Below are 143,708 nucleotides of genomic sequence, written 5' to 3' on the forward strand. Positions count from 1 at the left end.
CAGCTTGTCCTGGTGTTCCTGATCCGCAGCTTGTCCTGGTGTTCCTGATCCGCAGCTTGTCCTGGTGTTCCTGATCCGCAGCTTGTCCTGGTGTTCCTGATCCGCAGCTTGTCCTGGTGTTCCTGATCCGCAGCTTGTCCTGGTGTTCCTGATCCTCAGCTTGTCCTGGTGTTCCTGATCCGCAGCTTGTCCTGGTGTTCCTGATCCTCAGCTTGTCCTGGTGTTCCTGATCCGCAGCTTGTCCTGGTGTTCCTGATCCACAGCTTGTCCTGGTTTTCCCACTCCAACTTGTGGCTTAGAGTGGTCTAATGCACGGCTAGAAGTTGTTTAAATCTTACTGAAATTGGAGAGACAACTTGAAAAGGTATACTTTTCTCTTTCCTAAGTTTTTACATGTGGCCCTCAGATGCTGCTGTGAAAATACTTGTGTAGGTTTTGCTGATTTACACAGCTGATTTTAGTGGGCTTGGGGTTGTGAGAAGTGAATTTGTAGTGTTAACGTTACTGTAACAAACATTAATTTCTGGGACACACCAGGTATTTAATAAGGTACCTGGATGACTCACACATGGGACATGGCAGCCTAGAAGAGAAGCATTGATAATTGTGGACTGCTTCAAAAACACATAAAGTGATTAAATTAAATGAATGTAAACTAAAATGAATGCAACACACACACCTGGTGTGTCCCATAATGTTAGTTACAGTACTCACAGTCTCAACCCCACTAAAATCAGCTGTGTAAATCAACTATACCTACACAAGTATTTTCACAGCAACATCTGAGAGACACGTAAAAACATAGGAAAGAGAAAAGTACACCTTTTCAGGTAGTCTCTCCCTCCAACTTCAACTTTGTTATTCACTCGTTATCTGTTTCTGGTGTTGAAACTCAACTCTGCCATCTAGTGACCTGGAGCACTTCCGTTGTGGAATCCCCTCCATTGTGTTATTCTATTTGTGGCGCGTTTCTGATTTGCAGTGCATTTCTGTTGTGAAGTACGTTTCTGTTTGCGTACGTTCTTGTTTGCAGTCCGTTTCTGTTGTGAAGTGGGTTTTATTTTGATAGGTGTTACGTCTCCTGCAGCATTTCTCTTTTGCAGGTGTTTTCTATCTTGCAGCATTAATTTTTTTGTGGGTGTTTTTGTCTCTTGCAGGGCGTTCCGTTTTTGTGCTGCGTTTGCACCTCTCGGCCACCGTACTACAGACTTTCATTCATGGTTTTATATAGAAATGGAATAAAGATGGAACACTAACTTCACCTCCATGTTCCTCAGTCAGTCAGTGTTGATCCTGAATCCACACCAAACATACTGGACCGTAGCTGATCCAGTTTATCAGTTTAAATATCAGACCTCTCTTCTTGTTCTTAGTAAATTTAAATGTTCCAGTTTTTTTCCTTTTTGTGACCAATGGTTCTTGTTATGTTTTGTGTAAATAATTAAGAATTTTCTCATAAATTTTCCACAGAAACTTGCTGAGAGAAACGTTTAGACTGAAAGCCTTCAAAACCACAGCAGTAGCTCATGTTGTTTTCGTATTGATTCCCAAAAACGCTGATCTTGACAGATTGACTACAAGGAATGTCTTATTGTGTTTGAATGCCACAAACTCTGCCTCCCCAGTGTCTCTTTATGAAGCCCAGTAACACCAGTGCTTCCTTCCAGCTTTCCTCTGGGCTGTTCCCAGTCCCACCAGTATGAAGGACGTATGGAGGAATGGGCAGGAACACCCCTCTCTGTTCCCTCTCCTCCTGGTAAATAAGACTGCCCCCCCGACGAGGCCTTCTTGGCAGACTGACAGAAATATTGTGAACTTCTTGTGACAGCAAAAACAAGAAGAAACTCCCTGGATGTTGGAAGGGAATGTACCAGCCTCGTCCAGCACTCTCACATTCATTAAGTCTTCATTTCACACCAGTTTGGCTCCTAGAACTTTCCTTCCTCTACATGCGGTCGTGAACATTAAACTTGTGGCTCTTTGTGCACTTTTTGTTCTAAACTCAGGAACAAAAAGTCAACAGAGACCTTTGATAACATTTAAACAGCTGATTGTTTTCATGGAACCTGCTGGGCTAACATCAGAATAAACACAGCAGAGTGGAAGATTAGTGATTTAACCCTCTAAACCTCTAATGGTTTCTATTGGTAGCTTCCATCACGTTTCTCACTGTTGGCTCGTTTTTCTCTGCAGCATAAAGTCCTGAACCTCTACGGAAACAGAAGCACCATGGATAGAAGAGGTAGGAAGTAGAAAGTTGAATTTCTTTGATTATTTATGTTGCAAAAACTGAAAAAAAAAACAAGTTAAACATTTTCCAAAATGTGAACTGGGGTTACTAATACTAGAAAAAAAGAGACTTTACATACAGACATGAACCAAAGTTTACATAAACTAGACCATTTAAATCCTGGTAGTCTGGAGCTTCCAATGATTTCTATCACTCTGAATTTTCTAGGATTGAATCACTGAAACATGTGTCTTTACCACATAAAACAATTCTAGAGTTTGGTTCTTTCACAGATTTATCTTTTGGAAATATGACAAATTGTGCTGTGTGATAAATATACAAACGGCCATGTTGATATTTGGTTAAAGGTCATTTTCCACCATGACTAGGTACTTTTGGTCCACAGGCTTCTGGTTGGATCTCTGATGGCTCCTCTGGACAGAAATGATTCAGTTCAATTAGATTTCTTGGTTTTTCTGACAGACCTGATTCTTCATCACGATCAACAGATTCTTGATGGTTTTTAAGTAACCCTAACCCTAGTCTAAAACCTTCATTCCAGCCTGATTTAATCAAAACCTTATCACTTTAACACCTGTTTGGGTTCATTGTCCTGTTGGAACATCCAACTGTGTCCAAAACAAAACCTCCTGCTGATGGTTTTAGGTTTTCCTGAAGAATGTAGAGGTAATCCTCCTTCTTTTTTGTTCCATTTACTTTGTGGAAAGCTCCAGTTCCAGAGCATGATACTGCCACCTCCATGCTTGATGGTAGGTTTGGTGTGCTTGGGATTGAAGGCCTCACCTTCAGTTTTTGTTCCATCTGACCACAGAACTTCCTCCAGAACCTTTTCTTTGTCCATATGATGAGTGGAGCTTTAAGGTTCTGCTTCTAGAGGAAGAACTTCCTTCTTCATGGATCCTCTAGAACCCTGTGGACACTGACAGCTGTGTTCCAGCAGCTTCTCATTCATCCAGACCTGCTCTCTGATGGTTCCTGGTTGACTCTTGACCATCCTGACCAGTTTGTCTCTCAGCAGCAGGTGGTAGTTTGTGTTTTCTTCCTGATGGTGGCAGTAACACACCTGGACCATGAAGATGATTCTGGATCTGAAGCTGCTTTCAAACGACTCCAAGTTACTTTCCAGACCTGTTCAAGTCAATGATTGCTTTTTCAGGTCGTTGCTGAGCCCCTTAGTCTTGATTAATTAATTAAACTGGCCCAGAGGAGTCATCAGCTGTTGTTAATCCTAATCATTCTCAGGAAGATAAGAGAAGATTGATTAACTTTCTGCAGCACCAAGTTACTCTAAGTATATTTCTGACCAGCAGATTGTGTCATATTTCCCAAAGATCCAGAATAAATCTGTGAATAAACCAAACTGCATGATTGTGTTTCAGTGAGTCCATCATAGAACATTTAGAGTCTCTGGAAACTCCAGACTTCCATCATATTCAGGGTCTTTAAGTACATATAAGCTATTGTTCACAACTTTACTATAAATATTGTACTTACATTTTGTCCAGGATCTGGTGAACTCAGATCCTAACAATGAGGTTCATGTGTCAGATATTATCACATTTCAGCAGATTATTAAGATGATTAAAAATACAGAAACGCATTTCTGAAACATCCAAACATGGATGAACTGTGGCCTTCCTCCATATTGAACATAAATAAGCTCTTCCTATACAGCTGTTGGTGTAACCCAGAACGTGCACGGTCCACGCTGAGACGTGTGCACGTGTGAAAGGACATGAGAGTGAAAGGAAGCAGGTCCATCTGCAGAAACAAACTCTGCTTTTCTTTGCTTCATTCTCTAAACCTTGAGTCTGGAGGTGTGTGTGGAGATGCTGTGAAGGTCTAATAATTCTAATTCAGGTTTTTTTCCATGACTTCAGAGCATTTAGAGTTCATTTTTATGCAGCAGGTCCTGATCCAGGCCAGAATTCCCACATCCTGGTCCCTGTGTGCATTTATGATGTCTATGTTCTCAGTGATCCTGCTGGGTGGAATCATCTCACATCAGCTGGAGACCAATCAGCTGTTTGGAATCAAGCTCCTTGGAAAGTTTTCCCTCTGAGCATCTGATCAGCGTCAGATTGAAGCTGCTGCTGGGTTCAGATCGGAAGGAGATGAACTTCTCACAGCATTCCTCCCCATAAACCCCCTGAGTGAAACAAAGCTTCCCTAAATGCTCAGACTGAACAGATGGTGGTTTCAGACCTCCATGGGAGCTGCTCTCAGTCCATCTGGTTTCTTCATTTATTTTATTATTACTGAATGAGTTTCCTAAAAGATGCAGCGGAGAAGAAACCTGCAGAGACGGACGCTGTTTGGAAACTGTTCCGCTTCCAGCTGGAAGATCTGAAGACTTCTGAGGATTTCTGTTGAATCTCTCAGAGTCTTTATCACAGTGAGGTTTAGAACAGATCAGATTAAATGAGATCACCTTTACCTTTACCTTTAAACGCCGCTGCTTTCTGTTCTGTCAGTGAAGAAAAAAGAACTTTGACTTTACATCAAATTTATTTCCAACCTGCATTCATCACACTGTTACAATTACTCATGAACCAACTACTGCGCAGAAACACATCAGTTTAAACATATTTATGGACTATAATTATATGTTAACATGATACGAAGAGACAGAAGAACTGGAGCTTTGCAGCGCTGCTGGTTAGTATAAAGTCAAGTCAAGTATATGCTGACTTCCTGACCCATTTTTCTGCTTCACTGTAGAAGAAATTCCGTCTAAAAGTTCTTAGCATCTTGAAATAGTAAAGAGGTTGTCCTGTCTGTAATAACTGAGGTATAAATACAGCAGATAAAAGAGACCAGCAGTGTTTTTTATTTACTGAGAATACAGCTGGTGTACGTGACAAAAGCTGCATAGAAGGTTTAACAAGAACCAGCAGGACAAAAGGTAGAACAATAATTAGAAGTATGTAGGACAGAATGACTAATAATGTTCTGTGTTTCTGTTAAACTCTGATAAAAGGGGTGTTTTCTTACACAAACAGCTGCCAGGTTAGAGGGTGGCAGAATGGAAATGTTGTGCAACAGTTTTGGCTTTGGTGCAACGGAGTGAAGAAAAGCAGAGTCAAAGCTGAAGAAACACGACAAACGGACTGATATCACAGAGAAGAATGAAGTAAAACACGACAAACGGACCGATATCACGGAGACGAATGAAGTGAAACACGACAAACGGACCGATATCACGGAGAAGAATGAAGTGAAACACGACAAACGGACCGATATCACGGAGAAGAATGAAGTGAAACACGACAAACGGACAAACAGACCGATATCACATCAGGAGAACGGTGAAGTCAGGCTGGAGGTGTTATGATGAGATACTGAGGACAGAGATTAAAGAGACTTTATTGTCATTGTTCAGAAGTACAACAAAATTTGTCTGGAAGAACACGACAATTAGCAGCAGTGCAAATAATAAAAATAGATAAAAAATACTCTTAAAAAATAAAAAGAAGAATCAAAGTACTATATACAAACAAAGTAAAGTGGTCAGTGCTGATAAAGTGGTCCAGTGTTGAAGTAGAGTTTTACTGCACAGATGAGCTGGGAGGAGGGAATGACTGGGTGGTGGGGCAATGGGTGGGGGGTGTGATGGTGGGGCAATGGGTGGGGGGTGTGATGGTGGGGCAGTGGGTGGGGGGTGTGATGGTGGGGCAGTGGGGGGGGGTGTGATGGTGGGGCAGTGGGTGGGGGGTGTGATGGTGGGGCAATGGGTGGGGGGTGTGATGGTGGGGCAATGGGTGGGGGTGTGATGGTGGGGCAATGGGTGGGGGGTGTGATGGTGGGGCAATGGGTGGGGGGTGTGATGGTGGGGCAGTGGGTGGGGGTGTGATGGTGGGGCAATGGGTGGGGGGTGTGATGGTGGGGCAGTGGGTGGGGGGTGTGATGGTGGGGCAATGGGTGGGGGTGTGATGGTGGGGCAATGGGTGGGGGGTGTGATGGTGGGGCAATGGGTGGGGGGTGTGATGGTGGGGCAGTGGGTGGGGGTGTGATGGTGGGGCAATGGGTGGGGGGTGTGATGGTGGGGCAATGAGTGGGGGGTGTGATGGTGGGGCAGTGGGGGGGGGTGTGATGGTGGGGCAGTGGGTGGGGGGTGTGATGGTGGGGCAGTGGGTGGGGGTGTGATGGTGGGGCAGTGGGTGGGGGGTGTGATGGTGGGGCAGTGGGTGGGGGGTGTGATGGTGGGGGGGTGTGATGGTGGGGCAATGGGTGGGGGGTGTGATGGTGGGGCAATGGGTGGGGGGTGTGATGGTGGGGCAATGGGTGGGGGGTGTGATGGTGGGGGGTGTGATGGTGGGGGGTGTGATGGTGGGGGGTGTGATGGTGGGGCAATGGGTGGGGGGTGTGATGGTGGGGCAATGGGTGGGGGGTGTGATGGTGGGGCAATGGGTGGGGGGTGTGATGGTGGGGGGTGTGATGGTGGGGGGTGTGATGGTGGGGCAATGGGTGGGGGGTGTGATGGCAGCGACAGCTCTGGGGAAGAAGCTGTTCCGCAGTCTGCTGGTTTTTGTTTTTTTTGTTTTTGTTTTTTGTTTGTTTGTTTGTTTGTTTTTTGACCCAAAAAATCTGGTCTTTGCAGTGGCATTTTTACAATAAAAGTCTTCTCTGACCATGAAGAGATGGTGTGAAGGTTTAGTGTTAGTAATCTGCAGAGAACATGGACAAATGTAGATTATATGAATATGGAGAGATGATTTATGGATTTATGATGTTGTTTAGTCCACTATCTTTAACTTCTGGATGTTGAGGTGTCCCTGGGACTCTGGAGAAAGTCAACCTGTTAGATGTATTAACCCTACCTCCCTGTTCTCTGATCAGCATCAATATCTGAACAACCAGAGCCCAGTTCCATTTAAACATCAGCAGTGGATTCTCAGTCCATGTTTTTCCATTTAGAGCAACACATCTAGACAGAAGTTGCAGTTTATCATCCTGACGTTTCTAATTCTCATTTATGAACTCCAATAATGTGTGATTTATTGTTCCAGAGGAATATTTAGTTTTTTATTCTCCGTTTGCTGACAATGCTACTTTCCTCCAGAATCTTTCCTCTAGAATCCAGATAAGAACCTGATCAGGAACTCTTCAGCTGTTTAGTTGAAGGTCAGATCTGCTCACACTGTTAAAAATAATAAATAAAATTGAACAAGTTTTAACCAGAATCTGAACTGAAAAGAACAATTTACTGTGATTTTACAGATTTTAACTGTTGTTTTAAATTACAGAAACTAGAAAAATCACAGAAAACTATTATTTTCTATTTTCACCTAAAACAGGTCAGAACTCTAAATAATGTCAAAATCTGTATTTCTGTAAATATTAATTTGTCTTTTTTTATTTTTTCAGATTTTCTCTGTTTTGTAAAAACTACTGACAAAAACTAACTTCCATGTTAACTGTACTAAAAACAGATAGAACCGTTCACAACATCCACATCAGAGACCTGCTGCTGTTCTTTTACTGTGTGACCAGAAAAATATAAATACGTTACTGGCCTTTTTATTATATATTTTCTAGATACTTGATGTATTTCTGAAAGTTTTGCAGTTTTTGAATAAACAATATTCTCCCATTTCTAACATGTTTTACTGGTACTGTAGCCCTTTTATAAAATCTGAATTATTATTATTATTTTACATTTTATTGTACAATACCCGACTTAATGACAAACTATTTTTTTAAACTCATTTAGCAGACAGGATTAGCATTAGCATTGATTTTGCATAAATGGTCTCTTCGAGCTCCATTTTGGTCTCCACCAGCTCTTCAGGGTTTTCTGAGGACAGATGCTCCTTTATTCACCATCTTCTAACTGGATCTGCTGTTACTGGGCAGGCAGAGGACAAAAAAGTTTTCAGAGTTTAACCAAAATATTAAAGCTGCAGATTGGAAAACCAGAACAATGAGCTGAAAGATGCTAAAACGCTCCATAAGCTGCAGTCAGGTGATGATTCTCTGCGGATTCTTGTCCATAAATCACCTCCTACATTATTCAGTCCTTTCATCAGCTGGTGCAATGAAATCTGGTTAAAGCAGCTTAAAGGTCCTGGAGCTGAATAAAGTCCTGAGACAGTTAGTTTCCTCTGGTGTCTCTACACGCCAGCAACACGGGTTGGACGCGTCGCCGACGACGCGTGTTGGACGCGTCGCCAACATTTATCCTCTCCTAACACTCGGTCTTTATCTGGATGTGCTCCTGGGTCTGGGTCTGGTTCTGGATGTGCTCCTGGTTCTGGGTCTGGTTCTGGATGTGCTCCTGGTTCTGGTAAACACTCTGGTTCCTGATAGTATTTCCTTCTGTTTATTCTTATTATTATTATGTTTTTCTGTAGAAAGTTCCTGAGGAGCTGCAGGAGGAAGAGGTGATTTCTGGTCTGAATGTTTCAGAATAAAACTACAAACACAGAACCAGCGGAAGGAAGAAATGGAAAAACTGATAAAGAAATGGTGTTTGGATGATTAAAAACTCTATTTTCTTCTTTCTGTTAACTTTTAGATGTTTGAGAATCAAAATAAATCACTGATTGAATCTCCTGGAACTAAACGCTGTAGCTGTTAACCTTTTGTTATTAGGAGCAGACTGTAGCATAGAATCCAGATCTGTTTAGATTAAAATGCATTCAAGAGTTTAAACTAAAACTAATAAATGATGGAATCTTTTTAATGTAACTTTAGTCGTCGTTGTGAACTAAAATGCTGAAACATTTCCAGTCGAGGTCAAAGTAAACCTGAAAACACAAACGGAAGCAGAAACTCAGATTTAGTTCCTGAAAAATCTCTTCTCCTGGTATCTCTGTCTTCATCTTAAAATGTCTCAGCAAGAAAAAACCACCAGAAAAATCTGAGTCCTGCTGGAAAACTACAGATATGATTATTCAATCAAACTTTATTTATTTTTATACAACACTAGATATGATTATTATTGAGTGAATTTAAAATGAAGGGATCTAAACTATGATATTATAAAAGGAACTGATCTGTTTTTATTAGATTCTATTATTCCATTTAGTGATTATTATTATTATTATTATTATTATTATTATTATCATCATCACTTACTGGTGCAGCATTTTAAATTAACAGACATTTATCTCCCGTTTAGATCAAAATTATAGACTTTTATTTCAAGCTTGACATCCTGATGATTGGAGGTTTCAATTCAAGCTGATTTTATTTAATATAAAACAAACTGATGCCAGAAACTCTCTCTACATCCTACAACTGCTTTTTCCACTCGTATGAATAAACTCTTAAAGCATCTAAAGTTACTGTAAGTTTACTTTTTCTCCATTTCTCTGTAAAGAAAATATTACAGTTTTTGTTCATTGAGGCTTTTTTTAAACTTACATTCTGGGTGAGGCATGGATTGGGATCACGTGTATGAAATTATGTGCACTGTTTCGCTCAGTGGTATAAAAAATAATTCTTCCTGGTTTCTGACTTTATTTCCTTATTTTCCTGTGGAGAAACAGAATCTTTAGGTTTGCTTCATGCGTAGTAATTAAATGAACATGCAGGATTTCTTAGTCTTATTTCCAGGATTATTTCTATTCAGTGTTCACTAAAATGAATGCATTCAGATGCACAGCAGGCAGTACTGCAGCAGGTTCACATGTTTTACTTTATTTCATCTGGTTGAGGAGCTCAGCTGATGGTAAATCCACCAGTCGGTCAGAAGTTTCCTGTTTGCTTCTGGACTTTATTGGCGAGCAGCTCTGTCACTAGCAGAACTCTGAATGAGGTCAGACGAAGTAAAGAGCAGATTTTTGATGCAGGTCCAGGTCCTGTTTGACGTCGGGGCAATTCTCACTGGACGATGAACTAAAACTCTCATTTATGACTCAGCTGGAGAAGAAAAGCCTGCAGAGGAACCAGTCAGAGAGGGGGAGACTGGGAATTCAGTTTCTGTTAGTTCATGTTAACTCTCAGCTGTTTACAGTCTAATAATGACATAAAGTACCAAAATACGTCAAAATATTCTGTATAATAGTTTACCAACAGCTGGTAATAGAAATGGATAAACTGTTGAAGCAGCGACCTAGAAGTGAATTATGACTGTAATTAATAAATGGTTGATCTCTTTTAACTAAATACAGGGAATTAAAAATGATCAGAAGATTTGATCTGAAGGTTGGATTAGGTTTTATTGTCCATGTAGAAGGAACGAGACAAAACTGACCAATAAGAAAACTCAAAAAGGATGAAAGATTTAAAACAAATGCAAAAAAACATTCCTACAAACTGACAGTTATAGACTCAGATTTATGTAATAAATAATCCTCATTAACATCAGGTTAAATTAATGCTTTTACAGATTAATTAATGATAATTTATCTATTCTAAAAGGGAAAAGTTAATGTAACTTAACTATGTACAGAAGTGGAAAAAGGTTTTCAGACACCCTTAAAATTTTACACAATCTCAAATATTGTCATGAAATATTTGTGGACAAATCTTTTTTGTGTTTGTAAAGGTGCATCAGACAGACACACACATAGAAATTAGATTTTTATTGTTTATTGTTTACAGGAAAAACTAACAAAGCTAAATTCTACCAAAATGACCCAATACTCAGAATGTCTTATTTTAATGGAACCAATCAGTTTTAAGTTTTTAATGTCTTTTGTAGGATGTGTTTGGTATTCTGGCTGTAATTGGACTAAATTAAATGACACTTTAGGACCTCAGAATGATTCTTAATGCAATATTTCACAAATACATGGAGTGTCCAATAACTATTTTCCACCACTGTATTCCACTGGTTTTAAATTAGATGTGATGATTCTAGTTTTCCAGATTCACATGAAGTTTCTTTTTGTGTTTTAATAAAAGTGAATATTGAAGAGGCCTGATCTGATGTGTTCTTGTGGTTTCAGGAAGCTCCTGGTGAATCTTCCATCCTGAGGAACATCATGGTGACGTCTGTGGTTTCCTTTTATGACTTTATGATGACTTTATTCACTAACGTCATAAAGTCTGATAGTCATAACCACACAGCTCAGCGTTGTTCTGGAAGTATTTGTCATGATATCAGCGTGGAATCTCCTTCTGCTGTAGACGTCAAATTCTAATGAATCCAACCAGATCTACAGGGTGAAACAACACATACTCATCCAGTACTGTTGTAACTCTGGTGTCGTCCTGTGGGTCAAACTGACCCATTTTAAAGTTTTAAAGTGTGGAAAAAAATATATTTCCACAGTGAAACTTCTCATGTCCACATTTTCAACATTTTAGGGAAATCTTTGAACATGTTTTGGTGGAAAAAAGAAATGTTAAAAATTTTTCTTAAGAACATTCACAAAAAAAAATAAATATCAATTTGCTGGATTTTGGTTGATTTTTATGTGAATGTTCTTAAAGAAAATATCAGAAGTTTTACTGACATATATGGAATCACTAGATATTTTTAGGATTTTTTGGAAGATTTTTTCTCATTTTTAAAAAATATTTACAAGAATTTTCTTGCCAAATTTGGGGGATTTTTTAAAAATAAACATTTAAAGGAAACTTTGAAGGAATTATTGGAATTTTCTTCTTGAAGGTTTTGCAAATTTTCCGAAATTTGGGGATTTTTTTTGCTGAATTTTTGAATTTTTTTCGGACAAGGAAACAATATTTTTTGGTGCCTGTAAATGAAGACAACAGGAGGGTTAAATACATGTAGGGGTGAGTGGATGACATGTATTCCATCGTCATTAGTCTGGGCTGAACGCTGATTGGAAATGACACGTTTCTCTTGAAAGCTGAAAAGTTTACGTTGTTCTTCTAACTGTGACCTGGACGGTGAGTGTTTGAGTTGGCGTGAGCCTTGTCTTTATGAAAGCACTGAAAAAGAGGCAGAACTGAAACAATATGTGAGTGGAGAAAGTCCCCGAGTGGAAGTTTTATCGGCAGGGCTTCACCATCATCTGTGAGCTTCTGTTTCCAGAGAAGACTGAGAAGGTTTGACGTTGTGATTTTTAGGGACTTCCTCGCTGCTCACAGGAAATAAACTCCCACAAAGACGTTTTCTCAAGTACTGCAGCTCCTTTTGTCAGTTATTCATTAATTTTCCACTTCAGATTAAATGAAGATAAAATGCACGTTTTGTCACAAGGGATTCTGTTGACCTTTGAGTCCAGAAATCTGAAATATCACAGATGGAGCAGCATCCCTTTAGGGAAGATGTTTGTGGGAAACAAGTCTTCTGAGATGGTTCAATCTAGTGCCATTAAGTCAAACTAAGTTCAACTTTATTTCTGTAAATTCTCATCAGAAAGAGCATCTGTCGGAAAAATTTAGGAAGATAAGCGTCGCTGGATTAAACTATAGTTTTAGTCTTGTGCAGACTCTTGGCACTGAAAGCACGTCGACTACGCAGTAAAACCAAACAAATGGCTATGAAGGGAGACTTCTCCATCATCCACCCTCTATAATTCATCTTCAAACAAGTTCAAGTAGTCACTGCTGGACTTTGGAGGTGCTCTAATTAACATGTTTTCCACCGATGGCATCCAAACTCAACAGGAAGTTCTGAGTTCTCCAGATATCCTGTCAGCCCAGCGGCTCACCTCAGGAATAATCGTATTGACACAGAGCTGCAGGATAATCTGAAACTAGCGGCTTTATCCTGTAGAAAGTCACAGCTTTTCAGAGACATCCACTGGAACTCTGTGTGGTTTTTAGAGTCTGATATGAAGGAGAATCCATCTACAAACCATCTATGTGCAGCAGGCCAACCTGACGGGGCTTTAATAGAACCATGTGTTTCTGCTGTCAGCATGAATCTCTCATGATATTATTGCATGTTAGAGGTTTCCACTGACACCTTATTATAGGATGTCAGCTTTACAGTAGCACTAAGCAGCTAGAAGGAAGACTACTGAAAACATCTGTACCTACCAAGACCTTCTGCTGGGTCTATCTGTGGTAATTATCTTGGAGTTGAACCTCTCAGGTGGTCCAGATCATGGATTTACTTTTAATCTTTGTTTTTTCACATTTATATCAAGTCTGACAAACTTCAAAGTTTAAAACAGCTGACCGTTAGTCTCTCCATGTCAGACTTCTTCTTCTGCTGTTCCTAGATCCTGACAGTAAACTGGTGAATATAAAAACCAAATCTGTGAAAATGAGAGCAGCAGGAAGCCGTTCTGCATCCTTAGACTCCCTAAACTAATATGAACAGATAAGCTGCTGACAACAATCCTGTCAGAAGTGATTCTGATTGCTAAATAGAATCTTTCCTGGTAAATAATGACCATCCGTCTGCATGTTCTTACAGCATTTTAGTTAAAATAGGGATAAAATCCAAATATTCTGGAGCTGTACATCGTTATTAAGTTCAGGAACTATAATGAAACATCATTAAAACCAAATATAATAAGATTCTAACTTCATAAAGTATTGTGATCCTAATCAGAGCTGAAACAATCCCATCCCGTTAATTCCAGCCAACTATTCATTTCCATGAGCTCTACTATATACATGTCGTCACTCTCAGTGTTCTTTGTGTTTGTTTGAATGTCAGATAAACCATAGAAACCAGAAACAGAAGGACTGTGGGTATTTTTAACCACTAAGGCTCCACCCTGCCTCTCTAAGCGTCCTTGATCCTTTAGCTGAATGTGACTTCCAGCTCGTTAAACAAAAAGTGTCGATAATTTTCAGTGCTTGTTAGTCAACATATCCAAGGACTGCTGGAAACTGTTCCCTTGATGAAGAACTTGATTTTTATTAGCTGCTGATGTGAGAGGAAAATGTCTTTGTCCACATTTCCCCTCTGGCAGCCGTGTTGTGTCGTTGGAGGTGGCCTGATTGCAGTGATTTTATAATGAACCATAAATCTAACAGGACAGTAACTTGCTGCTGTGCCAGTTTTATTCTGGTTCTGCTGCTGGAACAACGTGATTTAATCCTTCCTCCAGCCAGAGGCCTTTTTACCGAACCTTCACCAACATCAACGACCCCTCCACAATAGAATATCATCAAGGTCGACCACAGAAAGAGTCATCAGAAGAACAGAAGTCTGTCTGAGGTTTCTGAGTGGAATCATCTCAGAGTGGAGCTGGTTCAGAGCAGGGTTTGGGGGTTTGGCTCTGTGAAGCTTCTAACAAAACTTCCTGGAACACCGCGGCTTTGGAAAAGAGTCTCCGTGGTCTCAGGATGGAGTCAAAGCTGAACGGATTCCCAGTGAAACCATCGACCAACAAAGAGCTAAGTCAGAGGAATATTTAGAGAATTAGAAATCTGCTTAGAGCTTAATGTCCAAGGCATGACTCAGGCTTCGTTTAAAGAAGAGAAGCAACTTGTTCTTAATAAGTAAAACCTTCACATCAGTGGCTCATAATTACACCTTGATGGACTCATCTAGAGTCATCTTTAAAGCAGTAATTTTTGTTTGAACATTCTGCTTTCTGCAGCCAATAAGTCAATGTCAAGCTCTTCCCTATTAATAGATAATTTACAGACTTTACACAACAACAGGGAAACTTCCTGTCTGACTGGAAATCACAACTATTAAACCCTCCTGTTGTTCTCATTTATGGGCACCAAAAAATATTGTTTCCTTGTCTGAAAAAAAAATCCAAAAATTCAGCAAAAAAATCCCCAAATTTCTGAAAATTTGCAAAACCTTCAGAAAGAAAATTCCAATAATTCCATCAAAGTTTTATTTTTAAAAAATCCCCCAAATTTGGCAAGAAAATTCTTGTAAATATTTTCCAAAAATTTGTAAAAATCTTCCAAAAAAATCCTAAAAATATCTAAAGTGAGTCCATATATATCAGTAAAACTTCTAATATTTTCTTTAAGAACATTCACATAAAAATCAACCAAAATCCAGGAAAATTCACTGGATTTTGGTTGATTTTTTTGTGAATGTTCTTAAAGAAACATTTTTACCATTTCTTTTTTTCCACCAAAAATGTTCAAAGATTTCCCAAAAATTTGGACGTGGACATCAGGAGTTTCACTGTGAAAACATATTTTTTTCTTTCACATTTTCAAACTTTAAAACGGGTCAATTTGACCTGCAGGACGACACGAGGGTTAAACAAGACATTTTGGTATAAATAATTGAATGTTGTATTTGGTTTAAATAGTGGAATTTTTTTAATGTAACACATTTGGAAGTTCAACCTTTTGCCTAAGTTGTCATTTTGAACTAAAAGTGAAGGAATATATTTGAAAAATTAAAGCTGTAACCAGCGTTGATCAGTCCTCGTATCCTTGCTGATCAGCAAATCCAAGCATGTCCAGCAGGTGGTGCTGCAATTGATAGTGTATTTAAGCCTATGGATGTGATGAAGGCCAGACTCTGATCACATGCGGAGTTTCAAGCAGATTGGTGCATGTAATTGGAGCTAGAAATGCAGCACATCATGTCCATCCACCAGGTGGCGCTATGACTGTGACTGTATATTGGTCTATGGAGTTCATCAGGGCTGGATTCTGATAATACATATAGAGTTTGAGGCAGATTGGAACATGTTCAGGCTAGTTACACATTACTTCCTGTTTCATGGCGAAACGTTGAAATTCCGCCTGGAGCCATTTCCACCCTTGGACTTTTTCGGAGCATTTTGATAACTTTTGATCACCCATGTCTGGTGCACATCCCGGCCAAATTTCAGCTCTGTCAGGGTCACCCTGCTTGAGTTTATATATTTTAAAAATGTGCAAAATTTGGTCCAAAATCATTCAAAATATGACAGATAATTCAAAACAGATGACTTCCTGTTGGGTTTTGGGTCCAGAAGGGTTTTCGTGTGTCCTGATGTGTTACAGATGTGTGCCAAATTCAAAGATACTTCATGCTATTTTGCCATATATGGATTTCCCTTAAAATATCAAATTTTTGGCTGCTCCTGATGTATGTGAACATTTTCATGTGTTTTCAGGAACGTCTAGAGCCTCAAAAATGCTTTCATCTGAAGACGACAGTAAAAGAATAAACTCATGAGTTTATATTCGGTGCTCGGACCCTAATTAAAGCTGCAGCTTAACCCTAACCCATAATAATAATAATGATAATGATAATAATAATAATAATAATAATAATAATAATAATAATACCTTACAGCTCATTCTGCAGAAATGGTGAAAAAAAAACCTCAACTGATGCAGCTTTAAAGTGTTTACTACCAGTCACTAGTTTAACCCTCATGTCGTCCTGCAGGTCAAATTGACCCGTTTTAAAGTTTGAAAATGTGAAAGAAAATATATTTTCACAGTGGAACTTCTGATGTCCACATTTTCAACATTTTTGGGAAATCTTTGAACATTTTTTGGTGGAAAATAAGAAATGTTAAAAATGTTTAAGAACATTCACAAAAAATCTACCAAAATCCAGCTAATTTCACTGGATTTTGGTTGATTTTTATGTGAATGTTCTTAAAGAAAGTATCAGAAATTTTACTGATATATATGGAATCACTTTAGATATTTTTAGGATTTTTTGGGAAGATTTTTACTCATTCTTTGAAAATATTTACAAGAATTTTCTTGTCAAATTTGGGGGATTTTTTTTAAATAGAAATTTTAAGAGAAACATTGAAGCAATTATTGGAATTTTCTTCCTGAAGGTTTTGCAAATTTTCAGAAATTTGGGGATTTTTTTTGCTGAATTTTTGGATTTTTTTTTCCAGACAACTAAACAATATTTTTTGGTGCCCATAAATGAAGACAACAGGAGGGTTAAAGTTTTAGAAAAATAAAAGGTTCTTTATGGTTTATTAACTGACAAAAACATCAAATTAGCCACATCAACACACAAGAACTGAGAGGTTACTGTCAAGTGTTCTCCCACTTTCAATGACGCGTGATTATCATTGCTGATTTTTGAGGGTTTGTGTGCAGTTTCCCCACTTGAAAAAGGATGTTTCATCTACCCAGGTTATGAGCTGGACTCCATTCATGAGTCAGACGGTTGCTTTCTTTTCTTCCTCTTTTATTTTGCAATGGTTGCAAGGTCATGGAATACAACGATGGCAACTTAGGTGATAGGTTTGGTTGATAGGTTTAGGTGAAAAACCTTTAAACAAACCACAAATGAACAATGTTCACAATATTGCATTCAGCAGATAGTAGCAGCCATTCCCCATGTACAATTTCACCTCATTAGTAAATGCTGCTCAATTTATGTTTGTTAACCTCAACATCAAATAACTGAAGCAACAAACCATGGCATGACCAATTTTCAACAAATCCTATGCCCCATATGAATTTACCTGCATTTTAAAGAGTTGACTTTAATCACATTTTAACAAGTTTTACTCTTAACATTTCTATCAGACTTTTTAAACTATTTTTAACCTTTTGAATTCATATTTTTAAAATTATTTAAAGTGCATAAAGTGACTTTTAAAGTGCATTCCGTTCCAGATCCAATAAATAAACAAATAGAATAAAGTGCATACAAACCCATCATTACGAACAGAATGAATTAACTGGTTTTTAACCTTAGCTGGAAAACCTCTGATAAGCACCAATTAGCCTGCAATCTTATTTTCAACTGAACAATTACAAACACACAGCAATAATTGGCATACAGACATAAGAAAGTTAACAACCCGCCGCTCCGTGGCTAATGCTAATGCTAATGCGAACACGTTCTGCAGGTTAAACAGTCTCCCAGATCTTTCATGGTTCTGCTCTTACCGGCTGCTACCTGGATTTCTGTAGATGAAGCAGTCCTGCACAGTTTGCCGCAGATCCTCCGCTCACAGCCACTTTGTTTGAGGAGCTCATTCATTCTCCTTCCTCCTCAGTGCTGCGTGTGTCCCTTTTTATGCTGCAGGTAGCAAACCTGCAGCCTCAGATTGGTTCCGCCCCAGCTGAGTGTAGCACCTGTGTGAATGCTTCTTCTTTCTATCAGATTTCAGCTTCTTCTTTCTATGAGGTTTCAGCTTCTCCCAGTTTGACTTGACAGTTACAGTTAAGGTTCAAGGCAAATGCAGTCATGAACTCCACAGAGGTTCATGTAAACATCTAAACCCTGGTAGACTTGAACTTCCTAAAGCTTCATGTAAACATCTAAACCCTGGTAGACCTGAGTGGACACCGTCCAGCTCTGGGTCTCTGCCTCCATGTGAACATCGGCCTCATGGTAGCAGGTTTAAAATAGCTGCTTTTCATTACTTCCCCATAAATACTTTTTAATTTTTTCTCCTTTTGCTGTCTTTCCCATGTTTTTTTCGATGATTGATTGGATGTTTTAGTCCTGAACATCCAGCGTGACGACAGCAGCTGAGGGTTTAGTTCTGGAGAGGAGAGGGAAGAAAAGAGAAGAAAAACGAACAGGAGATTCATTCTGCTGCAGTAAACACCCTGAGCAAACATCTTCATTTCTTCTCTTCACCTCCGTGTGAAACTTGTCAGACTCGATAAAAGTGAAACTCTGTGACTCAGTCTGAACCTGATTCCAAACATGTGGAGCATTCAGGGATTAAATTCATATTTTGGGGCGTGGGTGAACAATAAGAAGTCCTGCCAGTGGAAATAACCAGAGGAATGGCTCAATAAAAATGAAACAATCTTCACTGACCTAAAGTTCTACAACAAGCAGAGAACAGTTTAAATGTTCTGCTGTCAGTAGTTTCACATTTTAAAGACTCCTATTAAAGCAGCCTGTAAAATAACAGCAGCTCACGGTTTATATAGCTGGACTCATGAATGTCCTGCAGGAGAACAGCTCAGAACCAGCCTTAAAAGAGGCAGTTTCTGATTATTTTTCATGTTTAAATGTTTAAAACAACCTGATATATTCAGACCGTCTGTAAACTGACGAGGACAGAAACTAACTGAATCAACCATGAAGAATCTCTAACAGCAGCAGAATTAACCAGTGATAATTAATCCCAACAGAAGCCTGGAATCAGCATTCCTCCTGTCTGGAGGTCATTTAGCCCTCAGAGAGTTCACATCCAGCTGGGATGAACTTAAATGGAATCAGATCTCTGCTCCTCTGGCTGGAGTTCATCCTCTAGAAGTCTTTGTGTTTTGGGGTTTTACAGTAAAATGTGTTTTTGGTGTTAAAACGTTATCTGGAGTAAACAGAACTGAGAGGTTCTGAGGTGTGTTTTATTTCATTAAGGAGAAAAAATGACAAGAAAACTTTATTTCCAAAGAATTCATGGTAAATTAGTCTTCAGCTGGTTTAATCTTTGCTCAGCGGTTGGATTTATTAGAGAACCTGTAAAATCTAATTCAGTTCAAAAGTTCTGTCCATAAATTCAACCTTTAAACTTATTTTTCCAAAAAGATGATCATGTTTAATCCTGCTTTTATGAACTGCATCACATTTGTTTCAGTATTTTTACCTCCTCATGGATGGACTAAGTATTAGGAACACCTTTAGCGGTCCAGTTTACCTCCAGTTAGAGACAAAAAGCAGAACTGTGACCTTTCAGACATCAGAAACTGAAGCTATAGAAGCCCTCTAAGAGTAAAAACAGAGACAAAGCTGTTTTATTGGGTTGTGTTAAACTTCACAGGTGAACCAGTGAATGTGTAGAGGAACAGATGAACTAATTAGAGGATATTAATTAGATAGAAGTACAAAAATTCTAACAATTAATCAATTATTCAATTTACTATAAACTAATAAATCAATTGTCAACTATTTTGATGATGGAATAATCAATTTAAATATTTTTTGACTCAAAAAAGACAAAATTCTGCAATTCCAGGTCTCTAAATTTGAATATTTTCTAGTTTCTTTCCTCCTTTGGGGCAGTAAACTCAATATCTCTGGGTTCTGGATGAAATAAGACATTTAAGGACAGAATTTTGAGCTTTGGGAAACACAGAATGGGATTTTTCACATTTTGTTTTCACAAATAATCAATGAATGAAGAAAATAATCAACAGATTGACAGATATTAGTTGATCGTGTCTGTTTTTGTGTAACTGGTTCCAGATGCGAAGATTGTAAAAGACAAGCCTGACAGATAGTTTACTGTCGTTCTCCGTCCTCAGCATCCTCTCAGCACTATTAGATAACATCAGAAGATTAAATAATGTTCCAAATATATAGAGATTTACAGCAGAATAAACCAACCTGTTGTTACATTAGTCTTTTAGACAAACCTCCTGGTGTCCCATCAGTTCTCCACCATAATAATAAAACTGTAGTAATGAAGGAGAAAGGCTTGAGTTCCACTTTTTAATTTCATCCCATCCCAACCCCCTGCTGTGTTGTTGTGTTTCTGGTATTTCCTCAGGAATCTTCTGACCGTCTGCTCAGACTGTGGGAAGATCCTCCTCTAGAAAACATCCGTGAAAATCCCATGAATGTCCCAGAAAAGCTTTTTTTTCTACAAGGTGCTGCAGGTGTTTCTGCTGCAGGTTTAGGACCTCCAGCTGCATCATCGCCTCCTTTTAGAAGAACTTTTAACTGCCTTCAGAAAATACAGTTCACCCTGGTATCGTCCTGTGGGTCAAATTGACCCGTTTTAAGGTTTGAAAATGTGGGAAAAAAATATATTTTCACAGTGAAACTTCTGATGTCCAAATTTTCAATTTTTTTGGGAAATCTTTGAACATTTTTGGTGGAAAAAAAGAAATGGTAAAAATGTTTCTTTAAGAACATTCACAAAAAAATCAACCAAAATCCAGTGAATTTTGCTGGACGAGTTTCACTGCATCAAAAAGGGCGAGGGTGGGACGGAGTTTGGAGATATTATAGAGGTGGAAAAATTTTTGTTTTTTTTTATGTTGATTTTTATGTGGCAGACAGACAGACAGAGGGAGCCAAAGAGAGACAGGTCAAAACAGAAACAGATCAGGGGTCCGTTTCACGAAGCAGGTTCAACAAACTCTGAGTTTAACCCTGAACTCTGAGTTGATCCACTCTGAGATAGAAAACTCTGAGTTTCCCTCATTTCAGGGTTAACAAACTCAGAGTTTTCACTAAACCTGCTTCGTGAAACGGACCCCAGGACCCAAGGGAGAAAGAAGGAAAAAGAGGAAGAAGGGGGAAAAAAGGGCAGGGGCTGGAGCAGGATCATAACACAAACTCAGGGTACCAGAACTAGAACATGCAGAATGAGAACCTGTTCACCATGAGGAAATCATTGTGTTACTAAAATTTAATGGGTTAAAGAAGTCAGTTTTTGAAATATGTTTGATACAGAGTTGGCTTTAATAAAAGCTTAATGTTGAAAAGCCGTCTCTTGTCTGAGCCATTTCTATGCTATGCTATTTCCTGGGGCTTTCATTTTGAGATGTGACATTTTAAAATCATTAGTTTTCAGCAATGTTATCACTTTATATCATCACATTCTCTGATATCAATTTTACACTCATAAACTGTTTATGAAGATTACAGTACAAACAGTAAAATAACAGTATAATGGCACCAAAATACCGACGGTAGTATACTGTAAGCATAAACTCTAAACAGCATAATACTGTAATATTTCTTACAGTAATAAACTGTTGTTGTAGGATACGGTAGGATTACTGTAGAATAACAGTGCTCTGCTGGCAACTTTTGCTGCCAGCTCTTTACTGTGAATTTATAGGGAAATTTCTTAGTGTACCTCACAGTTGCAGACTTATACAGTCATTATTCCAGTATTCCATTATTACTAACTCACAGTTATTTAATCATACATTCATTATTCCAGTTCATGCATTTGATGCAACTGGTGTATCAAATCCTGTTTACTATATATTTGATATTTAAGCATTTTTTAAACCTGTTTTGGAGGCTAATGAAAGTTTTACATTTTTATATTCTAAAATTTATTGTTGTGTTTTTAAGGTATCATAAAGCAGCTCTGTTTTACCCTTTAGGGCGACTTATTTGAAAATGTGAGCCTGTCTATGAGAAGAAAATAAGGAAAAGAAACCCCCCAAAAGGTGAGACGTAGCACACAAAACTACAAATTTTTCTGTAAAAGCCTGATTTTTAGATGAATCAGAAAGACATGTCTTATTTTATACATTCCTTAAATGACAGATGTTAGAACCCGGACACCATTTTATTGTATTTACTACAGAGGCATTAATTTAAATCCTGAACAGACGAAACACAGCAATAAGAAACCATCAGATGGTGAAATCACACCAGAGAAATGATAAGTTCTGTTTTAAGAAAGAATTTAAACTGAGCCATGGTGGTTTTTAAAAAAGCTGACTTTTCAAATTGAGACAGTTTCAACTGGAGGTGTAACGCATGCATTTATATCTCCATAGAACTGAGCCTGAATCTAAAGTTAATGCAGCAAAAATGTCAAAATAAGGAGGAAAGACTCACTAAACACAGAGAGGACTGTACTTTACAGATATATCAGGATGTTTACAGCAGAGAATCCTCTCTAAAAGTCTGATTGAGCTTTGGGTTTGTTTAAAATCTGTCTGGATGTACATCATGTTTTCTCTTTTACCAGATTTTAGTGTTTTTTTTTATGCAGAGGACTGGTGACCAGAATCACATAAATCAGACTAATGATGTTATAATCAGAAACAGATTAGTGGATAGTGGACTCCATGGTTACTGTGACTAAAAACAAACAGCTCAGTTTGATTCCACCAGCGTTGGGCTTCATGGTTCCAGAACTCCAACCACCTCTTTCAGAAGCTTCCATGTTTCTCCTCCACTGCTATCAATCTCCCTCCGTTTGTTTTCCAGCGATCTTCTGCTATGGGTTCCAACATCTCAGCCTCCAGTCCACTCGTAGCTGAAGCGTTTGGGAATCAGTACAAACTGTTTTGACACTGAGCCCAAATCCACGTCGACGTGATCCAAAAGCCCTGAAACCAGATGTGCAGCTTCCGTCCATGGTGTCCTATCTCACCGCTGCCCTTCAGCTCTGCAAACAAACACAAACTGAAAAACCCTGAAGCTCCATCTGCTACTGATGACAGGAATGAGCGATGGCCGTGGAAAGCTTAAACTGCCCCGATTCACATACAATGATAAAAGAAGTGACTCTTCCCTGTTCTGGACCCGGATAAACCTTGTTAAGCCTCATTAACGGCCGGATAGATCCAGAACATGCCTCCTGGATTTGGCTGTAGTTGGATGAAAGCTGATCTGTGGTGGGAACAGAGAGTCTACAACTAAGAACTTTTATTTATAGAGTCTCAGTGTTTGGATGTTCAGACGATGTTCTACCTCCAAACCTTTAGCAGTGCTCAACATCAGCTACACCACAGTTTCTACACTTCTTAAACCAAATGAGCTGTTCTTACTAAAAATAAGCACAGATACAGTTGGTCACATTATTTTTGTACTAGATTTTTATATTTGCACATTTTCTGCTGTTGTTTGAACAATGTCTGATTTTGTGAAAGAACTGACAGATCAATGACGAAGGAATTCTATTCTATTCTATTCTGTTCTATTCTATTCTATTCTAGCAGCAGATGCTAACAGAGAAGCATCTGCATAAACTTTATTTTACATTTTTGCTGCTGTACAATCAATAAGAACTGCTTGAAAACAAACGATAGAAAGAACAACTGCAGTCCATACATTTATGCTTTAGAATACAGCTGAAATAACAGGAAAATAACAGGATAGACAATTATTATTATTATTTTGTTCTACAAAAAGACTAAAATTACTTTTTTTTAATAGATCCAACATTTTCTTTTAGCTGTTTAATAGGTTTTGAACTGAATATTGCTAATAAAAAAAAAAAATCAGATTTCATTGTTTTTGTTTGCTAAAAATATATTTCCTGCTATTTTCAGTATTTATTACTGATCAAACACTTATTATTACCATATTTAGTATTACTATACACTACCATTCAACAGTTTGGGGTCACCCAGACAATTTCATGTTTTCCATGAAAACTCCCACTTTTATCCATGTGCTAACATAACTGCACAAGTTTTCTAATCATCAATGAGCCTTTCAACACCATTAGCTAGCACAATGTACAACACAGCACCAAAGGGGTCCAAAGAAAAGTCTGAGGAGCCACAAGGTGCAGTTAATCTGCAGTAGATGAGGTGTTTCAGTTGTGCTGGCTCGCTGTATGGACGATTAGTCAGCTGGTGTGCCCCAGTTTTGGTGGACATATCTCAACAACAGGATGAATTACCACTGAATGCTACATAGGGAGGAATCCTGATGATTGTAGTGACCTCCTACATGTTTACAGGACAGCTTGGCTTTAACTGAAATGCCTCAAGAACATTTGGATGTTTTTCTTGTGCCCTTCAAGATGAATTTAATAAGGAAACACTTAAAGACTGTATATTCTGGGTAAAGTTCAGGATAGTAGACTGTAGATTCTGGGTAAAGTTCAGGATAGTAGACTGTAGATTCTGGGTGAAGTTCAGGATAGCAGACTGTAGATTCTGGGTAAAGTTCAGGATAGTAGACTGTAGATTCTGGGTGAAGTTCAGGATGGTAGACTGTAGATTCTGGGTAAAGTTCAGTATGGTAGACTGTAGATTCTGGGTAAAGTTCAGGATGGCAGACTGTAGATTCTAGGTGAAGTTCAGGATGGCAGACTGTAGATTCTGGGTAAAGTTCAGGATGGTAGACTGTAGATTCTGGGTAAAGTTCAGGATGGTAGACTAGATTCTGGGTAAAGTTCAGGATAGTAGACTGTAGATTCTGGGTAAAGTTCAGGTTGGCAGAATGTAGATTCTGGGTAAAGTTCAGGATAGTAGACTGTTGATTCTGGGTAAAGTTCAGGATGGCAGACTGTAGATTCTGGGTAGAGTTCAGGATAGTAGACTGTAGATTCTGGGTGAAGTTCAGGATAGCAGACTGTAGATTCTGGGTAAAGTTCAGGATAGTAGACTGTAGATTCTGGGTAAAGTTCAGGATGGTAGACTGTAGATTCTGGGTAAAGTTCAGGATAGTAGACTGTAGATTCTGGGTAAAGTTCAGGATGGTAGACTGTAGATTCTGGGTAAAGTTCAGGATGGTAGCAGGGATGAGAATTTTCCGCGGATCCGCGGAATTCCGAGTTTTTTTCTGCCGAAAGTATAGTTTTTGTGCAGACATTTTCCGAGTTTTTTTCCATTTGTCATTCTCATCCCTGTGGTAGACTGTAGATTCTGGGTAAAGTTCAGGATAGCAGATTGTAGATTCTAACCCTAACTCTTGAAGCCACCCTATGTGGATATTAATATAAACCTGCTGCTAGTTTAATCTATCAAAGAGTCCCATGATATCAGTGTTTTCTGCTTTTGCATCAAAGTCTGTCCTGCAGTGTTGACTTTTGAAAACTAGAAAAAGTGTCTTAAAATGTGGGACGTAGGACAGGAGATAAAAAAAAATCAGTGCAGCCCTGCATAAAGTCATACATTTCTATGGTGAAAGAAACTCTCTGATGATATAATAGCAGTCAAATGCTGACATCTTCACTTCATCTCAGCAGATGGAGTTCGGTTGTGGAGCCCAGGGGTTTGAAGGAATCTACTTTTTCAGATTATAAAGCTGTGTCAGAGACTGAGTGCTATAAAACTACAACGGAACACTCTACATATTTACTGCTCTAAAATCAAAGCATAATTTGCTCATTAAACTCTCCCACAGGACAGATCAGAGATGCTTACATCATGCAGACTGGATAATAAGAAGAACAGAGGGATTCAGAGGGAGGCCTGAGGAGAAAACTGGTGGAAAAAAAACACTTATCTGTGAGTTCTAAACTGATCCTCCTGCACGGATCCAGCAGTGATCTCTGCAGAATATTGTTGGCCCTGGTGGCAGGAATCCTCAGGTTCAATAAAATATTATCTGACTTGGAAATAACCCCAAATACCACAGTTGTTTTCAGTTAGCGAGGCATAAGAGAATTCTCTGGAGAAGGAGCTGTGAGGTCTTCTGGGTTGTTTTAAACAAAAAGTCTGCAAAGAAAGTCTTGTTTTAAGATTATTTGAATAAAAATACATCAGTATCTGAGAGACTTAACAGAGAAAAGTTATTTCCAGCTCACATTTGTGTCTTTGATAAGAGAGAAGTTTCCTCCTTTCCTCCTCCACTGATCACAGCATGGACACGGAGGTGGAAACATTTAATCTACGAACCAGAACACACATATAAACACACATTCTGTCATTTCCTGGCATGAAGGACCAGCCGAGGTGTCAGACGAGGGCGTTCTTAGAATGACTAACACTCATCTGCTTTCACTTACCTCTCACCATCTCCATGTCACGACCCTGGAACCAGAACAACTGGAGTCCAGCTCTGAATCTGGAGCTCTGTGGTTGAATCTTCTTTAAAACATCTCCTTTACTGATCTTCTTTTAACTTTTTGTTCAGTTTTTCCACTGTCATGTTCCAATTTGGTGGCTGGTATGGGTTTCTAGATGTGGTTTACCTAGAAGTAAATACATCTCTTCATAAAGTTCTAACCTGAAGCAGCAGAAGCTGGAGATATCCTGACAACACTGCGGGTGTGTGTGTTTATTTTAGGGCTCTACTGGTATATCTTTCTATGATTTACAGTTCAACTCCTTGTTTTGCTGTTTCTGGCTCATCGTATAACTAGTGGGGAAAAACACTTTTAAAATCATATCCTGTTGTAAAGTCACAGTTGGGTAATTCCACCACAGTTCACCAAATGTTAAAAATATTCACACCTGGCCATCTCATATCTGTCAGATGGTTTTGTGTGCATTCATATGTTATCAGGTGGCGCATGTCTAAATCTTATTTTTATTTATATATATATATATATATATATATATATATATATATATATATATATATATATATATATATATATATATATATATATATAAAAAGCTACTTTAAATGCTATTCTGTCACATAAACGTACTGTATCTGTATATTTCCTACTTTTGATTGAGGCTCATTGTATTTTTATTATTTTTTTGCTGCCATCCTGACTCTGTTCTCTCTATCTACAATCATCTCTGTCCAATAAAGAATAAACCAGCATAAGTCTGGACCTAAACAGACTCTGTAAGCTATGAAAACAAACACAGGTCATCAGATTTCACTGCTTTTTCTCCTTCTTTTCTCAGAATGTCACCCTCACAAATACATACAAACTCATAAATATTAATCTGATCCATTATAAAGACAATAATCTGCTTTCCAACAGCAAACACATGAAAGGAAATCACTAAAAGCATGATGTTATGGATTCTCTTTGCTCCATTCTTGGTTTTCTCTCAGTTCCTGGTTGCCGTAATAAAGCAGAAGTTGAGTTTGGAAGTTTGGAACGTGTTCAGTGATTAGGAGAACATCTGGTCTCATTAAACTACATTCACCTCATCAGAATAAAGGCCAACCCTGGTGATAATTGAACAATGAGCTCCTGGATGCTTCAGCAGCTGAGTAGGTGTAAATCAGCTGATCCAGACTGTAGGAAAACTGATCTAAATATAGCAGCAGGTGGTGGAGGACTGTCAGACTGTTATCAGGTGGAGAAAACCAAAGATATCCTCAATAAACCCACCAAGCAGACCATACTGGACTCCAGTAAACTCACTAAACAGACCGTACTGGACTCCAGTAAACCCACTAAACAGACCGTACTGGACTCCAGTAAACCCACTAAACAGACCGTACTGGACTCCAGTAAACCCACTAAACAGACCGTACTGGACTCCAGTAAACCCACTAAACAGACAATACTGGACTCCAGTAAACCCACTAAACAGACAATACTGGACTCCAGTAAACCCACTAAACAGACCGTACTGGACTCCAGTAAACCCACTAAACAGACAATACTGGACTCCAGTAAACCCACTAAACAGACCGTACTGGACTCCAGTAAACCCACTAAACAGACCGTACTGGACTCCAGTAAACCCACTAAACAGACAATACTGGACTCCAGTAAACCCACTAAACAGACCGTACTGGACTCCAGTAAACCCACTAAACAGACCGTACTGGACTCCAGTAAACCCACTAAACAGACCGTACTGGACTCCAGTAAACCCACTAAACAGACCGTACTGGACTCCAGTAAACCCACTAAACAGACAATACTGGACTCCAGTAAACCCACTAAACAGACCGTACTGGACTCCAGTAAACCCACTAAACAGACCGTACTGGACTCCAGTAAACCCACTAAACAGACAATACTGGACTCCAGTAAACCCACTAAACAGACAATACTGGACTCCAGTAAACCCACTAAACAGACCGTACTGGACTCCAGTAAACCCACTAAACAGACCGTACTGGACTCCAGTAAACCCACTAAACAGACAATACTGGACTCCAGTAAACCCACTAAACAGACAATACTGGACTCCAGTAAACCCACTAAACAGACAATACTGGACTCCAGTAAACCCACTAAACAGACCGTACTGGACTCCAGTAAACCCACTAAACAGACAATACTGGACTCCAGTAAACCCACTAAACAGACCGTACTGGACTCCAGTAAACCCACTAAACAGACCGTACTGGACTCCAGTAAACCCACTAAACAGACAATACTGGACTCCAGTAAACCCACTAAACAGACCGTACTGGACTCCAGTAAACCCACTAAACAGACCGTACTGGACTCCAGTAAACCCACTAAACAGACCGTACTGGACTCCAGTAAACCCACTAAACAGACCGTACTGGACTCCAGTAAACCCACTAAACAGACCGTACTGGACTCCAGTAAACCCACTAAACAGACAATACTGGACTCCAGTAAACCCACTAAACAGACCGTACTGGACTCCAGTAAACCCACTAAACAGACCACACTGGACTCCAGCTGCAGGTCAAGATTCATTCTGCTGGTTATAAGACACTATTCAGACATTTAAACCAGTGATATTCTTATATTTGGCTCCTGTTAGAGGGTCAGAGACTCCAGAATTCAGTGATTCTTTCACAGTTTCTCTCTGGGCTGAACCGTTGGTTTCTCTCCCCTGCAGGCTGAGCTGCGCTGGATGAGGTCATCTGTTTTATCATGAAGTCCATCACGCTAAGATGTTTTCATAGTTTCTACATTGGAACGTTTCACCCGGTGGGACGGGTCAGGAACATGTTCCAGCTGTGTGACTGGTTGTTTTTTTATTCCCCTGGTTGCTAAGTCGAGTCCTGGAGTTTCTCCAGAGGTTTTTCATGCAGTTATAAATTTGAAGAAATCCTCTTAAAGACCACAAACATCTGTTTATCGTTCAACAACCACAAACAATTCAGTTCCTTCTAAAGTTAAACCCTAAAATCTGAGCAAAGTAAGAAGTGAAAAGATGCCCTCTAAGAGCATAACGAGAAAATTAGTGGCAGAAAAGGAAGTTTTTTCCAAATTTACACTGAAGGTAACATGGTTGATCTCACTGTTTCAACTCTTTCTTTTCATCTTGTCTGGTTCCTGGTCAGTTCCTGTGTTCATGCTGCTGATATACCTGATCATCATTACCACAAAACCTTCTAGTTTGTTTTGTTTTGGTGAGTTCTGCTGCACCAACCATCTGCAGACTGTTCCCGTCTTCATCCATGTTTCCTCCAACATCCTGCTCCTCTTTCTCCTTCATCTCTAACCATCAGCAGGCCCTCTACTCCCATCTCCACCCATGTTTCCTACCAGGTCCTCCACCATCCTGCTCTCCTCCACCACCAACCATCTGCCCACTAACTCTCTGAAACCAATCAAAGCTCTTCTCTGCTCAGTTCTTCTTCCTTCATGGTCCTCCTGCTTCTCTCCACCTCCTGCTCTTTATTCATTTCCAAGGATTTTAGTTTTTGCAATAAACCTTTAAATCTGTTTCCTGCATTTGGATACATTTCTGCTGCATTATGAACACAAAGAGTTGTTTTATAATGTTTGTTTGAGGTTTTAAAATCAATCTCACTCCCTGGTTTTAGATCAAACCACTAAAAACTCATCTCTGTGTTTGTTTCATGAAAATATGAAGTGGTTTAGATGTGAGTCTGCTCTGTTGACTCTAGAATCTGCAGATCTATGAGATCCACCTCTATCTCCAGTCCACACCTGCTCACCTTCAGATGGGAAACACGGGGTTAGTGAGTGAACTGGTGGATTCATCTCTGCTAGATGTTTTAAAGGTGGATTCATCTCTGCTAGATGTTTTAAAGGTGGATTCATCTCTGCTAGATGTTTTAAAGGTGGATTCATCTCTGCTAGATGTTTTAAAGGTGGATTCATCTCTGCTAGATGTTTTAAAGGTGGGTTCATCTCTGCTAGATGTTTTAAAGGTGGGTTCATCTCTATGGTTCACAACTTTAACATTCCAAATACTCATTTCACTGTTTGCTTTAAAATGATAACTGATCATATCACAAATTGAATCTTTAGTAATAACACATAAAACAGCTCCACAGTCCTGATTTGTCTACATTTCACCTTCTTCCACCATGAAGTTTCTCAGGCTCTTTGTCGTCACATGAAGGTAGAGACCAGGTTAAATGAAACAGATTCAGTGTATAATTTACTGTTCTGGCAAATTCCTGATGTGATCACAGGGAGGTTAAAGCAGAGAAACTCCTCTCTGTGTGAGTTTCTACATCAAAATCCTCCACCAAGTCTCAGAACATCCTGGGACGATCCTGGCAGATCCGTTCTCCACTTTTCTTCTCTCTTTAAACAAGTTTTGGATGAATTACGACGAGCTACAAGCAGCATTTCATCACCATCTTGTGTATCCAGTGGAATACTGAATGCTGGCTCAGAGTGTCTGGAACATTTTTCACAATGAGTTTTTTTCAGTTTTAAAGTCCTGGAGAAACATTTAATCATAAAACCGTTGTGGTAAAACAGGAACACAAACAGTAGAACTCTGGAGGTTTTGTGCTTTTCTGTCTGGAAATAAATCCTGCTGGAACACTGGTTCACATACAGAACACTAGAAAGCCTCCAGAGACAGCCACTGGCACATTAAGAAGCTTTTTATTGAGATAAACTTTAGGATTGTAGCTTTAAATGAGCTTCTTCTACTATCTGAGGTAGAGTATATATGTATATATATATATGTATGTTTATAAAGTACATGGAAGTAAAAGTAATCCTGTTTTCTTTCATCTGTGGTGCATGAATCAGATGTTTGGTGAAAAATGCCAGACAAAATTAAAAGACTGTTGGGTTTCTGCAAAGGTTTTCATAGCAGTGGAGTGAGTTCTTGTCCATCAGGCTCTGATTTAAACATGTTCAATCATCACCTGCTGCTTGTTTTTTATTGTTTAAAGTGAATCCTGAATCTCTGCAACAATCTGCTCCAAAGTCTAGGAAAACTTCAGCACTGAGGATGAAAGATGTAGAAATGAGACCAAACACATGATCCATCCTGACAGACCTCACTGAGGGCATGTTTTACCCTCTCTGGATGCCTCTAGATGTTGTGCAAGAGGGTGAATAATTCAGTCTGATTGTCTCCTGGCCAGAGAGAAGAAGAAAAACAGCTTTCTGACTCGGTTGTTCCATTCAAATGGAAAACTCCAGAAGCAGCAGCGGCACTAATCAGCTGACGATGAGCTCAGATCATTTGATCATGTTCATCTGCAGGAGGATGATCTTGTTCAAGAAGTTCTTCTGGAAGGTTTAAAGTGAACTTCTGCTGGTGTGGATAAACTCATACACATTATTAAAGAAGTCTCTGAAATGGAATAAAGTGAAATCTTAGAGAGAAAAAGTTGAGTGAATGATGTAGACTTTAAAAACTCAGACTTCAGCTGCTCAGACATGAAGGTGGTTTGGACCTATCAGAGGGTTCCTCATTAGGAGACATTCAGTAGATAAATAAATACTTAGATTTTACTGTAGTATTTAATGTCGTATTTAAGTCTGCTGTCATTTTATTACCCGATGAACTGCTGTTTTTTATTGACTGTGAGAAATGAAGCATGTTTTTTGTATGAGGTGTTGCATGTTCTAAATCAGGGGTCACCAACCTTTTTGAACCTGAGAGCTACTTCAAGGGTACTGAGTAGTACGAAGGGCACCTTGTTTGATACAAACTTCCTCAATAGCAAACTTGCGCCATCATCTTTAAACAATAATAATAATATGAAAATAATATGTAAGAAGACTGTCTGATCACATTTATGTTAATTATTCCTTACAATAATTATTAATAACGATTTCCACAACAATGACGGTAGGAACACACACACACACACACACACACACACACACACACACACACACACACACACACACACACACACACACACACACACACACACACACACACACACACACACACACACACACACACACACAGAGAGAAATCTGTTCCAATATTTAAAAGTCGGAGGTATCCCATCTCTGACACGTTGGTAAATATCTTTCTTGGCAGTTTTGTATGAATCAGCATATTTGCAGCATTTTGTTCAAAATTACACCAGTGACATTCTGTGCAAATTATCACTTCTAACATTTTTAGGAAATCATTAACTGTCATCAATTAAAGATGAAATAAAATGGTTCCAGCTGTTGCCGTCTAGCAAAGGATGTGTCTAAACTTAGAAGCAGCTGGAATGGAGACAAGCTCTGATGGTGTTTCCTGAAGAAAGGAGTGAGGGACAGAAAGGGGAATTTGTGTTCAAAACAAGGCTGACAGCTGAACTTAAAGGCTTTGTGAAACATCAGGAGCTTCACCATTGTCTGGCTGGGGTTTGCTACATACATGACCTAAATATGTAGCAGGACTCAGAAACAGCCCTAAGTTTAATCATTAGTTCCTTGGATGATTTCCAACTGATAAATCAGTCAGTTTGTAGTAGGATTGCAATCATGTGATCGTCAGCAGGTAACTGACACAGTGTTCAGTTGTTGTCATGGTTACAGCGACGCTGTGCCAGCAGCTATATCTGGCAATGGGAAATCCTTTACAAAGCTGTGGATCCAGATTATAAGCTGCATCACTGCCAAAATCTAATGAGGTGGTCCTTGTGACATTTCTGACCTTCCCTGAAAATTTCATCCAAATCCGTTGGTCTGTTTTAGAGTAATGTTTCACACAGACAGACAGACAGATTCACAGACAAACGTACGCAGATCGTCGCTTAACTCCACCGTTCCTTGGCGGAATAATAATGGCGTTTTACAGGAGTTTTACTCTCTGATCTGTTTAGTCTCTAAATTTGGGCTCATTAAAACTTTTCCTGAGTCTCTGTGTTACAGAAACTAAACTAAACTCTACATTCTGTGGTTTCTAACTGATGCTAATGTGTTGCTGGAACAAAGCAGAAAGTTAGACTAAATGCATGAATTGAATTTTAAAGACAGAAACTTGACATTTAAACGTCATATTGCTGTGCTCTAACCATCTTTATATACAGTCTGTGGCTCTAACCCTGATAACCATGTGGGTGTCTCAGTATGAGAACATCTCAGCATCTATTGATTAGTTCCACATTCCTGTTGTTTGCAGTTTGAGGACATCGTGTTCTTTTCAGACCTGCAGCGACTGATGAGAAAAGCTGATATATGTGGATCCAATAGCAGCTGCTGTTTCTGTATATTAATGCTGAATAAGTGCAGATCTGCAGAGTTTATTGTGGCCTCCTGCTGTGTTTTAAACATCCAGTTATTCCTGACATGAAGCTCATAAACAGGAATGTTTCTTCACTTCCTGCTGGACGAGACTCTGATCCAAAGACTGGAAAAAGCTGCTGACTAGTTGGTATTTCAGACACATTGGTTCTGTTTACGCGGTCTGCAATGTTCTCTAATAATTCAGATAAACTGAGGAGAACCCTGTTAGTTCAGAACTACAGTTTTTATAGACACAAATGAACCACTGAGCTGCTGTTTATTCAGATATAAAGCATTAAACTGAATTTTATCTTCTGTGGTCAAACAGAAGGAAAACTAAGGATATTTTCTGTGGCTCGCTGCTTCCATCCAGTGGCTGCAATAAAAACCTGCACAGGAAACATGACTCGTATATTTATAGAACGTCTGACTCATCAGTTAACGGTCTTCAGATAAGAGTTAGGACCAGAGCACATCTTCAGGATTCCTGTTCTAAATGACGAGAACACATGAACATCCTGGATGCTTTCTGGAAATAGTATCTTCCACATTCCTCCCAGCATTAACATGAACAGATGACTACTTTAGAAATGAACCTATCAGACGCAGCATCCACCAGGAAGTTCCTCAGCAGCAGAAATCACTGACTATCATCAGTTTTATCTTCATCATCACAAACATTTTCTACCAGAAGGTCGTCTGATGAACTAAAATAAGAGGAAAATACAAATTACAGTTCAGCATCAATGAAGAGAGAAATTCATCTGGAGAATCCTTCAATAAAACATTAAACCAACTCTGAGGTCCAGTTCTGTTTGAAATGAATCTCATCTTCCTGCTTCGCTGAAGGCGGTTTACTTCTTTAAATTCTTTTAACCTGAAATGATCCTTTGTTGCTTTAAACTGCTCTTTTAATTCCAGCTACAGTGTTAGAAAACGAGGTTTGCTGCTTCTTTAGCTTCATGTTTGGCATCACGACGTCCACGTTTGTTCAAAACTTTCTCCTCAAACTCAACTGACATTTTCTTCAGAGAGGAGGAAAAAATAAAGAATGAATGAAGAATATCTGATATTTTACGCCTGTGTAAAGAGAATATTTCAGTAAAAATCAGACATGTGCTTTCCTTAAAGTTTGGTTGTAGAAATACAAACTTATCTGATGATTTAAACACATTTAACTGAAATCAGCAGCATTTATGTCACTTTGGAACTTAATTAAACTATTTTCAGTTGTGTTTCCATTTGGAGCAGTTCAGTTAAGTTTGTCCAACAGTTTAGATTTTCTATGTGTAAAAATACGCAGAAATATCTTAAAATCTATAACTTTTATTTTTCCTCTTGAATGAAGACACATCTGGTTTTCTTATTCATTTTAGCCAACCTCCTTTATTCTAACATATAAATCTCTATTATTATATTATAATCTCTATTACAGCCACATCTGGTCAGTAAAAACAGCAGCACCATGATGTGACGTAAAACTGAAGGAGGGAAGGTGAGCACCAGCCTGAGGCAACTTGAGTTTTTAAGTTTATTTGTCTTTGAAGTTATCCACCTTAAAGCTTTTACTGTTACATATTATTTTACATAATTTTAACCTTTTCTCCTGTTATTTTCTCTAAATGTTCTGAATTAATCACAGACTGTACATTAAAGATGCAGCAGCTCTAGCGCCACCATGTGGTTTGTGAACTCCTGTTGTTTTGAGGCCTTAAGTTTGCCATTTGAACATCTTGATCTTCTGAATCCAGATTTAACAACAGGAAGTGAGACTTCCAGTATTCTAGGAGACTCTACCACTATAACCCTAACCTCAACCAGAAGGTCGCCCTAAAACATGAACACAAACTGCTGCATGGTGGAATTTACTCTAAATAGAAACAGAATTCACTAAACTCAGTATTTAAAAAGCCCTGAAACTAAACCAGACCACGAACTCATCAGGAAGACATGAACAACAGCAGGAGGAACAAATTAAGGTCGTTTTCTGATAGACTTCTATGAAATCTTAAAGACTCTTAACCCTCCTGTTGTCTTCATTTAAGGGCACTAAAAAAACATTGTTCCCTTGTCTGAAAGAAATCCAAAAATTCAGCAAAAAAAAATCCCCAAATTTCTGAAAATTTGCAAAACCTTCAGGAAAAAAATTCCAATAATTCCTTAAAAGTTTTATTTTAACAAAATCCCCCAAATTTGGAAAGAAAATTCTTGTAAATGTTTTTTTTTTTTTTTAAATGAGTAAAAATCTTCCAAGAAATCCTAAAAATATCTAAAGTCACTCCATATATATCAGTAAAACTTCTAATATTTTCTTTAAGAACATTCACATAAAAAGCAACCAAAATCCAGTGAAATTCACTGGATTTTGGTTGATTTTTATGTGAATGTTCTTAAGAAACATTTTTAACATTTTTTTTCCACCAAAAAATGTTCAAAGATTTCCCAAAAATGTTGAAAATGTGGACATCAGAAGTTTCACTGTGAAAATATTTTTCCCCACATTTTCAAACTTTAAAACGGGTCAATCTGACCTGCAAGACGACATGAGGGTTAAAGAAGGGAGGAAGGAACTCCTCTTTTTACCCCAGGAGTTGCCCCCCGCTTCATTCTTCTTAACGGCCAGCAGAGGGCGGCTCTGGCCGCCCCCTGCTGGCCAGTAGGAGCCACAGACTGAATTTAATGAAGATTAATTATTATACAGTCTACGGTATAAACAACACAGGTTTTAGACCATACAGTTCTCTGTTTATCATCCAGTTAGAATGTGGTCAGAATCAGGACCTTTATTCCTCCCTGGAGCTTCACTGCTTCACTTTAGAACATCCACAGAGTTTATGAAGAACTTTCAGGAACTCCTTCATGGTTTGAACTGTTTTATTTCAACCAGAGAAGATTGTCTGACTGTTTAGAGACTCATCATATGAAAACCAGAAGCATCCATCAGTTTTTAATCAGTTTTTTTTCCTAATTTGATCCCAGGAGCTCCAATTTATTCCTGCACTCTAAGAAATTTCCCTGTAAATTCACAGTGAAGAGCTGGCAGCTAAAGTTGCCAGCAGCGCACTGTTATTTTACAGTAATCCTACCGTATTCTAAAAGTTTTTTTACTGTAAAAAATATTACAGCATTATGCTGTTTAGAGAGTTATTTCTGGGGCTTTCAAAATGAAAGCCCCAGGAAATAGCATAGCATAGAAATGGCTCAGACAAGAGATGACTTTTCAACATTTAGCTTTTATTAAAGCCAATTCTGTATCAAACATAGTTCAAAAACTGACCTATCTAACCCATTCAATTTCAGTAACATACAATCATTTCCTCATGCTGAACAGGTTCCCATTCTGCATGTTCTAGTTCAGGTACACTGAGTTTGATTGAACACATTCAGCAGCTAACAAATGTCAAGTAATTCAAGTCTTGTAAAATAAAATCTATAAAAACAATTCATGATATTTAACAAGTTGTCAACAATCTATTTAAAAATTGCATATCACATTTCAGGAACCCTGCCTTCAGAATCAGTCTTTCATAACTCATGATCATGTTCAATAAACACCAAGTCATGGAACAAACCTGGAACTGAAGTATTTTATACTGAACCCAACACAATACTGAGACTTGTTACCTTAAAATGACAACATGAACATCTGGTTGCAGACGGGGCTTTTGCTTTGTGAAAGTGAAGTCCTGTGTGGAGAGGTGCTGTGGGTTTACATGAAGTCCCACTCAGAGTCCATCAGTCTTTTTATAAAGGAGGCTACATGTGGATTTACAGTAGATGCCTTTTTCTGGAACAGCTTCCGGACCTCTTGAACATCACCTTCTCCTGGCTGCCTTTGTTCCCCTTTCAGGGTTGATACCAAGAAAGAGCCTACAACGAAATGACAAAGAAAGAATATATTAGGTGTGTAGGCAAAGATCCCTTGAACATAATATGGAACTCTGTCACATTCCTCAAAAAACTAACAAACAAAAAATAAAATAAAAAAACAGGAAACTCAAATTATTAAGCAAAACAGAGGCTTCCACTTAAAACAGCTATTTAGTTCAATACACATTTAAATCTAATTTTTGCAGCCGTTTGCATAACACCCAAAATTACCTTTCCTAAGTGGAGAGAAAAGCAACATGACACATCCTACAACCTTTATAAAACTTGAAATTACCTAAATGGTCGAAAGCAGACAAGTACATGTGGAGATGTGATAACAGATCAGTGGAGCATCACATTGTATATTTGATGGAAAATTAAACGAAAGACAGAGATAGCTAACCTAACCTAGCTAGATCTGGTTGCTTAGAAATTCATTTTCCTGGTCTGGTTTAAAAAGAAAGACCCAAAGTTTTGTCCACTCTGCAGCTAAAGGGGAGGATGCTAGCTAGCTAGCTGCTAGCTAACAGTGTGGGAAACGTTAGCATTCATGCTAGCTGCTAGCTAACAGTGTGGGAAACATTAGCATTCATGCTAGCGACTCGTGGCTAACACCAAGCAGTAACTAACTGGCTATGTTTATGTTACTGTCAAAGAAAAAAACATAAATAGACTGACAGAATTAAAAATATGGCTGACTGTTTAATAATCACAGTTACCTTGTTTAGTGAACCGGAGCAGGATGGATCAGCTACAGGTGGTCGAAAATTGTCGTCCTCAGTTCTTCCTTTTCTCCTAATTCTTCCCTCAGTAATGAGTAAAATCACTGATACTTACTATTTTAAACCTATTTCGTCACTTCTTTGTGTTGACTGTTTGCTAAATGTGTTAATGTGCAGGAAGATTTGTTGAGACGAGTAACAGTCGGACTGCAGCAACAGTCACACTCAAATCGACCCAAACCAGAAAAATGCTGTAATCTGCTGTAAGATTGGACGGTTGTTCTTTAAAAATATGTGAATTTACAGTATTCAGCTGTATTTACAAAGAACGGTATATTACTGGACAAAATATGCTGTATTTTTACAGCAATTTGTTACAGCATGCTGTTATTTAACAGAACCTGAAGGAACCAACAGAGAACTGTAAACTGTTTAGAACAAATCTGTGGTTTGAAGCTAATTCCAGGGAAACAGACACGATGTTGAGTTGGTGAAATAGTTGTGGTCGAAGCTCCATCCTGTGAGCTGCAGAGACAGGAAGTTCACTCAGTCAGTTCTCCTCACTTCCTGTCTCTGCAAACGTTAATCCTCAAACAAAGATTATTTACATTGCTATGTACAGTGTATCTGCTACTTCTGGGGTAAAATCTGAAATTTTGTGAAATCTGCTGGTTTTACCCATGATGGACCCTCATCCTTTAGTGAAAAGCCTTTAAAACATCCTTAACTCAGCCGGAACATAAAGTCTTAAAGTAACAAGAACAACAAACGGAATGAAAAGTGATCCAAAATGAATCCAAAGATAATGCAGGAAGTCAATACTTGTAAGCAACAAAACATTGCAATGCATAATATTATAGTGCAGATATGCAATATAGAATATATTCTATCAGGAATGTACTATATATCAATAAAAAAGTTGACATAAATATATATATAAAATAAAGTTTGATTTGCTAACATTGAACATTTCTATGAAAAAGTTAACTCAGACATGCTGTCATTGTATCATATGTCATTTCTATTGTAATGGAAACACAAGAAAAATATGATTATATTTGTAAACTAGAGATTCCAGGATTTATAGGATATATAATATGTTGTGATTACCATGAGTGAAATTGCTACAATAGCTATGTCAATTTTCAGTAAAAACGAACCGAAAAATTGGTGGGAAAAAAACGCATTTTGGGCTAAAGTAAAAATAGTGTAAAAATTATGGTGGGAATGAGTTATTTTACTGTTAGCACTCAAAGTCTCATTGAGGACATCATAAAGGTTAAAAAAAATTAGGTGGTATTTTGTTGTGGGGGGGCATGGTAGGCTATCTAAGCTCTTTAGACTATTTAGTTTCAGAGAGGATCGGCTTTTTACTGGTTAAAATTGGCTGAAAGTGTCAGCGTTTCTATTGGATGTATTTATTACTTAATGTGACGTGGAATACAACATGATGAGCTTTTATTAATCACACAGTGGAGAAATCTGCATTGTTACAGCAGCAAAAGAAATACTGCAAACATTTGAGAAATATTAGTGGAAATATTAGTAGAAAAATCTTTCTCCTCCAGTGTCCTGTTTAGTCCTAAAACTGTTCAAACATCTGAAACCAGTCACTTCCAGTTCCATCTATCCATGTAAAGCTCATCAGGTGTCAGGTTCTTCCGCTTCATGGTTTCAGGTATTACACCACCAGCGCTTTTGTTCTATGATGAACCACTCAGACCTCAACACACATTGTCATGCGGTTCTTTGTGTTGGAGTCAGTCAGGTCCAAATTTACTGCTGGAGGATGTTTAGAAATAATCAGATAACTGTGAAGCTCAGCATGGACTGAAGAACATTACAGAAACCTAGCAGGTACAGCACAGGACTTTTCTGATGGTGGAAATCTGTTTTATTGTGTGTCCTAAAACTTGGCGGTGTAAATAAAAGCTGTGGTGTAGATGTTGTGTCACTGCCATGAAAGAAAATGATCACAAACAGTCACCTGCTGCTAGGAGACGAGTTTTAAAGATGATCTAGCGTCAACCAGGAATCAGAGAAACAGCAGGTCTGAGAAGTTTCCATAAAGAAGGACGGTCTTCCTCTGAAGGTTGCTGCTGATGGACAAAGAAAAGCCTTCTGGAGAAAAAGAAAACCAGATGGAGCTATTTGGCCACAAAGAGCAGAAATATATCTGGAGGACAGAAGCCTTTAACTCCAATCAGAGCATCATCTGGCGCTGAAACTGCTGCTACATGGAATCATGAAGAAGGAGGATCATCTCAGCATTGTTCAGGAAAACCTAAAACCATCAGCAGAAGGTTTTGTTTTTTGATGTTCACAAGACACTGATCGCAAACACACATCAAAAGTGGTAGAGAAATGTTTAAACCAGGCCAGAATGTAGGTTTTAGACCGAGCCCATCCCTCAAATCTTAATTACTCTTAACAAATTAAGTTCTTATAATAAATAGAATTATTATAATGAATAAAGTTATCATAATAAATTAAGTTATTATAATAACTATAATTATTATCATAATAAATACAGTTGTTATAATAAAGTTTTTCTAATAAATAGAATTATTCTAATAAATACAATTATTGTAAGAAATATAATTATTCTAATAGAGTTACTTTGTCTGACAGATCTTGCTGCTGCTCAGTCTGAAGTTATTATAATAAATAGGATTATTATAATAAATAAATTATTCTAATCTTCCTGCTGTCTAACTTCTCATATTACAGCTGCGGGCTGGCCTGTGATTGGCTGAGCTGCAGCTGCGTCTGTCTCCGGTTGGCTGGATGGTCCACGTCAGCAGAAGCTCTGAAGTATGTCAGGGTGAAGATCTTCTTCCTGGTCAGAGCTGGTGACACCTCGCTGCTGGAGCTGGTGAGTAAAACAACCAGTTAGAAGGTTTAAGAACACAGGAATGAGTCTATAAAGGTCGATCAGCTGCTGATGTTCTGCCCGCTTTGTTCCACAGCTGCTAAAGAAGACAGACTTTCTGATAAATGTCCCGGAGTTCTGGAGAAAAGAGGAGTAAAGGCAGCAGTCAGAGGAATAAAAGCAGCGGTCAGAGAGGAAAAGACGCAGAAAGTCTCCAGGAGTTTAGGATGAGGATCAGGTGACTGACCGGAGAGAGTTTCTAACTGGGATTAAAATGAGGTTCCGGCTGCTGAAGCGGAACCTTCTGGCTCTGCTCGGAGTTTCCTTCGTGGTCGTGACTCTCCTGTTTTCTACACGTGTGCTGATAGTTTCTGAGGATGGAGGAGGAGACGCCGGGGGCCCCCAGCAGGGGCCCCGGGCCGGCCGCTCCGGTCCGGTGACGTTTAACTTCGGCTCGCTGTCGGACCTCAGCCAGTCCGTCTACAGCGCCAACTACCGGCAGTGCGTCCACAACCAGGACCGGTTTCCAGGAGATCCTCAGCTGGTGCTGGTGGCTCAGGTCCACAACAGACCAGAGTACCTCCAGCTGCTCATCAGGTCTCTGGAGAAAGCTGCAGAGGTCCACAGCTTCCTCCTCATCTTCAGCCACGACTATTTTTCAGAGGAAATCAACTCCATTGTGCAGCGGATCAGTTTCTGCAAAGTGCTGCAGATTTATTTCCCCTTCAGCACTCAGCTGTATCCCAGCCAGTTTCCTGGACAGGATCCACGAGACTGCCCTCGAGACATGTCCAAGGACGACGCCATGAAGACGGGGTGCCTGAACGCCGGCCACCCCGACTCCTACGGACACTACCGGGAGGCCTTCATCACACAGACCAAACACCACTGGTGGTGGAAGCTGCACTTTGTGTTCGAGCGTGTCCAGGCCATGCAGGGCTACGGCGGCTTCGCTGTCTTCCTGGAGGAGGACAACTACATCCTGCCAGACTTCTTCCACTTCTACAAATCCATGCTGGAGTTCAGGAGGAGCAGCTGCCCTGACTGCGACCTGCTGGTTCTGGGGAACCACGACGGCGTGAAGGACTTCAGTAGGTTGACCAACAAGGTGCTGACCACCGGCTGGATGTCTACCAAACACAACATGGGCATGGCCATCTCCAGGGAGCTGTACTACAAGCTGATGGGCTGCAGCAGCGAGTACTGCACCTACGACGAATACAACTGGGACTGGACGCTGCAGCACCTCTCAGGAACCTGCATATCGAAGCCCCTCAAGGTTCTAGCAGCTCAGGGCTCCAGGGTTCTCCACACTGGAGACTGTGGGCTCCACCAGAAGGAGAACTGCAGGCCAGAATGGGCCTTGCAGAAGGTGGAGGAGAGCCTCCAGACAGCCAGGGAGGACCTCTTCCCTCCATCTCTGGTCCTCAGCGGAGCAGAAGCTGCAGAGCATAAAGCTCACATGAAGAACGGAGGATGGGGAGACGTTCGAGATCATAGTCTGTGTAAAAACTATGCCAAACTCCTCTGAACTGGGCCAAATATTCTGCAGATGTGCCATCTAAAGGACTTTCAGGGGCTTAATGTTGTTTTTTCTTTCTCTCTTCTAAGAAATGGAACCAAACATTTCACCAAAGCTGCAGTGGTGCCAAAACCCGTTCCTTCATATCTGAGGTGTTAAAGCAGGTCTGGGCGACTGACTAAGCAAACAGTAGATTAGATTTACTGCTCAGTGATAAACAGTAAACCATCAGGAGATCTGCAGGTTTATGTGTAAATCTGTTTCTGACGGGGAACAGCGCATGTAGTTTATTCTCTAGGATTAATGATTTTATGTTTTCTGATTTTTATGGTACGTTTTAAAGGCACATTTCCAGACTCTAGTTTAAGACAATCTTCACTAAAAGGGTAAAGTTTAAACCACAGCTGGTTCTTAAGTCAACCATTGAATTTAATGATTTCTTTTAATATTATCTATGTTACTGAATGTAATCTTCAGTTTGTCTGTTTGTCTGCAGGGTTTTTTTCCAGGTATTATTTCAGACTCTTATTTAATCGGTCTGGTTGTGAAAACAGGAGCTGAGCTGGTTTTTCTTTGAGGTGAAGGGACGACTCTATTTGCTTTCTGATGGTTAAAAGTGACCTTTTGGAACCAGGATTTCCGCTGTGCAAACACCTGATGCTGCATTTCTAGATTTGCACCTTTCTGTGAACTGATTTTGGGATGAGAGAACAGAATGAACTGCTTTGTGATGTTATATTTTTTGTGTGAAAAAGGAAAAATGTTTCCTGTTCTCCTTCTGTTGATAAAGTTTCCTTTTTGCCTTTTGTAAAAAAAAAGAGAATGAACAGAAGCATAATGATGCTTTGCTGCCTTTAATCTGACCAAAAGTGCCTTATTGTAGAAATTTAGGACATTTTAGAGGTGCTCTGTCAATGACCAAGTACTTATACAACCTTTTTCCAAAGCGGGGAACTCACATTTGTCCTGAGAGATGTTTTATACTGGGGTCTTTATTTGTTTGATTTTGAGGGAAATTTAAATTTAAATGCTGATTTCTAAAAGAAGAGTTTTTGCAGCACTGGCATTGTCCTCCTGGCCATAGATCTGTGGTTTATCCTGATGTCTGTGCACGCTGGTGTGCACGTTGCTGTGCCTTATGGAGATCGCTGATGTAGAATTATGCAATGGATTTGATAAAATAAATTCTATTTTTGTTGAAAACACGTGTTTAAAGTGAGCTGATATAAACAGATGTAAATATGGACATCATGGGATGTGAGAACGTTTTCTGATTCTTTATTAATCACGACGAGACCAACTTTTTTTGTCTTTTGTGTTTTGGTTGTTTTCATGTTTCTTTCTGATCGTCACTTGAAGTTCATTGTTCACTCTGTTTGCCAAATGGGAAAATAAAAAAAATATAGTTTTATTATGGATGAAAGAAATAATTTGTAAGACTAATTATACGTATTGCATTTCTTTAATAAGTGATGAACAGTAACTGGTTGAGACTGGGGAAATATTCAGTCAACAGTCTGCAGTTAATGCCATCTTTTAACTAAACATACAGAAATATGAACTCTATCGGCAGGAAATAATGAAGTTCAGCAGCTAAAGAGAGAAAAGTTTTAAAGAACAGTTAAAGGTTGACTCGTGTTCAGGTTGGAATCTCTGTCACTAATCTGCTGCTCAGAGGGAATCTTGGTGTTTGTTGTGGTTTCTACATATAAATTATACGACATTAACCTTAATTAATAATAATCTGAACTGGTCAGGTAATGCATTGGAGTGTTACTATTATAGATTTTAATATTTAATTCTGTCAGGTAAATGTGTTTTTCATCTAATATTGAAGGTTTTAACTCAAATATTTACCTCAATTAGAAAACTTCTTCTAAAAATGAGCTCGTCTATGTTTAGTTCCAGTTATTTCCAGGGAAATTACTCCAAACACAGACTTTATTTCTGGGGCACTGATCCAAATTAAAGTTATGAGGTGCTTGAAAAAAAAAAAGAGCACAAATAAAAGATAAAAACTGACTGTATATAAAGATTATAAAGATCTATCTTTATATACAGTCTATGGTGTGTAACTAGTTTTTAAAAGGCTTTTTAAACTATGATTGAGCTGTTCTGACAGTGAGGAGGAGTTTGATCCACAACGTTGGAGCTAAAACAGTCAAACTCTTCTAACCCTGTAATATGGAGGTTTAGACAGTAAATGATCCTCTGAACTGAGACGTCAAGCAGCAGAAAAACAGGTTTAAAGTTCTGAGATGTGAATAAAGGGAGAGCATGCAGAGATCTCAAAGTTTACAGATTTAATAAAGAGACACAAGTAGTTAAATAAAAGAATAATCTGCTCAGACAGCTGTAGAACGGTCCGTGTATATTTTGGCAATTGGATTTTCCGTTCTGAAACGGGTGTTGAAAAATAAAAAACAAGTGTTTATTTGATTTTTGTTTTAAAATACAAAAATTTAAATTGAAATACGAGGCATTTTTCCTTTTCATGATCAAAAAGGGATATACGAAATTTTAAAAACGCTTTGATTTTCATTTTATATTTAGAATAACAAAAAATAAAATCAGTAAGAGACAGAAGTGAAAAAAAGGTCAGATTTTTTCATTTTCTGAAACCGGAAGTTGTCATCAGCAAGTGTGGAGCCAAACGAGAAGAAGATTCTCAGAGGGCGGAGCCAGAGAGCAGTGATTGGTCAGACTGACTGTCCCGCCCACATTTACGGCTTCTGCTGTTTACCTGCTGCTAACAACGTTAGCGTCCAAAAGTGAAGATAAGCTCTACAGGTAAGTCATTTTTGTAACTAGTTGTTCTCTTCTCCACATCTGGACAACATCACATATAAAGCAGTGAAGTTACTGTAAGTTAACATCAGACTATAACCTCTGATATAAACATGTTCTAACATTGTGTTTTAAAGTTGTTCTGTAAATCTGAGGTTTCCTCATTTAGTGCTAACGCTGATGCTAAATCAGGTTAGTCGGTGTCATAAACTAGTTAACTGTAGCTAAGTTTCCTGCAGATCACAGCTGATCAATCATAACGGATCGATAACTGCTGTTTTAATTATCAGCAAATATAAATAAATCTACGTTAATGTTCCTCCATAGAACTGTTACTGATGAATGTTAATCTCTCAGTTCTGTTCTTTGCTTCAGTTTTTTTCTCTCCAGCAGTGTATGGTGAGATAACTGTGGAGCTCATGCTAATGCTAATGATACATTAGAATAAAATAGAATAAACTTTATTGTCCATCTAAGGCAGTAAAATGATCTTTAGCCTCAACCAGGAAAACAAACATTTCCAGAAGATTAAAAAATAGGACAAAATACAACACTCTATTGTGTTCCATTCATATCCTGCTGTGTTCTCTCTGATATTTAATGTTCCATCAGTTAGAATGAAAGAACCTTGTGGATCGTTTCCTCACTGTTAGTGTCTTTTCCTTCCAGCCTTGGTCTGGATCATTGGGAACACCTAGTCTGATGGACTGAGAGCTCCAGAGAACATGAACATCCAGCTGTGGTTGTCTGAAGAGTCTTTTCTCCTTCATCACTGTGAGGAAGAGCAGCACTGATGTCCTCCTCATCCTTCCAGTAATAACAATAATGCTGCAGATTCAGCTCCTCTCTTCATAATACAACTTGTCTTGTGACTGTTCAATTTTTACACTTCACTGTCAGCAACACGTTATTTATTTCATCCATTTATTTCATGTGTTTACACATCTTTACCATTCACAATAATGTAGTTTTAAAATATGCAATAAAGGAAATAATGAAGCTCTTGACCTGAATGTGTTGATGTTTTAATGCAGCATATCTGCTATAAATAACATGGACTTTTTAAATTGTAGTTCTGCTCCAACAGCATAGATGAAGTTAATGATGATAAATGGAATCCCTGAATACTAAGAATAGAAAATAATAAACAGCTGAAAGAGTTGGTCTGACCTTCTGTAAGTGAAAGCTAAACAAGAAGTTGTTCACTGAGGATGTCGTCCATTCAGTCTCCTTCTTCACATCCAGATGAGGTTTTCCTTCTGCTGGCTTCACTCAGAAGATCCTCACAGTGAACATGAGACACCTGAGATGAAGACAGACATCACAGTATCAGCATCAACAGCAGAGGTTCATTTTAAAGTGACCCTGGAAAGATTTCCTACTTCATATAGTTTTCCAAGCACTGAAAGACAGAAAGGCCTGTAGTCACTTTAGCTTCAGGGGAAAGGATTTTATTATCCAGCTTATCTGTGCTGTAATTTAAATGTAATAACTGTAGTTTATTTTTCTAATCTGCACTAAGATGTACTACATGTGAATCAGTCAAACAATGTTAACGACTAGAGAGTAGATTTACTGGTTTCTCCTGTTTATCTTCAGAGACTCAGCTGATATTCAGAACTACTGACAACACAGAACATTAACCTCACTGTTTAATCACATTTAGGTTTTCTAAACATTAAGTTAATGTGAATCAGCATCTCCACTGACAGTTTTATCAGCTAAATGCGCTACATTACACTGACACAACACACTTCAGCTGTTTACATGAAACTCAACACAAACATCGTTAGCTTAATGCTACGTTAGCTTAATGCTACGTTAGCTTTAATCAGGCTACGACTGAGCAGCTAGAGTTAGCATCGCTAACATTAAAACTAATATTTACTATGCTCACTCTCTTCTCTGGTCAACACACACAGAAATAAACTCCACCAACATCTGGAGTGCATGGCACACATTATATCTGACACTAAAGCTGCATATAAAGTGCATTAAAAGCGGCACCGATACGAAAATAAACATTTACTTACCGAAATATCAGAGTCCTTTCAGTGTCTGCTAGTAGAATCAGCCGAAGGTAGAAAACTGGTTAAAACAAGCCAACAGGCAGGAAAACTGTCTGTGGAGAAGGTTCTGCTGCTGCACCGATAAATAAACCAACAGTTATTATATCAGAATTAATCCAAACGAGGAGAGCAGAGTCTCTGCTGCCTCCTCCATAGGACCTGTCAATCATTCCAGACCAGACTGTCAATCAAGTAGCCCCGCCCCCTGGCTTCGTAAAACTTTAACGTTCTATAAAAAAAATCAATATTGATTTATTTTAAGATCAGCCACCTGATCTCTCATTTTGACCATGAAAACTAACCAAAAAAAAATTTTATCCAGTCTATGCACCGTACTCAGTTTGGCTCCACACTTGCTGATGACCACTTCCGGTCTCAGAAAATGAAAAAACGGACCTTTTTTCGTTTCTCTTACTGATTTTACTTTTTTTGTTATTCTAAATATAAAATGAAAATCAGAGCATTTTTAAAATTTCGTATATCCCCTTTTGATCATGAAAAGGAAAAACGCCTTGTATTTCAATTTTAATTTTTGTGTTTTAAAACGAAAATCAACTAACCACTCGTTTTTTGTTTTTCAATAACCGTTTCAGAACGGAATATCCAATTGCCAAAATATACACGGACCTAGAACCAGTCTCTATCATCATATTCTGTATCATTGGTCTATATCACCTATTCTATTCTAAGCTGCTGCTGACCTCCTACAGCTCATCCATAGAGAACCTGCTGACGTACTGTTTCCACCTGGTACAGGAGCTGCACTGAGGCAGACAGAGCGAGGCTTCAGAGGACAGTCAAAGCAGCACAGAGGATTGTTGGCTGTCCTCTCCCCTCCCTCATGGACATTTACTCCACCCAGTGCCTCGGCAGAGCTCAGAACATCATCAAGGACAGTTCACATCCCGGTTCTCAGCTTTTTGACCTGTTGCCCGAAGGCGCTACAGATGCATTAAAGCGAGGACAAACAGACTTAAAAACAGATTCTTTTCGAGAGCCATCATCACCCTGAACTCTCACGTCTCATGTCTCACACCCAGCCAACAATATAATGTGAAATGTGCAATATACACCACTACCTCATTCACTTTGCTATTTATATTCACACTGCTATTTATATGTATATTTGTAAATAGACTGTTTTGCACTATTTTTAAAGATTTCTTGCACTGAAAAGGAGAAGCTGTCCAACTTCGTTATACACTGTATAATGACAACAAAGCATATTTTAATTCTATCCTATTCTATTCTATTCAGCAGGACCTTGAATCTGTTTCTGAAGTAGTCCCATCATGATCTTTAATCTTTAATCTTCGATCTGAACAAAACAGATCTGCTGTATTTTTCCGGACCCACGTCACATGACTGACCCGCGGCTTCTGATTGGCCAGCTGCTGCTCCGTGTTTATTTCCGGAAGTGAGTTGTAGTCCGTGTCTGACTTTCCTTCAGGATTATCTCACCTGGATCCGGCAGGTAACCGCTCTGACCATGTTAAAACTATTTAAATCAGTGTATTGATCCGTGTAGCAGTCAGCTGTCACACCGCTGAGACTCAATGTTAGTGGATGGAGCCCGTTAGCCGTTAGCTGCTAGCCGCTAGCTGCTAGCGGTTAGCTGCTCCGTTACGTAACTACAGCAGACAAATACTCATTTAAACACTTTAAAATCCTCCCAGAGGAACATTAGAGGCTTCCAGGGGTCTTTATTTGATATGAAGTGTGGTTCAGGGCCGTTTTAGAGTGATGTCGTGGCGGTGAAAAGACGTTAGCTACTGGCTAGCTAATGCTGCTAAATCAATAACCCGATTGAAGTCATCAGTTTATCAGTTATTATCATACACTCCACCAATAACGTATTATCTATCTATCTATCTATCTATCTGATCGAAGTCATCGCATCATAATCAGATCATCCTCTCCTCTAATAGGGATCAGTAGTGTAGTTATTATCAGTTATTATTTACTTATTTATATTCTATATATTGGGTTTATATCTGATGTCTTAATTTGTAGATGTGTTGATTTTTCTTACGTCACTTTGCTGCTGTGACGTTGCATATTTCCCCCTGTGGGACTAATAAAAGATGATCTATTGTATTGTATTTTATTCTATTGTGTTCTATTATATTCTATTGTGTGTCCCAGCCTGTCTAGGTGTGTCCACGTCCACAGGATGGCTCACTGGTTCCACAGAAACCCTCTGAAGGCTACAGCTCCGGTGTCCTTTAACTTCTATGGAGTGGCAGGAAGTCCTGCTGCCAACAAGATATGCAAGTAAGTCTGATCTATTATTAAAGGATCTAGTCTCCCTGTCTATCGATTGTCTGTCTGTCTGTCTGTCTGTCTATCTATCTATCGATTGTCTGTCTGTCTATCGATTGTCTGTCTGTTTATCGATCGATTGTCTGTCTGTCTGTCTGTCTATCGATTGTCTGTCTGTCTGTCTATCGATTGTCTGTCTATCGATCGATTGTCTGTCTGTCTATCGATTGTCTGTCTGTCTGCCTATCGATTGTTTATTGATTGTCTGTCTATCGATTGTCTGTCTGTCTATCGATTGTCAGTGTGTCTGTCTGTCTGTCTATCGATTGTCAGTGTGTCTGTCTGTCTGTCTATCGATTGTCAGTGTGTCTGTCTGTCTGTCTGTCTGTCTATCGATAGTCTGTCTGTCTGTCTATATACTCTGTCTGTCTATCTATCAATAGTCTGTCTGTCTGTCTATCTATCAATAGTCAGTCTGTCTGTCTGTCTGTCTGTCTATCGATAGTCTGTCTGTCTGTCTATCGATAGTGTGTCTATCGATTGCCTGACTGTCTATCGATTGTCTGTCTGTCTGTCCGTCTATCGATTGTCTCTGTCTGTCCGTCTATCAATTGTCTGTCCGTCTGTCTATCGATTGTCCGTCCGTCTATCGATAGTCTGTCTGTCTATCTATCGATAGTCTGTCTGTCTGTCTATCTATCTATCGATAGTCTGTCCGTCTGTCTATCAGTAGTCTGTCTGTCTATCTATCAATAGTCTGTCTGTCTGTCTGTGTGTCTGTCTATCTATCGATAGTCTGTCTGTCTGTCGATAGTCTGTCTGTCTATCTATCGATAGTCTGTCTGTCTGTCTGTCTATCTATCGATTGTCTGTCTGTCTGTCTGTCTATCTATCGATTGTATGTCTGTCTGTCTGTCTGTCTGTCTATCGATTGTCTGTCTGTCTGTCTATCGATAGTCTGTCTGTCTGTGTCTATCGATAGTCTGTCTGTCTGTGTCTATCGATAGTCTGTCTGTCTGTTGATAGTCAGTCTGTCTGTCTGTCTATCGATAGTCTGTCTGTTTGTCTGTCTGTCTATCGATTGTCTGTCTGTCTGTCTATCGATAGTCTGTCTGTCTGTTTGTCTGTCTATCTATCGATAGTCTGTCTGTCTGTCTATCGATAGTCTGTCTGTCTGTCTGTCTATCTATAGATAGTCTGTCTGTCTATCACTAATGGCTGCTATTGTTGCTGTTGTTTGATTACACTCACTTTGTTTCCTGACAATGACGTGTTTCCATGTAATCAGTCCATGACTAACCAGCTGACTGTTGTCCTCCTTCAGTGACCTGAGGACCACCAGGGCCAGACTGCTGGAGATGTTCACTGACGTCACCTGCAACCCTGAGATCATGAAAAATGCCACAGATGCTTATTTCTCCCTCCTGCAAGGTCTGTGTAGTATAGATCTATGATAGAATCTCAACATCTGGTAGAACATCTGGTAGAGCAGACTGATGATATAACATCTGGTAGAGCAGACTGATCTATGGTAGAACTTCTAAACATCTGGTAGAGCAGACTGATCTGTGATAGAACATCTAAACATCTGGTAGAGCAGACTGATCCATGATGGAACATCTAAACATCTGGTAGAGCAGACTGATCTGTGGTAGAACATCTAAACATCTGGTAGAGCAGACTGATCCATGATGGAACATCTAAACATCTGGTAGAGCAGACTGATCTGTGATAGAACATCTAAACATCTGGTAGAGCAGACTGATCCATGATGGAACATCTAAACATCTGGTAGAGCAGACTGATCTGTGGTAGAACATCTAAACATCTGGTAGAGCAGACTGATCCATGATGGAACATCTAAACATCTGGTAGAGCAGACTGATCTGTGGTAGAACATCTAAAGATCTGGTAGAGCAGACTGACCTGTGATGGAACGTCTGGTAGAGCAGACTGACAGAACATGTAAACATCTGGTAGAGCAGACTGATCTGTGGTAGAACATGTAAACATCTGGTAGAGCAGACTGATCTATGATAGAACATCTAAACATCTGGTAGAGCAGACTGATCTGTGTTCGAACATCTACACATCTGGTAGAGCAGACTGATCTGTGGTAGAACATCTAAACATCTGGTAGAGCAGACTGATCTATGATAGAACATCTAAACATCTGGTAGAGCAGACTGATCTGTGTTCGAACATCTACACATCTGGTAGAGCAGACTGATCTGTGGTAGAACATCTAAACATCTGGTAGAGCAGACTGATCTGTGGTAGAACATGTAAACATCTGGTAGAGCAGACTGATCTGTGATGGAACGTCTGGTAGAGCAGACTGACAGAACATCTAAACATCTGGTAGAGCAGACTGATCTGTGGTAGAACATCTAAACATCTGGTAGAGCAGACTGATCTGTGGTGGAACATCTAAACATCTGGTAGAGCAGACTGATCCATGATGGAACATCTAAACATCTGATGGAGCAGACTGACCTGTGGTAGAACATCTAAACATCTGGTAGAGCAGACTGATCCATGATGGAACATCTAAACATCTGATGGAGCAGACTGACCTGTGGTAGAACATCTAAACATCTGGTAGAGCAGACTGATCTGTGATGGAACATCTAAACATCTGGTAGGGCAGACTGATCTATAATGGAACATCTGGTAGAGCAGACTGATGCTGGGAGCACAAGCAGAACTTGAACTCCAGTGGAGATCCAAAGTGTTCATGGTTAAAAAGTGAGACTGTAGTTCTACAGATATCTTCTGTAGAGTTTTATTTGATGTAATGCTGCAGTAACAATAAGTTCAGAGTTTTCAGGTTAAATATTTTACTCTGTAGTCAAACAAAGAGACACTTGATCATCTGAAATCTCCAACCAGCCCAAGCAGCACAACATCTGGAGACTCAACTGTCCTCAGTAACTTTAGCTGCTCGCTTTATTAGCATTAATGAATTAAAATAAACAGAAAAAGTCACTATTTGCAGCATAATAACTCATTTTATACTGAAATAACTGCTGCAGGCCTGATGTACCTGCTCAGGATCACATGATTGCTGAACATTGATCCCAGTACAGGAACTGTTGAGGAACATAAACCAGTTATCCTCCAATGTTCCACGTGAACACACCAAACTGCTCTTTGTAAAGTTGACCTCCACTTTGAGCTGTTTCATCAGAATCAGCATCGCTGACATGGTGGGAAGAAGTAAACCTCCACTAAATGTTCAGTAATGATCAGTCCAGAGTTAAATCTGTCCTCCTGCTGACTAAAATAACGGATTCATCCTGACGGACTGTTGATGCTGGTTTTTAATGGAATGAAACTAATCCAGATGTTTGTCAGACCAGTGAGCTGAACTCTGAGTCCTACAGAGCTGCTATAACAGATTTATATTAAACTACCAGAGGGGTTTGAGATCATTCTCCAACGTTTAGGGGAGATTACAGTGAAACTAGATGTTAAATGGTTTAAAGTCAGTTAGTTCTGTAAATACTAGACTCAGAGTGAATGATTTAAAACACAGGGAGTGAACTCTTCCTGTAACTCTTTATTTACTGTGGATTCTGTTTCTCTGTTTTCCTTCTAACATTGCATCCATTTTTGTTCTTTTTAATTTGTTTTGCCTCTAACAGCTGCTTGTCTTATTTTAAACACTGATATTAGGTTTTATTGCCTCCTTGGATGGAACCACGCAGGAAAACAAGATGCGGTTCATCCAGAACTTTAAATGGACCGACACCTTACAGGGAAACACACCCAGGTAAAACCACAGAAACCAGTCAGACAGTTGGTGGAAGGACAGAAAAACCACAGAAACCAGTCTGATAGCTGGTGGAACTAAAGAAAAATCACAGAAACCAGTCTGATAGCTGGTGGAAGGACAGAAAAACAGAAACCAGTCAGATAACTGGTGGAAGGACAAAAAACCCACAGAAACCAGTGTGATAACTGGTGGAAGGACAGAAAATCTCCAACATGACGTCAGAATAAATGAGTAATTAGATTTTTAACCAGCTTTGTTTCTGGAAGTCAGTTAATCAATGTAAATGATTTTATTTTAATGAAATAGTCAGAAATAACAGACCAATGAATATATTCATTACAGATGGAATAGGACACTGATCAGACTTATTGATTACAAAAACCCTGAACAGCTGCTGATAGATTCTATAAGAGTCTCTGGTTGGAGCTGATCTCTTCTGAAACTCAGAAAAACACAGAAATCATTGTTTTTTGGCTTTTTGTTTGACTAAAGCAGCAGAAGCGACACACAGCTACCTGCTGTTGGATATAATTCCATGTGACAATGATATCTGTGATATCTTTCATCTGGTTTTATATAATTCATCTGATTTTATTTATTTAATCTGGTTTTATTTAATTCATTTGGTTTTATTTATTTAATTTGGTTCTATTTAATCTGGTTTTATTTAATTCATCTGGTTTTATTTAATTCATCTGGTTTTATTTAATTCATCTGGTTTAATTTAGAGTTTAGTTTTATTTAATTCATCTGGTTTTATTTAATTCCATGTCTTCACATCAACTCTGACCTCTGAGCTCCTTGTTAAACCTCTAGTTAGCAAGCAGCAGCTGTTTTACAGTAAAATTAATCAGCCCTAGTGAGCCGGTTCTGAGGTGTTGGTTTTTCTTCCAGTAGTTTTCTAACCTCCAGGTTGTCTTCTGTCTCTCCAGCGCTCAGCAGGATGCTGTCTTTGAGCTAGTCTCCATGGCCTTCAATGTAGCCCTGTGGTACACAAAGTTCGCCTCCAGACTAGCAGGGAAGGAAAAGTAGGTTGTTTATTGAGTGAACAGTTGAAGTACTTTCTCTATGACATCTACACACACGGACAAAACTGTTGGTACCCCTCGGTTAATGAAAGAAAAACCCACAACGGTCACAGGAATAATTTGAATCTGACAAAAGTAATAATAAATGAAAATTCTATGAAAATTAATCAATGAAAATCAGACATTGCTTTTGAACCGTGGTTTAACAGAATTATTTAAAAAATAAACCCATGAAACAGGCCTGGACAAAAATGATGGTACCCTTAACTTAATATTTTGTTGTACAACCTTTTGAGGCAATCACTGCAATGAAACCATTTGTGTAACTGTCAGTGAGACTTCTGCACCTCTCAGCAGGTATTCTGGTCCACTCCTCATCAGCAGACTGCTCCAGTTGTCTCAGGTTTGAAGGTTCCTTCTCCAGACGCCATGTTTCAGCTCCTTCCACAGATGTTCAATAGGATTTAGATCAGGGCTCATAGAGGCCACTTCAGAATAGTCCAATGTTTTCCTCTTAGCCGTTCTTGGCTGTTTTTAGCTGTGTGTTTTGCCTCATTATCCTGTTGCAAGACCCACGACCTGCGACTGAGACCAAGCTTTCTGACACTGGGCAGCACATTTCTCTCTAGAATACCTTGATAGTCATGAGATTTCATTGTACCTGCACAGATTCCAGACACCCTGTACCAGATGCAGCAAAGCAGCCCCAGAACATAACAGAACCTCCTCCATGTTCCACAGTAGGGACAGTGTTCTTTTCTTCATATGCTTCATTTCTGCATCTGTGAACATAGAGCTGATGTACCAAAAAGTTCCAGTTTTGTCTGGTCTGTCCATAGGACATTCTCCCAGAAGCTTTGTGGCTTGTCAACATGCAGTTTGGCAAATTCCAGTCTGGCTTTTTTATGATTTGTTTTCAACAATGGTGTCCTCCTTGGTCATCTCCCATGAAGTCCACTTTGGTTCAAACAATGATGGATGGTGTGATCTGACACTGATGTAGCTTGACCTTGGAGTTCACCTTTAATGTCTTTAGAGGTTGTTCTGGGCTCTTTTGTTATCATTCCTATTATCCGTCTCTTCCATTTGTCATCAGTTTTCCTCCTGTGGCCACGTCCAGGGAGGTTGGCTACAGTCCCATGGATCTTAAATTTCTGAATAATATGTGCAACTGTAGTCACAGGAACATCAAGCTGCTTGGAGATGGTCTTCTAGCCTTTACCTTTAACATGCTGGTCTATAATTTTCTTTCTAATCTCCTGAGACAACTCTCTCCTTGGCTTCCTCTGGTCCATGTTTAGTGTGGTTCACACCATGTCACCAAACAGCACAGTGACTACTGTAACCCTATAAATAGGCCGACTGTCTGATTACAAGTTTGTAGACACCTGTGATGCTAATTAGAGGACACACCTTGATTGAACATGTCCCTATGGTCACATTATTTTCAGTCTTTTCTAGGGGAACCATCATTTTTGTCCAGGCCTGTTTCATGAGTTTATTTTTTTAAATAATTCTGTTAAACCACGGTTCAAAACCAATGTCTGATTTTCATTGGTTAATTTTCATAGAATTTTTATTTATTATTACTTTTGTCAGATTCAAATCATTTCTGTGACAATTGTGGGTTTTTCTTTCATTAATCGAGGGGTGCCAACTATTTTGTCCACGTGTGTATTCATATATATAACTGTACATTACGTTGTTAATTGGAACTATCTGTGGTTTACTTACATCTTTTTTCTTCTTTAATAGCATCACAGAGGCTGAAGCTAAAGATGTTCACCGGAGCCTGAAGGTTGCTGCTGGGATTTTCAAAACTCTAAAGGTGGGGAAAAATACAAATAATGTTAAATAACTTAAAGCAGAGGAAACTAGATTAATGGTTTCAGTCTGATATCCCATCAGACTGATAGACTGGAAACATAACTCTCCTTAAAACATTTTAAAAGCATCTTTTATGAAATACCCATCTTAGATCATTTTTAACTCGTCTTTTCTCCACTGCAGACTTCCCTCAGATTGGTACTTTTCATTCCTCTAGAAACCCATCAGTGAAGACATTTTAACATCTGTCCTGTTATTCTCTGTGTTCTTCTTCCCTCCAGGAGATCCACATCCCTCGCCTCATCACTCCAGCTGAGAAGGGCCGAGACCTGGAGCCCCGAGTGATCGACGCCTACATAATCCAGTGTCAAGCGGAAGCACAGGAAGGTATCAGTGGTCTGGACAACATCTCTAAACAAAAAAAACACAGCTTAAAATGGTTTATAATCTGGTAGTGGAATCTGATAATACGAGGGATTACATATAACTAATAATATCAGATAATCAGAGGAGTCCAGTGACAGCAGATGGGAAGAATTAACCCTCATGTCGTCCTGCGGGTCAAAGTGACCCGTTTTAAAGTTTGAAAATGCGGGAAAAAAATTATATTTTCACTGTGAAACTTCTGATGTCCTGATGTTAGGAAATTTTCAAACATTTTTTAGTAAAAAAAAAAAAAAAAAAAAAAAGTTAAAAATGTTTCTTAAGAACATTCACAAAAAATCAACCAAAATCCAGCAAATTTTACTGATATATATGGAATCACTTTAAATATTTTTAGGATTTTTTTGGAAGATTTTTACTCTTTTTTAAAAAAAATATTTACGAATTTCCTTGCCAAATTTGGGGGATTTTTAAAAAAAAAACTAAAAACTTTTAAGAATTATTGGAATTTTCTTCCTGAAGGTTTTGCAAATTTTCAGGAAATTGGGGGATTTTTTGCAGAATTTTTGGATTTTTTTCAGACAAGGAAACAATATTTTTTGGTGCCTGTAAATGAGGACAACAGGAGGGTTAGTACAGACAGTTGTCCTGAACCATCATTAGTTATTTCTTTACTGTCTCCTCTCTTATTTTTAGTGAATAATTAATAGTTATCCTGAACAACACCATTAATCATTTCTTTCTTTCCCGTCTCCTCTCTTTTTCCAGTGACCATCGCCAGAGCCATAGAGCTGAAGCACAACGCCACACTCATTGCAGCGCTGGCCTTCGAGACGGCAAACTTCTATCAGAAAGCTGGTCGGTATTTTAATGTGGATTTCATGTGTTTGCCTCTTTTCCTGTTGTCCTGATCAGGAACGTAGGGGTAGGGGTCGGAGAGCAGGAGGACGGCATGAGTAGGAGATGAACAAGAGAAGGCACCACATCTGCTTTAAGATTAATGTTAAACATTTAAACATTAACAGTACAGTAACGTACTCCTATGTTGGTTTGTATAAAATAATTAAAAAGATGTCAGGTCAGAGCTAAAGCCACGCCCCTTTTACCTGCTTATGAAGTCCACATGGAGTTTTTTATGTTGGAAAACATCATAAATGTAATAATCAGTCATGGCTGAGTATTTCCACCTTAAAACTGCCAATGACAGTCATAAAAACCTAGATTCAGACAGAACAAACCAAAGGAACCAGTCCTGTACAATGGTTCTTTATATTCTGGTTTGTTATTTACCTGAGTAGGTTTGGGAGGTTACAGGTGAGGTTACAGATGAGCTGCAGTGCTCCAGCTGCAGCCAGGGGGCAGTAGAGAGAACCAGAGGTGTAGGGTTCCATCTATAGACTGTATACAGTACACAGTCTATGGTTCCATCTGAGCCATTTAAGGGATTATTATCATGGAATTATCTTCTAAATATGCATCAGCACAGAAATGAGATTCTACAACTCAGTGACCTCAGAGGGATTCTTAATACGATCTCAGACACGAAACACAGGCCAAGTTTACCACACGCTGTTAGTTTGTGTCTCTAGACCAAGTCAGTCTAAATCCATCCCATTAGTTAACGGTCAGTGTTTCTGCTAATTAACGGTCAGTATTTCTGCTAATGGTCAGTGCTTGTCCTAAATACATCCCATTAGTTAACGGTCAGTATTTCTGTTAATGGTCAGTGTTTGTGTCCCCAGACCACACATTGAACACCCTGGAGCCAGAGTGCAGCAGCAAGTGGAGGAAGTACCTTCAGCTGAAGCAGCACTTCTACATGGCTTATGTGAGTTCCTGCTGCTGTTCTAGAGCTCTGCTCAGAGACACAAGCTCCAGATGAGCTCCAGATTAACTCTTTAACTGTTTTCAGGCGTTCTGCTACCACGGACAGACGCTCCTGGCCAGCGATAAGTGTGGAGAAGCCATCAGATCCCTCCAGGAGGCAGAGAAATGTACGTACGGCTGCACAACGTGGAAACATTTGGTAGTTTATTCTGGTCTTAGAACTTTCTGCTCTAGATTCTTTTATAAAAACACCTCAAAAAACAACTTTAATGGAAAATATTTTATTCTCTGTGTTGATTTTAATACAAATGTTCATCTGATGTTCACCATGTTCTTATGAAGGTATCTATAAACCTGCACTGTAGGGTACTACAGGGTATACAGTAGGACACTACAGTAGGGTACTACAGTAGGGTACAACAGTAGAGTATTACAGGGTACTACAGTAGGGTACTACAGGATACTGCAGTGTACTACAGGGTACTACAGTAGGGTACTACAGGGTACTACAGTAGGATACTGCAGTGTACTACAGGGTACTACAGTAGGGTACTGCAGTGTACTACAGGGTACTACAGTAGGGTACTACTACAGTACTGGTTCCAGAGTTTTCTGCTGGTTCTGGTTCAGTTCTTTCAGACATAATGAGGTGGTTTGAGGGTTACAGCTGAGGGTTTCTTGCTTCCTGCAGTTTGTGGAAGAATCTTATCATGAAGTGAAGTTTACTTTTCCACTTCCCTCCTTTCCCTGCCTGGATTCCTGCTGCATTAACAAACTCATTAACTTGTTAACTCATTGACTCGTTAACTGGTGTTCAGGCTACTCTCGTGCCGAGGCACTGTGTAAAGAGTACCGTCAGACCAAAGGCCCAGGAACCACGGCCAAACCCTCGGAGCAGCTGTTCTTCCTCAAGCTGGGCGGCCTCATTAAAAACACCCTGGAGAAGTGCCAGAGAGAAAACGGCTTCATGTGAGTCGGAAACACTCTGCAGAGTGTGGGAAACACTCTGGCGGGAAACACTCTGGCGGGAAACACACTGGCGGGAAACACTCTGCAGAGTGTAGGAAACACTCTGGGGGGAAACACTCTGCAGAGTGTAGGAAACACACTGGGGGGAAACACTCTGCAGAGTGTAGGAAACACTCTGGGGGGAAACACTCTGCAGAGTGTAGGAAACACTCTGGGGGGAAACACTCTGCAGAGTATAGGAAACACTCTGGGGGGAAACACTCTGCAGAGTATAGGAAACACTCTGGGGGGAAACACTGCAGAGTATAGGAAACACTCTGCAGAGTGTAGGAAACACACTGGGGGGAAACACTCTGCAGAGTGTAGGAAACACTCTGGGGGGAAACACTCTGCAGAGTGTAGGAAACACTCTGGGGGGAAACACTCTGCAGAGTGTAGGAAACACTCTGGGGGGAAACACTCTGCAGAGTGTAGGAAACACTCTGGGGGGAAACACTCTGCAGAGTATAGGAAACACTCTGGGGGGAAACACTCTGCAGAGTATAGGAAACACTCTGGGGGGAAACACTGCAGAGTATAGGAAACACTCTGCAGAGTGTAGGAAACACACTGGGGGGAAACACACTGGGGGGAAACACACTGGGGGGAAACACCCACCTCTCACCACGTTTCTGGACTTTAGATGAGGAAGAACATTCAGATGAATTTTCCTGAAAGGTATCCAGTCCTGGACACAGCTGATGAAGTTTAAACTAAACATGATTTTATCTGGTTTTGTTGAAGTCAGTCCAATCTGATCTGAGTTCAGTTTCTAAACCAGTTTTATTAGCTGAGGTTTCATTTAGTCAAACATAATAAAAGAGAATGAAGAGAAATAAGAGGAGAATTCTTCTGAGGTGGACATGATCTGATGACGGTTCATTCTGAACTAGAAACACCCAATAAAGTCCTGAAGATCAGCAGAGACCTTCACCAGGAGAAAACCAAAGCATTTAAAGCTGAGAATCCTGACTGTCCTCCTGTGTTCCTCAGATACTTCCATAAGGTCCCAGCTGAAGCTCCTCAGCTGGAGCTGAAGGCTAGCTATGGTCTGGCTGAACCGGTGGCCTTTGAGCTGCCGGCCGTCAGCGATCAGTGCTCGGCTGAAGTCTACGCCTCCTTCGATCTGACCAAGGGAGCCAAAAATGACAAGGTAGGAAGGACAGGAACACCTTTATTACCTTTCTGAAGCTGTATTTTTACTGTTGCTGCTCCACCTGCAGGCCAAACCCAAAGACGAGGAGGTGAAACCGGTGAAGGAACCAGACCTGAAGCCTCAGAAGGACACGGGCTGCATCGTCTCCTAGACTCTCCATCATCAGAGCCATGAATTAAACGATGCTTCCTCCTCATGTAAACCTCCATAGGAACACAGAAAACCTGTGTTTGGTTCATATTAATCCACCGTTTTACATCCCTGCTGAAACATGTATGTTAATGTCATCACGTCTGAGCCAGAGCCACTCAAATACAAACATGTAACTCCAATGGAAGCACTTTTAAAAAGAGAAACTTTTGGATGAGCTCACAGTTAAAATAAATGATCTGTTCTATTATCGGTGCCTTTGGCTGCGATCTAAACCTGGTTTCACTTTCTGAAGCTCTGGCCTCATTATAGACGGTTTATTAAAAATACTGAAAGTGGCCTCAAAATCTGTAGCAGCATCAAACTGATTAAACTACTATCTGAACATTGAGCACTACATAGAATTATATATTATAGTAAAAGATAAAATAATATACTAGCTAAATGCTGGTAATGATTAACACACTGATGTATTATTCTGCTGAATCTGGTTTGTTTTATCTGTTTATAATTAATAATTGATTCAGTTCACGTCACTCATGTATTATAGCTTTTTTTGTATGTTTTCTAGTCCTGATGATTCATTTAAAGGATTTTTATCACCGGAGGAGGCTTCATCTGTCCTTTAACAGCGGTTTAATTTATTTCTGTTTATTTTAAAAGAAGACTTAAACACTGAAGTCATCATAAAGAGCTGCTGAACTGATGGTTTATGTTAATCTCTGTTATCTTTCATTGGTTCCATCAGAGCACTCACTAATTCATAAAATGCTTTGTTTCATAAACTTTTCAGTCTTCATTGTCCAGATATTGAAGAATATAAGTGAATATATAAATACAGAGTTAGCCTCCTGAAATCATAGAAAGGAGCATTTGGGAAATTATTATCTTCAGAAGTCGCTCACATTATTAAAAGTCACCCAGTTTCTAAACCAAACTCCTGGAACGTGAATAAACTAATATTCTGCTGCCATAGATCGATACTTTATTAATAAACATGTAAACGTTTAACCCACATGTATGACCTGAACTAAAGAGCAGATATCTTCATCTCTGGTTTCTTTCTTCCACTCTGCATCATCTTTGCACTTTACCTTCAGCTGTGCAGCGATTCCTGGTTTGAAAACTCGTGGTTTGATTTGGTTTGACTGTCGTGTAGTTCGTTACACATAATGGAGTGAATTTAATCAGAAATCAGGCCAGAGCTAATTATTTATCATCAACACTCCTGTAGCTCCTCTAACACTTTCCTTCATGTAAAATGTACTTCAGATGCTATTAAATCATCCAGAAAACTCACTGCTCCAGCTGTGTGTTTGTATATCTGACTATTAATTATAAGAAGTAAATGTTAAAGACACAGTAAACTTTATTCTACTATAAAATAAACACAAAGATCCGGTAAGTCGTCCTAGTAGGAAGCTGAATGATGTGTTCTGAGGAACCTTCTCAGCCATAAATATATAACGGTATAACAGGTTATCTCAGAAACATCACTACAACATCCAGACAACTAAGGATCCTCATAGCTTCAGGAAAAAGCAACTGGACTTCTGGTTTTGGATCTTCAACATGTTCTACATCTCCTTCATTTGCTTTTTCCTGAAGCTCTTTGGATTACAAAAATGACTAAAACTACAAGTAAAAGATCCAATTTTACAATCCTACAGTCTTACAACTAGTAGAGCTGAGCTCACGCTTAGAGGAAACTGTTCTTTATTTTTCTCAGCATCAGACTTGCTGGGTATTTTACTGTTCACCTCCTGAAGGCTCCAGACCCCCAGTGAGATTCAGAGTTTTTATTTGTCACATGGTCATGCGGTGTGTGCAGAGAAATATAAAATGACTGTACCTGAAGCAGAGCAATCACAGTAAGACATCATAAAAAGAACAATCCTTTAAAAAAAATAGAAAATTAGAAGTCACAAATATTAAAGACAGAATTCTAAAGCAGCGCTGTTTAACTCTGCATTTCACTGCACATATAGAAAAAACTCTTAACGGTTGCATGCTCATTTCATAATACATTTATTATTATTATCATTATTTTATTATTACGATTTTTATTATTATCATTATTATTATTATGTGTAACCAAAACTTGGTTTAAAACTAAAACTGATGTCCTCCTCAGTTCAGCTGGAAAAAGTTTAAACACCTCCTGATGGAAAATCAAACATTTTCTTTTACTGTAACTAAAACTGGTATTTCTGGTTCACATCTGAGCTGTGCTGCTGCACATCTGAGGCATTAATAAAAGAAGAAAAACCCTCTGAGAACAGAGTACTCCTCCAAAGCTGCTCAGTCACTATATCATTTCTGACGGATGAAATCTTTAATAAAATGACCGCGTGTGTTCTGCATGTGTACGTTATCTACGGATACCGAATCACGTGACCGAAATATGTAGCAGGCGGCTGGAATTGATGGGACTTAGAGTAAAAATATGAATTTTAGAGGAAAGAAAATCGGCGGTTGTGTAGAGAAACAACAGGATTGTTCAACTGGGCGTCTCTGGAGGTTCTTGAAGACGTTCCTCCTCTCATCCAAGAGAGGTGGAAAGTCTTCAAGAACTTTCAAGAGAAGCACAGTAGATTCTTGAAGACGTTATTCTGGTCCTTGTGTCTTCTCTGACCTTCCCTGAAAATTTCATTCAAATCCGTTAGTCTGTGTTTGAGTAATGTTACAGACGGACAGACAAACGGACAAAGGTACGCTGATCATCACATGATTCTTCCCTGGTGAAGTAATCAATTCTGTATCTTCCAACACCAGCGTGTAAAGCTGGAGTCCAACCTCTAGAAGTCTGTTAGGTTTCATTTTCCCTCAGGTGTGATGTAAGTTAAACTAAATGATCAGAAAACATGCAGATTCATATTTTACCTGATTCTGTGGCTACTTAAAGATCAAATACAAGCTGACAGCTAGAATCATGTGGGTTTATCCAGCTAACCCTAACCCCTCAGCCACCAGAGTGAGTCCACAACAGCGACCGCCTCCTGCTACTTCCTCTCATCAGGTACGTCTGTATTTGCTCTCTCAGGTTTCACCGCTGATCCTGTATCCTGTTTTTCTCCACAAAGCTGAGTCAGCGTGGATGGACCTCTAATGACTGAAAGGACCTGGAGCGCTACAGAAAGACTTCTACCACCTGAAAGAAGTCTACACAAAGACTTTTATAACCTGAAAGAAGTCTACAGAAAGACTTCTCCCACCTGAAGAATGCAGCGCTGCCACCAGGAAGTGAGTGTTGTAAAGATTAAGCAAACAGAGCTCAGTGTGGGTTCAGTTAGTGAACCTTCAGCGGCTGTTTGAGCTCCTCATACAGGAAAAAGAAAACTTTCTGCTCATACAGCCGATGTAAAGATGGCGTTTTACTGTTTTCCAACCTGTCAGACACCAGAACACTTCCGGGAAACAGAGTTTGGAGGTCCTTCCTGGTCCAAGCAGAAGAAGATCATCCACTTCTCCAGCGGTGAAACTCTGGCGTTAGAAGACAGTGAGGAGGAGGAGGAAGAGCAGCCATTCAACAGAACTCCCTTCAAAAAACCTGCAGAAAAGGTGGGAATCTGGTCAGGTGGAATGTTCATGTTCAGTGTGAAACTCCTGAGAATTCCTGTTCAGGAAAATGAAGCAGAAACTAGACAGTGAGGAGATCAAACATCTAAATCTAGATCCAAACATCTAAATTTAGATCCAAACATCTAAATCTAGATCCAAACATCTAAATCTAGATCCAAACATCTAAATTTAGATCCAAACATCTAAATCTAGATCCAAACATCTAAATCTAAATCCAAACATCTAAATCTAGATCCAAACATCTAAATCTAGATCCAAACATATAAACATAGCTTTATTCTTCAGGGCTCCAGACCAACTGTCCCACTGGCAGCCAATCATCTGGTCACCCCACACCCACCTCCTTATTCTGGTAACCTGTTGGAGGAAATGCGTGGGAAATTTGTGGAAATTTTTAGGAATTCTATGAGACTTTTCCTGGAATATTATGAACATTTTCCTGAAATTTCATGGTAATTTTATGAGAATTTTCCAGTAATCCCATGATGAAATTTCAGGAACAATTCAAGGAAATCTTCCATATAAAATTCCAGGAAAAAAATTCATAAAACTCTCAGAAAATACCTGGAAAATTCCTGGAAAATTTCTGCAAAATCCCAGAACATTATTCGAATAACTTCCAGTAAAATTTCCAGAAATTTTCAGGAAAAGTTCCATAAATTTACCAGAATTTTCCATAGAACTCCTGGAACATTCAGATAAAATTCCCAGAACATTCCCATAAAATTCTAGGAAAAGTCCATGAAAATTCCAGGAGAACTCTAGGACATCTCTGGGAAAATTTCCAGAAATAGAAATTCATTTATTATTTACTTTAGAAAAATTGCAGAAACCTGGAATCAACATATTTTCCAGGTGAATCCTGTTAACCTGCAACAAATAGAGACCAGAGGAAGATGGTTTTCCATGTAAATTAATTTGGAAAAGTGAAAAGTGTGAACTCGGTGGAGCTGGAGGTTCAGATTATTCTCACCTTCTGTCTGAGATGATTTCTATACGTGGAATAATAAGATGTTCTCAGAGATGTGGTCTAAATCTCACTTTTTATCTGAATTTCAGCTTTTATGTCTCTTAAAACACATTAAATTGTGCAGCAACCTTCCAAACGACCATTTCCACGAAGTATTCAGTAGAAATTCAGCTAAATATAAAACCTGCATCTAGTTTTTTAGCTCATGTTTGTGTTTTCTACCTTCAGACAAAGTTCTCCTTCAGGAATGTGGTCATTCTAGTCGGCAGGATTTCACTGCTGGGTGAGTAACGTCACAAACAAAGACAAAGGAAGACTCGGCTGAGTTTTAGCAAAGTCTCACTAACCTTCTTCTGTTTCTAAAACCAGCCTGTGACTTCCTAGGGGAGAGACTAGCTGGAGCTCTTGGACTAAATGCAGCCAAATACCAGTTTGCTGTAGATCAGTTCCACCGAGATCAGAAGGTAACGATGTTCAGAACTCCAACTATGTACTGGGTCATCTACACACATTTGTAGGATTTTTAGGTCGTAAAGGACCTAAAACTGTGTAAAACCTGACACCACCGGTCAAGCTTTACAGAAAAACAGACAACTGGGAATATATATGGTTAATATTAATATTTATTATTCATGATACAAGTACTATAAGATCACAATCCCCTTGTCCGAACAGAATCCAATCTTTTCCCCTTGAGCCCGATCACATATGAGCCCAATGAACCAAAGGTGAAAAACAAATCACTGCACTCTAAACTGTCACTGCATCTCCACTAGCACTGTATTACATTTATATGGGCCTAAATACATCACACTTTATGTCGGGTTTCACAGTAATTGGGTCAAAGCTGATCATTGTCTGAATTAGATCTAAATAAGGAAGTGAAATGAAACAAACCCAAAAGAAAAAATTAACAAAATAGAAAAGTTAGTCCGCTCTCACACAATGCACCCAGGTCTTTTAGTGTACGGCCCTGCAAGGCCGAGTTAGGTAAAGTTAACAAAACCTACAAACAAAAACCCTAAAAAAAGTGCAGCAGGAGACAGTTTAACCTCGATGAACCGTCACTGCAAACACACAAACAATAAAAACACAGTTTATTAATGAAATGAACAATTAAATAGGCCCAAGCTGCATAAAACTCCATTTAATAAACAGCTTTTTAAAACCGCATCCCAGCCGCAGCAGGAGCTCCTCACCCCATAAAACAGCGGTCACATTGCAATATTCCAAAAAACATCTATTTCAAAGGGCACATCTTAAGATTTGTTAAGAAACGACCCCTAAAAGATAGAATAACAGGCATCTCACCACAAATTAGCGGTGACGCCTCATGTCGGTCTGGCCTCTCACTGAAAATCACCTGCACCTGCCCGCTCACCTGACAGACCTTATCACTACCTGCCCCAATCAGAGGCAGACAGCGGAGGACCACCAGGTGCCACTGGTTACAACTGCCTGATTGTTTACTGATAAACATGCTGGAGCTCCTTTTATTTAATTATCTGTATTTCTTCTTTAACCCAGAAACAGCCGAGTCCAGGACCAGAAGAGGTCAGGAATCAGGAACGTTCAGAGTCGATCCGTCTCTCTCCAGGACTGGAGGGGAGTCGCTATGGAGCCACCGGAGGTGGAAACCATCCTGTTGATCCCCAGAGATTAAGAGGATGTGACAACAGAGGCTATCAGACAAATGAGGATTACTGGAATTACAGAATTACAGCATTTCCCTCTGGGGATTAATAAAGCCTGTCTCAGAATGAGACAGAAGAAGGACAGCAGAATGTGAAATAATGTGTGATTATGGTGGCAGTGATTCAGAAATACTAGGAGAGAAAAACTGAAGGATTCCATTATGTGGTGACTGGTGTCAGTTTTATTCGTTTAATTCACCAAATTCAGTAAATTCTCAGTAATGAATGTAGAGGTGTGCAGGAGATATGTCTCCATCAATAAAAACATGAAAATACAAAAACCTTTCCACTTTTCACTTGTTTTCCTTCAACACAGAAAGGTTTGATTCTGAGCTATTAAAGTCCAGGAAGTTATAAATTCATTAAAACTAATTATTAACAGTGACTTTAATGCACAATTCCTCCCCAAACAGAAGATTGATACAAAGTTAATCTACAGGAGAAATTTCCTCTTCCTTTTATAAATGCATTTCCACCTGAAACTTGAACAAAAAGGTGAATAAATAAATCCTCAGATGCAGGAATTTAAGGCTAAAAGGTTCTGGTTCTAGTGTTCTACTGCAGCTCTGTTTTATACCATGATGTAAGACATCCCCCAGTGAAAGTTTCTATTTATTTAACATGTCCACATCGTGTTTTATATCCTATAATGAGAGAAATTAGCAGTCATCTCCATATCTGAGCATTTCAACCTCAGACTGCAGCAATATCAACCACATTTCCAACATAAATCAAAGCAGAAAAGTCACACATTAGTTCACAATAATCACAATATATTCTGTTTTATTTAGAATTGTCTCCTGTTGCCTGAAGTTTGTTCTTTCCTTTACATGAATGAGGAAACTTTCACCAAACACTGAAGCTGAAAATTCAAAAACTGGTGCCTAGAAATTCACCAGAAAGTCGTCTGAACGTTTCCACCTTAAAACTACAGCGAACTGACATCATTTATATTAAAAGCCGGTGCTGAAAAAATAACTAGAAAGTCATCTGAACATTTCCACCTTAACTGACATCATTTATATCAAAAATGATGGTGCTGAAAAGTTACAGAAGTTTGCACGAAAGTCACCAGAAGGCTGCAATTTAAGTGTTTGATGCTCAAAGCGTCCAGTTTACCGAGACTCCTGTTGATTAACACCACCTCAGTGTTCACTTCTACGGCTGAAGGGAAAAGCTCCAGAAGCTGAAAAAAACACGACAGCAGCAGGATTCATGTTGCTGTTGTTTACAGCAAAAAGACACATTAAAATAAATACACACATATAATACTCACGGAATCAAGAAGCAGTCAACATATTTCCTTGATTAGTCGGACAAACTCGAAAAAAAAAATGCTGAAAACGATCCGACGAGGATGGGATTCGAACCCGACGCGTGCAGAGCACAATGGATTAGCAGTCCATCGCCTTAACCACTCGGCCACCTCGTCGCCGTTAGCACAACAATATAGTATTAGCTATATCAAGAGACTCACTGCTTAAACACCCTGACTGGTTTTAGGATTTGGTTTGGAATAGTTTTCACAGATCGATATTCAACTAAGAAAACATCCAAAATAACCTCTGATTCTAGCCTGTTAGCCTCGCTAGGGCAGCAGTGAGCTAGCTGCTGACCTGGGCTAACGGGCTAATGTGCTAACATGCCAAACTGGCTACGACTACATGAAAACCTTTTTTTTTTTTTTTTTTTTTTTTTTTTTAAACTTAAAAACGTGATATTTAACATTTACTCACTGTCGTTTGCGTCCCATCCTCCGTTCTGAAGACATGTCAGATATCTGAGTAGAAAGTAGTTCAGGTGAAAAGAAGCTGAAAGTTGTTGAACTACCTTTATCCAGGATGTTAAAGCTAACAGTTAGCCTCAATCACTGCAGTTATTCTGGATGTTAGAGAACATAAACTGGATAATAAAGACTTAATCTGCTGACAGATCTGAGTTTCTGTCCTGAACAAATACTAAACATCAGGAGACTGGAGGGTCTGCTGAACTTAATGTCCTGCATTCTGGTGCAGTTTTAGTCACCAGTTTGCTTCTTTTCTGCACTAGTTTATGGTGGAATTGTCTTCATTTAAAGCACCAGTTGGAAATAAAATGGATTTTATTGCATTAAGGCTCTCATTCTGAATTCATTCGAGATATTTATTCTCCGGTAGATGAACTTTTCTCATTAAAAACCATGTCTGCTGAGTCAACATGGTGTTCTCTGTAGTGTTTGTCTGGATTAGTGACTTCTAACCTATTTAAATGTGACTCCTATTCAGCTCAATAATACATCCATCCATCCATCAATCATCTATACACCGCTCAATCCTAGATAGGGTCACGGGGGGGCTGGAGCCTATCTCAGCTGACTTGGGGCGAAGGCAGGGGACACCTGGACAGGTAACAGTACATCGCAGGGCTCAATGATACCTATAACTGTGATAATATTTCATTCATTATAATAAATTTATACTGTATTGCCCTGACTCTGCTTCTGTCTTGGTTGTAAATCATTACGTTTTTGGAAATAATTAACTGTCAAAGCTTCATGGTGATAATTGATGAATAGTTTTATACTGTTCAGCTGTAGAATCTCCTTTATATGTTGTGTACAGTTAAGGAAAAATATTGTCATTTGATAAATAATGAATCTACAACCATGATATGGTCACTAGTATCTGTGGACTGCTTTTCTGAGCAGACATCAGGTAGAGGTTTACAGAAACCTGGTGTCTGTCGTCATCTAGTGGTAGAATTAGATCAGTGGAAAGCCAGAACCATAGACTGTATATAAAGACATATTTATATCTTTATATACAGAACCAGACTCCTTTACTACCCAATATAAACATGAACTGGTGCTGCTGAACCTTTACCTCGTCTCAAGGTCCACAAAAAGCTCAGCCCAGTTCATCCATCCATTGCTCATTCATCCATCTATCCATTACTTAATCCTCATCAGGGTCATGGGGGGCTGGAGTCTATCCCAGCAGACTGAGGGTGAAGGCAGGGGACACCTGGACAGGTAACAGTCTATCACAGGGCTACACAGTCACACTCGCATTCACACCTACGGGTAATTTAGAATCACCAGCGAACCTCAGCATATTTCTGGACTGTGGGAGGAAGCTGGAGAACTTGGAGAAAACACACACATGTACAGGAGAACATGGAAACTCCATGCAGAAAGGTCCCAGGAAGGCCGGGACAAGAACCGGGCGATGGTGCTATCCACTGATCCACCGTGCAGCTTCCTTTACTTTCCCATAACTTACAAAAAAAATGCATGCCAGAAACTTTTATTAAGTTCACTAGTCATTTCCATGAACGTTACAGCCTCCAATTAAAATGCATACATTTGAAATATTTGTAATTTGAAACACCTGGAGAAAATCTAAGTTAAAAAAAACTTGCAAACTCTAAGCAGAAAGAAGCCTTAGAGCTTGTGTGGTTTGATAATTGTTGTTGTGTTGCTGAATTACAGCTGATTTAGGAGAGCTATCAGATGTTCCAGCCAGATAACAGATCACAGGTAGTGTGTAGACAACAACGTGCACGCAACAAAACACCACCAATCAGTAACAATCCCAAGTCAAAGTCCTTCAGTTACTCTTTACAGCCAACATAAACTCATCCAGTTCTAAAGGTCGTACCCGTCAGTGTGCTCATTTAAACCACAGCAGCAGCATTTACCTGCTGACACTCGGCATGATGATGGAGAAGGTGCTGGTCCTGGTGGGTCTGCTGGTTCTGGCCACGTCACACGCTGTAAGTAGGAATTTATTTAACATGCTGGGGAATATTGACTTTAACTGCATGGTGTCTTACACTTGGTTTCTTTTGTGCAGATCCCAGTTTCTCTTGAAGTACACGGTAGGTCAAAAACACTATTTCTGAGAGGACACAGACATTGTCATGGATGCAGACAGACTGAGAGATGTGTCTTTATGTTTTACAGAGGTTTATGAGAATGGGGAAGATGAGAATCCGATTCTAAACCTGGGTGAGATACAGTTCATTACTTCATAACTACACACCAAAGCAGTGATGCTGCACTGACTGAAATAATATGTAAAATACTCAGTATTTATTGATTGCTTTAAATTGCTTTTCCCTGTGCTGCAGGTTCAGATGCCAACCTCCTTGAAGGGGACATTTTACTTCCTGTAAGAGGAGATGCTTTCAGCATTTCCCTTTTTGTAACAGTTGTTTTATTTATGTGGCTGTGGTTCCTCTTGGCCTTTAATATCACTACCAGATAATAAAATGATTGTTATGTGTACTTTTAATTACCTTGATTAGCTCTATTACCTCACTGTGTTTAGTTTTTAAAAACATCTTTTGTATCCATATCTTTATGCTGCAGAAAGGAAGGAATGCCCTGGTAGACAAAACATACAGATGGAAGTTTCCCATCCCCTACATTCTGGGGGATGATTTGGGTGAGTTTCTGTAACATGAATGCTTTTTTAAAATTACATCAAGTGTAAACCAGAGTTAGATAGATAAATACTTTATTAATCCTGAGAGAAATTCAAGAACTGATTCTCTGAAGAATGAAAACGTATGAATCTTTGAAACTTGTTTCCTTCCCTCAGACCTGAATGCTAAAGGCTGCGTCCACCAGGCGTTTGAAATGTATCGCCTCAAGTCCTGCATCGACTTCAAGCCTTATGAGGGAGAGAAGACCTACATCAAGTTTGAAAAGAGAGGAGGGTACAGTGGGAGATTTCATATGTTTACTGCATTTACACAACATGTCATTATTAGCTTCTGCAGAATAAAGAGTTTCCAGTGAAACAGGATGAACTACATCCATATTATCTCTTCATTCATCTCATTCATAATCATGCATTAAAGCTGAAGCTAACTAATGAACTAAAGCCTAATTTGTAAAAGAAAAACTTACATTTCTTCCCTTAAAATCTACAAAGTCTTACTTTATTGGTTTCAGATTAATCAACAGCACAGTTATCTGATGATGGGAATAACATTTTTATCTACTTTAACTCTTACAGTACCTACGGTGTACCAAGAAATTCTAGGAATCTTTGTGTTAAGCGCTGTTATTTGGGGGGAAATTATAACATTTTGGGTGTAGCTCTTTTTCTGGCCCTTAAAGGGAAAATCCATCAATTATTTTACATATAAAGATCAGTTTACTCCTCACAAGAAGTACTATTCAGTGCTACTTGAAAATAGTTGGGTAATTAGAGGTTAATCCTGAGGAAATGAGCTCTGGTCCAAACCCTATTCTGGGCTGCAGAGATTTTAAATTTGTCTTGTTTCATAGTGTTGGTGCCTTGAGTTTGAAAGAAGCACAAAGGTATTCATTTGGCATGGAAATGTTTTGCAATTTGGATCAAAAATTAAAAGCTCCAGTCAATAGTTAAACCCCTAAAAATGTATGTCTGTGCATCAAAATTACATATTTCAAAGTTTTTCTCCCTTAAAAAAAAAAATCCCCCTCTGCCTTAAAATGGCTTAGACTGGACATCTGTGCTTCATTACAAAGTGCTGATCTATAAATGTCCATTCCTCTGTTTCTTGCTGCAGCTCGAGCACATCAGCTCATCTATAGCTCTGCTCAAACACTGTAAAACTGCTTTAAGACGCATAATGGATAGTTGAAATGTTAGATACTGAAACCAGAAACTGGTTCTGAAGGAGCAGAATGAGACAGAAAGCCACATCCTGCAAGCTGACAGGATTGGTTCCTCAGCTTTGTGACGATTTAAAACTCAGGCTGTCAGAAAGCTCAGACATTAGAGAGCCTGTTTAACTCATGATGTGTCTTCTAGGACATAAAACACCACGTGGACATGTCAACAGGGTAAAAACACATTTTCTTGGCTCATCTTCTACCATTTCAGGTGTTTCTCCAGCGTTGGCGACCAGCAGGATGGTCAGATCCTGTCTCTGGGGTCCGGCTGTGACCACAAGGCGGTGATTGAACACGAGTTACTCCACGCTCTGGGATTTTACCACGAACAGTCCCGCACAGACCGGGATGACTATGTGGACATCTGGCTGGAACAGGTTACACCAGGTACATGTTTTATCAGGAGTAATAAACATAAATGATGACTTGCTGCACATTTATAGCACATATTATGACATTAGGAGTTGATTAAAGAATGCTGGATCCCTGCAGGACTTGAGCATAACTTCAACAAATACAAGGACGACTTCATCACCGATCAAAACACGCCTTACGACTACGAGTCCGTCATGCATTACAGGCCCTTCTCCTTCAATAAGAACGAATCCGTCCCCACCATCACCACCAAAATCCCAGAGTTCTACAACATCATTGGCCAGTACCTGGACTTCAGCGCCATGGACGTCCTCAGGCTGAACCGGATGTACAACTGCTGTATGTCGAGATAGGGTTAGGGTCAGACCAAACTTCTAACATTGACCTGCTACTGCTGTATGTAGAGATAGGGTTAGACCAAACTTCTAATGTTGACCTGCTTCCTGCTAACTGACGGCTACAGAGTGCAGTGTTATTAGATAGAAATCAGGAGTGTCAAAGTGTACTAAACCTCCAGATCCTATCTTACCTTCCACCCCAGCTGGACCACTAACCCTGCTGGATCAGTGTGCCTTTGAGTATCCCAGTATCTGTGGGATGATCCAGGCCTCCTCTGACGACGCCGACTGGATCCACACCAAGTCCAGCGAGGGTTCAGAGGATCACACACTCCTGGGAAGATGCAGAGGTCAGAGATGAACTATGTCCTCTGCTGATGGACAGCCAGGCAGGATGAACAAACTTAAAAACCTAGGTGCATGCTGTTATAGATGGTCTTATGTTGCTCGATTTTCTAGATGCTGGGTTCTTCATGCACTTCAGCACCATGAGTGGGAGGCCTGAAGAGACTGCTCTGCTGGAGTCCCGAACCCTCTACCCCAAGAGGCAGATTAAATGTCTGCAGTTCTTCTACAAAATGACTGGAAGCCCCAAGGACCGGCTGGTGATATGGATCAAGATGGATGATGGAGCAGGCAGCGTTCGCAGCATGAAGAAAATACAGACGTTCTACGGTATTTACTGAATGGGAATGTTTTTCATAATCCACCAGAGCTACATGGAGTGTTCTTGGGAATTTCCAGCGAATGTCTGAACAAACAACTTTACATCAAGGCAAATACTCATTTTAACATTTGCGTGAAAGCAGATACTCAAATCAAGTTATTTTAAGGCGAGTGAGACAGATTTAGCCTCTTTTACACTCAGTGGTGAAAGGATTGGAACCGTCATTGTTTCCTGTTAGATTTGTCATTTGTATTCTAAATATGAAGCTACAGTAGCAGGTGATTAGCTTTCTATGGTCCAGCATGTCGCTCCCACTAAACTACAACTTTATTTTAACCACTGAGCCCAGTCAGACCAGTGGTTCCTCTGCTTCTAGTCCTTCTACTAGCTAAGCTAATTCCTGGCTCTTGCTTAATAATTAGCATTTGCACACAAAAATGTAAAAATAACAAATCGTAGTTCATAGTATTGTCAGTTACTTTCTTTACAGCTTTGCAGCATCAGTTAAACTTTTCTAAATAACACTGGACAAGGCAAAGCTAGTTCTCCAGTATGCTAACAGTCTTTATATGGAGTTAAACTAACGGCTAGCATTAGCATCATAATTAGCAAACAACAACACAGCACAAAAAATCAAACATGACTAGTTCTAGTTGATCATGTTATACATGTCTCTGCAGGTCTAGTTAACCTTAGCTAACTAACAGGACAGGGCCATGCTAACTCCCCTCTGATTCCAGTCTTTATGCTAAGCTATGCTAATTGCTGATTCTAGCCTCATAATTACCAGAGATTCATTTAAACTGAAGCTCCTATGATTAGCAGACATACACAGAAATGTAAAAATGACACTATGAGGTTAGTAGGAGCGTGAGTTCCTGAAGGTAACAGTTTGTTTTTCCAGCCAGGTAGCCTTATCTAGCTTTCCCCCCTGCTTCTACTTTACATGCTAAGCTCAGCTAATCTCCTGCTGACTCTAATTCATGCTTCATTAACAGATAAAAGTGGTATTGATCTTCTTATCTAACTCTTGGCATGAAAATCAAGTACGGTGTTTAAGATATCAAACTGTAACTTAAACTATGTTAGATATGACTTCAGCATAAAGAGAACTGTGCCATAAACATTCATCTCGTTCCTTTCATTGTTTCCAGCGGATTCAGACCACAGCTGGAAGATTGCCCATGTCTCAGTGGAAGTAGGAGTGAAATTCCGCTATGCTTTCCAAGCTGTGCGTGGCGACCCCACGGCGTCCACCGGTGGAATCTACATTGACGACATCAGCCTGACCGAGACCCGCTGCCCCAACGCCGTCTGGAAGATCTCCAACTTCTCCAAGATCATGGAAACTGCCACCACCGATACGTACATCGACAGCCCTCGGTTCTACAGCCCTGAAGGCTACGGTTACGGTGTTCGAGTCATCCCTCGGTCCACCTACACTGACTACACAGGGAACTACACAGGGCTGTACTTCCACCTGATCAGTGGGGAGAATGATGTGGTGATGCAGTGGCCAGCAGTGAACAGACAAGCAACCTTAGTGGTGATGGACCAAGACCCAAACATCAAGCTGAGGATGTCCTCTGCTCGCAGTCTCACCACTAGCGAGATGTTAAGTAAGTGTTCTTCAGGACACAATACATGCAAATGAGCATGAATCTGAATTAAACACAGGACCATTTGTGCTTATCTGAGTTTATTTGTCTCAACACACCTTCAAGACAATCTCTGTATCCTTACGATCCAGATACGTTTCTAGGGTTGAGGCTGAACTGTTCACATTCTGGATTTTAAAGGTGATAGTTTGAGAGAGGAATGAAAGAAATCATCTATGTTAAACTGAAACGTCCATCCAAACATAGGAGAGGAGTCTGTGGCACCACTTAATACTTAAATCAGTCTTTTGATTCCTCCCCAGACCGTTTCATCACCAGTAGTACTTTGAATCATCCTTGATCTGCAGCTAAAGGTGCAAACTTCTGCCAATCCACTGACTTTATTTGTGCCACGTGCAGCATTTGTGGTGTGTTCTGTGTGAATGCAACCTACCAGAAGCTTCATCTTATCGTTATCTTACTAACTGATCTATGGGGCTGTATTTAAGTTAACTTATTAACTCTAGACAGGAACATCCTAGCTCCCCCTGCGTCCAGCCGCTATGCTAGGCGAAGCTAAGGTAAATGCTGGCTCTACCTTCATAATTAGCATACACGAAAATGACAAGTTTAGTTCATAGTATGGACAGTTTTCCATTAGCCTAACTTCAGACAGCTTCCAAGCTAGTTTTATCCACTGATTCTCGTCTTTATGCTAAGCTAAGCCAAGCTAATAGCTGGCCCTACTAAGTTGCATTTCATGGTATTTTGTGTTTCTTATTGATTAAATGTCTTTACAGGGTCAGCAATCCTTAACTAACTTACTTCAGGCAGGGAGTTAGCATTAGCCTCCATGCTATCCTAAAACTGCAGTTTGGCCAGTTTTCAGCAACATGATGTCTTTCAAATAGTGGGATCCTTGTTGTCATGGTGGTTCTGTCCTTTTGTTTCCTCTAGCATCAACTGGAGATTATTTTTGGGACAATCCGTCCAAGGTGGGGACGTTGGACCCTTCATGTGACTGCTACAGAGGTCCAACATGGGGCTGGAGGAACTTCATCAAACACTTTGACCTCCGGCGACGCAACTACCTGAAGAACGATGACCTCATCATATTCATTGACTTCGAGGGTCGGTGTTCGATGTTTGTGTGAGAAAATGTGAGATTGCAGATGGAGTTCTGAAGCAGAAATGACAAATAACTGTTTGTTTGTCCACAGATATAACATCACTGATCAAAACTGAAGTTCCCGTTACGCCGGTGGAATAACGAACTGGACGTAGGACTTTACACACTGACACGTCTCACCTGTGGAGATTATATCAAATAATTCTGTGAAGTATGTCCTCTTTTGCAGCAAACGCAGCTTTGGATGCCAAGAAAAACCTGTAAAGGTGAAGACAGGATGGAATCACAACTAAACAAAAATATTAAAATGTAGATTTATATTTGGTATAAATTCTGTACATAAAGAGTAAAACATGTTTGTGCATATTTGAAGTGGTTTAGCATTAAAATCTTTAAATTAAATCTATTAAATCATACTATTGATCAACAGGCCTGTGTTTGTGTAATTCCATGTGTTTCTTGTTTATTCATTCCTGAACTCCAGTTTCAGGAGGATTTTTACTCAGTTTCGGTTCATTGTTCTCTACAGTGTGTAGTCCAGCATCTGTATTGAAACTACACAACCATTTCTAGAACTAAAAAAAAATTAACTGAATTAATATGTACATTTCCGAATAAAAAAATTGGGACTTAAGTGTTCATGTTATGTTTTTCACACAACTTTGCAGAAAACCGTCATATCTTTCAGCAGCTTGTTGACTTCTTGCTGCTCTGAACGCTGCCTTCAGCCATTATGAATCTATTTTATTTATCACATATTTTTTATTTTCCTCTCACACGCTTTCATTTGTTTTCATACTTGTCTTCTTGAGTCATGCCCAGATTTTTTTTTGTCCAGTTTTTTTAATGGGATCTGGTGCAGATTCTTTACTTTAGCAGATATTTTGAATGAGACATCAAAAATAAAGTGACTTTGATGAAATATCTGAATTTAATGGTTATTTTTTATTTATTTATTTTTTTCGGCCTTTTTGTCAGCTTTATTAGATAGGCGCAATGAGAGAGAGAGAGACAGGGGAGAAGAGTCAGGGGAAGACATGCAGCAAAGGGCCGCGAGCGGGAATTGAACCCGGGCCGCTGCGTCGGGGACCAGCCCTGTACATGGGTCGCCCGCGCAACACGTTGAGCCATACGGGCGCCCCTAATGGTAATTTTGGTTATTTTTCCAATTAGAATTGCACATCACTCACGATATCTTCTCCTCTGTCCTCCTCACAGCTGTTTCTTACAGCTAAAATTGAAGGAAACAAAGAGACGTGAGAAGAATAAAGCTCCCAGTGGGATCAGGTTAAAACAAAGACTATTAAAACAGTAGCATCTAGATCTGAATCATCATTTACCCGTTAACCTGTTCATTTATTCACACAGGTATGCTTCTGTGTCTATTGAGGGCTGTTTGAAGCAGTCTGAAAACAAACGACTAATCATGACTCAGCAGATATAATTACAGTAAGATTAGAGGCATCACCTTCTCATATGGTCCATCTATCTCCATCCATCATCCACAGCATTAAACAGTGAGCTCATAACATTCACAATGTTCTGCTGGAAAGCTCTGGGAGCTGGAATGAATGTGGATGTTCTACCATCCATCCATCCATCCATCCATCCATCCATCCATCCATCCATCCATCCATCCATCCCAGTAATGCTGTTAGACAGCACCCCCAGCAGGTCAATGAGTCTTCAAACCTCAAAACTGCTCTACAACAGCTTGAAGAACACAATAAAGTGTCCAAGACTTGCTCAGCCTCCAAACCTGGCAGATCTCAATCTGAGTGGAACTCCATGGGATGTTCTGGACCAAGGTGGATCTGTGGAAGCCCCATCCAAAGGATCTGCTGCCAGATGGCACAGGAAACCCCCAGAGTCTCAATTTAAATCACTGTTTTTGAAATCTAAGCAATGTACGTGCCTGAACTTGATGTAAGTCCAATAATAAATCTGTAAATTGCTCCTTTAATATCAAAGAAATCAGCTGCGTTGACAAACAGCTGATAGTGGATCCATGACAGTGCAGTAGTGGTGAGATAAAGGACATATAATGTAGAACGTTATCAGGTGTCACGGTACAACAGATTGAAAGATCAGCTCTTATAGCTGTTCTGTCCAGTGTTTTCCTGTTTGTTTACTTCTTTACTTCTGCCACACTGAGGTCAGATGTCAGACCAGTGGACAACATGATTATCAGGTTTATGGACTTTCAGATTCACCCAGCCTTGTTCTGTTTCTTGTGGACAGAGCTGCTGGTTTCCTACCATCACAACCTTGCAGAACATGTGACCACATGTCAGTTTTATGAGTGTCAGCGAGGCCACGTGCAGAAGGTCTGTTACTCATTAAAGACTCTGATCCTGATCAAAGTTCCTGTCCAGCTGCTGTCTTTATGGACATGTTGACACTGGCAGCATATTCCTCTGCAAACACCAACATGAGCTCCAGAGACAGTCTGAGGAAAATCACTGCATTGATCAGCGTCTTGGTGATTTTAAAGGTAAGGAATATATTTCCAAATATCTGAAATCACATGGAAAAGCAGTGCCTCTGTTCAGGACTTAAATTAAGAACTTCTCTTGTTGTGTTTCAGGTGCAAGCTGCTCCAACGCTCTCCGGTTGGTTTCTGTGAACTCTTCTTATGTACATGAAGCAGCTCTGTGTTCTCCTTCTTTGTTCTAACACTGAGTTTCTCCTTCAGGTGATGATGCAGATGCAGGTGAACTGAGAGACGACATACCTGAGCTCAACAGAGGTATTATTTTTAAGCTTTCTGATGCTGATATAGACACTGTGATCTGTAGTGACTGGTGTTCATTTTGACGAAAACTTAATTTTCCACATTTTTAGGGCTGGACCACCTGTTTGAGGGGGACATCGCTGGTCATGTGAGTGTACAGAAGGTGGAAAAACTGTCTTTGTAAAGAACCTAAATTCAATTTCTGACCACTTTTGATGCATTCACAGCCCAGCAGAAATGCAATCATCGATCAGACAAGAAGGTGGAAGTTCCCCATCCCCTACATCCTGACGGATTCTTTGGGTACGCTGTGCACCATGGAACACATCTCTACCAACATGTTGTCTGGGAAACATGCACTGATTTGGCTTCTGGTTTCTCTTGTTTCAGATCTGAATGCTAAAGGTGTGATCCTCCAGGCCTTGGACGAGTACCGGTTGAGGTCCTGTGTGGACTTCAAGCCCTATGAAGGAGAAACCAGCTTCATCTCCTTTGCTAAATTCTCTGGGTGAGCTGCTGGAGTCATCCTAGTTGTTGCTCAACTTTATGGCTGTTAAGTAATCAGACTCAAGACATTATTGAATCAAAGATTAGAACATGCTGATGTAATGGATGATCATGAAAGTAAACTTAGCAGCTTCTTAGGATGATTTTTGGTTTTCATTCCAATGATCCAGATGCTGGTCGTACGTTGGAGATGATAGAGTCGGTCAGAATCTGTCCATTGGGGCTGGATGTGACACTAAAGCTGTGGTGGAACATGAGCTCCTCCACGCTCTGGGCTTCTACCATGAACAGTCAAGATCAGACAGAGACGACTACGTTAAAATCTGGTGGGACCAGATTGAAGAAGGTTGGCTATGCTGGTTTCATCTCTGTTTTATTCAGGGGAGTGATTGCAGAAATACTGATGATATAAGTCTAGAGTCTTCCATGAAACCTCCACCTAACGACAACAGTCTTTCACCAATCAAACAGGAACACTCAACAAAACTGTTCACTTTTCACATCGTGACCTAAACTGTTACCTAATGTTATTTACAGGAAAGGAGCATAATTTCAACAAATACGAGGATGATTTCATCACTGATCTGAACACGCCGTATGATTATGAGTCTATCATGCACTACAGACCGCTGTCCTTCAACAAGAATGAGAGCATCCCCACCATCACCACCACCATCCCATACTTTAACGAGGTCATCGGCCAGCGGCTGGACTTCAGCGCCGTGGACATCACCAGGCTCAACCGCATGTATGACTGTGGTGAGTGTTTCCTCTCATGACTGGTCAGGGACACGCTAGTTCACATGTTTTAAGGGCAGTGGGTCTCAATCTGTGCTACCTTGTAAACTCCAGTTATGTATCATCCTGAAGCTGCTCTGATCAATATTTATGGTCAGAATGGATCAAACCTGTAACATGAAAGACTTCCTGTAGCTCATAGGGACAAGCCCAACAAGAATGACTCCAAAGTCATTATTCCTGCTCAGATTTAGAGGATTTTAGACAATTTTCAGTCATCATTTTGGTTTTGATGCCCCTAGCGTGTCTTACTGTAAATCACAGGTAGAATAATAATCTCTGATAAACCCATTGCTCTCGTCAATGAGCCAGACTCAAATGAATAGAAACCAAAAGTCTTTCTTAGGAGTTGGTGGAAAGTTTAAAAGACAGTGAATGTTGATCAGAAAGACAAAACCTCCCTGACTGAGCACAATGAATACCAGTAATATTATACTATAATACTACAGTACTTCATGTGACTGCATGTACAAGGAGGCATTTGTTGTTTCCTACTATGTTTGTCCCAAAGTATCAGGTAATGATGTGTCAGTGTTGTATTTTCAGCTCCAATGCTGCAGCTTTAAACCACACTGTAAAGAGTAATTAGCTAAAAATACAGCCTAAAGCACAATTAGCTGCACAGTTCAGTCTCGGACCTTACTAGGACTGTCTCGTGTCTCCTTACTGTATTGTTTGATAGAAAGTGACTGCCTGTATTCCAGATCTCTGGCCATTAAAACTAGTGCAACCACAGTTTCCAATGAAGACTACACTGGTTAGAATTATCAGGTTTTATTACCAATATTTAGATTAAAACAAGAACCATTTACTGGTATACTGAGTAAAAGCAACGTTTTTTTTTTTTTTTTACAACCAGCTGAACAAAGGGAGGAAATGTGTAAATACTTTATTGTCCTCTGGATAGATCCATGTTTCCACAGACAGGAAGTGTTTTCAGTTGATGATTTCCTGTTGCAGCCAACACCCTGACCCTGCTGGACCAGTGCTCCTTTGAGCTGATCAACATCTGTGGAATGATCCAGAATGAGGACGACAGTGCAGACTGGGTTCAGACACTGAGCAGTCCGACCGATACCGATCATACACTGGGAGGACTCTGCAGAGGTACTGAGCAAAACAGCTTCAACAATCACAAACCTTTATTTATAAAGCACATTAGTCACAGAGGTTATTTTAACAGGCAAACTGTTAGAAAAGATACAGACAACAAACCATAAAAAAAAAAAAAAAAATGTATGAAATTTAATTAACCAAAAACAGGAATGGCAAGTTGTATAAAGTGCACATAGATTTATAGAATAATTAAAACTGTCAGACTTAATAAAAAAATAAATAAAAGCATGTAAGAGATAAAGTATCCATAAAGTTGTAAAGATAGGGGCACAGTCAGTTTAAACCAGATTTTAGAATAACCCTGAGTGTTACGGTTTTTCAAGAGGCTGAGGTGCAGGAAAAGAGATGGAGACCAGTATAGTAAAATAAAGACTTGTTTTTACAGAACAGAATACAAGAACTCAAGCGTACAATGTTAACTGGAAAAGTACAGCCAGAAGGGGTTTGCTAAACAGGTTCCTAAACTTAAATAACTCCAGAGCCCCTAATGAACTGGCAGGGAAAACTGAATGCAGGAACAACTAACCCACTGAAGGTACAACCTAGGTAGGAAAGCCAAACAATACAGAACTCCAGTGAGTGAGAATAACTAAATGACGAATTCAGAAGAGTGAAAACACTGAGAACAAGAATCCAGATCTAGGAATTACTCTGAACAACAGGGCAACTAATGCGGAAGAGCGATTTCCCTCACTAGGAACCAACTAGGAGAAACAGACTTTAGGAAATACTCAGAACTAAGATTAAACAAGATAATAGTACTGAAGAGTGACTACACTCACTAGACAAGAAAACAAGACTTCAAGGAAATATTACCCCAAGACTACAGTGATACCAAATATTAACAGAGAATACTAGCCTGGAATGCCAGGTCTGGGACTTCGCTGATAGGAGGGAATGGAACCAGGAGAACCTTCACGCTGAGGTGGTACGAGCTGGGGGCAGCAGAGAGGACTGGTGGGCAGCTGGATAAGATAAGATAAAGTTCTTTATTTCTCCCCACTCCAGGGGAAATTTACATTGTTACAGCAGTTTTATTTACAATATATACAAGGGTGGCAAAATTTTTAACAGAAAAAATAAAAATAAAAATAAAGTTTAAAAGTGCAAAGATGTGCAGTGCAAGAATGTCTGTGCAAATTTTATGGTTTGGGGTGGTAATGATGTAGTCCAGTTTATGTTAACATCAGCCAGTGATGCTGATGTTGTAAAGTCTTATAGCAGATGGGATGAAGGACCTGCGATAGCGTTCCTTCTTGCAGGGTGGATGTCTCAGTCTGCTGCTGAAGGAGCTGCTTAAAGACCCCACAGTGTCATGCAGTGGGTGAGAGGGATTGTCCATGATGGATGTGAGCTTTGGAGATGAATGCGGTAGCTGGAGACTGCAGTGACAGGCTGGGGCTGGTGTCAGAGGGAAGGAGGTTAGGGTGGTAGACCAGGTGAGAGATTTCAGAAGGGCTGGAGGGAGTGAGGTGGAGGTCGGCTGGTGGAATTCGGAGTAGCGGAGAACAGTCAGTAACCAGAGGATCCAGGAAGACCAGGGACAGGTGGTGCACGAGCAGGCAGGAATCCAGACTAGGGAAGAGAAAACGAGAATTACTAAGATTCAGAGGAGTCAGGAGACTGGAGAGAACGGGGCACAGAACTGACTGAAAGTCGTTTACAGTCCAGCGACGAGTGGTGAGTGGAGTCAGTCTATATTGCAGCTGAGGGGAGTCTGAGTGGCCAAGCTCCACCTGCTCGTGCTTCTGCTGATGCTGATTGCTGATCTCCCACACCTGCCGCTGCAGACTCTGTGCCCAGCACACCTGATCAAAATAGAAAGGATGGGGGAAGGGGAGAGCACTACCTGGAGCCTGTAGCAGTAGGCCTGACACTGAGTACTTAAAAGCAATGAAGGAAACAACAGTCTTCAGGTTTCCCTATAAATGGCTTCATTTGGGTCAAATCGAAGTGGTTAGCATTCACTGGTCCGAGCAGCAGAACGGATAAACTCCAGTTCACCTCATCTGGTCTGAACTAACTGACCAGTCCAGCAGATAATCAAGACTTTCCAGCCTTCATATTTAGGTTAGAAACCATCCAGAGACTGATAGACAACAACTTAAATTTAATTCTGTATTTACCAAGTCAGTACACAGATTTAAGAATGGAAGTAAAGCATCATCTCTCCTTTAACCCTCATGTCGTCCTGTGGGTCAAATTGACCCGTTTTAAAGTCTAAAAATGTGGAAAAAATAAATATATTTTCACAGTGAAACTTCTGATGTCCACATTTTCAACATTTTGAAAATTTTTTGGTGGAAAAAAGGAAATGTTAAAAATGTTTCTTAAGAACATTCACAAGAAAATATTTTTTCATGTGAATGTTCTTAAAGAAAATATTAGAAGTTTTACTGATATATATGTAATCCCTTTAGATATTTTTAGGATTTTTTTGGAAGAGTTTTACCCATTTTTTGAAAATATTTGCAAAAATTTTCTTGGCAAATTTGGGGGATTTTTTAAATAAAACTTTTAAGGGAAACTTTTAAGGAATTATTGGAATTTTCTTCTGAAGGTTTTGCAAATTTTCAGAAATTTGGGATTTTTTTTTTTTGCAGAATTTTTGGATTTTTTTCCAGACAAGGAAACAATATTTTTTGGTGCCAGTAAATGAAGACAACAGGAGGGTTAAATGAGCTGTAAATGTCTAACGGTCTTCTTAGGGAGGCTGGTAGGATGAACATTACAACAGTTCAGTCCACAGGGAAAAAACATGGAAGAGGTCTTCTAAATGTTGCTCAGACAAAAAAATTCTCAGTTTTTTGACGTTTTTAAGGTCAAAATGAGGATTTAGTGACTAATTCAAGACAAGAAAAGCACAGGAGCAATGATAGTTCATTTCTATTAATTCATTCAGAGTTGTGTCATTCCTGTAACTCATTAATCAGAACCTGCTCCACTCCTTCTAGATTCTGGATACTTCATGGAGTTCGACACGTCTTCCGGTGCCGCTGGCAGCAGTGCTTTGCTGGAGTCTCGTATCCTCTACCCCAGCAGAGACCAGCAGTGCCTCCAGTTCTTCTATAAGATGAATGGAGCTGCTGGAGATAAACTGGTGATCTGGATCAGGACTGACGATGGGACAGGAGCAGTAAACAGCGTCAGGAAGATCCACACCTTTACAGGTATTCTGCTCTGGAAAATTTCTTCTTCTTCTCTGCTCTGGAATGCTGGAGAGGAGTTTGTGTTCCTTCTTTCTGTTTCCATGTTGTGGTTGGTTTGACTCATTTTAAATATAAACTACAGCATCGCTAGGCTGGTAAACACCTGCCTCTGCCCCTCAGGTGATGGAGATGATGCCTGGAAAATAGCCCACGTTCCTCTGAAGGTGACAGAGAAGTTCCGTTATTTCTTCCAAGGCATCAGAGGATCAGTCAGCTCCTCGGGCGCCATTTTGATCGATGACATCACTCTCTCTGAGGCCACCTGCCCTGCCGCCGTTTGGCAAATCCACAAGTTCTCCACCTATCTCACCTCGACTCCTACCGGCAGCAAGCTGACCAGCCAGTGCTTCTATAACTCCGAGGGCTACCGATTCGGCCTCAGCGTTTACCCCAACGGAAGAGACAACGCCTACAAAGACTACGCCGCCATGACGTTCCACCTCTGCAGCGGGGAGAACGACGGTGTGATGCAGTGGCCGGTTGAAAACAGACAGGTCACCATCGTCGCCATGGACCAGGATCCGGACGCTATGCTGAGGATGTCGTCCACCAGAAGCTTCACCACAGGTAGGACCAGGACACGGGCAAAAGTTTGGTCCCATCAAGATAGATGTGGTTTTATTATGTAAGACTTTCTGCTCCACCCAAACACAGTGGATGAATGGAACCTTGTTTGTTTCTCTCTTTTATGCCAGAAACTGATTTTATGAGAGGTTTTCCTTTGGACAGACGGAGGTTCCAAGAAAAACTCATAGAAATGAGAGATCTCAGTTCAAAATATATCCATTTAAACAAAACTGTATTCTTAAAATTGGATGGATTTGTACAAGTTCAGAGGGAATAAAACTTAGAATTAGGAGATTTGCAGTATAGTTCATATATATGACGATGCCTGTGATCGTTAAAATGAATTAGTTGATCTCATATCAATAATAAACCTGTGAAAATGTTAGTAAATCATCAAACTCCAGTAACTGAAGAGCTAAAACTCCAACATAAAGTACAGTTATGGTTACAGACTCTCTCCACCTCCTTACATTTATATTCTGAGAGATTTAATTTGCAAAAACAAGATGAATTTATCTTATTTTTAATAAGTGTTCTACAGATATTGCAATGGTATCATTATCTTGAACTCCTTTGTCCTCAGTTATCCTTGCAGCCCTACTTGGAAGTTGTAATCTTGTGGGTTCTTTGAAGCAACATTAAAATCTATAAAGCTGCACTAATTCATGTTTTTAATGAAAACAATATGAACAGAATTGTTTGTGGAGATGAGCCCACAGATTCCGGTTTCACTCGACTCTACAGTTCACCTCAAACACTAACATGCAGAGTTCATCTATTTTTTCTTTTCCTGACTATCAGACGCTAATCCTCGCTGGAACAAACCAACAGCCACATCTGGAACGTGGGACGCCAGCTGTGAGTGTTTCCGGACTCCAGACTTCGGCTGGAGCACCTTCATTTCCCACCAACATCTGCGAAGGAGGAGCTTCCTGAAGGGTGACGACCTGATCATCACAGTGGACTTCAACGGTGAGAGTCTGCTCGGCTGTAAAATGCAGTTAGTTTGACTGTTTTTATATTAACCTGACCTTCTTTAGATCTCACCCACCTGATAAAGACTGAGGTTCCCGTCCGACCACCTGCACCAAGCGAGGACGTCCCAGAAGACGAGCCAGTCATTGAGGTTGAATTTCAACCAGAGGCTCCAAAACACAGAGAAGCTCGAGCTGTGGATCCCTGCTACCCGAACCCATGCTTTAACGGAGGCGTCTGTGTGGCGAGTGAAGGGGAAGCCTCCTGCAGGTGGGTGTTCTTCACCAATCTTCAACCGGAGACTTAGATTGTCCAGTCTGTTCTTTAATGCTTGTCTTAGGGTCTAAAATGACCTGGCCACCATGTTTCACAGCAGATAAAAAACCCTAAATGTCCTTTTTCCTACTTGAAATTAGCTGACTTTTCCTAAACCCCAACATTACAAAAAGTGAAACGCTGTCGTTGTTTCTATTTTCATCAGAGCTGAACATCACCAGAGTACGAGGGTGGTCTGAGGGTGGTTTTAACCCGGCAGTTAGAAATCAGTCACAGCCGACTAAAACACTCACCTCTATGACGCTCACCTCTAAAACGCACACCTTTAAAACACTCACCTCTAAAACCACAAACACACACACCCATTGAGAAATTGGGATTTTGTGTGCTACAGACTGATCTCAGAAAAACATCAACTTTCATGAACGCTGCTGTTTCCCTTCAAAAATGCATTTAAAGCTACTTTCTGCTCATTTCTGGTCCCTTCTTAGGATATAGAAGTACTATTTCTGGCTAAATAAATGTTTACACCTATGCAGCACAGTTAGCAGCAATAATAGTGATAATAAACCTCTACGTTAGTAAAGAAAACAGTTAGAACATGTAAGATGTAATAAAAACTAGTGGTGTCCACTGATTTAATACAGACTTTCTGTCCTCTGAAGAGGAAAAAACAGACAGTCACTAAGTCTGTGATGCAGGACAGGTTGGTTTTACATGAAAAATAGATTTTGGGTTGGAAATTCAATGAAGCTGCTCTATTTTAGAGGCTCAGGATGTTCAGACAACAGGTGGCTTAAAAGACCACAAACTGGGATTAATCTGACATCTGGGACACAACTCTAAACAACACTCTGAGTTAAAACAGGATGTTAGATAAAACATTCATGGTTTAAACAGAACCTTGAGAGTTCAAATGACATTTTTCAGAATTTAAGCAGAGGTTTAAAGATAAATACATTTTTTGTCAGTATTCCCAACTTGTTTGACATTTTGAGAACAAAAGCTGGTTTATTATTCTCAATCTTGGATGGAAACCAGAGTGTTTTGGAGTCTTCATGTTAGTGATGCTTCCTTTAAAGACCAAAAGTTTTAATTTTCACATTTCTGATTCCGTATGTAAACACACAGATGTATCCTAATAATTACAGCTCTGTAGAAGTGCTAGTTAACTCAGAGTTTACCAGTTTGTGGAGAACAAGGCTCAGTGATTCCCCTTTCTGTAGGTTTTATGCTATGCTAAGCTAACCCCTTTATACTGGTAATAAAGTATGTAATACTAAATCTTTTTAAAGAAAGAAAATATGTTTATTTGCTGTTCATTTACATGTAAACATTTTTTTTTTCAGTTTTCTAGTGGAAACATGAATTCCTTCCTTCCAGCTGAGTGACAGAAGGCTTTAGGCAAAGAGAATCATACTATATTACTATTTATTAAACTCCAGCTCAGAGCAGTTACCCACACTATGAGGAACATTTTTCATATCAAAACCAATCTGTGCTGTTTTCCAGGTGTGCAACCAGCCAGGCCACCTTCTACGCTGGACAGAGGTGTGAGGACCTGAAGATAGACAGAAGCATTCTGGGAGCTCTGGTCGGAGGTGCTGCAGGATTTATTCTCTTGGCGTTGGCCATTTTGACCGTCATCAGGAGACAGTGACGCGCTAATGTGTCCCCAGCATTCATTCAGTGGTAAAATATAGTTCAAGTTCTACAGAGATGTGTGTAATGTAAAGATTAATACAGTGTTTTATATAAAAAAAGTACTGAATATGATCAATAAGTAGCCCAAGTTGTAAATTAACCAGGAAGAAAGCCTCCCAACAACCAGATTTCCCTGAAATTACAGAAACTAAGAATGTTTGGGTTCTGTTTGTGAGTTTGGTTTGTTTGTATATTAAAATAATTGTATATAATCTGCTAAATGGATTCTATAATGTAAAATGTAAGGTTAGAAATAAACTTCTCACCAATGACAGACTTTATGTTGTTTATTTTTATTCCAGCTTTCTACATATTTTAGGCCCATACAGACAGAAGTATGCAGGTTATGGTTAAAGTCACACAGTGTAAATTTACAACTGTCCTTTAAATAAATACATCAAACAAAGAATATTAAAGATGGATTTCATTCTATATACAACGGGCACTAAAATCTATGTGTACAGAATCTGCAACATCTGATCAGATCATTTTTTCAGAAGTTCTACAGATGATCTCCTTAAAGATAACAGAGAATATTTGCACTTCACTGAAATTACAAATGAGGGAAAAATCAGCCTCTACTCCATTACTAAGACAATGATTTATATTTAAATGTGCTGTCAGGATCAACTCAGGATAATAATCTATAAATATCATCAAAGCTCTAATCGACATGTTACTTGGTTTTACTACAACCACCTCCACCGCTGTAAGAACTGTAGCTGAGATATGTTGTCTGGTACATGCATGTGGAGCTGCACATATATGAGCTGCTGTTTCCATCTCCACAGTCTGCAAAGTAGAAATGATTCATTAATTATAAACTCAGCAAACAATTGGATGTAACCTGGGATAGTTTGGTAAGACATTATAGTTTCTAAAACAGTGGCTGGAGATTTTTCTGTGTGACAAACTGAATGACATGACAGCAGAAAGTTCAAATGTTTAGAGTAAAACTGAAACCAAACAGCTGAAACTCTCATTTTATTACAAAGTCCCGACATTGTTCACTGCTGTAGCTGAATAAAGATCACTTTTTATTACTAAATAACTGATATATAATAAAAAAAGATTAATTCATGGTAGCAGCAGGAGTCTCAGGACGGCATTTTAAGTCTGACAGTGAAATATCTAAACATCTATTGAATGGAAAAGCATAAAATCTGAACGTCTCACAATAAATCTGGAGATATTCCAACTTTTCAGTACCACTCTGAGAATCCATTCCTGGTTTTTGAAAAATTGCAGGGTTCCAAAATGAAAGAAACTCGCTGCTAAATTCCCTGCTTCTGGAATTAAAAATACAATCAAATTTCCCAATCCTTTAACTGCACTGTAGATGATGATGAAACCATCGGTTTCCATTAGAACTGATCTGGTTCTTTAATATGAAGACATTAAATAGCAGAGAAACTTCAGATCTTTTAGGTTGACCTGTTGAATTTATTTGATCTGAAAATCTGCAGACGTTTTTCTGACCAGTAGTCAAGTTTTTCTGACTTGCACCTTTAAATTAATATAAATAATTAAAGTACCATTTCTGTTGCAGAAAAACATCCCATTTGCAAGCCTTTAATTATATGAAAGTGCTGCATAAGATAAAATAAGATAAGATAAGATAAAGTTCTTTATTTCTCCCCACTCCAGGGGAAATTTACATTGTTACAGCAGCTTTATTTACAATATATACAAGGGTGGCAAAATTTTTTAACAGAAAAAATAAAAATAAAAATAAAGTTTAAAAGTGCATCTGATGTGATTCAAGATTTCAAGACTGAAGATTCCTTTATGTCCATCATGTATTTGTGTAAAATCAAGCATGAAATTAGGTTTCTTCTTAACCCTCCTGTTGTCTTCATTTGCAGGTACCAAAAATGGTTTGTTTTGTTTACATATATATATATATATATACATATATACATATATATATATACATATATATATATATATATATATACATACATATATATATATATATATACATACATATATATATATATACATATATATATATATATATATTAAAAAAATATTTTCTTCAGAACATTGACAAAAAAAAATCAACCAAATCCAGTGAATTTCGCTGGATTTTGGTTGATTTTCATGTGACTGTTCTTGAGAAACATTTTTAACATTTGTTTTTTTTCCACCAAAAAATGTTCAAAGATTTCCCAAAAATGTTGAAAATGTGGACATCAGAAGTTTCACTGCAAAATTTTTTTTCACATTCACATTTTCAAACTTTAAAACGGGCCAATTTTGACCCGCAGGACGACACAAGGGTTAAACACTGATGTAAATGAATGAAGGTTCTTTCTTCATGCTGCTTGTCTCTGACGACTCCTCTAAGGTTTGTGGGTCTGCTGCACTAAAATGATGCTAAAAACGTGACTTCTAAGAAACTAATTTGAAATACTGTAGAAATACAGAATAGGGATGGAACCCTTCCAGCAGCTGATCTTGGTGAACCCAAACTTCTCATCAGGTCAATATTTTATTTGTTCCATATCTCACTTTCTGAACAAATGCATGCAAAACTCAGGAACTCCATCAGCCTCAGCTGTGCTTTGTATTTGGAGGTCATTTGGATAAATTTGCATACTGGCACTCTGAACAAGAAATCTCTTTATTGTATAAAATATGGGACCTGTGAAGCATCATTGTGCTGCCATAATAAACATGTTAGCAGCCAGCAGCTCAGTACAACATCACACTGTTGACTCCTGTCCCTGGATATGACTCTTACTTTCCTCTGTACGTCAAACACTCCACAGTGTGAACTTTATTAACGCGCTGATAAGGAAAGAAGCCTCTTTGGTTAACAAATGTTCACTACTGACAAACCCGTCACTGGGCTTTGAGTAATGTGAGGTTAGCAGGTTTAAAAACAGCTGCAGAAACCAGCAGCTTGTACAGACTAAATGCATGTTCAGCCTGGAATAAAAAGCTTTTTTTACGATGTGTGTGACTGGAAATGCAGACTCATAATGACATTATGTAGGACTGACCTGTGTCTTCATTTGTCTTTTGTGTTTGTAGTTGAAGTAAAATTCTTTGAGGTGTCGCCTCCTTTGGATTTTCCCTGCAGATGGACAGAAAGACTGATGATGCAGTTTTCATTCAGTTGTCATTTTATGGTTTAACCTGTGGATGGGTTTACTCACTGTTATGATCTTTATGAATTCTTCTCTGACCTGATAGAAAAACACAGATTCAGTAGACAATAAATAACACAGTGTTTTTATTGCTTTCCAATACTGATGAAAGGTTAATTTACTTTTGGCTTTTTTTGGACAAACGTTTACTCCAAAAACTCTTTCATGCCAAAGTGAAAATATATTTCTACAATGTAATGCCAATTAATTCAAAGTGCTAAATGTAAAGTAAGTGATTGCACTAATTATCCTCTTAAAGTCAGTATTCAGGTACTAGGCCCGTTGGAAGGACATTTCTGTAGGCGCTGTAGTTTGTGACATTTCTGGGCTCTGCTGCTTTTCTTTTCTTGGATGTTTTAAAGTATTTACCTTCTCAGGACCAGCTGACAGGTTTTCAGTACATCAGTGAACATACAGAGTCTGATATGTGATAAGATGGAAAACCTACCTTCTGCTCTGCAAAACATCCTGTAATCAAAAGGAAAAGTCCCTGCAAGAGAACAAACCAGACGTAACAGGTTTCAAACTGTTTCTATGTAGATTTAGGTGAAAAATGTAAAACTGAACACACTTTAAAAGCACAAGTCTTAAAAATTACATTCATAAACAAACTACATTAACTGTTTGTGTCTGAGGACAACAGTTCAAGAAGCACTCTGATCCATATAGAGGACAGTAAAGAATACAGTCATTAAATATGTGTAGCTGGGTATTACATTTTTAAAAATATACGTAAGAAACCTGGATTGAATTGTTCCTTTCCTTTGAGTGCGGAACCATACCTCAGCTTTACTGATGCTTCGTTGGATTACCAGATATAATTTCTGTACATTGACAGTGAGCCGTTAAAATTAGAGAAACCTGTAAATATTCTTTGATGTTTGCAGAAAAGTACGACACCACCAAGGGACAAATGCACAAATCAAGTAATGAGTTATTATTATTGGCCCAAGTGATAGAAAACAGTTTGGAGTTCTTCTTTTATGTACAGTCATTAAAACTTAGTATTTACACTCCTAAAAAAATTACAGAAATATGTGCAGCTGATTCAGAGATATCGTCTTTTTTATACTGTTGTTTGTTAAAATGATTCATGTGTTAGTTATGGGATGGCTGCAGAGATCTGGTGGAGTCGCTTCTCTTGAACTTTAGCAGACGACACACAAAAGGCTGTAAACAGTCCTTCAGACATTTGCAATAGGATTTAAGCAGTTTTAAAGTACAGGTAGAGAATGACTGCTAACTCAGTTTTAGGTCTACAACTCTCCATAATGACCGCTGATAAAAAGAGCCCACTAAGGCCACATCCACACAAATATGTTTTTAATTTTATACAGGATTTTAAAACATAACGTCAACCATTTTAGTTCCATTTCAGAATTAATCTCATTGCCCACTAACAGGCCTGAAATGAACCATTGGTAGATGAAGCTGATGTCTTTGTTTCCTTTTGAATAACCGTCACCTGACAGGAGTCAAATCATGAATCTACATGAAACGGTGATATCTGAACCACTGTTAAGGTCAAATCTCAAAGAGAACTTGGGTTTCTGCATCATTGTGTCTGAAAGTCTCCATTTCTGCTGTCTGGATTAAAATAGGGTCAGCAGCATTCAAAAAGTTTCAGTTTTAGTCCTGAAACGTTGGTATAGTGTGGATGCTAGTCGTGTACGTGGCGTCAGTTATGCATTTTAAAATAAAACGTGTCCGTGTGGATGTAGTCTAAGTTACACAGAGCGAGGGATTCTTAGATATAGATGAAATTTGGGAATAATTCCCTCATAAATCAGGCCTATAGTTGGCACCAGCAAAGACTCTGAGTTAAGGTACTGGAACTGATAATGGCAGTGAAACACTTGGGGTGTGGGCTGGTTTCAAATTACCTGGAAGGAATTGAGAATGGTGAAACTGTAGTTAGCCACCTCAAACATGGGGTTATCAGGCTCCAACATGAGCAGAAAGAAGCCGATAATCCACGTAACGCCAAAGATGGGCGTTAGAACAAGCACCACCTTCAGGATGCCTTTGGCCGTGTCCTTGTCGTCTGCCTTGCTGCTGTCTGGAACCGAGGACTTCACCAGAGTAACGATGACGACCACCATGGAGAAGAGATTCGTCATCATGATGGTTCCCACTGGGATGAGGAAAGCGTGCATGGAGCCCTCTAAAAGTCTTTCAAAAACTAGCCAGCATGTTTTCTTGTCATAGTAGGGCCTGTAGGTGTATTTGCAATAGATATAGCTGGACCCAACAATCAGGATTGGGACAACGTAGCCCAAGATGCTGGAGAGGAACATGAAGACTCGCTTCCTCAGCGGGTTGAACACGAAGATAAGCTGGTGGACGAGCATGACACTCATGCACAGCATCCAGGTGAACATCGCCAAGAAAAACAAGTGCTTACAAACGGTCAAAACGAAGCACACGGTGTCAGACAGAGACTCAGGCGAGGTGGAAGCCAGGAAACTGCAGTCGGCAAGCAAAAGGAAGACAGCGATGTTCACTATAGCTGTGTGGCGGAAATGTGAAAGGTTGCTCTTGACCACAGCCGACCACACTAGAAACTCAATGGTCAGAAAGAGCAGCAAGGAGAAGACGGACACACTGAGGCCCACAGTGGTGATGGTGTCCAGGGTCTCGGTGGAAATGTCGCCTTTGGCCATGAGGACAGAGAATGCCGTCAGGTGGTGGCACTCACACTGAATGTCTTCACCATCACTAGAGCGGACAAAGCATCCTTCGTCTGACCAGTCGCTCTTCTTGACATCCCAGAAGACACAGTGAAACTTTCTGTTTGACTTTTCCTTCTTAAACGGGAAGTCCAGTTTAATTTCTAATTTTGAATCGTTGTTGTTATTCAGCGTGACTGATAATAAAAGGTCGGTGTGCTCTGTTTTGCGGAAGGTGTTTTTCAATTTACCCATGAGATTCTTCATAGCCATGGTCTTCAGTATTCCGGTGGTCTTGTTCAGCGTCACCCCAATGTCAAATAAGGACACATTACAGTCCTTAGCAGCGCAGAATTTGATGTCTAAGTTCTCACTGATGAAATCACTGCTCTTGTTGACCTTGACATTCTTCACCAGATCTTCCATGGCTATGAGGTAATTTGATGACATGGAATAACGAACCGAATCGTTTACCCCGCTCCAAGTGTGGTTCAACATATTGCTTGCTGCATCGACCAAATCCTGAAACAGAATAAATAAAACCATGTGGTGAAACATTCAGTCCAGCAGCCCAAATCCAGCAGCACTCTCCAGCCTCATAGCATGACACTTTTCTCCAGCTGGTAGCCCAATGGGTCTGAAAATAAGTCCAGAGATCTTAGTTGGAGCATTTTCACACTCAGAAACTGCCTGAAATCAAGACAAATCTACCACTGATGCTATTAGCTGCCTGTGGATAATAGGGCTGCCACAAACGATGCGTCGACTAATCGCCTGAGCACGATACGTCATCAAAAGCGGAAGTGAGCGCGCAATGCAACAGAAATCACCGTCCGAGTGGAGCGCGGAACACGCATGGACATCCGCGCTGTATCGTGCATATATAGTATATGCATATATTATATATCCGCGCTGTATCGTGCATATATAGTATATGCATATATAATATATGCATATACTATATATGCACGATACAGCGCGGATGTCCATGCGTGTTCCGCGCTCCACTCGGACGGTGATTTCTGTTGCATTGCGCGCTCACTTCCGCTTTTGATGACGTATCGTGCTCAGGCGATTAGTCGACGCGTCGTTTGTGGCAGCCCTAGTGGATAAAAGCAGAAGATTTCTTCAACAGTTTGTGACAGCAGTGTCCAATATTGGAGGACATCGAGCTTCATGGAAACTTCATCCACATTTGGAGACAAAAATCCTCAGCTCAAGGTCTCACTAACTGATAGATAGATAGATCTATAGATAGATCTATAGATAGATAGATAGATAGATAGATAGATAGATAGATAGATAGATAGACTATAGATAGATTTCCTTCTTTGTGATGACTGTAAACATGAATTTTAATAGAACTCAGCTGTTTAAATAGTTTTAAGGCTCCAATTGAGTTCATGTTTCAGTAAAACCATCCTCATGACCAGTGAAAAGACGGTCCGCTGTGAACATGAACATTTTTAAGTTCCAAAGTTCCAAGTTGGACCTTGTGTTGAGAGTTGTATGTGTGAACCAATAGTAAAAGTGAAGAAGCTTACAGGTATGACTTCTTCTCCCAAGCGAATCCGTTTTGAAGCCTTGGACATCGTGTCCAGAACATTGATGGAAGCGCTAATGTCGGCTTCCACGTCGCTGGAATGAGGATCAACCGTAGAGCTGTTCTTCAGGCTTTCAAAGATGTTCAGAGCCACCTCCTGGGTCGCCCCCAGCCCTTTCAGGAAATTCTAGGGAAAGAAAGCATTAGAGTACAGAAGAGCACGAGTTAAAACGCTACACAAAACGCAGAACTCTAACTAGTTTTTTATATATATATATATATATATATATATATATATATATATATATATATATATATATATATATATATATATATTTATGTATGATAGGGTTCAATCAGCCATCGGGGGGGTTTCAACATATTGAGGTTCAAAGTTTAAATTCCAAGCAATTAACAGTTAGAATAAAATTCTCTTTTATAGTTAATAAACAGATAAAACAAGCAGTTTACAGACAGCACATGGTCACATTTTCACATTTTAAATGATGGAGATGAGTTGGACTAATTTCCTCTTTGAACTGCATGACTTTTGTGTGCGTTACATGAAGCGATGATTATTTGAAAAAAGTAGATCTTATGTTGTTTAAATTTAAAATCTATTAAGGACTCAAAGGGACCTATTGTAGAAGATATTTTGGCAAACTTCATTCATCTTATTGTGTTTACCACAGAGTTCTGACTGTGAACAACCAGGACATGTCAAAGTAAAGACAAACGGATGTAAAACTCTAAATAACTGAGAGTAGGAGGGAAATACCGGGACTCAAACACAGTTTAACCAGCAGGATGTCAGCCTTTGTATTTTAATCAGCATTATTTGATTGTTGGAGTAATTTATGGGTTAAAATCCACCCTGACATACAGAACTTTTACTAAATATAGAATTTGTTAGATTTGACTGTTTCTTTTCTGAGATCGTCTTAATATCATTTTCCATGATTACAGGTGTGATGTTAAACTCAAAGAAAAATGCAGATTGTGGTGTACTTCACTTTTTTTCTACAGCCAACTCTTTGAATTATCTTTTAAATACTAAAACTGCAGTGGAAAAAACACTTTCTAAAATATTTAGTGCAGTGTTTAGCAGTTTTTAAAACAAAAATTACCAACAATGATTGAAATCACACAAGAGTGTTAGTTAACACTTTAACCTTAAAAAAGACATAACGTCCAAAAAATCTGTTTTTTAAACAGAAACAAGCTCTTTTACAGTGTCTGAATACCAAATCACACTTTTTTATTTTTACTGTATTTAAATCAGGAAAGATATTATATATTTTATAAATATTTGAAAGAAAAATTCTGCACATTAAGGACTGAAAATTGGTAAATAATCTTTTAAACTGTTTTTTTTCCAGAATTACCCTGCTTGGTTAAATTACAGATAAAAACTAGTAAAATCAAAGAAAAGAAATAAAACAGACCATAACTGTAAAAATTTCAATAATCTACATTTTTATTAATACTAATTTGTTCTTTTAAAATATGTGAGCATAAAATTAAACTGAAATTAAATCAGATAAACTTCTCCTAAAACTCTGATGACAGAAGTGACCACATTAGCAGGAATGACAGACACATCTGTGCTTCCTGCTTCTGTCAACAGGTGAGGTGCTGTCACTGCCTCTGGGTCCTAGTGCCCTCCCCAAGAGACTGCAGTTTAAATAACTTGAAGCCTTTAGATTGTCTGAGAAGGAAAGCCACACTCACTTCAGCTGCATTCACAACTTTTATCAGCTGTTCGTTGACGCAGTTGAAGAACACGTCCTTCCAAACACGACCTTCACTACAAGTCCGGGACCTGTATCCGGTCCGGCCTTCAGGACACGACCGGTTCAGGACCGTCTCACCTGCTGGGGATACCGGCCACAAGTCTCCATCCACCACATCTTCTTGGCAAAATCCTTTTCCAGCTTGAGAGTAAAACACAAGGAGGAGACAAACACAGATGAATTCATATCTGGGACTAAAGTTTCCATCCACTGGTAAAGATCGTTGACTTCCATCAGTCCTAGAACTCTGAAATGATTAGAAGGAATCACTGAAACACATAAAAAACAATCATGAATTTGGTTCTTTCATAGATCTAGTACAGGTGCTCTGCAAATATCACAATATATATACACAAAAATATGTGAGAAGTATACGGAGAGTAGCTTTAATTATCAGCTGTCTGCTGCCAGTTGAACGGCTGATTTACAGAAAGTAAATGGAATAATGAGGGTTTCCTCCACATCCTTCAGGAAACCCTGTAATCAGTCAAAAGGTTGGATCTTTTTGGATGTTCCAACAAGACAATGACCCACAACACATCAGAATCAGACTAGCATGAAGGTTTTACACCGAAGTCCAGACAAACCCGCGGACTGTGATGAAGTCTGCATCAGAAATCCAACAACTTTAGTTTAACTGCACCAATTCTGTCAAAGATAAACCAGAAGACACGGCCAAAAGGAGATTTAACCAAATACTTCATTGCTGTGTGTATATTTTTTGACCCAGCAGATTTTTACAGAAATCCCTGAAATAAATCTTTGAAAGAACCAAAATGCAGGATTGTTTTTGTGACAAGGACTAAAGTGTTTAAATAATTCAGTTACAGGAATCATTGAAAACTCATGTAAATAACATCTAATTTAAAAAGGACAGAGTTTATAGAGAATGAACTACCGTAGATTACTGGAATATCCACTCTTGCGGTCTTTATTTGTCCCTTCGTGTTTTCAAAAGTGATGTTGACGTACTGTGGATTGGAGGTTTCCTGGCAGCTGACAGCAGCATTGAAGGTGTATTCCAGATGTTCGCCATTAGCTGCAACAGAACATGGATGTTAACTGGAAGCTGTTTTTACTGAATTCTGCAGAAATGCTATGGTTTTAAATCTGTAGTAGCATTAATCAGCTGTCGAGAGGCTGACAGGACAAAAGACTGACTGCAGGTTTTTCTTACTTTTGTTCTGCAGATCAGATTTCCGTTCACCGTTGAGGCTCCACCAAACTCTGTAGCTCTCGGTGCTTTTAGGGATGGAGGCCGTGACCTTCGTCTGGGGAGAAGGAGTTCCAGCACACTGCACGGTCAGAGGGTCAATCTTCAGGGTGACCACATCAGGAAGCAGCGCCACCTTCAGGCTGATCCTGGCGGTGTGGGCGATGGACCCAGTTAAAAACTCACACTGGTATGTTCCTGTAGGGAACAGAAAAGGAGAGGATCTGTTTCTAGAACACATGTCGGTTTAAAAAATACCAAGAAGAAAGTGATTGACCAAAACAGATTTAATAAAAAATAAAAATAATAAACTGAGCTGCTCTGGAGTCACGTGACAAAAGTTTTTGTGAGAGTTTTTTCCAGACTACAAACATTTTGTCTTTGGGCTTAACCCTCTGAACCCACAGAAGACGGTTAACTTCACTTAACCCTAACCCTGTGTTAAAATCACCAAAATGACTCCATTTATCACAGTTAGCAAAAATGCTCACATTTTATTGATATTTCATCACAATCACTTTATTCTACATGCCACATTCAAAAGTTTGCCAAAATTGATCATTTGCTCAAATCAGATTCTGTAAAAACCAAAACTTCTCTGCTCCTCAGCTGTTAGAGACTCGGCTGAACTGCAGGCAGTGTTTACAGCAAGCAGGTATGGAAATTAAACATGTAAACGGTGAAATATCCACCGTCTGTAGAGTCTCCAGGTTTTATCCAGAGCTGGGAACGCCTGCGGGCATTTGGAAAAAAGCTTAAACCCTGAGTTCTGACTTTGCTAAAATATATAAACAAAGAAAGTGAATTTAGTTTGGGGGAAGTTAACTTCCTCTGCTGACTGGAAAACATTATTTTCATTTATTCTGCAAACCCATTTAAACAAGTAGAAACTGTGTCACTCAGTTTGAAGCCAAACTAACATGATTTATTTATTTATCTTTATTTAACCAGGAAGAGCCCAGATTAGACATCATGAATGCTGAAGACCAGTATGAGAAGCTAAATAAATCATAAATAATAAATAAATATGTTCTGGAGGGGGCTGCACAGTGGCGTAGTGGTTAGCACTTTCGCCTTGCAGCAAGAAGGTCCCTGGTTCGCGTCCCAGCTTTCCCAGGATCTTTCTGCATGGAGTTTGCATGTTCTCCCTGTGCATGCGTGGGTTTTCTCCAGGTACTCCGGCTTCCTCCCACAGTCCAAAAATATGCTGAGGTTAATTGATTAATATCCTAAATTGCCCGTAGGAGTGAATGTGAGAGTGATTGTTTGTCTCTGTATGTAGCCCTGTGACAGACTGGTGACCTGTCTAGGGTGTCCCCTGCCTTCGCCCGAGTCAGCTGGGATAGACTCCAGCCCCCCCATGACCCTAGTGAGGATTAAGCGGTGTATAGATAATGGATGGATGGATGGATGTTCTGGAGGAGGCTGCACTACTGAAGAAAACAAAAGGATGGGACAGAAGTCATTCTCTCAGGAAAAGACTGGAACAGGAACTTTTTAGTGTGAAGATCCACTCCTGTATCACTCCCTACTACCCAGTATAAGTATGCTGTGCCTAATAAAGTGGTCAGTATGTGTGTACGCCTGTTTTAGATGCTATCAGTCCATCAAACAGCTGCTCCTCCACCTTCTAGTAGTCTCTGGTGGCTGTGAACTCATTTATTGGTGGAATAATAAAATAATCAACAGCTGGAGGTAGCATAAATAATCTCCCAGCGCTGAACATAGTGAGGTACAGACCTTCTAAATTATAAACAGAGAGCAGGAAACCCAACGATCCAAAGCTACCTTTGATTCCCTCAGCGATGGTGGAAGGAATAAAACCCAGAATAGGGAGGTGAAAACAGAACCAGGCTCAGGGAAGGTGTCCGTCTGCTTGGACTGATTGCTGGGAAAGTCAAAATTTATCAGGGTTCTTTCTGTTTATCAGTGATCTCATCTGAAGAGCCAATCAGAGTCCCTACTGACCTGATGTTTTAATAACCTCAGAACAAGCTCTCAGTGTGAAACCTCAACACTTGCCTTCCCAGATGCTCGTCAGTTTCTTGAGTGTTACAGAAATACAGGACTGGTATTCGGGTGTTGCACAGTTGAGGTTCTGCTGCACCACGCTGCCGTCATTGAGCTTGAAGTACTCGTTGGGTCGGCTCAGACTCCAGCTGGTGCCGTCCACTGCCTCATTCAGGAAACATTTCAGCTCCGGTTCAGACCGGTAGCACACCGTAGAGCTGGGGGCCTCCACGCTCACTATTCCTGTTAGAAAACACAGAAATATGCAGAAGGATGCCTTATGAAGAGGCTAGGAGCAGAGCTGCAGCCTCCATTAGAATTCCTCATCCATTTATTAGTCCAAGAGTAAAGAAGAAAGGAAACAGGTTTACTGCAGATCTCCATAGTTACTCAGCTATCTAAAAGTTTCATCTGCATCCAGATGTGGAAATTCCATGTTCAGCTCCAGGATCAAATCATCAAAATCATTTTTATCTTTTTATTTCTTTACTTTAAGGCTTAACAGGCAGCCAAATGTCAGATTTGTACTTTTATATCTACTACCTGAAACAGATTTAATGAGATTAATCCATCGTGAATCCACAGAAATACAGACAATGATCCAGATTCAAACAAAGCCTGGATTCTGTTATCTAATCTGATTTCAGATTCACATGTTTTTTTTGTTTTTTTTTTTTTGAACAACCTATTTCCAGGATTTGAATCAATCCAATAACAAGTGTAATCAGATTACTTCTGGATCGACCAGCTGCAGGAGATCAATGATTCACCGGTTTTAGGATGAACTCTTTTGCACATCACATATCAAATAGTAACTATGAGCTCATTGATGAGCTCTGAGTGGATAAAAATAATGTCATGTTTAATTATCCAGAGGCTAGAAAACACAGAAATCATCAGCTGTCACACAAATCACATTTGTGGATTATTTATACCAGGGCTATTCAATTAATTTTGAATCGGGGCCAGTTCATGAAACTGAGAAAAAATAAGGGGCCGGACAATATAAGTAATCACGGTAACAAAAAAAGAAATTACAACAACATACTGAAGAAATCAGTATGTTGTATTTTGTAACTGCTTGACAATGCACACTGTGATACAGTGACACACAAAGGCCCAAGGCATTGTTACATTAAAATTTTCAACAATGGTCAAAAATCTGGCCAGGTGAGCAATATCCCAGCCATATTAACAGACAATTAGAGAAATGCAATTAACTAACAGAAAACATGCACTGAATTGTACATAAGTGTACCAACACAATTTTACAGGTTGTTATCCTTTATATTTGAGATTGCTCTCATTTGAGCAACAGGCTACATCAAATTTATCTCCAACAACAACAACAAACATAACAAAGTGCATAGTGTGGTACAGAATAGAACTGCAACAACATAGCAGTGCCTGGTATTTGATCAAAGCAATGTATTTCAAACTGTAGCACTCAGTTCAGGTGAGCCAAATCAGTTGTTTGGAATTTAATTAACTAGCAAACAACTTCTTAGTGCACCAACAAATACAAAACAAAACTGCATATTATGCCTCTGAATAGAATTATAACATGCAAGATATTTTATCAAGGCAAAATGCTTCAAAGCACATTTAACAATAATCACTTAATCCATTTTAAGACAGAAAAATCACTGACTATCCCTTAGTTGGCCTCTTTACAATGCCAATGTTCAGCAGTTTGTCTGCTGTAGACAAAAGCACACAGACATCTGGTGAGAGCTTTTCACTACATTTTTTTCTTATCTGTCTATATTGAAATTGATTGAATTTATGAAATTGCATCAGACACCTCAATATTCAGTCCAGCTGAGCCATTCCACCTCAAGAAAAACAGTCAGTGGACAATATGAGTTGAATAACATGTTATTTGCATCATACTGTTCAAAAATCAATCCTCATTGCTTGCTTTACTGTTAACTTGCAAGCAGTTTGCCAAGATTTGCCATCTAATGAGAGAAATTGCTTTTTTTGACTTAGCAAGAGCAGTGAGGTCAGGTGTATAGGTTGTCAGGGCAATGTTTTACAGCTGCTGGTCAGTAAGGGATATGTGATTGTGAGTTTTAATGGCATTCATGTGTGAGAATGATGACTCACAAATGTACGTTGAACCAAACATTGTCAGGAGAAAAAGTGCAAGACCCCTTGAGTGTGGAAATTTCTCTCAGCTGACTTCACGGGTCCAGAATTTTTCAAAACCTGCCTGCTGCAATGACAGTCGCAAGTCATCTGACGACTGAATGTCAATGAGTGCCAGTTGTAAAGAACCCTCATCCAATGACGATACCAGCTCCTTTGCTTTCAATGCAAAGTCTGCTTCAGCATTCACACAGAAAGGGTCCTTCATAAATCTCAGAACTTCAGTGGAGATGCTGAAATCATCAAACCTACTGGCAAAGTTGTTTTTCAGAGTCAATAAGGCCTGACATCACCTCGGTAATTTGCAGGCCAGATTTCCTCAATGTGGGGAAGTGGAGCATCCTCCCAGGACAAAGATCAGCAGAGAAGAGTGAGATCTTTCTGTGAAAAGCATGAAGCTTCTCCATAAGCTCAGCAACGGTCTTATCTCTGCCCTGCAACTCCAGGTTTAGTTCATTTAAATGATGGAAAACGTCGCTCAGAAAACAAACAGCAGCATTAAACTTGTCGTTTTCCATCAGAGACAGAAATTTGCCAGCTTTTGTCAATTTTGAAGTCCGGAGAAACACCAGAACGTCCTCTCTTAGTTCACAAAAACACGTCAATGCGTTCCCTTTGCTAAGCCATCTAATGTCATTGTGAATGAGCAAATCATTATCTTCTGCAGACATGTCAGTCAACATTTTGCGGAGAAGGCGGTGCTGTAAACTGGTCCATGGTCTCTTTAAACTCACCACTGAGCTTTGCACACAGGAGGCTTTGGTGGATGAGGCAATGCAGAGCTCTCATCTGCAGAGCCGGCTGCCATCCTCGTTGCCATCCTCCGAGCCCTGCCTGCCATCCAGGGTCACCATCTGTCACCAGCATGTTGATGCGCATCAAATCCAAGTGGTTCTCCTCAAAGAACGAAATAATTTGGGGAAAAGAATCTCACCAGTAGTGTGCCCCTCCGTAGGAATTAGTCCAAGCGGATCCTCGCCAAAAAGTTCCCCATCAAAAAATCGCACATAGAGGCCCAGCTGTGCAACGTTACTGTTTTCTGTCCACTCGTCCACGTCCAAAGACATCACCTCAGCTTTCCTCAGCTTGTCCAAAAGCGTCTCGAAAACGTCCAACGCAAGGGACTCCACTCTCCTCATATTTGACGTGTTGGATATTGGAATTTGCTTGATGGAATCAATAATGCTAACTCGCGTTTTCTCATCAGGTAGCACCTCTTCAATGGATGCTAGCTTACACTCCTTGATGGTCTCTGAGTCTGTAAACGGCTTTTTCTTTTTAATCAGTATCCATGCGACTCGTAAGGATGCCACCGTTGCTCTCTCTTTATCCGTACAGGCTCGAAACAAAATGCGACGTCTTTGCTCCTAACAAAATGTGAGGCCCGATAGCTGGTACCTCCTAGCAGCAGAGCCGGTTGGAAAGTAGCATCAAAGTTAGCATGCGTTGTCGAAAAATGCGTCTCAAATTTTATTCTTTACACACGGCGACACACTCGTTGCAGATTAAACATACCGGATTCTTTTCCACAGCAATAAACGCGTATTTTTCTGTCCATTCATTGTTGAACTGCCTGTTCTCTGAATCAACTTTTCTTTTTTTTTAAAGGTAGAGAGAGACGTCTCGTCTTCTTAGCACGGCTACAGAGAAACCAGTCAGAAGGTCAGAGTGCAGCACAGAGGCCGGATGGACAGCTTTCATTGGTCATGTGTTGTCCCTCAGAATATATGTCCGGCCAAAACATGTAGTTGTTTCACCAGTTTGGCACCATGGTTTAAAGGGGTGCATATGACGAGAGAATGTACAATTAGCCGGTTACACGCTGTATGAGACTAATAATAATAATATTTACACTGCATTCCGAGGGCCGGTAAAAAATTACCCAGGGGTCGCCAATTGAATAGCCCTGATTTATACCTTCTACATTTAAAAGATTCTGGACAATCAATTTTTTTCTACAGATGCAAGAATCTGTGCAACATCAATATTTTATTGATATGGAATAATTAATTATATTCTCTGCATTCTGAGGAATCTGTAACACATCAGTAACACTTCCATACTTTTCTGTTTTTTTTATCCTCACCGTGGAATCAATAAAGGCTCATCTCATCTCATCTCATCATATCTCATCTCATTTCATCATATCTCATCTCATTTCATCATATCTCATCTCATCTCATCATATCTCATCTCATTTCATCATATCTCATCTCATCTCATCTCATCTCATATCTATCTTGTGACTTCTAAAGACCATTTGAGACTTTTAGTCATTTTTCAGGGTCAGTAACAAAAATAATGATTCTTACAATAATAAAATCAGACAACACATTGGATTTTTCTCTCTCTGGTGTTTTTGATGAGAAAATGGAAAATTTGAATATTTTCTGAAATGACACCTTGTGAAGGAATAATTTCTGTTTAGTGGAGCGGTTAACACCTCATAGTCAATAATATAAGAATTATAAAGAAGAAATAAGAGACGATGCACTGCTTTCTGTAGGAAGCCAAAAAGGAAAGTAAAATATATTTTAAAAGCATATTAAACTATCAGCTGTGCAAAAAATCTTCACTTTAAAAGAAACTAAAGCTGTCAGATGAATGCAGGGAAATAAAAACACAACATTTCCTTCTGAAATGGAGAGGAACTATAATTTAACAGAACATGGAAATACTCCAGTAAAGTCGCTGAAAACTAAACATAAAAACAACTTTGCTGTTCTGAGTTCTCTTACGTGATAAAATTTACTTTAAATCTCATCATTTTGCTCGACTGACGTGACTTTTTAAAAAGTTTGTTCTTTATAATGTCTTGTTTTTTTGCACAGCCTTGAGAAACATTCACTCTACAGACTGTATAAGCCTGGGACAAATAAAAACTCTAGAATCTTTACTGTAAATCTGTGCCCAGATCCATGAGGATAAACAGCAACACTTTTTACTAACCTTGTGTGTCGACAATCATTTTTGCTTGGAGATTGCCTTCCAGTGCATTCACTACTTCCTGAAGTCTAGCGGTGCTAAATAACACACTGACAGCTGCCTCAAATTCAACAATGGAGCTGGATCTGGAGAGGATGAAGGGAAAATAAATGGTTACAGACAGAGTAAGTGGTTGGTTGACAGCATAGCTACATGGAAAGCTGCTATTCTTTCAAATGGCATCATTTAAAAATGTGAAAACATCTGATAGCTTTTCTGCTATCCACTGTACAAAATGGTCGGGAAAATGGGTGAACAAATCAACAGGATTACATTAGGTCCAAAAACAGCAGGTCAGAGAGTTTACCAGTAAATCTGGAATCACTGTAAATCACGTTATTCACCCGAGAAATGTCAGTTTTCCTGCTGCTTTGTTGGATTCAAATTCGTCTAATGAGCTATTAAACAAATCAGTGAACACTACATCAGCTGCCTGCTGATGATCACATGATTGTGATCCTACTACAAATCCACCACTGAGGACTTATCAGGACTTATCCATCAGAAATGGTACAAGGACTGAGCGGCCTTGGAGGAGGACCAAGCTCTGAGTGCTTTTCTAGTTAGAATTAGTTCTTTATGATGAAAAAAACCAAACAAAACAACCATAACTCACAGCAAGTGTCCACCATGTCCATGTTAAAAAACTACAAAAAGATAGAGACTCTGGAACAATGCATTCTGGGAAGTCTGTCTTGTTTCCTTTAAGCTCAGTTTAGTTTGAGTTTAGTCTCAGCTGTTAAGAGAACGTGTTTCAGCTCTAAACTGGTCTTAAAATAAAAAAGGAAATTTTAAGTTACATTAACTAGAAATTAGCTAAACTCATAAACTTACATTAAGTCAACTCCATTATGTTTTATGTGGTTCTTTTTTTTAATAATCTCACTTTAATGTCTTTCATTTCAAATCAGGTGGATTCACATAAGATTCTTAACTAAACAGAAATATTGTACGATCATTGAATATTACTGATCCCCCGTCTTAAAAATAAACTTGTCAGTATTATCACAAAAATGTACTTTAAGTATGACAAATAAAAATAAATAAATACAGAAAAATACCAACGATGACTGCCATATTATATTATATTATATTATATTATATTATATTATATTATATTATATTATATTATATTATATTATATTATATTATATTATATTATATTATATTATATTATATTATATTATATTATATTATATTATATTATATTAAGTGTTGGGTAGATCAATAGATCAATTTCTTTCCAAAAATATGTATTTTATAAGCAATCTCTAGGTTTGTTTTGCATATCTTAATTTGTAAAGTAACTCCAGCTGTCAGATAATGATTAAAACATAAAAGTGCATTGTTTCCTTCCGAAATGCAGTAGAAGAATTAAGGGAAATGAAAAGATTGAAATAAAGTCCAAGCACCTCAGACTTGTACCTAAATGATGTATATGATCAAATGAACCACTGGGTTTAGTTGTGGTTTAAACTCATTAGTAGATTTTAAGTTCACACCTAAAGTCTTTGATTTTTTAAAACTCCATTAGATTCTTCAGATCACATCTGATTAAGCAAAGCAAGCAAAACAAAACATGAAATGATGAGACAAATAAAATCTTTGTAAAGTACCTGTGACCGGTTATGTTGACGTACTGCAGACCATTCAGGTTTTCAAATCCCTGCTGAAGCTTTAAAGAGAAAGAGCATGAGATCATTCATATTTCCTGATGTGAAGCTGTAATGGTTTCCAGGAGTACAGTAGAACAGATATTAAAGATCTACCGTTTCTGTGCTGTCATCCACCCAGGGGTTGGTATGCTCCACTGAACCGTTCAGAAAAACTGCATGGATGGAAAAGTTAGTTCTCACATCAACAACAAACAACAAATAAAGACTGAGGTAATAAACTAACAACAAGAGTTTTTATGCATCAGCTAAAGAAAAAACAGTTTCAGATTGCAGTGAGCCTTTTTCCACTAATTTACCAAGTAATACAGTAAACTACGATCAGGTGATGCTGTTACTTGTGACTTTGGCGACGCAGAGCGGAATGACGTGGGAAACGTTGGCCGTGCACGTGGTCTCACGGCAGCAGTTGTAGTTGTAGCACACGGTGTTGCTCCAAACGTAGCCGGTGGAGCAGTTACAGGAGGTCTCATCGCCAATAAGAACACACTCTGGACAGAGAAGTTACACCACAAACATCCTTTTGTTTCGTTTTTCAGTCTCATCTCAGCTCTTCTGGTTTCTATTTAATATGACTGAAACACAGTCAGACCAGTTATTCCAGTGGTAGATTCTGACTGCTGCTTACAAATACATTCCCTTTGACCTTTGGTGGAGGATTACTTTCATGTGCATGTTAAATCAGTACAACTCACTCACAGTCCTTTCTGTTGGATTTACTAAAACCTGTATATTTTATATATATATATATATATATATATATATATATATATATATATATATATATATATATATATATAGATAGATAGATATATATAGATAGATATATATACATTCTATAACACAGCTCAGACTTTGATTGTTGCTTTAAGGTCCTCGCTGCATGGTAAACTCTATTGCATGGGTTTTGGCTTAAAGCTTTCATGAAGAACCATTTGGAATAATAACCCAGAAAGATGAAGTGCTCCAGAAATGTACCTGCCATCAACTCGCTGCTGGCCAGGTTCACGCTGTAGACATCGCCTTTGCTGTCGTTCACTTGGAGGGTGACTGTTGAGTTGAGAATGGACAGGACTGTCTGGGCCTCCAGCGTGATGTTACTCTCCACCACCAACTCCGCCAAGTAGACATCTTCAACAGCAACATGGGACATTTTTATCTTATGTTTTTGCATTTTTGGCAACTTATTTTGAGGTAAACAGCAAGTTAATGTCTACAACAGCACACTGGCTGTTGTTAAGAGGAAATAAAGTAACTCTGAAGTTAGCTTACATTACTGATGCGAGATTACCTGATTTCAGCTGAAAATATTTGTTCTGACATAATGTAACGCAATACGCAAATCTAAGCTTCAAGCTGTGATATTCAATAATATAACTTACTACATTTGACAAGGATCAGTCATTTGCACCAGATTCTGTAAGAAATTAAAAATTCTGCACTTCCTGACAGAACCGTGAAGCATCTAGTGACTCATTTACAACCAACAGAAATTCGGGAGCTTCTCAGCTGAACTGCAGGATGTGTTTACACAAAGCTGACAGGAGAAAGTATGGAGACAAACCGAAGATGTTCCTGTGGACACTTGGAAAAATGCCAAGCATGCTGTGTCTAACTTTATTTCATTTAATGTTTTTAAACTTCTGTCAATTAAATATCAAAGGAATTTAACTTTTTTATGGCATTAGTCCTACTGTGCACATTTTTTTCTCCACATGTGGGCATGGTTGTGTTGTGTCCATAATGGTGCAGGTCTTTATATTAGGAAACGACCAGGAACTTGTTCAGGTGCAGAGGGTTAATCTACATATCTTTACAGAATATTTAACAAGCTCGTGTTCTGTACAATTGTGCGACTAGCTGATGATACTAACCATGACATAGCGTTAACCTACTTGCTGGTTTTGCCAACAACAGTCAGTCACAAAAGCTCCCAGACCTTCTCTTTTTACATATATAATATAATAGGAATGTATAACAGTCACAATAAGGATCATAACTGACAGCAGCTTCCTCCATGATGGATTCTTCGAGGTTGGCACTGTAAAGTCTGGGTTTCTTATTTGTTGACGGTGTGCATTTGTAGGTCTAAAATTTAAATTTTTTGTCTAGATTTACTTTGCCTCCTTTAATAAATCCAGAAATTGCAACGGTTCCATTAGAACAAATGATTAGAAATGACATCAAAATAGATCATTTTAAATGCTGAAGTAACAAGGCCTTAAATCCTGCTGCTGTTAGTGGAAATTTTCTTCATAACACTTTGATCAAGTGACTTACTTCCTGCCAGGACCTGCAAAGGCAAAAACAAGCAAGAGTCAAGAGTCAAGACTGTAATTCCATCTTAATCCAAATGTACAGATTTAGTCTGTCAAAAAACATGGATTTACTGCACAAAGACAGCTGATTGAAAAAAAAAAAAAACAGGTTATATGCATGTTACACAGTAAACAGTGTACATTATTATAGAATAAAATATAAGCAAAAATCAAAATTAGAAATGTAAACATGACTCTGTTGGTTTGAAACCTCAGTAAAAATATAAAAGATCAAAATGTGATGGTCTCTACCTGATAGTGCAAGAACACAGCTCCACTCAGAAAAATTAAAACTTTGAACAGCATTGTCGCTCTGGTGAAAAAACATACAGGAGTAGAATCAGTTAATGAATATAAAGACTTAGAAGACACAACACTCACAGACATACCAACATAGACACTGCATGCAATCACAAACACTCAAACCCTCAAAACTCATGAAGAATTGTCAGAGATTTCCCATAATGTTGGCACATATGCAGACGACAGCACGCTCTTCATATAAAACTGGCAGCATTTCTTATTGACACTTTTCTAGTACTAAATTCAATTCAATTCAATTAAAATTTATTTATATAGCGCCAATTACAGTCAAATTGTCTCGAGACGCTTTACAAAACCCATATGCCTAAAGTCCTGCAGTCACCTGATCTGCTGCAAAACTACAAACACACATATCTTAAAGATCTGCATATCGTTTAGTCATTCTTTGACCTGCAAACTACTGACAAGATTATCACAAAATTTGACAAGAATATTCTGAGTCCTTTAAGGATGATTCCTAATAATTTTAGATCAGACCAAATTTCCTCGTGGTGCATCACAAGCAGAGGTGTAGTGGAGAGGATAAAATGGTTTTCATTTGCCTTAAATATACAAACAGTATTTGGGAACTTTGCCTTCACAAATAGACAGTGGAGCCAGTGAGCCGGCATTCCTTCAGCTAGGCAAATGTGGAAACAAATGGGCTTTTCTCTGTCCTCAAGACAAAAAGGTTTCTGATTGAGAGGTATGGACAAACAACACAGAGGTTCGCCAATAAAAAGACACTACAATAAACTGAAAACTGGACAGGTTACTATATGCACCAACTATCAGGACCATTTCTTCTTCTTCCATTTCTTCTAATAGCCAATTTCTGTGCTCCATCAAGCTTCCTTTACTCTTTGCAAACTTCAAAGTAGAATGTTCATCTCTTTAAGTGCAAAATGCTTCACTATGTTTATGATCTGCTTGGTTACCGTGCCCGTCTGCTATGGGGTTCTTGGGTGTGACTTTATCAGATCTTTTTCCTGAAAAACTGCTATCTGTTGAAAAGGCTGAGGAGAGGTTGAAGTAGAATTATAGAAGTAAATGTGTAAAACTAAAATACTGAGCTGAAAGATAGTAAAACATGTAGCTGAGCAGTGGAACTGCAAAGTTTGGTAAGAAGTTTGTGCGAGTTCATCTTTATGCACAACTTGTTTTTATCATTGTTAGTATAAAAATAGATCAGAACAGTTTGAAAACTCATTTCTGACCTTGATAATATCTGTTTCAAAACATTCAACATACAATCCTTTAAAAGCAGCAAATTCTTATTTTTAATAAGCTGGAACAAATATTTGTCACTTTTCTTAAAAAAAGACTTACAATGATAAATGAACTCTCTTTGCTCAAATAATCAATGAACAGTTTCAACATGAACAAACTAATATAAATTATTCATGTTTCAGCACACAACATTATAAAACAAACAAAAATCTAAATTTTCAAATATAACCAAATTATATGCTCAAAGTCTAAAAATTAATAAAGCAATGCTTCACCTGTAGTGTTGAAATCACAGTCAGTGGATAAGAAAAATATTCATGACGTTTCTTTATTCAGAACAGATTCAAACCTTGGAAACTCAGAAACTGAGCAATAATCAGCTGATATTAAGCTGAACTGTAGGCCTGGGATTTGAAGCTCCCAAAGCAGGACACTTCAAAAACTTCTCAGAAGGGCAAAGGCCCCAAGATATGGGGTACTTTACAATCTGGTCAAACATCTGTGAAATGTACTGCAACAAACCAACAACCTGCAGAATCCAAAGGATCTGCTGCCAGCATACTCGTGGAAAATATTCAACAACACCCTCAGAGTCCTGGCAGTTCAGATCTAATTTTATGACTGATAGCATATTTTTCTACAGTGTTCTTGTCTGGTTCTGTGTTGGATGCTTCTGTCAGTCTCTTCTGCTGTAATCTGCATAAATACACACGGAACTGTTACAAAGAGAATGACTTTTACAAACCCTTTACAATCAAATGCACGTCATCCGTGACTGTAATCCTGTAATTTTATTTGATTTGTTATAAACTGTCTCAACATCAGCTGGTCTATGTTTATCTGTAAGTCTTATCTGAAGCTTTCTTATCGGCAACTGTCTGTTTAGTCAAATTCATAGGAAGCTTGTATTTAGCTGGCCAGACTGGTTTGCATCGTTTTGCATTTAGGTTATGAATACAAACGATGAGGTGGTGGTTTCCACTGACTGTTCTCTCCTAAATTGTACACATGGTCTGCTCAAAATCCTGCTCATGTGGTGGACTTCATGCCCACATCATTTTCTTGTTACATTGTGGTTCTTTAAAACAGGTCCACCTGTTTTAAATCTAAAGACCATGCATCATTTAGTACAACAATCTGCTGTCATTCAGTCGTACTTTGAACTAGGTAGAGAAAACTCTTCTACAAGCTCCTGCCCAACATTTTAAAAGCATGAAAAAATCATTTGTTTCTCTTCTCTGATTCTTCACAGCCAGTTGCTTATTCATAAATGATGCATTCCACCTTAATGATAAATGATAACAGTCTGTTAGCTGCTTGTTCTTTGACCCTTTGAGAGATGCAGTTCTGTTTAACAGATAGTGATTGCAGTGAATTTCTTAACATACCGAGTCACTTGGATTTGGATATACACTGTAAAAAATACAGCAAAATCTAAATATTTAATAAAATAAAATTTCAATTCTTTAAGAAAATTAAATTTTTCAAAAAGACATTCACAAATTCAGCATCATTTAACAAATACTGCCACTGAATTTATTAGAATAACTGCAAAATTCAAGTTTAATACTGTATGAGACACAATTAGTAAGAATTAACAGAAAAGGGTATTGGTTCTGTAATTTTGCATATATTTGTTTGTTAAATAATAGATATCTTGTGTTTTTTCAGTTTTTTTGTAGGTAATTTCATTGTTGACACAACTAAATATCATTCATTAAACTTTGAAAAGTGAAAAAATACACAAGATCTTTTGTGAAATTATGGATATAAATGGATTTTAATTGTGGAAAATTGCATAGAACTGTATGCGATGTGTATTTTTCATTAATTTATTGTATTTTTTTGCACCCCAGCAGCATATGTATAAAGATATAGTTCTGTGTAGTACTAAACTGTCATGTCTGTTCAGGTATAACTTCTTTCATAAACTAAAAAAGAATACATTCATAAATGTTCCTACCTTGTCGTTAGACTTGCGCTGCACAGACAAAAGAGGTCGTTAACTTGTCAGCTTTGCAGAACAGGAATCTGACAGTTCCCCATATCTACCAGAGGCTCCTCAGAGCTGGAGGTAAATGAACACATCTGCTTCAAACACCGGGTTAGGCTGGACAGGGAGTGTGTTTGGGTGGGCGGGTAGGGGTGTTACAGGACACACAGATGTTCCGGCTTTGTGTTGATGCACTATTTGCATTGATGGCATGGCTCCATATCAGCTGTATTCGTCAGCATACGTGCAGAGCCTTTCAGCTTTCCATGAATATTTGTCTACCAAATCATACATTCTCCTTCAGGAGGTCACAGAGCTGCAGAAACCAGCTCAGAGCCTTGTGATGCTTCATGCTGATGACGATAGTGATGAAGCTGCCCTTTGCTGTTTAAGATTATGTAGCTGTGATCATTTCAGAGATGGAAACACCAACAACTTTGCAATCATGTGCAACACACAAATCCAGATGATCAGAGGTGGAAAGCATATTTACCCTACTGCTGTACTTGCACTTTACTTGAACATTATAATTTCACTCCTCTACATTTCAGGGGGAAATTATTAACTTTTAACTGCACTACGTGTATCTGGCAGTTAAAGTTACTAATGACTCCAAAATGCTATAATCAGAAAACAAAGAGCTTATAAAAGGAATTAAAGGCAGTATTGTAAGTAGCATTAGCTCTACTGCTGCTAGCTACATCACTACACGCCCACAGTATAGCACAGAATAATACAACATCAGTGGAACCCTTCCACCTTTATATTAAAGGTAAGGCCAGCAATTCTGGATAAAGACTGTAATCGACAATGGACGTTAAACGGATGTCTGTTGTCTTAGAGTTTGCCGGAATGCATGTGGGAGATTCTGAAGTCAATTTAAAAAAGGATCTTTGGTCTGATGAAACAAAACTGATCTGTTTGGCTGACACCTATCACTGCACAACACCACAAACCCACCATCCCCGCTGTGAAGCATGGTGGCGACAGCATCATGATGTAGGAATGCCCTGGAAGGTTTGTGAAGGTAGAGGGGAATTTAAAAGCAGTAAAGTGAAATTTTGGAGGACAACCTGATGCAGTCTGCAAAAGAGCTGCAACCTGGGAGAAGATTTGTTTTCCAGCAACAAAGCCCTGAAGCATCCAACCGAAACTACACAGAAATGCTTTAAAGACAGCAAGGTGAATGTTCTGGAGTGGACAAATTACAGGCCAGACCGCAATCCAACTGAGAGTTTGTGGTAGGACTTGATGGCTGTTCACTCATGATCCTGACCGTTTTGGAACAATGAGCAACAATGAGGTCAAACTGCAGTGTCCAGATGTTCTGTTTGAGACTTAAATGTGCATCTATTTTGATACAGAATTTATTGACAAAAAGTGTATTAAATTAGAATAATATAGCTTTCACATAGCTAATGTTTTGAAGTAAGGCAGATACTTCTTGAACCTCACTGACTGTTGGGTTGTTGCAGAAACAAACTACTCCCACAACCTTTCAGTGAATGCATAGTAAACTACTGCAGGCTTTGGGGGAACCGTCTGGACCAAGCTGGCCACAAAAGCAAAGTCCCCAAACTCTCCTCTTTGCATTTTCTTATGACTCCTTGCTCATTTACATGTCTGAGCCCAAGTCTAGAACCTACGCAGTCACAGAGGAAGATGGCTGCCGATAGTGGATTCAGCTCCATATGTTCTGTCAAAAGTAACCAGAGCTATCATCACCCCTCTCTATTCGTTTCCCTTTATTTTAGGATAGCTGGCTAACACATATTTGGTATTTACATCACAGCAAAGATGATGAAATGATCTTTGCACAACTTGAACTCTGTTACAAGAAAGAGTGTCTATAAGTATAGTTAGAAATGTAAGTAGACCTGTAACAAAACTCTTCAGACATTTTAGAGACATCAAAACATTAAAAGCATGAATATGCCCACTGAAGGAATAATGCCAACTGATTTTTAAATTTGTTATTAGTGAATTCTGAAAAATTTAAAACAGAGACAGCGACTGATTACCTTCAGGCATGACTTCATTTAGTGTGACAGTTTCCATTTATTTAATCCAGAAACCTAAGATTGTGAAGTGTATGTTGAATTAATTTACTGACTGTATTTTAAAGTTTAATGGTAAAACAGATGGTTAAGTATATATACATACACACATTTATTCATATCCTCAAAGAGCAATAAGGTTTAAAGACGTATTCCAGTTGTTACAGAAACCAAGAAATACACCTCCACTACTGTTCTAAATTTTGATGATGAATGTTTTCCAGTTAAACTCCCACTTTTATCCATGTGCTAACATAACTGTACAAGGGGTTTTTAATCATCAATGAGCCTTTCAACACCATTAGCTAACACAATGTAGCATTAGAACACAGGAGTGATGGTTGCTGGAAATGTTCCTCTGTACCCCTATGGAGATATTCCATTAAAAATCAGCTGTTTCCAGCTACAATAGTCATTTACCACATTAACAATGTCTACACTGGATTTACCATTCATTTAATGCTATCTTCATTGAAAGAAGCTGCTTTTCTTCTAAAAATAAGGACATTTCTAAGTGACTCCAGACTGTTGAATGATAGTGTATTATCACTGAGTAAAGTTAAACCATGAAAGCATGTGAATGATAAGTGATGTAAGAATGATTATGACGAGTCAGTGAGTCCACAGACCTGATTCAAGGCCTGTTTTACATACGTGTGCTGAGGGCTGGCCATCTTATTTGCAGGTTTCACTGCGCTGCTTTGTTTTTCCCAGAGAAAAAAAATATAGGAAAGACAACTTTGAATGACAAAAGATTCAGAATATTAAACACTTCCAAGCTTTCATAATTATGAACTCTCTGAAATTCAAACTAAAAGAATGTTAATAGTCTGATGGAGCTTTAATTCAGTGAGTGTTCTGAGTAATTCAACCATTTGATAGTTGCATTCAGACTGTTGAAACATGGGAGGGTAAGAAAAGAAAGTGAAGCAGAAGTGGTTTTTATTTCTTTCTCCTTAGATTGTTAAAACATCAGCATATGCTGAATAAATAAATGCCTGATCCTTCACCATTTGGAATCACATTTGACTGTTAGAGACGTTCGGGTCAATTTGTCATTGTGATGCCACCCCTTCAGTAAACAAGTCCACTGATCTGTGTCAGCCAGCCTTGCCCTGTCTAACTGATTTGATTAGCAAAGTCAACCAAAAGAAGAGCCATTTTGCATGTACTTTGTGGACATTTGGTTGATTTCAAATTGTGCCATGAATTAATACTATTACATGAATTAGTTTTTATTCTGAAAGAGGCTAAGCGGAATCTCCCAGTGTACTTTATCCCAGCCTATGAAAACTGCAGTAATCTGTTCACTATTACATCGTATAGATAATCTATGTCTCAGTGAGCTCCTTTTAGGATTCACCCTTTTTATCAGAAACAGCTGTGGTCTGACGGGAAGTGGTCACAAATATTTTCTATGTGTAAAGACAGACATGTCCATCTCTGCTGTTAATATCTAATAATATCTAAAGGCATAAAAAAAACCCTAAACAAACACAACTATTACTGCAATACATCAAACAGACTTTCACATTAGATAAAACACATGCATCAAAAACAGTTCTGATCTAATGGTAAATGGTTACTGAAACAATATTTAACTTCGACATGGAATAGAATAGAACAGAACATCCTTTATTAGCCCCACAAGGGTAAATTTGCAGCATCACAGCAGCAAAGTGACAGTAAGAAAAATCAAAAAGAACACATCTATAAATTAAAGACATCAGATATAAAAACTATATATACAATATAAATAAGAAGAACTGAAGATACTCATACTAGAAAGTTATTACAACTGACTGGTTATTACAACCTTCAGAAAATAACTACACTGACGCTTGTTCAGTCTTTCCAAAAAATTAAGCATCAAGTGTTGCTCAAAGTGAGTGAGTTTCATTGGATGCACCAGATGATATGTCATAGTCACCTGAAAAACCAATGGCAAAACCACATGATCAGAACAACACAACAGCAGATATAGTGTTTAAACAGGAGCTAATGGTGTTTAACAACTGTCATGTTTTTGACCAATTTGGTTCTGGGCTGTAGTTGTCGGCACAGTGAAAGTTTGAGTTTTGTTAAAAATACATCTATGTCTGTCCCAAATTTTGTGACAACCATTCTAGTGAATATTAAAAATTTACTAATACGGATAAGGATTTATCCTGGGAAAACTATAAGCATCAAAATTTCAAAGCAATCCGTCCATGAGTTATTGTCAGTGTGGAGTCACTGATAAGTTAGCCACTAGTATGTCCAATAGAAATATGAACTGGCACTGCTTTACCTTTTCCTCATCTCAAGTTCAAAATCTGAGTCCACTTAATGTTTCAGCCCACAGATAATACTTTTATAGGTTTTGCATAATGAGGTATTTTTAAATTCTGTATTTGTCCAACAGTTGCTGGGATATTTCAATCAGGACCAAAGTGGTGGATAGACTGGATTTCTAAAATGGCTAAAAATATGGTTAAAAAAAAAAAAAATCAAATGTACTGTAAAACTTTAAAGCTTAAAACAGCAGACTGAAGTCTCATCATTCTTTATGTAAATATCACATTTAACATTACATTAGAATATAATTACACTGACACTCACATAGTTCGCTGCTACAAACCTAAGAAAATGAATGTCAAAGACATAAAACAGGGCTTACTTAAAACCAATTAATTGTGCTGAAGGATTAAATATCATTTGGATTGAGTGCATCAGAAATGTAATACAATTAAATAATAAAAAGAGAAGACATGAAGACTTAGTGTTATTAATGTCTTGGTAAACTGCATGGTGTGGGTCATTGAATGAAGGATCAAACTCCATAGAAAATGAAAAGGAACACTGAGTATTACAAAGAAGTAGTTTCACAAGACATGGAAAAAAAACAACAGCACAAACAACAACTGGTTTAGATCAATAAACGTTTTTATCTATTTATTTGTTTGTTCACTGAGTTGATTGTGTTCATCCAGAACTCGGTATAAATGGTTCCTATACTAGGAGATGGACTTGGGCCTGGAGTGACACCAGAAGAACTACATTTTATTTTCTGCCCAGAAAAACACCATAACTTTAATCATTGGAATATATCTTTAGGAGATAATTAAACACAACCCTAACTATATTTATGTTGAAATATGCGGGGCAGCCAGAGAAACACAGCAGACATTTTGTTGATAGCAGTATTTCTTTATTGTAACAGCTAAAAGACAATACTTATTTGTGATCAGAGATAAACTCATTTATGCACCAGGTTTGAGTTGTGGTTTTACTCTGTCCTGTATGTCACAGTTGTTGCACAACCAAACACTCTTTTCCTCACACTGCAGTCCTCCATTGGGGGTTGAAGTAGCACCCTTTAAAGTCTCGTTTTACTTTCTTCCTTTGTTTGAGTCCCATGATTGTCCTCAGTAGTTCTCACCTATGTTCTTTGTGTGAGTTGTCTAGTCTGTCCCTCTTCCCTTGAAGGATTGTCTTTTGCCACCCTGTTTTGTCTGTGGGATTACCAGCTGTTTGCTGCCACAGCAGATTCTCTACAGCAAGGAAACCAGATGGAGACATTAAAAAAAGTCCCTAATTAGCTACTAAAATTAAAAAGTCTGTTTTATTTCCACATTCAAAGCAAAACATTTTTCTACTCAAAGCTTTAAAAGGATGAAGAGAAACTGCTGTGTTTTGTTCATCTCTTTTTTAAAAAACGCTTTGTGAGAGATTCGTTCATTCATGCTGGTAGTCAAACCTATCTGAACAAACTTAATGCAAAGGAAACATGAGGAAGTACTTACTTTCCTTCTTCCTGCATCTATGATTCTGTGGTATTTTCTCAGTACATCAAAACAGCTACAAACATGATGAAGGTTAAAGATTTGACACAGACAGCTCCATCTACTGGAGGGAACATGCGGTTCCCCTAATATCCAAATAACTGCACACATGCACACAAATGTTCTTGATTTAAAATCATCAGTGAGAAATATACAATCAACAATGATGTTTTTCAGCTGGTTTACTAACATGGGACTGCAGAGAATGTATGAAAATTTCTGCAGATGAAACAATTTCCTGATTTAAAACAAGTTGAAAAAAATGGGCTTAAAATGTAGGCTGCATTTTAGTAATGTGGCTGACTGCAGTGGAGCCAGTCCTAATCATTTTATAGACTGTTTAACATCTTTATTTACTATATGGGAATGCCTTTTATTTGACAATCACACTGTAGGCTTTTAAAATATTCATCTGCAAAGTGACCACTTACTATTTTTATCCAATGAGTGTAGTAGACTAAAGTATGAAGCAACATAACATTAAAACACAGAAAGTGTCAGCATCTAAAGTAGAGCGCTTGTGTGAATGTACTTACACTCCGTGGTGTTTGACTGGCAGTACTGGCCGTCTGCTGGGAGGCCATTAATGCATCCACATGTGTCACCAACGATGGCATCACAGGCCTCATGGTTAATGCAGCTGTTATACGACCAAGCAAAGCTCTCCTCACACGTGCACTGGTATCCAGTCGTATGTACTGAACACACTATGGGAAGAAGCAGCAGCACACAACACCAAGGACGAACGACATGTTTGCTGGTTGAATAAAGATTCTGAAGCTTTGGGGAGCAAAAGAACAGCCAAATGAAGGATGTTGTACCTGTTGTGGTCTCAGTGTTTGTAATTTCTGTGGAGTTGTCGATCTGTAAAGGAAACGTGAGCGTGGCCAGAATCAGTCGGATATTCTCCACGTCTGAGATCCTTATAACAGCCTGGACCTCATAATCCATGGAATTTAAGGAGGCTGGAGTTGAAACAGTCCACACTTGAGTGGCAATAATAAGGCAGATTCAGACACCAAAAGTCAATATTCTTTGCTGTGATAAATTCTGTTAATGTTAATAGAATGTGACTCACTTTGTCGTTTTTCTCTGGCATGAATGGAGGATGTTTTTGAACTCAGTGATTCCTGAAAGAATCATCAGATTCAGTTCAACTGTAGTTTGTCTACATAGAACAATAACTGTAAGTAAATATCAATTGTAAACTAGAAAAATACACAACAGATAAGTTATTTCATACAACCACACACAGCAGTCTCAGCATCTCATGGTGTAGCACTACAACCTCTGCTGTTAGTAATTATCAGTTCATTCTTACCTGAGAAAAAACATCCAGACACTGTATGTGTGACGTGCGTGTTGTCTGTGCCGTGTCTAGATTTAGAGAATTAAAATACAAATTAAAATACAATTTAAAATAAGCTAAGAATATATAAAAAGCCGACAAGGCCACCTAGGATTAAAAGAGCCTTGGACTCAGTTAAAAATTGCAGGTTCTTTGAATCAGGGGTGAGCAGGTTAAAAACCACAAACTCACATTAAAATGCACCGGCTTACTCTAATAAAAACAGAGTTAAAAATCCCAGCCCCCAGTCCCCGGCTCAGTCTTCTTCCCGTCACCGCTCATCCCCGGTACTGCTGCCCTGCTGCTGCTTAAAGAGTCTCAGGTCCGTCTGCACAGCTGCTACTAATGCTGTCGATTGCAACCTGCCTGTGAAGCGTTCAAGGTTGGTTAGGTAAAAATGCATCCAGTAAAACTCACTAAAAACACAACAAACAGAATATGAAAGAATAAATCATCCAATAGTCCATAAAAAACCGACCCTGTCACATATGTATCCCTGATTCTCCAGACTGGTGCATAAAACCAGAAGAACAACCACATATCCTACTGTCTTTGGTAATGCCATCCTGACTAGAGAGACAACACAAAACACATGGTTTCTCTTTATTAAATCCTTATTAAAGCAATTAGAAGACCTGTATACATTTATGTTAATCTTCAAGATCATGCACATTTCACAGATTAAAACTTTAGGGTGTTACATAAGGATATACTGGTGCACAGTCTTTCTACCAGGAAGCTACCAGTTAAAAAGCACTGCCTTCCTGGTTACTGCTCTGTAAACATGTGGTTCACTAGCATGTGGCCATTTTAACAACCTAATCTCTGTAAATGTCTATTCTTCAGCAGACAACCTCTTTACAAAAGCTTCCTTAAGAGGAAAATATTCTACATGCTTTGTCTTTCACAAGCAAGTCATCAAAAATACAAGTACAGTAAGTGACAGATGGAATGAATAAAAAATAACCTTAAATTCAGACTCACATGCATGATCAAACAGATGCCCTAACATGTTTGATTATCTGTAGACAAATAAAGACCATGTTATGCTGTTTGCTCTGTATCTTTGTGCTACATACTTCTCAAAAGAAAAACTCAAAGTTTTAAATATAGTGTGTAGGAGTGACGTTAGGCTGGAATTTACCCAGGTAGCTGATTTAAACAGATATCAAGCTCACAGACCTCACGCTTACATTTTGCTGAAGGGAGCCTGTTACCTGTTCATCACCAGTCGAAGCTTTATGGGTGAGTGGCAAAGAGAACTGTTGAAAAAGCTTGAGTGAATTGAACTTTTTAGCCATCAGAGGACATGCCGTTTTTGGTGGATACTAAACAAAGTACATCATCACTAACACACCACGCCCACTGTGATGCATGCAGCATCATGATGCTTCTCAGCAGTGTAGTTTGGCATTTGTAGGAGCCAGGATGATTGTTTTTCTTTCATTAACGTCTGTTTTTCTTGAGTTAATCCCATCTAGTCCCTGAAGGATGAGGATAAAATCAAGGGAGGTTGCCAGGAAGGTGTGGCCGACCAGAAAGAGACAGTCTTTAGACTGGCTGGCGGCCTTGGATGTGGGTGGAGTTTGAGAGTTTGGTAAGTACTGCCGTCTTTATGTTTCACAAACTAAAGAGCAATAAAGAAACAGAAGCAAATACAAGAAGTCTGCAATTGGAGTGGACTATAATGGAAATGTTCAAACTGTGAGTAGTCCACTATAGGAGAAGACAGTTAGATTGCTTGGACAGTTTCTGGATAAAAGATTAAGAACAGATGGCTCATTAGTGCAAAAGAAGAGGAAATAATGGACACGAACTCAAACAAAGGTCAAGAGATGGAAGAGATTGAACATGTATCCAAGCAAAGGAAAACTATAATGATTAAACTTATGGAAGACGTGTCTTGTGCAGGAAGTTAAGACAATTTTATGAAATACAAGCAACTGCTGGAAGATTTTAAAACCACACATGAAACTTATCATGAATGTCTGAGTGAAGGGGAAGCAAATAAAGATGAACATGAATGGTTTGAACCTGAAATGGCAGAAATAAATGATTTTTGATTTCTTAAACTTCATAAGCACAAGCCTAAAAAATATGGTTAAAAGATTCCTAATCCTAATCCTATACTGGATTTGCTAATGAACAAAAAAAACAAAACAAAACAAGGTCTTTTAAAGCTGGAGCCACAGAGGACTGTTTAATCGGCATAAGTCAGCTGTAATCCAAAATGGTGAAAAGATAGTGTTCATTTGCACAAAAACAAGAGGAAGGAAGAGACAAACTTAGGCTAGTAAACGGTGGCTAGGCAAAGGGGATGATAAGGATAAAATGGTCTATCATAGTATATTGTTTGAAATTTCTAGAAAGGCAATAAAGAACAAGTTTTACATTTTATTTTTGACTAATCCAGCACATGAAACATTTGTACATCTGTTTTTCAAATACAATCTATATTTTTTGTGGGATTTCATTACTTTATATATTGAAATGAATATTATAAGACAAGACACACAGTGCAAACTCTCAGTTTATTTTACTACAGTCAGACACACAAACACAAATGTTACAAAGTGCAAAAATCTATTTATTTTATTTATATAAATTCTTTAACAAAAGATCATTTTTAGAACATGACAGAATTAATGCATCGCCAATGTTTCCAAAACGCAAAACTGATTTATCTTAGATGTAATATTAAGCGTCAGACATTAATATACATTTTGTACTTTAAAATTTTTAAAGGTCATTTGCATGATTAATTTTCATTCAAAGTGGTCAGAACTGATTGCAGAAATTATCAAGTGTTGGTAAGAGTGAATTTCACTGGATGCACCAGATGACACGTCACCATCTGAAAAACTGACGAAACAATTATAATTCAGCCAGTGACAAAACAATACAACAGCAAATAAAATGCTAAACAAGAGACTGGAGTTTTGAACAAACAATGTTTAAAAGTTAATGGTTTTCACAGAAAAAGTATTTTCTTAGTGTGGTAGTTTGACAGCAGTTGGTAATTGTCACTAAACAATGAGAATGTGTAATTTTTTAGGGGGTGTCATTGTTTCTCTTAGACCTCAAAGATGTGCAGATGTTGAAGAAAACGTCCGTTGACACTGTTATAATAATAATAATTATGGATTAGATTTATATAGCGCTTTTCAAGGCACTCAAAGCGCTTCACAATGAATCCATTATTCATTCACTCACACATTCTCACTCGGCGGTGGTAAACTACGTTTGTAGTCACAGCTGCCCTGGGGCAGATTGACGGAAGCGTGGCTGACAATCTGCGCCTACGGCCCCTCCGACCACCACCAACATTCACACGCATTCATACTCCAGTGTGAGTAGCAGCACTGGAGGCCAGGTGGGTAAAGTGTCTTGCCCAAGGACACAACAGCACATGACTAGGACAGAGAGGGAATCGAAATGCCGACCTTTCGATCATTGGACGACCCGCTCTACCACCTGAGCCACAGCCGCCCTGTTACTTTTATGATATCATTTATTACATAAATAAGACAGCATCTGAACAGGCTCCATGGTTTGCCTGTGGAGAGTTTCCCAGCCAATATGAAAATCTCGCAGAACAAAGGCTTGTAGTCAGTCTTCATAGGTTTTAGACATGTAGGGAGTGTCAACATATGGTTCTCTGTCAGGGCCGTGCAGAGACCTTTGGAGGGGCAGGTGCTCAAAGTTAAAAGGAGGCACATGGAGCATGAATATGAAACCCCATATAGAAACATACCTTACAACATAACTGGCTGAATTGTAGCAACCCATATACAGGAAGAATGTCATATGGAAGAAGTGGTGCAATGGTTAAGTCTCTGGACTGCTGATCAGTGGTTCAAACCCTGATGTGGCCACCATTGGGCCCATCAAACTACAATCATTTTGCAGTTGAATTTACATCACCATTAGACACTGGACTGTTTAACTGTGGCTACTCTTCCTGGAGTCCTTGCTTTTAAATTTCATACCTTTTCCAGACATGTACTGTAGAGCCACGGATTTGCTCCATGGTGCTGATTCATAATCTGCCCTTTATTATTCATAGTGCTAATAATAAGTTTAAAACAATTAAATGATATAGAAATCATGTATTTAAATGTATTTGTACTTTTATTCAGTTTGACTATCCACTTTGCACAAGACAGTGTCGTAGTTTCTCTTAGACCTCAAGGATGTGCAGATGTTGAAGGAAACGTCCGTTGACACTGTTGCTTTTATAATATAATTTTATTATATAAAAAGGCAGCATCTGAACAGGCACCATGGTCTGCCTGTGGAGAGTTTCCCAGCCAATATGAAAATCTCACAGAATAATAGTATGCACTCACTTATATAGGTTCGTGTATGGGAACACAACATAACGTATGGCTTCCTTCAATAACAGGCCCCACTTCACTTTGCAGATTTCCCAAGCACAGAAGCCTCTTCAACATAAACATTCCCAGAACCAAAACAGAAAAGCATATATTTCATGTCAGAGACTACCGGTTTACGTAGGGAAAAAAGAAATGTAAGTTTTCCCACAAATTGCTGGTCAGCTACTAGAACAGACAAAACTGATTCCATTCTACTAACTTATCAGCTAATACATGTCTCAGATCAGATACTACAACAGCAAAGTTATAAAAGTTATATATTTTCTATTTATGCATATTATATTTAATTTGTCTATATATACAAATGTTATAAACAAGTACTGATATCTTTAAATGAGAGGTTGAGAGAAAAACAATTCAAATTCTTCTAATTATTATTGTATTTATACTGCAATAGTCCAAAATTATGTGAAAATGCATGTACGTAGTTTCAGTGAAATAACATAACCTCTGTCTCATTGCCTCTAGAAACAGGAAACACACTGCAACTCACTGACAGTAAAATAATACATCTCTCTGATGCACTTTGCCCATGACAACAGAAACATACAGAAACAAAAAGAAGCCTGGCAGACTTTATCCTCTCAGCAGCTGTGTGGTTAACTAGCGGCTAGAACTGATGACAGGTGTGTGTGCAGAGTCAGACACACACACACAGGATGCTCACTTCATCAGTCATCTTGCAAAAATACACCGTACATAAACGAATCCCGCTGCAGAACCTCCTCTCCATCAGGACCATCAGTTGTTGATGTCCTCCCTCGGGTCTCCGGTTTCTAGACTAGCGGCGCTAGCGCAGAGCTACAGGGAACATCTGGACCCCTCAGAGCAGTGGGGGACGTCTACGTAGATCACGTGACCGACCGACGGTAGATCTGAATTATTTTTAGTTTTGTTTTATTTATTATTTTGGTCCTCAGAGACTTTTACACACACACACACACACACACACACACACACACACACACACACACACACACACACACACACACACACTTACAAATAAAAAAACTAAATAAAATAAAATAAAAAACTTTGACAACAGGGCACTTTGGGCATCAAGGACAAAAGGGGCAGGTGCCTCATCCTCGTTTCCTGTTTCACAAAAATCCTGGTCCACTTGATGAGTTCCCACCACTGTTGCTCTGAAACAGGACCAGAAGGAAAATCATGAACCACCACAACATTTAAAAACCAACCAGTGAGCTGCTAGTGAAGGATCACATGACTAAGAAAACTGTCCTTACCATCCCAAATTGAGTTGAAGAGGAACTTCTGGAAGTTTGTGACTTTTTTGCTATTTCTGACCGCACCTGAAACGTTAATGTTCAGAAATTAGTGCACTGCTATAACACTTGAGCAAGTACGTTTCCAAGACATGATAAAGTTCAAAGTTGGAAACTGTTATGTTGTGGTTCAAATAACAGGTTGGCAATCAACCCAATGAAAGGTAGCAGGACTGCCTTATGGAGATTAGGAGATTAAAAGGCCAGTTAACATGAGAAACCGATAGCATCCTGTATGTAGCAGGTCAGACAAGGTGAGGGGTGATTCAAAGTGTTAATGGTGGTGACACTGTCTGGTCAGGGATCTCAAGACTCCATTAAAAGTACCGACAAGGATTGTCATGGACCCCCTCCTTTGTTTAAAGATGGCTTTAGCCATGTGGGGGTGAGTATAAATAGCTGGGATTCCTCATCATTCCATTTGAACTGAGAAAATGTACTTGAAATTTACTGTTAGAACCAAAATCAAAATGCTGGAATTAATTAACCAAAATGTGGAAATGTGTTTATCAAAACATAAGAATGGAAACGGAATGTCTCCTGTGACCACAAATAAGTCAAGATTTAGAAAGGAGTTACTCCAAATGTGGAAATGAAGTAATGTAAACTTACTAATGAATTAGTCAGAGCATATGAATAATTGACATCAGTGCATGAAATAGGCTTTGGTGCTTTCAGAGCACTAAATCTCTATGGTGATTCAAAGGCTTGAGTCAATTCACTGGTTAATCCAAAATATGGATGGGAATCCTGTTAGATTACTTTGTAATACGAACAGTATAATTCGACTATAATCATTACTTCGCCAAGGAGTTATGTGATGTTCAGTGTACGTTTGTCCTTCTGTGAATCTGTCTGTGATTAGATTTTGGCAGTGATGCAGCTTATAGTCTGGATCCATGGATTGTGAAAGATTTCTGTATCATTGCCAGATAGCGTCACTGTAACCATGACAACAAGTGAACACTATGTCAGCTGGCTGCTGATGATCACATGATTGTGATCCTACTACAAATCCACCGCTGAGGACTTATCAGGACTTATCCTTTGTAAATCATACGAGGAACAACTGATTAAATTGTGGGGGTGTTTCTGAGTCCCATCAATTCCCGCCGCCTGTTACATATTTAGGTCACGTGATCCGGTATCCGTACATAATGAACACATGCAGAACACATGCCTGTGTTCAGAGCAAGGTCATTTTTTATTAAAGATTTCATCCGTCTGAAATGATACAATGACTGGTGGCGTTCTGCTGTCTGAGTGCTTTTCCTGTTTGTTAATGTAATAATCATTAGCTAGACATTATTAGAAAGCTATGTTCAACTTCAGAGGGGATTTTCCTTAAATTAAATCTAGAGTGCAGAATGTCAACAGGACTGTAAATAAACATTTGTTACAGCGAAACCTGTGTCAAATTAGTTAATGAAATGGGAAACTCTCTCAGTGCCAGGTATATTTCTTCTTATTTTGCAGATTTAAATGTGGTTTCATTGTCAAAAGCATACAGCAACTTGGAGGCAATCAAGAAAAGCTCCTGAGGCTGGAGATTTAAAAGAAACTTGGTGTTTACAGAAAAGATTACAGTGTAAAAAAGAAATTTAAGCTGTTTAAAATTTTGAATATTGAGATGCACATACCTTTTTGTCCAGAAGTGTTCCAAACACCAATATGAAGAAACCCTTTATGAAGACACACAGAGAAATGTCAGCTAAGGGGAATTCAATGACATAAGGCAAACTAACCATTTAGAATGCATTAAACCTTAGTAAGTACTGCAGCATAATATAAATATTAGTATAAATATATGAATTGAATTTGTACCTGCAGTGAGTTGAAGAATGCAAATGAATAATGGATTGCAGTGTTGTTTGGGTCAACCAGAGTTCCGACTCCCAGACTCCAAGTTAATCCAAAAAATGGTGTGAGCACAGCCAAACTCCTGGCGATCACCACAAGAACATGCTTCTCACCTGCTTGTGTAGCGTCCCCTGCAACCCTTCTCCTCAACATTTTGTACATCACCACAAGCAGGATCATGAAGTTTATCACCACTATTAACAGTGCAGGGATCACAAATGCTAGTAGAGTCCTGGACGGTTCCCAGTTGAGCCAGCAGACCCCAGTATCTCGAATGTATGTTCCTTTGGCTGCAGTAACAGCTATGGTTATGGTTGCAATGATGAGAGGTGCCCCATAGCCTAGGCAGAATCCAAGAGCCAACATGGATCTTTTAGACAACCCCCCTTCAAATACACTGACTGCACGGTAGAGCAACAGCAAAGCTGAGGCTAGCATCCAGAAGAACAGGGCTAGGTAGAAAAAATGGACAAAAAAGGTAGCTGCAGAGCAAGCTGGTGGGTTTTTCTCCTCTGCATCAGAAATGGCTGCCCCAATGATAAACCAAATGTTTGCGGTAAGGAGGGATACTGCAATGTTAACAATGGAGACATGACGTAAGTAGGATGTGTTGTTCTTTCTTATTTTTCTCCAAACGACTGCTTCAATGATGAGACATATGACCAAGGATACCATGGATATTCCAACTCCAATGTAGGTTACAATGGCCAATCCAGGGTCATCTCGACTGTAGGGAGACATCAGGATGGAGAACGAGGTCAAGTGGTTGCAGTTGCAGGTGACAGTTTCATTGTCGTTGTTGGGTACCAACATGCAGCCCTCATCATCCCACCCTCCGAGACCGCTGAAGAGGCTGAAATTCCAGAAAACACACTTTGGATCCACCAAGCTATTGTTTCTTATGTCAAACGTGAAAGAAATGTTACTGATGTTGGTACTTGACTGAACAAGTACAACTCTGCCATTGATAATGTTGAGAGATGAGTTGGCTTCGTCTCTTGCAGGAAGTACATTATGCTTTGACTCAAAGGTTAACACAGTGATTGATGTATTTCCTCCATCAGGCTCTGTTATGTTTATCTCCACTGACGAGTTAAAGTGAGCATTAAAAGTGTTGTTGAAGGTAGTTTTGTTCAACAGAATGGAAGGTGTCTCAATGTTGAACGTGTCATTGGTAAGGCGCCGTGTTATCGTCTCCAAAGACTGCAATAATATTGAACTGACACTTTCAGGTGGGGGACTGTTACTTCTCATTGATGAGCTGTTTCTGGTGTCATTGCCATTTATAAAGTCCCATGATTCCCTTGCCTTGTCTATAGTGAGAATGCCTGCAGTCAACAGAACATCCTGCATGTAAAGAAGATATTAGATAAAAAAGCATGCAGAGTTTATAATGTGTAAAGCTCAGCAGAATAATTCACATACCTCCATTGAAGTCCTACTTATTATGATATTTGTTAATGAAGATGTGGTGGCTAAATTGTTGAGGATGTCAACAATGGCATTAATGGAGGCAGGAGATTCAGTAACTTCTGCAGTGAAGTTGATCATGATGTTGCTGAGGTGGTCCAAGAATACCGACAGTGAATTGCTGTTCAAAAACTGTATTTGAAGAAACAAAAAATGCTCAGTAATGTATTTTTTCTTGAGGATCAGATTCAAATTACTTTTATTTATATTTATTTTATATTATTCAAATACCAGTCTGGTTAGTTTTCTTTGGCCCTTGAATTCACCTAAACTACAAACAAAAACAGACACTTTCCTAAAAGGTCCGTGATTGATAGGCTCTGGCCAATCATTCGGCACTCTTGGAAAATTACATAACAAAAGGTGTTATGAGTTTTCAATGAAGTGCTGAAGTGTTTACTTAAAGCTGCAGTAGGCAGAAATCTGGAAAAGACAAAAAAAAAAGCTTGAGTTTGAAAATATCACTGACAAAAAGCCCAGTGACTGACTTCATTCATGGGCTACAGTTTTTAGGCCTGAAAACTGAATGAGATGCAGACATCTAGTTTCCTTTCAGAGCACTCGATTCACTTGAATTAATGTAGAATTTTTTCCTCAACGCTGCCAAAAAGGGGTTGGGGCTAACCCTATCCTAACCCTTGATTTAGCGCTTGTTGATACTATCATCGGGTGTCTGAAAGAGCTGGAGAAGTAGCTCACCTCAGACTGCTCGTGCAGATCCTGGATGTGTTGAAGAACACAGTTGTTTTGTCGATCTTCAAATTTACCATTCGCCATACAAACTGCTGTCTTTTCTCCCACCTTGTTGTCTTCGCACTGTGCTACAGCTTTGAAACCTACAGTTCCATTACCAAATTCCGGATGTGAACATACAAATTCTGGAGAGAAAGAAGAAGGTTTTGAGATCAGTACTTAAAGTAATTACATGAAAACATATCTTGACTTTAATTGTTTTAAATACTCTGTAAAGTTTGGATGAGTACTCACCTTCTGCAGAAAGCTCCAGTACAATTTCTTTTTCAAATACAGGATTGGTTTTTGTTCGACAGGTGAACTTCCTGGTGTCCTGGTTTGTACAGTCAGCAGGAACTGGAAACTGAGCTGTGATCACATTACCTGGACCTGAAAAACAGCAAAACTGAATTTAGAAAGTAGTATAGTAATATCACTCACAATTTTAAAATAATATTATCAGAAATGGCTTGTGACAACTGCTTCCACATGTAATTGATCTTCTAATGGCTGATTAGCCTTTTCTTTTTGTGCTGGTTTCTTTCCGGTATACCTGCAGAAGGAGATTCCAGAAGCTCAACCTCATAGGGACTGTTGACAGAGCACCGCAGTGTCACATTTCCAGTCCCACACTTCACATTTTGTCTCACCGGGTTCACTTGGATCTGTGGTGCATCTTTGTGACTGAAGACTCCATTGGACCTTTGTCGGAAAATTGAATTATCTGCCCGTTTCAGCTGACATTCATAGAGTCCTGAAACCAAAGGTGATTATCATTATCATGTGTGAAACTTTATTGGATGCCCCCAGTTTTTTCAGATTTGTCTGGCTCCATCAGATTATTGTCTGAAAACTGCAGTGTCTGCCCATTTCAGCTCATATTCATAAAGCCTTAAAAACAGTGATCATCAATTCAAAGTCAAACAAATGTCCAGTTAGTGTTGTGAAACAAATATAAAAATATAAGAGGGGCAAATGGGCAAATAAATTAAATTAGCATTTCCATAATTGTAGTGGAAGAAACATTCTTTTAAGGTTTCCTGCTAATTTAACTGTGAGCTTTCTGTTAAAAAAAGATGTGAAGTTTTAATAATGAAAACCCTTTGTAAAGGGAAGTGTACACTCATACACACTAAGAAGAAGTGGGAAATGAATTTAAATGATAAAGTCTAACACTTGTCAACGCTGAAGCCAACTAGGAAAAAAGAGATTCAAATAAAAGAAAACCTTTTTAACAAAATAAATTTTTTTTTAATTGACTGATAAGTCAATTTAATTGACAAGTAAAGAAAGAGAAACTATGGCAGTGCATGATTAATGGCCAAATCTTCACCTAATACAGATAAATAAATGAAGTTGATATTTAAGCCAAACTAAGGATGTGCTGTGTGTTGAGTCTTTTTTTCATTCAGTGTTGTGTTTTGTTCAGTAAAGTTTTACACTACATCTGTGCTGTGCTGTGTTTAACTATCCAGGTGTGGTGAAAGAAAAGAAAAAAGCAAAAAATTCTTGGGAGATTTTTCTCAATAGAATTCCTCTGATAATGGCCAGCAGTTTCCACATATGAAACATCTCATCCTTTTTGTTCAGTTGTTTTGAATTTGCACAGGTGAATGCAACCTATTTTGCACTACTTTTGTCTAACTGCGTGTGATTTAGGAATGTCACCACTGTCTACATTACACTCCATGTATTTCTTACCATTGTCAGTAATAAAAAATCTGGGCACAGTTAATGTTGCTGCTCCATCCTGAATTGAAAAGCTGTGTTCTGTATCTTCATTGATGAGCACACCGTTACGTCTCCATTCTGCAGTCCAGCTGGTACCAAAACTGAGATCTTCTGGTGGAGGGCCACATGTCACAGTCACACTCTGCTCTAAAAATACTTCAGTTGGATTAAACTGTAAGGGTGTCTCACCTTAAAAAAAAAAAAAAAAAAGTAGACACAACGGTCAGCCAGTTATTATAAAATCTGTTTTACACAAAGATTGGATATTTTGGACTTGACAAACATAACAAATTTGAAAAAGAAATAAATCACAAATGACTGCCTTACTGTCAAATATAATTGGGTATCTTTGTGCCAGATTTGTAAATAAACCAATTTTTAGCACTTTAGTTTGTCTCTCTGGGAAGAAGGTAGCGATGACAGTATAGGTAGCAATGGTGCTTCCACTCCTGCAAGACAGAATTCAGTCCCAATGAACACCCAACCTCCAACTAGTGCAGTGTAGTTGATTTAGTGTCTCTGCTCTGGAAAATTGACATCAATCACTATTTATTGTCTGCAGAAAAGATCTATAACACTATCGTCATTATCATCAGTATTAGTCAGTGAAATATAATTTCATATAATTTCTATATAAAATGTTAGTTTTTTGGGGGTTTTGCACAATATATTCTATTAAAATCCGTTATATATCTGAGATATTTCAGCCTTGGTGGACAGACTGAATTTCCTAAATGGCTAGTAATAAGGTTAAAAAAAAAAAGAAAAAAGAAATCTATTTCCAATTTACTGTAATACAAATATGCTTAACACAGTAGACTGAAGTGCATTCCTTTATGTAATTACTACATTAGACATTACATTAGAATATAATTACACAGTCAGTGTACTCACATAGTTTGCTGTTATAAATCTAAGGAACACAATGTCAAAGGAATTAAACTGGACTTACCTAAAACCAATTAATTGTGCTGAAACTGGAGCTGGGAAGTGTGTCCTGATTTGGTTTTGAATCTGTTTAAGACAGTGACATAGCCAGGATTTAATATTAGTTGGATTGAGTGCATCAGAAATGTAATACAATGAAATGATAAGAAGAGAAGACATATAAAGACTTACAGTGTTATTAATGTCTTGGTAAAATGCATGGCCTGGGTCATTGAATGAACGATCAAACTCCATGTCCATAGAAAATGAGAAGGTCCTCACTGGAACAGAAATACTGATTATTACAAAGAAGTAGCTTCATTAGATCATCCAAGTGATAACAGACCCAGTGGAGCATGTAAAAGGCCATCTTTACCACATTTTCCTGGTTTGCGAACTGCAGAAGGTCAAGTGAATGTGCAACCAGCGGTCTCAGAAAGCAGCAAAGAAGCAGCCGCTACAGTATCGTCATGATGTGTGAAGTGAATGGCATCAGTCTGTAGTCATTTTTCTCAGTTTGGTACCAAAAGACCTGATGTTGTACACAGAACCAGAACCCTACCCGTCTAAAGACTCAAGTTGAAGATCCTCTGGAGCAGCTCAGTCCTTAAGTAGGCTTGGATGCACAGCATCCAGACCTGCTGCTTTTTAAGGAAGAAAAGTTATTTTTCTTATCTAGTTGTTTTACTTTCCCATTTGCTTGTTTCCCTTCTTTTATGAATGTCTTTACTAATTTCTCATTTCCCCATTTATTTTTTGCATAAAATTGCCTCATCTTTGCCTCTTTTCTTGCAAGTTTGCCCTGTTAGCAACTTTATTTTTTAAAAAATGTCTCTCATTATCCACTACAACCAAAAAGTCGATTTTAATGTACACATTAAAAGCAAAAACATTTGGGCACCCAAGTAGCTCAAGTGTTTGAGCGAGCGACCAATGAAGGCCGGGCGTGGGTTCGATTCTGTTCACGGCCCTTTACTGCATGTCTTCGCCCTATTCTCCTCTCTGCTTTCCTGTCTGCCTCTTCACTGTGCCTATCAATAAAAGGCCAAAAAATACACTAAAAAAAGCAAAAATATTTTTCTCTCTACAGCAAGTGAAGGCTTTCTCAACATCTTCTCTAATCTTTGTAGATCAGATTCTTTAACTGATGCTGGTAGTAAAAACTATTATCTGATTACACTTCAACAAAACAACATGAGGAAGCATTTATTTTGTTGCCACAAGGCCTTACAAGGCCTAACCCTAACCCCTAACCCTTACAAAAAACATATGGACATGTTAATAAGGTAAAAAAAATACAAACATATTTTTTTGCAGAGGGAGAATCTATCATCTCCTGCTATTATATGTTTTAAAGCTTATGTGTAAATTTAAATAAATTTATTGTACAACTGAAGATTTCCTGACTGAGAACAGTTAAAATAGACTCAAAATAATCAATTAGAGCTCATATTTTAAAAATCCATTCTCCTCATAAATAAAATATTGTACAGTTTATAGGTCAACCTAGCTCTATTTTTATTACAAATTATAATTTATATACTTTGCTAAGGAGGCTGACATAGATAGATAGATAGACAGATAGACAGATAGATAGATAGATAGATAGATAGATAGATAGATAGATAGATAGATAGATAGATAGATAGATAGATAGATAGATAGATAGATAGATAGATAGATAGATAGATAGATAGACTATAGATAGATAGATAGATAGACAGATAGACAGATGGATAGACAGCTAGACAGATAGATAGACATCATTTTAGGATATTGAGGATATTTCATTGCAAATGGAGCAATTCTGTATTCATAACAAATTTAAAACAGACTGAAAATGTGTGTGTTATTGTGTTTTTAAGTTGCATTTTAGTAATGTGGCTGACTGCAGTGGAGCCAGTCCTAATCATTTTATAGACTGTTTAACATCTTTATTTACTATATGGGAATGCCTTTTATTTGACAATCACACTGTAGGCTTTTAAAATATTCATCTGCAAAGTGACCACTTACTATTTTTATCCAATGAGTGTAGTAGACTAAAGTATGAAGCAACATAACATTAAAACACAGAAAGTGTCAACATCTAAAGTAGAGCGCTTGTGTGAATGTACTTACACTCCGTGGTGTTTGACTGGCAGTACTGGCCGTCTGCTGGGAGGCCATTAATGCATCCACATGTGTCACCAACGATGGCATCACAGGCCTCATGGTTAATGCAGCTGTTATACGACCAAGCAAAGCTCTCCTCACACGTGCACTGGTATCCAGTCGTATGTACTGAACACACTATGGGAAGAAGCAGCAGCACACAACACCAAGGACGAACGACATGTTTGCTGGTTGAATAAAGATTCTGAAGCTTTGGGGAGCAAAAGAACAGCCAAATGAAGGACGTTGTACCTGTTGTGGTCTCAGTGTTTGTAATTTCTGTGGAGTTGTCGATCTGTAAAGGAAACGTGAGCGTGGCCAGAATCAGTCGGATATTCTCCACGTCTGAGATCCTTATAACAGCCTGGACCTCATAATCCATGGAATTTAAGGAGGCTGGAGTTGAAACAGTCCACACTTGAGTGGCAATAATAAGGCAGATTCAGACACCAAAAGTCAATATTCTTTGCTGTGATAAATTCTGTTAATGTTAATAGAATGTGACTCACTTTGTCGTTTTTCTCTGGCATGAATGGAGGATGTTTTTGAACTCAGTGATTCCTGAAAGAATCATCAGATTCAGTTCAACTGTAGTTTGTCTACATAGAACAATAACTGTAAGTAAATATCAATTGTAAACTAGAAAAATACACAACAGATAAGTTATTTCATACAACCACACACAGCAGTCTCAGCATCTCATGGTGTAGCACTACAACCTCTGCTGTTAGTAATTATCAGTTCATTCTTACCTGAGAAAAAACATCCAGACACTGTATGTATCCCTGATTCTCCAGACTGGTGCATAAAACCAGAAGAACAACCACATATCCTACTGTCTTTGGTAATGCCATCCTGACTAGAGAGAAAACACAAAACACATGGTTTCTCTTTATTAAATCCTTATTAAAGCAATTAGAAGACTTGTATGTGTTTATATAGTGTATGTGTGATCTTAATCTTTAAGTTTAAAGATGAATGTTGGATTAAAACTTTACAGCGGTTTTCTAACGTAGTGCTAGATCACAATCTTTGTTTGACTTTCTACCAGGAAGCAAACAGTTAAAAAATACACTGCCTTCCTGATTACTGGTAGGAAAATCTGTGGTTTACTGGCATGTTGCCATTTAATACCTTCTGTTCGTCATGAAAAAATATTGCCAAAAATTTTGACACTAATTTTTGGAAACTTTATTTACTTTTTTTTTTCCAAGAGGGTAGCATGTATTAGATGTCTCCACGGGGAGTTTGTTTAGATTAAGGTTCCTTAACACTAAAGCTCTGTTCCATTGTTTAATAATGCATCATGTAAACTGGATAAACCACAGAGTTTAGGAATCGTCTCAGCTTGACCCAGTTGTGTTGCACTAGTAGGCGATAGTTCAGTTTCTGTTTAGTGAGAAGAAATATTTAGAAACTTTAATTCTAGATTAGGTTCAGTGAATTTAAGTGAAAAAAAACCATGACATTATTTATTGCATTGATTTTCAATAGGAGATCATGTAGAATAACGTAGAATAACCAAAATATATTATTGGGTTAAAGAAATACATTAGTGACAATAGTTTTACTATTTTTCACACTTTTCCAGAGTCAGAAACAAATAAATGCCTTAGAACAGATATTTTTATCTGAAGTTATGTCAAACAACAATACTGAGCTTCCTCAGCTTAGTTTTCAAGTATCTGTGGCATGAAATGTTATCATCATGACCAAGGCATGAGGAATTCAGGTATCATGAAGTGAGAAGAGGGTTTCAATGCCACAGTCTCAGACTTTTGTAATCTTTGTTTTGGACAATAATGTGATAAAACAGGATTACATTCACCTGAAAAGCGTGAAAATCTAATTTTCAAATGTAAATTCAGCTGAAGGCTGGGCTAAATAATGGATATTTGTATATGTAGACTTAAATTCTGCATTAAAATCTGCAATTTGAATATTTTTTTGCTTGAACCAAACAAAAGCAACAATTGGTTACTTCTACAGCTTCCAGGAGATTTTGATAGCAAACTTCTTCTCAAGATTCACAGAATAATGTTTGGTTGTATCACAGTTCCTGCCTGGCCTTCCTTTCTTCTTCTCTCCCCTCTTCTCCTTCTTTTCCTCCCTCTCCACCTCCTTTTCTCCTTGCGTCTCTCTTTCTCTTTTCCTCTCTTCACCTCTTCTCCCTCACTTCTACCTGCCTCTGTCCTCCTCAGCCTTGGTCCCTCGTCCCTCAGTGCTGCACACCTGACTGGAGTTAATCAGAGCACATTGGAGACAGCTGCAAGAGGAGCACAGCTGCACTGCATTATTCTGCGCTGGATAAAGCCCAGCTCACTCCTGCTCTTCTGGCCAGATCGTAGCCTCAGCCACACATGTCTGCTGGTCCGTCTGCTCCTTGCCTGGGCCTGTCTGTTGAGCTACCAGATCCGGCTCCTCTTTGTTCCAGCCTGCCTCCCCCACGCCTAGTTACCTGCGTCTGTGAATCTGGTCAATTAGTGGATTTGGTTGAGTTTGTGTATTTGGGGTTTTTTGGTTCTCTGTGACTATTTTTTTGAGTTTCTTATTAGTTTTGCTGAATCCTTATTTTTTTCAGTGTAGTTTGGTTTCTCAGTTCCCCTTAGCTCCTGATTGCCTTTTTCTGTGTTTGACTCTGCTTTATTATAATTATTATTATTATTATTATTATTATTATTATTATTATTATTATTATTATTAATACTATTATTATTATCATCATCATCATTAAAGGAGTCTTTACCACCTGACATGTCTTGCCTGTTACTGAGTGCTTGCACCCTGGGTTCAGACCCCCCTACCCTTGGCAAGTTGTGCTTTTCTTTTCTTTCTTTTTTGAGTATCTGAGTTATAATCTTTAATTTCCGCAGCCAGGATAGACCTGTTGTACTTATAAATAAATACATACATAAATAAATAAATAAATAAATAAATAGAAATTGAACACCTTCCAGTGATTACTTTTCATCCATTTTGTAAACAGTGGTAAATATAATACCGAATAACCATTTATATAAGAGAAAAATATTTGTTTACCTCCTGCTGTCTTCAGGTATTTGAAATGGTTCTTGTCAGCTTAGTGTGATCACTTTACTGAACACTTCCAGACTGATGACACAAAGTTTAGAGATCTTTTATCAGCTACTCCTGCACACACCTGTCTAGCAGGTTGTGTTCTGATCTCTGACAAAAGTGCAGATACACAGATTTATTATCTAGGAGAGCACAATGAGTGTGATGAGGGTCCATTTCTACACAGATGTATGCATCAGTTTCTTTCATTAACATCCAAACAGGGCTGACAGGCGATGTCTAGTTTTTATTTTCACACTGTGCTGCTGATGACTATGTTTGCAGGCAATGTATTTTGCACTAATTAGGCATGCAAGTCCACATTTATTTGTATACAAATAAAGAATATGCAGTGCTGTTTGCCATATATCTTCATATTACCAATACTGAAAGTTGGAAAAATCTAGTTTTCTTTCAGTGTTAAAAGAATGATGTTAGACTGGATTTCTCCCAGAAAGCAGATTTCAGTTAGATATGAAGCAGATAGCCTTCCTGATAACAATTTTTGACAAAGGATCTCAAGATTCAACATTCAAGAGGTTTTATTTGTCATATCATCATACAATATGTGCAGTGAAATGCCTACTATATGAGTTCCACTGCTGCCAAATTGTCAGGAGGAGCTGATAAAAATGATATAATATGAACTTTATTTGTATGGCACGGTTTATACAGAAAGCACAATGAAATACAAATGTCCAATGAAGTAGTAAATATAGTGTCTATAAAAAATATTCACTTCTCTGGGATGGTTTTTCTTTGTGACACAGAACTTGTCAGTTTAATTTATTTTTTTGTCAAGAATTTACGATTAAAGACTCCTTCCTTTCAAAATGAAAAGAGATTGCTTGTAATGCCAATTAATTAAAAGTCATAAGTGAGTATAACATAAGTATTCTCACCCTTTAAAATGGCTCACCTAATTACAAACAGGTGCAACCAATTGGCACTAGAAGTCACAGAGTCAGTGAAACGGAGATTATCTGAGTGCAGGTACTGTGTCTTGAGTGATTGTAGTATAAAAGCACCTGTATCTGGGAGGTTCAGTCACTGGTGAATCAATTCAATTCAATTTTATTTATATAGCACCAATTACAGTCAAATTGTCTCAAGACGCTTTACAGAACCCATATGCCTGAACCCCCAGAGCAGCCCTAAGGTGACAGTGGCAGGAAAACACCCTTTTAACAGGGAAAAAAACCTAGAGTAGAACCCGGCTTTTTATGTGGGGAACCCATCTGCTGCTGGCCGGGCGGGTTGAGAGGGACAGAAGAGGTAGAAAGATAGAGATAGAGGGATGGAGGTAGAGGGATAGAGGTGGAGGGTTGGAGGTGGAGGTAGAGGGGTAGGGATGGGAGAAGGGGAGTAGGGGAACAAGGAACATATAACACACAGTTGGATACATGTATGATCAGATAGATGATACAAAGCAGAAGCTAACATTGAAATTGATTCATAGTTTACTGTTATGATGTACGGCTCTGGCATAAATATATTACATATATAGTCGGTAGTAAAATTCAAACAGTAAGTAGATGAGCAAATCAAGTATAGTGAGGGTGATGCAGAGTAGATTGATGGAAATGGGCAGCTGGAAGCAGTGGGCTGGAGGAAGGTCAGCAGCAGCAGCATCCCACAGATGGAGATTAGGCCAGTTGGTGGGAGAACCACCACAGATCTGAAGCATCCAGCTCTGGGATCAGGGACACTCGGAGAAAGGACACAGGGAGAAACAGAGTGAGTGTAATGCAATAATGGTATATATATATTAAATATAATGGTAGATAGAGAAGGGCTCAGTGCATCCAGAGAGGTCCTCCAGCAGCCTAGGCCTATAGCAGCAGAACTAGGGGCAGAACTAAGGGACGTCCAAGAGGAAGACTCCAGCTGACCCCCTCAGGGTCCCCCAGTCAGTCCTAACTATAAGATTTGTCAAAAAGGAAGGTTTTAAGCCTGGTCTTAAAATTAGAGAGGGTGTCCGCCTCCAGAACCCAAACTGGGAGCTGGTTCCACAGGAGAGGAGCTGATAACTGAAGGCTCTGCCTCCCATTCTACTTTTAGAGAGAAGTTACAGGTCACTTCTCCAAGTAAGCCTGCAGTCTGAGAGCGAAGAGTTCTGCTAGGATAATATGGTACTATCAGGTCTTTAAGATATGATGGAGATTGGTTGTTAAGAGCTTTACACACTGCATTGCCAAAAGTATTCGCTCACCTGCCTTGACTGGCATATGAACGTAAGTGACATCCCGTTCCTAATCCATAGGGTTCAATATGACGTGGGTCCACCCTTTGCAGCTAGAACAGCTTCAGCTCTTCTGGGAAGGCTGTCCACAAGGTTTAGGAGTGTGTTTATGGGAATTTTTGACCATTCTTCCAGAAGCACATTTGTGAGGTCACACACTGATGTTGGACCAGAAGGTCTGGCTCTCAGTCTCCACTCTAATTCATCCCAAAGGTGTTCTATGGGGTTGAGGTCAGGACTCTGTGCAGGCCAGTCAAGTTCATCCACACCAGACTCTGTCATCCATGTCTTTATGGACCTTGCTTTGTGCACTGGTGCACAGTCATGTTGGAAGAGGAAGGACCAGCTCCAAACTCTTCCCACAAAGTTGGGAGCATGGAATTGTCCAAAATGTCTTGGTATGCTGAAGCATTCAGAGTTCCTTTCACTGGAACTAAGGGTCCAAGCCCAGCTCCTGAAAAACAAGCCCACACCATAATCCCCCCTCCACCAAACTTTACACTTGGCACAATGCAGTCCCACAAGTATGGTTCTCCTGGCAACCTCCAAACCCAGACTGGTCCATCAGATTGCCAGATGGAGAAGCGTGATTGGTCACTCCAGAGAAGGCGTCTCCACTGCTCTAGAGTCCAGTGGTGGCTGCTTTACACCACTGCATCCCACGCTTTGCATTGCACTTGGTGATGTATGGCTTGGATGCAGCTACTCGGCCATGGAAACCCATTCCATGAAGCTCTCTGCTGAAGCACTGTTCTGGAGCTAATCTGAAGGCCACATGAAGTTTGAAGGTCTGTAGCGATTGACTCTGCAGAAAGTTGGCCACCTCTTGGCACTATGCTCCTCAGCATCCGCTGACCCCGCTCCATCAGTTTACGTGTCCTACCACTTGGTGGCAGAGTTGCTGTCGTTCCTACACACTTCCACTTTCTTATAATACAGCTGACAGTTGACTGTGGAATATTTAGGAGCGAGGAAATGTCACGACTGGATTTGTTGCACAGGTGGCATCCTATCACAGTTCCACGCTGGAATTCACTGAGCTCCTGAGAGTGAGTCATTCTTTCACAAATGTTTGTAAAAGCAGTCTGCAGCCTAGGTGCTTGATTTTATACACCTGTGGCCATGGAGGTGATTGGAACACCTGATTCTCATTATTTGGATGGGTGAGTGAATACTTTTGGCAATATAGTGTAAGTCAGCAAAATTCTATTCTAGATTTAACAGGAAGCCAATGAAGAGAAACCAGTAAAGGAGAAATATGATCTCTCTTGCTAACTCCCGTCAGTACTCTGGCTGCAGCATTTTGGATCAGCTGTAGATGTTTCAGAGAGCTATTGGGACAACCTGATAATGAGGAATTACAGTAGTCAAGCCTAGAAGTAACAAATGCATGGACTAGTTTTTCTGCATCACTGAGACAGGATGTTCGTGATTTTCACAATATTTCTCAGGTGGAAAAAGGAAGTCCTACAGATTTGTTTCATGTGTGAGTTAAAGGACATGTCCTGGTCAAAGATAACTCCGAGGTTCCTCACAGTAGTACTGGAGGCCAATGTAATGCCATCCAGAGTAACTATATGCTTTGAAAGCAGTTTTCTAAGATGTTTGGGGCCAAATACAATGACTTCAGTCTGGTCTGAATTTAGTAGTGAGAAATTATAGGTCATCCAGGTCTTTATGCCCTTAAGACAATCTTGCAGTCTAGCTAGCTGATTAGTTTCATCTGGCTTCATAGATAAATACAATTGAGTGTCCTCAGCATAACAATGGAAATTAATACAGTGCTTCCTAATAATATTGCCTAAGGGAAGCATGTATAATGTCAACAGTATTGGTCCTAAGACAGAGCCCTGAGGAACTCCATGATTAACCCTAGTATGCTCAGAAGACTCATTGTTGACATGCACAAACTGGAACCTGTCTGATAAGTAGGATTTAAACCAGTCCAGTGCTGTCCCTTTAATGCCAATAGAATGGTCTAGTCGCTGTAATAAAAGTTTGTGGTCGATTGTATCGAATGCTGCACTAAGGTCCAATAAAATAAGTATAGAGACCAGTCCATTATCTGACGCTATGAGAAGGTCATTAGTAACTTTCACCAGAGCTGTTTCTGTGCTATGATGCACTCTGAAGCCTGACTGAAACTCTTCAAACAAGCTATTCCTTTGTAAATGTTCACATAATTGATTTGCAACTGTTCTTTCCAGAATTTTGGAGAGAAATGGGAGGTTGGAAATTGGTCTATAGTTGGCTAAAACATCTGGATCTAGAGTGGGCTTTTTAAGTAAAGGTTTGATTACGGCAACCTTAAAAGCCTGTGGTACATAACCTGTTACTAGAGAGAGATTAATCAGATCTAACATTGAGGAATTAATTAAAGGTAAAGCCTCCTTGAACAGTCTAGTTGGGATAGGATCTAAAAGACGTGGATGGTTTGGATGTAGAAACTTTTGAAATTAGTTCAGAGAGATATATGGGGGTGAAAAATTCTAAATATCCATCTGGTCTTACAGCCAATTCTAAAGCATCTATACTCCATGATACATCTGTGACATTTGCAGGAAGGGCCAGAGTAATTTTTTCTCTAATCGTAATAATTTTATTTGTAAAGAAGCTCATGAAGTCGTTACTGCTCAAAGCTAAAGGAATACAAGGTTGAACAGAGCTCTGACTCTTTGTCAGCCTGGCTACAGTGCTGAAGAGAAACCTGCGGTTGTTCTTGTTTTCCTCTATTAAAGATGAATAATATGTTGTC

At 39.0% G+C, this 143,708-nt stretch overlaps 8 protein-coding genes, 1 long non-coding RNA gene and 2 other non-coding genes across 12 annotated transcripts; 6 read left to right on the forward strand and 5 right to left on the reverse strand.

The window, feature by feature from the left end:
• Positions 1-27,514: 27,514 nt before the first annotated feature.
• Positions 27,515-28,993, forward strand: LOC129350169 (uncharacterized protein DDB_G0286299-like). Its single transcript, XM_055015803.1, has one exon. It carries the CDS (start codon positions 27,515-27,517, stop codon positions 28,991-28,993), a length of 1,479 nt encoding a protein of 492 aa, XP_054871778.1.
• Positions 28,994-36,885: 7,892 nt separating this feature from the next.
• Positions 36,886-48,849, reverse strand: LOC129350192 (uncharacterized). Its single transcript, XR_008603522.1, has 3 exons — positions 47,473-48,849; positions 46,610-46,742; positions 36,886-41,130 (listed from the first exon to the last, which is right to left on the reverse strand). It is a non-coding gene; the product is annotated as an uncharacterized LOC129350192 (long non-coding RNA).
• Positions 41,059-44,063, forward strand: LOC111567873 (alpha-1,6-mannosyl-glycoprotein 2-beta-N-acetylglucosaminyltransferase). The gene is made up of 2 exons (XM_023269235.3): positions 41,059-41,133; positions 41,228-44,063. Exon 2 carries the CDS (start codon positions 41,405-41,407, stop codon positions 42,659-42,661), a length of 1,257 nt encoding a protein of 418 aa, XP_023125003.1. The 5' UTR covers positions 41,059-41,133; positions 41,228-41,404; the 3' UTR covers positions 42,662-44,063.
• Positions 48,826-62,227, forward strand: brox (BRO1 domain and CAAX motif containing). Its single transcript, XM_023269231.3, has 13 exons — positions 48,826-48,982; positions 49,654-49,782; positions 51,095-51,201; positions 53,449-53,545; positions 54,481-54,576; positions 56,332-56,404; positions 56,685-56,790; positions 57,556-57,645; positions 58,530-58,615; positions 58,700-58,781; positions 59,433-59,583; positions 60,616-60,775; positions 60,846-62,227. The coding sequence occupies exons 2-13, from the start codon at positions 49,682-49,684 to the stop codon at positions 60,927-60,929; spliced, it is 1,233 nt and encodes a 410-aa protein (XP_023124999.1). The 5' UTR covers positions 48,826-48,982; positions 49,654-49,681; the 3' UTR covers positions 60,930-62,227.
• A 1,700-nt stretch (positions 62,228-63,927) lies between these two features.
• On the forward strand, positions 63,928-67,459 carry LOC111567871 (protein FAM177A1). Its single transcript, XM_023269232.3, has 5 exons — positions 63,928-64,171; positions 64,325-64,489; positions 65,709-65,763; positions 65,850-65,944; positions 67,008-67,459. Exons 1-5 carry the CDS (start codon positions 64,151-64,153, stop codon positions 67,221-67,223), a joined length of 552 nt encoding a protein of 183 aa, XP_023125000.2. The 5' UTR covers positions 63,928-64,150; the 3' UTR covers positions 67,224-67,459.
• Positions 67,460-68,523: 1,064 nt separating this feature from the next.
• On the reverse strand, positions 68,524-68,606 carry trnas-gcu (transfer RNA serine (anticodon GCU)). The gene has a single exon. It is a non-coding gene; the product is annotated as a tRNA-Ser (tRNA).
• A 2,208-nt stretch (positions 68,607-70,814) lies between these two features.
• On the forward strand, positions 70,815-77,357 carry mep1a.1 (meprin A, alpha (PABA peptide hydrolase), tandem duplicate 1). The gene is made up of 13 exons (XM_023269219.3): positions 70,815-70,927; positions 71,008-71,032; positions 71,118-71,162; positions 71,285-71,325; positions 71,526-71,601; positions 71,758-71,875; positions 73,033-73,208; positions 73,314-73,535; positions 73,738-73,884; positions 73,994-74,209; positions 75,356-75,820; positions 76,757-76,930; positions 77,020-77,357. The coding sequence occupies exons 1-13, from the start codon at positions 70,868-70,870 to the stop codon at positions 77,067-77,069; spliced, it is 1,815 nt and encodes a 604-aa protein (XP_023124987.1). The 5' UTR covers positions 70,815-70,867; the 3' UTR covers positions 77,070-77,357.
• A 1,938-nt stretch (positions 77,358-79,295) lies between these two features.
• Positions 79,296-89,088, forward strand: mep1a.2 (meprin A, alpha (PABA peptide hydrolase), tandem duplicate 2). Its single transcript, XM_023269225.3, has 14 exons — positions 79,296-79,422; positions 79,516-79,540; positions 79,624-79,677; positions 79,773-79,810; positions 79,890-79,965; positions 80,053-80,170; positions 80,340-80,515; positions 80,707-80,928; positions 81,928-82,074; positions 85,038-85,253; positions 85,413-85,859; positions 86,661-86,831; positions 86,900-87,104; positions 88,623-89,088. The coding sequence occupies exons 1-14, from the start codon at positions 79,315-79,317 to the stop codon at positions 88,768-88,770; spliced, it is 2,151 nt and encodes a 716-aa protein (XP_023124993.1). The 5' UTR covers positions 79,296-79,314; the 3' UTR covers positions 88,771-89,088.
• Positions 89,089-89,469: 381 nt separating this feature from the next.
• Positions 89,470-113,974, reverse strand: adgrf3b (adhesion G protein-coupled receptor F3b). Its single transcript, XM_023269224.3, has 18 exons — positions 113,821-113,974; positions 110,577-110,637; positions 110,287-110,299; positions 108,985-109,137; positions 108,345-108,497; positions 108,103-108,161; positions 107,950-108,008; positions 106,298-106,419; positions 101,210-101,440; positions 99,152-99,385; positions 98,873-99,013; positions 97,913-98,115; positions 96,183-96,368; positions 93,853-95,160; positions 92,418-92,459; positions 91,979-92,008; positions 91,823-91,896; positions 89,470-89,606 (listed from the first exon to the last, which is right to left on the reverse strand). Exons 2-17 carry the CDS (start codon positions 110,628-110,630, stop codon positions 91,831-91,833), a joined length of 3,054 nt encoding a protein of 1,017 aa, XP_023124992.1. The 5' UTR covers positions 110,631-110,637; positions 113,821-113,974; the 3' UTR covers positions 89,470-89,606; positions 91,823-91,830.
• Positions 113,975-119,075: 5,101 nt separating this feature from the next.
• Positions 119,076-121,373, reverse strand: LOC111567868 (uncharacterized). 2 transcript variants are annotated; one of them, XR_002746090.2, is made up of 6 exons: positions 121,272-121,373; positions 121,053-121,108; positions 120,810-120,861; positions 120,553-120,696; positions 120,268-120,438; positions 119,076-119,440 (listed from the first exon to the last, which is right to left on the reverse strand). It is a non-coding gene; the product is annotated as an uncharacterized LOC111567868 (transcript). The 2 variants fall into 2 exon arrangements; XR_008603593.1 differs by having other exon boundaries at positions 120,553-120,717.
• A 6,999-nt stretch (positions 121,374-128,372) lies between these two features.
• LOC111567864 (adhesion G protein-coupled receptor F5-like) lies at positions 128,373-136,491 on the reverse strand. Its single transcript, XM_055015804.1, has 10 exons — positions 136,389-136,491; positions 136,146-136,197; positions 135,889-136,053; positions 135,604-135,774; positions 133,829-133,879; positions 131,378-131,578; positions 131,080-131,214; positions 130,792-130,970; positions 128,587-129,969; positions 128,373-128,444 (listed from the first exon to the last, which is right to left on the reverse strand). The coding sequence occupies exons 1-10, from the start codon at positions 136,488-136,490 to the stop codon at positions 128,373-128,375; spliced, it is 2,511 nt and encodes an 836-aa protein (XP_054871779.1). The 5' UTR covers position 136,491.
• Between the last annotated feature and the right edge of the window lie 7,217 nt (positions 136,492-143,708).

Source organism: Amphiprion ocellaris, chromosome 12 (assembly GCF_022539595.1).
Source record: "Amphiprion ocellaris isolate individual 3 ecotype Okinawa chromosome 12, ASM2253959v1, whole genome shotgun sequence".
Taxonomy (NCBI): Eukaryota; Metazoa; Chordata; class Actinopteri; family Pomacentridae; genus Amphiprion; species Amphiprion ocellaris.

Excerpts from the sequence above, each read along its gene's own strand:
- mep1a.1 (XM_023269219.3), top strand. The coding sequence starts at position 70,868 with ATGATGATGGAGAAGGTGCTGGTCCTGGTGGGTCTGCTGGTTCTGGCC. Across the intron at positions 71,163-71,284 it reads GAATCCGATTCTAAACCTGG|GTTCAGATGCCAACCTCCTT; the intron begins GTGAGATACAGT and ends CCTGTGCTGCAG. Across the intron at positions 75,821-76,756 it reads CACCACTAGCGAGATGTTAA|CATCAACTGGAGATTATTTT; the intron begins GTAAGTGTTCTT and ends TGTTTCCTCTAG.
- adgrf3b (XM_023269224.3), bottom strand. The coding sequence starts at position 110,630 with ATGCTGTTCAAAGTTTTAATTTTTCTGAGTGGAGCTGTGTTCTTGCAC. Across the intron at positions 99,014-99,151 it reads ATCTGATCTGCAGAACAAAA|CTAATGGCGAACATCTGGAA; the intron begins GTAAGAAAAACC and ends GTTCTGTTGCAG. Across the intron at positions 98,116-98,872 it reads GGATATTCCAGTAATCTACG|CTGGAAAAGGATTTTGCCAA; the intron begins GTAGTTCATTCT and ends TTTACTCTCAAG.
- brox (XM_023269231.3), top strand. The coding sequence starts at position 49,682 with ATGGCTCACTGGTTCCACAGAAACCCTCTGAAGGCTACAGCTCCGGTG. Across the intron at positions 54,577-56,331 it reads AGACTAGCAGGGAAGGAAAA|CATCACAGAGGCTGAAGCTA; the intron begins GTAGGTTGTTTA and ends CTTCTTTAATAG. Across the intron at positions 60,776-60,845 it reads AGGGAGCCAAAAATGACAAG|GCCAAACCCAAAGACGAGGA; the intron begins GTAGGAAGGACA and ends CTCCACCTGCAG.
- LOC129350169 (XM_055015803.1), top strand. The coding sequence starts at position 27,515 with ATGAGCTCCTGGATGCTTCAGCAGCTGAGTAGGTGTAAATCAGCTGAT.
- mep1a.2 (XM_023269225.3), top strand. The coding sequence starts at position 79,315 with ATGGACATGTTGACACTGGCAGCATATTCCTCTGCAAACACCAACATG. Across the intron at positions 79,678-79,772 it reads CATACCTGAGCTCAACAGAG|GGCTGGACCACCTGTTTGAG; the intron begins GTATTATTTTTA and ends CCACATTTTTAG. Across the intron at positions 87,105-88,622 it reads GAAGGGGAAGCCTCCTGCAG|GTGTGCAACCAGCCAGGCCA; the intron begins GTGGGTGTTCTT and ends GCTGTTTTCCAG.
- LOC111567864 (XM_055015804.1), bottom strand. The coding sequence starts at position 136,490 with ATGGCATTACCAAAGACAGTAGGATATGTGGTTGTTCTTCTGGTTTTA. Across the intron at positions 135,775-135,888 it reads AAACACTGAGACCACAACAG|TGTGTTCAGTACATACGACT; the intron begins GTACAACGTCCT and ends TTCTTCCCATAG. Across the intron at positions 131,579-133,828 it reads CCTTTTACATGCTCCACTGG|GACTCTATGAATGTCAGCTG; the intron begins GTCTGTTATCAC and ends CTTTGGTTTCAG.
- LOC111567873 (XM_023269235.3), top strand. The coding sequence starts at position 41,405 with ATGAGGTTCCGGCTGCTGAAGCGGAACCTTCTGGCTCTGCTCGGAGTT.
- LOC111567871 (XM_023269232.3), top strand. The coding sequence starts at position 64,151 with ATGCAGCGCTGCCACCAGGAA. Across the intron at positions 64,172-64,324 it reads TGCAGCGCTGCCACCAGGAA|ACACCAGAACACTTCCGGGA; the intron begins GTGAGTGTTGTA and ends CCAACCTGTCAG. Across the intron at positions 64,490-65,708 it reads TCAAAAAACCTGCAGAAAAG|ACAAAGTTCTCCTTCAGGAA; the intron begins GTGGGAATCTGG and ends TTCTACCTTCAG.